Source organism: Rattus rattus, chromosome 1, assembly GCF_011064425.1.
Source record: "Rattus rattus isolate New Zealand chromosome 1, Rrattus_CSIRO_v1, whole genome shotgun sequence".
NCBI lineage: Eukaryota > Metazoa > Chordata > Mammalia > Rodentia > Muridae > Rattus > Rattus rattus.
In genome coordinates, this window is record NC_046154.1 from 158,052,488 (window position 1) to 158,191,213 (window position 138,726).

Below are 138,726 nucleotides of genomic sequence, written 5' to 3' on the forward strand. Positions count from 1 at the left end.
CCTGTGGTGGTCTGATAGGATGCATGGGATTATTTCTATCTTTCTGTATCTGTTGAGGCCTGTTTTATGACCAATTATATGGTCAATTTTGGAGAAAGTACCATGAGGTGATAAGAAGAAGGTATATCCTTTTGTTTTAGGATAGAATGTTCTGTAAATATCTGTTAAGTCGATTTGGTTCATGACATCTCTTAGTCTGTCTATGTCTGTTTAATTTCTGTTTTCATGATCTGTACATTTATGAGAGTGAGGTTTTGAAGTCTCCTACTATTAATGTGTGAGGTGCAATGTGTGCTTTGAGCTTTAGTAAGGTTTCCTTTATATATGTAGGTGCCCTTGTATTTGGAGCATAGATATTTAGGATTGAGAATTCCATCTTGGTGGATTTTTCCTTTGAAGAATTTGAAATGCCTTCCTTATCTTTTTTGATGACTTTTTGCTGAAAATCTATTTTATTCAATATTAGAATGGCTACTCCAGCTTGCTCCTTCAGACCATTTGCTGGGAAAGTTGTTTTCCAGCCTTTCACTCTGAGGTAGTGTCTGTCTTTGTCTCTGAGGTCTGTCCTGTAGGCAGTAGATGCAGGGTACTCATTGTGTTTGTTAATCTTTGTCTTTTTATTGGGGAGTTGAGACCATTGATGTTGAGAGATATTAAGGAATAGTGATTATTGCTTCCTGTTATATTCATATTTGGATGTGAGATTATGTTTGTGTGCTTTTTTCACTTTTTCTTGCCAAGATGATTATTTTCTTGCTTTTTCTGGTGTGTAGCTTGCCTCCTTATGTTAAGCTTTACCATTTATTATCCTTTGCAGCGCTGAATTTATAGAAAGATATTATGCAAGTTTGGTTTTGTCATGGAGTATCTTGGTTGCTCCATCTATGTTAATTGAGAGTTTTGCTGGATACAGTAACCTGTGCTGGAATTTGTATTCCCTTAGGGTCTGTATGACATCTGTCCAGGATCTTCTGGCGTTCATAGTCTCTGGTGAGAAATCTGGTGTGATTCTGATAGGTTTGCCTTCATATGTTACTTGACCTTTTTCCCTTACTGCTTTTAATATTCTATCTTTGTTTTGTGCATTTAGTGTTTTGACTATTATGTGACGGTAGGATTTTCTTTTCTGGTCCAATCTCTTTGGAGTTCTATAGGCCTCTTGTATGTTTATGGGCACCTCTTTCTTTAGGTTAGGGAAGTTTTCTCCTATGATTTTGTTGAAGATATTTACTGGTCCTTTGAGTTGGGAGTCTTTACTCTCTTCTATACCTATTATACTTTGGTTTGATTTTCTCACTGAGTCCTGGATTTCCTGTATGTTTTGGACCAGTAACTTTTTCCATTTTACACTATCTTTGACAGCTGTTTCGATGATTTCTATGGAATCTTCTGCGCCTGAGATTCTCTCTTCTTTCTCTTGTATTCTCTTGGTGATGCTCGTATCTACGGCTCCTTGTCTCTTCCTTTGGTTTTCTACATCCAAGGTTGTTTCTCTGTGCTCTTTTTTCATTGCTTCTATTTCCATTTTTAATTCCTTCAACTCTTTGATTGTGTTTTCCTGGAATTCTTTCAGGGATTTTTGTGATTCCTCTCTATAGGCTTACTTGTTTATTTATGTTTTCCTGTGTTTCTCTAAGGGAGTTCTTCATGTCTTTCTTGAAGTCCTCCAGCACCATGATAAAATGTGATTTTAAATCTAGACCTTGCTTTTCTGGTATGTTTGGATATTCAGTGTTTGCTTTGGTGGGAGAATTGGGCTCTGATGATGCCATGTATTCTTGGTTTCTGTTGCTTGGGTTCCTGTACTTGCCTCTTGCCATCAGGTTGTTTCTGGTGTTACCTTGTTTTGCTACTTCTGACAGTGGCTAGACCATCCTATAGGCCTGTGTGTCAGGAGTGCTGTAGTTCCTGTTTTCTTTCAGCCAGTTATAGGAACAGAGTGTTCTGCTTTCAGCCATGTAGTCTTTCCTGTCTAATGGTCTTCAGCTGTTCCTGTAGGGGTGTTTCCTGTGTCCATCAGTCGGGTCAGTTGGTGCAGAAAAGTTGGTCTTACTTCTGGTTCCACGTCTCAAGTTGTTTGTGGAGGGGGGTGTTTTTGAGCTCACTGTGAGGGCGGAAACCAGGAGGGCCTGCACTGCCTTTTCCTGGAGCCCACAACTCCGGGGTCACAGATGGCGTTAGGTGTTTTCCTCTTGAGTCAGAAATGTGTGCAGAGTGTAGTCCCTTCTGGCTTCCCAGGCGTGTCTGCACCTATTAAGGTTTAGCTCTCCCTCCCATGGGTTTGGGTGCAGAGAACTGTTTTCCGGGTCCCTTCAGATCCCGGTGGTTTCTGTATCTCAGGGGACCTGCAGCTTCCATTTTCACTACTCTTGATCCTAGGTCTGTGATTGTTATTTTCTGTCTCTCAAATAAAATTCCATGAAAATACATTCAATGTCCTCTTATAAATGTGTTCTTGCAAATCTCAATTTTTCCTTTCCTTTATTCGTGTATCTAGTGCATCAGAAATTATGAATCTGCAAGTGAGTCTGTGGAAGACTTTAAGACCTGTAAGGGAAGACCTTCTTTGTATTGTATAATTTTTACATTTCACATGTTATCCCTTATGAACCATCTACCCCTTCCCACCTCCCTGCCCTGATATTTCCCTCCATTGGAGTTTCTAGTTTGGCAGAGCCAAGGGCTTCTCTCCCATTTGGTGCCCAAGAAGGCCATCCTTACCTACACATGTAGCTGGAGCCATGGGACTGTCCATGTATAATTTGTGATTGTGGTTTAGTCCCTGGAAGCTCTGGTTGGATGGTCATGTTGTGTTTGTGGGGTTGAAAACCCCTTCATCTCCTTCAATCCTTTCTCTAACTCCAAAAATTGGGACCCCATTATAAGTTCAATAGTTGCCTATGAGAGTCTGCCTTTGTATTTCTCATTCTCTGGCATAGCCTCTCAGGAGACAGCTATATCAGGATCCTGTCAGCATGCACATTATGACATCAGCAATGTTGTCTAGGTTTAGTGGTTGTACATATGTGGGCTAGATTTCCAGTTGGGGCAGGCTCTGAATGGACATTCCTTCAGGTTCTGCTCCAAATTTTATTCCATATATCCTTCTCTGGATATTTTTGGTCCCCTTCTAAGAAGGACTGAAGCCTCCACAATTTGATTGTCCTTCTTCTTGAGATTCCTTTGGTCTGTAGATTGTATCTTGGGTAATCAGAGCTTTTGGACTAATATTTACTTATCAGTGAGTGAATACTGTGTGTACTTTTGTATTTGTGTTACCTCAGGCAGGATAATATTTTCTAGTCCATGCATTTGACTATGAATTTCATGAAGTCATTGTTTTTAATAGCTGAGTAGTAATCCATTATAAATGTACTATATTTTCTATACCGATTCCTCTCTTGAGGGAATCTGGTTTTTTTCCAGCTTATGGCTACTATAAATAAGGCTGCTATGAACATAGTAGAACATGTGTCCTTGTTATATGTTGGAACAACTTTTGGGTATATATGCCCAGGAATGGCATGGCTGGGTCCTCAGGTAGTACTATGTCCAATATTCTGAAGAACCTCACTCCTGAGCTCCTCAGTGATTGTGCCAGCTTGCAATCTCAACAACAATGGAGGAATGTTCCTCTTTCTCCACATGCTTGCTTGCACATGTTGTTATCTGAATTGTTGATCATAGTTATTCTCACTATTGTGAGGTGGAATCTGAGAATTTTTTTGATTTGCATTTCCATGATGACTAAGGATGTTCAACATATCTTTACGTAATTCTTAGCAATTTGATGTTCATCAGCTGAGAACTCTTTGTTTAGCTTTATATTACATATTTTAATATGGTTATTTGTCTTTTTTAGTCTAAGTTCTTGAGTTCTTTTTAAATATTAGATATTAGTCCTGTCTCAGATATAGGATTGGAAAAAATAATTTCCCAACCTTTTGGTTGCAGTTTTAACCCAATGAGAGTGTCCTTTACCTTAGTGAATCTTTGCAAATTTATAAGGTCCCATTTGTCAATTCTTGATCTTAGAGCATAAGCCATTGATGTTCTGTTCAGAATATTGTCCTCAGTGCCCACATGTTTGAGCTACTTCCCGACTCTTTCTTTGAGTGTATCTGGTTTTATGTGGTGGTCCTTAATCCACTTGAAATTGGAGCTTTCTACTTGGAGATAAAAATGGATAAAAATGGATTCATTTGCATTTGAACCATCACTATTTGCTGAACGCTATCTTTTTTTCTAAATTAACCAAAGGGGTGTGGAACTATTTCTTGATCTCCAATTCTATTCTGTCTATCTCTGTATCAATACCATAAATTTTTACGACTATTTCTCTGTAACACTGCTTAAGGCCAGGGCTGGGGAATTCCTTAAGAAGTTCTTTTGTTGTTGAGCAAAGTTTTCACTATCTTGTGTTTTTGTTATTCCTAATGAATTTGCAAATTGCTCTTTCTAACTCTATGAAAAAATTGAGTTGGAATTTTGATTGGGATTGCATTGAATCTTTAGGGTTTTTTTGTTGTTTTTGTTTTTGTTTTTTGTTTTTTGTTTGTTTTTTTTGTTTTGTTTTTTTTTTTTTTTTTCAAAATGGCCATTTTTACTATATTAATCCTGCCATTCCATAAGCATGGGAAGTCTTTCGAACTTCTGAGATATACTTCAATGTCTTTCATCAGAGACTTGAATTTCTTGTCCTACAAATCTTTGACTTGCATTGTTAGAGTCACACTGAGGTATTTTATATTATTTGTGACTATTGTGAATGGTGTCTCACCTTTCTTTCTTAGCCTGTTTATATTTTAAGAAGAGAAAGACTGCTGATGACTTTGAGTTATTTTTATGTCCAGCCATTTTGCTGAAGTTGTTTATCAGGCATAGTAACTCTCTAGGGCAATTTTTGGGTTTCCTTAAATAAACTCTCTTATCATCTGCAAATAATGGTATTTTTAATTCTTCTTTCTAATTTGCATCCCTTTGACCTCCTTCTTTGTCTAATTGCTCTGTCTTGGACTTTGAGTACTATATTGAATAAACAGTGAGAGAGTGGGTTGCTTTGTCTAGTCACTGATGTAGTGGGATTGCTTTAAGTTTCTCTCCACTAATTTGACATTGGCTACTGGTTTGCTGCATATTACTTTCACTTTGTTTATGTATGGTCCTTGAAATGCTGATCTTGCCAAGACTTTTAACATGAAGGGGTATTAAATTTTATCAAATGCTTTCTCAGCATCTAATGAGATTATCATGTGGGTTTTTTCTTTGAGTTTGTTTATATAGTGGATTATGTTGATGGATTTCCACATATTGCACCATCCCTACATCTCTGGGATGTACCCTACTTGATCATGATGGACAGTCATTTTGATGTCTTTTTGGATTTGGTTTACAATAATTATTTTGAGAATTTTGCATAGATAGATATTGATAAGGGAAATTAGTCTGAAGTTCTCTTTAACAGTGACCTGTAATACTCTATTATGAAAATGCAAAATGAATTCACAATTTCTTCCATTTGGCATTAGCGTAGGTAATGGATCTTGGTCAATAATCCTACATTCTTTGTCAATGAACTCTACTAGAGTAAAATTGTTAAATTTTAAAAGACTTTAATGTGGTAATCTTATTTTTAAATTGTGGTAATTTAACACTGTATCCTAATACATATGATGCATATACATTAGGTTGCTCAAATCTATGTTCCAACACATGTTACTTATAATATAAGAGGCTTACACATGTATCTCAGCATATACACTGCATGCGATGTAATGGTTGAATTTCTTAACCCAATATTGGTATACTGTACTAGAGAATAGTATTCATGCAGAACTAACGAAGTTTGTATGGTATGAACTAACAACAGTGCTTCAGCATACATTATATTTCCAACTTGGGAGAGAGGTTTATGTCTATCAATTAGCTGATTGAGAATGTTCTGTATGTGACTCAAACCAGTAACTCAGAATTCATGGTTAAAGACTTGTCTTTGAGTTACAGATATAGCAGAGAAATCATGTTGTGTTTCCTGTGGGAGTTTGATACAATTATTCCTAAACTCATGGTACTTGGACCGTGAGAACCTCATACCTATGATCCATAAATCATAGGGCATTACTATGGGAATCTCATATCTATAATGAAGCAAACATTGGGAACATATTATTGAATATTCAGGCAATCCTTATTTATATGCTACTCAAGACTAACATCATTAACCAAACATTCATGCTATATATTCTGTGGGAAGATTATACCTCTATCTAAGAACTCATTGTGAATGTACTTGTACACACTCAGTAAGCTAGAACACATGAGGAACTGATTATCTTGTTCCAGTGTCTTTAACCGAGCATCTAATGTGGTGTAGTGTATATTCAGAGGAAGATTGACATTTTTATTACTGTATACATGAGGCATGTAATTTTGGAGGCTTATGTCAGCAACTCAGCATACATGTTGCATGGCATTAGTATATGTTTCACTGTAATACAGCACTCAGTGTGCATATACTGTGTGAGGCTATCATCTCTATCTACTCAAAATCACTGCATGCAGTTTAAGAAACCCATGCCAACAACCTATCATGCAATAGTGTATGAATTCTAGGAGGATCACATTTTTACCCACAGGTTTATTAGTGCATGTACTTTATTTCACAGTCAGAATTCATTATGTATGTAATGTGGTTGGTCAATGGCTAACAATTAAAAGACAAAATGCAGCTGTATGTTTTTCAATGTTCTGAAGTTCTGTATAAATAAAGAGGGATTGAGCTATTTGAGGTCACTTGCTCAAAGGTCAAAAAGTGTTCAGAATCCTCTGTTTTGCTGATGTCACAGTTTTTTTCCAAGTTACTGAACTCATTAAACAAGGATTCTGTCAAGTACTGATGATTTTCTGAGAGTGACTTACAGTATCTCAGCAAAAACTGAACATAAACTGTGGGAAACAGATACTCATATTCTACAATTTCTTTTGAGTATATTGGGCAAGCTTCAATCCAATAACTTAGCATTCATGATGAATGGATGTTAGTGTGTCAATATTTTTTAGTATTGTATTCATGGTGAATGTAGCCTGAAATGACTGCAATTGCATATAAGCACTCATGAGATTTGTTCTGTGTAAAGATCATAGTTATAACCCTGTAGGCACATAATTGGACAACTTCCTTTTATAAAGGTTAAACTTCCCCTCTAGCCCACCCTCCACCAGAGGTAGTGAGGAAAAAAGTCATTAGGAGATGCAGCAAATGAACATATTTAAAAGTAGTTCTTTAGAACTATTTCAAATCTTTGTTTTTTTCAGTCCAGTCCACTAGCAAATGCCAAACATTAATGAGATTGTAGTTCATTTTACCCAGCAGATACCACCTATGAATCAGCAAGGGAAGTTAAATCTAGAAGAAACCGTGAATATTGCTAGTGAGTCTGAGTATGCAAACCTGCCAAGAAGATGCAGGAATCTCATGAAAAATTTTTCGGTAACCTTGTCTGTATGAGTCACTACAAGAGAAGCTCAGCAATACAATGTAAGGTGAAGAATATAAACATGTTGTCAATGAAAGTATCAAGGCAGAAAGAAGCATATCAATGCTTGAGCTCCCAGTCTTTATGGGGTCATACTTATATTCCTTCAAACATCATCATATCTTTCAAGTGTTTGCTGTAGCAAAATACGCTTTCACCTGTGTCACTTTCAGCAAAAAACTTTCACCTTTCTGCCCCTGGAAAACATCAATGTAGTCAACTGTGCTTCCAAACAAATAATAAATTTCAACTTTGTAAGCCAGCACTTATCATGCAAATACTTTGAAATGCACAAATCAGTAATGCAGAAGTTATGATCCATGTATCAGGGAAGCTATTGTTTATGCAAAAGCATTATGGTATATACTGAAGTGGACCCATGGTTATAACTCCTCACATATTGTGCATATACTATATGAGGCTTTTACTTGTAATACAGCATTTACAGTGAATTGTTTACGTTGCAGTCATGGATTTTATCCACCACTTCTGCGTGTACTATGGTAGGACAACATGTATCTGCATCAATCATGCTTCATTTGTTGTGTTAAATTCATAGCTATATCCATTTATTAATGATGCATGTACTGTGAAAGACTTGATTCTGTATCCTGGCACTCACTGAGAATGTACAATGCTAGATATAATTCAGTAACGAAGCACTCATGGTGCCTGTACTGTGGGATGCTCATGAATCAAATCAAGAATTCATAGTGGTCTCATGTAATTTAATAGTCTGGGCCACTGAAACAGTGTCAGAAATTGGTTCCATCAAATGAAATGTCCTAAACATCAAGAAGATACTAAATTATTAATCCCAGAAGATCTGTGACATGATTGCAAAAATGCATTGTAGAACTACCATCATAAAACAAAGGGTTTGTGGCATACTTTTGCTAGTATTCAGAGTACTCCCTAATTCTAGGAACACTAGTTAATAGATATGGAGGTTTTACGTAGGCAACTTGATTTCTCCATGTCCAATTAGTTGTGTATGTGTTTTATTCATACAAACCTTACCGTAGGGTTTGTACCTACACCTTGCTGCAGAGCCTGTGCTCTGGATTCCTAGCTGGTCAGCTCACACTCAGACAGTGCTTGACATCCATGAATTATGACACATTCAGGATTACAGTTGAGGCCCCAATACCCACCCCAAAACCTGGCCAATAAAGGATACCCAAGACACAGATCATGCAGGAACTCCTGTTTGGTCAGAGGGTTCCTTCAGTTTCCACTTGCGCTCAGGAGTAAAAGATGTGATCCAGTCTCCCCCAGCCCATTCACAAACAGTGAAAGCTTGATTCCTAGGAGCTCTGACACAACCAGGTCCACAGCCTTGCCAGAGGCACAGGCTCCTTTAAGAGACAGCAAGGGCAGTTAACACCAGATATGATCAGGTAGCAAGAGGCAAATGTAAGACCAATTTGGAAATGAATCTGGTTGTTCCTACAAAACAGGAAATAGTTCTACCTGAGGACCAAGCTATACCACTACTAGGCATATATGCAAATGATACTCCAACATAGGACAAGGACACATGGTCCACTATATTTATAGCAACCTTATTTATAATAGTCAGAAGCTAGAAAAACCCAAGATGCCCCTCAACAGAAAAGTTGGCATGGAAATTTTGGTACATTTACACAATGGTGTACTATTCATCTATTAAAATAATGATATAATGAAGTAAGATTTTCTTAATGATTCTCAGAATATCCCCAGTGTATTTTTTAATCTTATCCTATTTCATTCATAATTTTGAGTTTGCATCTACTCTTTCAATCTTTTCTTTTCCTTTTAGTTTGTCAAAGAAGCTACTATTTTAAAGAATATACTCTTCTTTTCATGGATTCCTTATATTAATTATCTTTTGTTAGTTGTTCTTATTTCAGCCCAATTTTTAGCATCTCAATTGTACCTTTATTGCTTTATTATTTTTCAAAGGTTCTCAGTTGCCTCATTCAGTTACAATTTTAAAAATTCTAAAATTTTATGAGGTAGACATCTACTGACAAAAATATTCTCTTCAGTGTACACCATGAATTTTGATTTGCATCCTTTTCATTGTGATTCCTGTTTAGGAATTCTTATACTTCTTTCTCTGTCACTTTATGACTCAAGTGTCACGCAGCCTTTTGACAGTATTATCCAAGAGATTTTGTATACTCTGTAGTTACTAATGATCATACACACATAGACACACACACACACACACACACAAATTTATATATATTAGCTCTATGGTGTTCAGAAAATATGAAGGATGTTACATTGTCCTTATTCAGTACTCACATGATATTGTTGCATTCATGATGATAATGCAGTTGACTTTAAAATACAACATTGATGTTCTCATGGCACAGTGAGAGCTAACGATAATTTTAAGAGAAACTGCTCCCTTCAGCTATATGTCTAGGTAACCACGACCTCAATTCATATATTCCCTTGTATTGACAACTTTCATTTCAGGGATATGACACAATAAAATATAATATAATTCATTGATCACTATCATAGGAAATTCATTACCTAAATAGTTATTTGCAGTTTAGGTTGTACAGCATTCATGGTGGGAAAATTGACATGAAAAGGCAGAAATGTCCACACTATAAGATTAAGTATTTCACCAAGTGAAAATTGTATTATGGGCTATAAAATATTCTGTGCTTGTTATATTTATTCAATAACATCATGCAAGGAAGATAACAATCCTCTGTGCCAATAAATGCAAGAATGTTACTGGATATTTCTGGTTTCATGTCTATATCTTTGATCCACTTGGACATGGGTTTTGTGCAACTTTGGTACATATGCATCTATTTGCATTCTGTACATCCACTAGGAACAGCAAAATTTGTTGAAAATTCCTCCCTCTTCCTATCCAATCCTCTCCTGGTCTCCTTTTTTAAGTTAATTTTTTATATAACCACATTGCTTTTCAATTTGTACTCCATTGGACACCAGTACTTCTCTTATTGTTCTATCTATAAATTTAATCTTTGTAATGAATATATATAGAAATAGTAGACAGTCTTGTTCCTGATTTTAGGGGTTACGTTTTGTCTATTGGCTTTCTGTATATTATCTTTTAAATGTCTATGTATTTCTCAAGAGTTTTATCATGATAAGCTGTTGGACATTGTCGAAGGATTTTTTTCAGCATCTAATGTGATGATAACGTGTACATTTTTGTTCTCTTTTTTAAATATGATTTAATATAGTTAGAGATGTTTGTAAATTGAACTATGGCTGTAGCACAGAAATGAATCCTATTTGATCATATAAAATGACATTTTGATTGTTTCTTAATCTCAATTTCAAGAATTTTATTGAATGTTTTAGCATATATGGTCAGGGGAGAAATTAATCAATAATTCTCTTTGTTGATTCTTGTGTTTATTGGGCATTAAGATGAAAGTGTCACTATAAAATAAATTTGGCAATGTTCAATCTGTTTGTAGCTTGAGGTCTCATTTATTGAGGTTTGGCAATGGTTCTTCAATGGTCTGATAGAATTCTCTTCTACAACCTTATGTCTTGGGTTTGTTTTTATGTATATACTCTTAGTGATTTATTGACTTGTAATATTAGGAAATAGTACTTTTACATTGCTTATCTGATTTTAATTTAAATTAGTAAGCAGTATGTATGAAAAATAAGGTCTGATTTTTTTAAAGTTTCCAAGTTTTTTTTCAAGTTTTTAAAGACTCAAGTGGACTATGGGTCTTTAAAATATAAACTAATTATTCTTTGCTTTTCCTTGGGACTTGTTATGTGCCTCTTTCTCTTTTTGAATTTCTTAATTTGGATATTCTCTTTGTGTCTCTTAGTGATTTTACATAAACATTTTTCTATTATGCTGATTTTCAAGTCACTGTTTAATTGATTGTATTCCTGTTTCATTTTCAATTTTATTGATTTAATCCATGAGTTCAATTATTGTAATAAAATTCAATGATCACTATCATAGGAAATTCATTACCTAAGTCTTTATTTGCAGTTTACGTTGTTCAGCATTTATGGCAGGCAAATAGACATGAAATATCAGAAATGTCTACACTATAATATTAGGTATTTCACCAAGTGAAAATTGTATTATGGGCTATAAAATAGCCTGTGCTTGTTATATATTGGTTCAACAACATCATGAAGGAACATAAAAATCCTTTGTGCCAATACATGCAAGGGTATTCTGGCTATTTCTGGTTTCATGTTTATATCTTTGATCCACTTGGACAAGGGTTTTGTGCAACTTTGGTATATATGCATCTATTTCCATTCTGTACATCCACTAGGAACAGCACCATTTGTTGAAAATTCCTTACTTGTACTAATTGTGTATTTTTGGTTTATTCATCAGAAAACATGTGTCTGTAGGTGTTTGGATTTGTATAATGGTCTTTGATTTGATTTCATTAACCAACCTGTTTGTTTTTATGCTAAAATTCTGTGTTTTATGTCATCACTGTTCTGCTGTACACATTGAAATCAGGGACTGTAATTAATACCTTAGGATCTTCTTCAACTGTATAGGATTGCTTAATATAACCTGGATTTTATTGTTACCCTAAGATTTCTTACATAATTTGTGGCATGTATGAATGGTACTATTTCCCTAATTTCTTTTTCAGTCTGTTTGCTCTTTCTGTATAAGAGGGTCAGTGATTTGTTATCTCTCTCTCTCTCTCTCTCTCTCTCTCTCTCTCTCTCTCTCTCTCTCTTCCTCTCCCTATCCATTCCTCTCTTGGTCTCCTTTTTTAAGTTAACTTTTTATATAACCACATTGCTGTTGGAGTTCCTGAACAGAATTTTTGGCTCAGTTATCTGTACTTATTATATCATCTGGAAATAATGATACTTACTTTCTACCTTTTCAATTTGTACTCCCATGGACACCACTATTTGCTCTATCTACAAATTTAATCATTGTAATGAATTTATATGGAAATAGTAGACAGTCTTGTCTTTTTCCTGATTTTAGGGGTTACATTTTGTCTATTGGCTCTCTGTATATTATCTTTTAAATGTTTATGCATTTCTCAAGAGTTTTTTCATGAAGAGCTGTTGGACTTTGTCGAAGGATTTTTTTCAGCATCTACTGTGATGATAATGTTTACATTTTTGTTCACTTTTTAAAATATGATTTAATATAGTTTGTAAATTGAACTACGGCTGTACCAGAGGAATGAAGCCTATTTGATCATATCAAATGACATTTTGATTGTTTCTTAATCTCAATTTCAAGAATTTTATTGAATGTTTCAGCATCTATGAAATTAATCCATAATTCCCTTTGTTGAGTCCTGTGTTGTTTGGGCATTAAGATGAAAGTGTCACTATAAAATATATTTGACAATGTTCAATCTGTTTGTAGTTTGAGGATTCATTTATTGAGGTTTGGCATTGGTTCTTCGAGGGTCTGATAGAAATCTCTTCTATAACCTTATGCCTTGGGTTTGTTCTTTTGTATATACTGTGGGTGATTTATAGACTTCTAATATTTCTTTACAGAAAATAGTACTTTTACATTGATTATCTGATTTTCATTTTAAAATTAGTAAGTAGTATGTATGAAAAAAAAGTCTGATTTTTTTTAAAGTTTCCAAATGTGTGGAAAGGATGCTGGTGAGGATATGGGGAAGAGGAACATTCTATGATTACTGGACGTTTTGCAAGCCAATACAACCATTCTGGAAATCAGTCTGTCAATTCCTCAGAATATTGTAAAAATTTTTACATTAGGACCCAGCTATACCACTCCTCGTTTTTTCCCCAAAGGTCCTCCAACATATAACAAGACCATATGCTCCACTATGTTCATAGCAGACTTATTTTTAATAGCCATAAGCTTGGAAAAACTCAACTGTTTCTCAACATAGAAATGGATTCAGAAAAAGTGGTACATTTATACAATGGACAGTTAAACATCTATTTAAAACAATGACTTCATGAAATTTGCAGATAATTGAATATAACTAAAAAGTATCACTGCGAGTGAGGTAACCAACTCAGAAAAGAACACACATGGCAGGTACTCACTGATAAGTGGATGTTAGGTAAAAGGCTCCAAATATTCATGGTACTTCTCCCAGACCATATGAAGCTCCAGAAGGATGACCAAATTGTAGAATCTTCTGTCCTTCTTAGAAGGGGGAACAAAATAATCAATGGATATAGAGGGAGGGAGGGAACATATAAGGAGAGATGTGGGAGAGGGAAAAGGCGGGAGCATAATCAGAAGTGGGAATTGATAGGATGAAGTGAAATGGGTCAGCAAATTGAATGGTGGTGTGTAGCAGTGGGGGATGGAGAACTGAGGGAATCTACTAATTGCAGATGTCAGGAAATTAAGAGATTACACCCACCTAAGGATCCATTCCACCTGTGGACAATAAACTCATATACTATTGCTGATGCAAAGAAGAGCTTTCTGATTGGAACATGGTTTAGCTGTCCCCTTAAATAGTGCCAGAGCCTGGCCAATACAGATAAAGATTCTCACAATCAACCATTAGAGTGATCATGTGGACCACAATAGTGGAGGTAGTAGAAGTACTGAAGAAGTTGAAGGAGTTTGCAAACCTATAGGAAGAACAACAATATCAACCAACCAAATACCCCCAGAGTACCAAGGTCTAAATCACCAATCTAAGTGTACACATGGTAGGTTCCATGGCTGCACGTGCATTTGTAGCACAGAATAGCTTTATCTGGCATCAATGAGGGGGTAGGCCCTTGATCATGTGGAGGCTCAATAGGTCAACATAGGAAAATGCTTAGGTGGTGAGCATATATATGTATGTATGTATATATGTATGTATGAAGTTGGGTTTTGGCAATTCTGGTTCTGGGTCTAGAGTATATGAGAATGCAAGTTAAAAAATACATAAATAGCAAGCTATTAAGCCACATTTTTCTGTGTGGTTTTCACCTCCCTTCCTACCTCCATGTTTCTGCTGTTAATTCTTAATTAGACATCATTTAGTAATTTCTTGTAAACTATACAATTAAAGAAATGATTTCCTGTCATGGAATTTCTGATTGTAGCACTAAATTTCTCTGATTTGTCCTTTCAGATGACAGTCTCTCTGCTTGTATTTTCATTATTTTGGGATTCTAATACCTGGATCCTGTAACGTACTAAGTGTAATAATTTTTATTAGTTGCATAGTATGATCAAAGCCTTTCCATATCCAACAGTTACTCTCTTTTCTATATAAACATCTTTCTGTGGTTCTACAGAAGAGTTAAATTTTCAGTTTCCTTATGTGTCTGATCTTGCTTTCTCTGTGATTTATAAATCTCATAAAAAAAAGGTGCTTCCACAAGGTTCTTGTATGTGCTACACAGATTGATGTTTTCCTTTAAGGTATGTGAAATAGTTTAAAATGATTTTGCAAAGGGTGAGAAAAACATCAAAAGTATCAGTCTTACATGTGTAAACTTTTGTATTTGCCTACATCTCATAAAAATGGTGCTCTCTCCAGTGTATGTTTCTCGTGTATCCATAAAGAAAGCTATGATTCTAATATATTGAGGTAGATGTTCATACTGACTGAATACGCGATTTTCTTCTTTAATAGTGAAGTCCTGTTATTTCATCTTCCTTTACTTTATTCTGCTTTTTAGATATATTTAGTGGAATGCTGATAATGTAGTAACTATTAAGAATGTTTTGCCTTCAAAGGGTTTTTTTCCTACTTCTTATTTTCTTTGAAATAGAGTCATTCGATATCCAGGACAGTCTGCAAACAATGATATAGGTCTGGTTTGGAATTCACAGATCTAACTGTTTCTGGATAAGATATGGTAAGACTGTAGAAATGTAGCGACAATCTCAGATTCAGCAATGGTATGAATAAAGACTCTAATGATTTTTAATAATTTAAACCTTAGTAGTTTTATCTAGGCAGATTATCTGTTTAACCTGATAAAATTTGAATTTACTTTCCAGATGAAGTCAGCTCCCCCTATCCCCTCCTCTTCCCATCCATCCATAAAACTCAGTATACTCTGTTGAATAACTTGCCTTTCCTTCCTTCTTCCCAGGATCCTTATCCCTTCTAGAATTTCTGCAGTACACTTTTTTGCTCAGCAATTGCCTTTCAAACTTTATTATATCCAATAGAAAAGTGAAGGAGGATGAATGTTTGCCAGAAAGAAGAAGGTGGTGGATCATAGAAATAGGAGTACTAATATATGACTAGTAAGCTAGCACTCGGCTCTCTGATAATTATGTCATATAAAGAAACACATCTTCACACATTGTACCCAACACAAAGAAAAATCCTATTCATTGTGCTCAAAAGAACACAGTTTTTGATTTCAATTTATGTGAGAAATGTAATTACAATTTTCTTCTACTTCTTTATTACATTTTCAAAATTCTGCTTTATGGGTTCTTTTCTCTCTCTCCCCCCCTCCCTCCCCCCTCTTTCTTTCTCTCTCTCCACACCCTCCCTCCCCCCTCTCTCTTTCTCTCTCTCCCTGTCTCTCTCTGTCATATATATATATATATATATATATATATATATATATATATATATATAACACATACCACATATTTTTCTGCTCAAAATGTTGGAATTTCATCCAGATGAACAGGTGAAATGTTTTTTCCTAACTTTTGAAACTACAAAGGCACATACATCTAGTTTACACTGAATTTGTAAATTGTATTCTGATAGTATGGATATTTTTTTAAAAAAGCTAGTTTCATTTTTTTCATCATGTATATAATACTATTAATGAACTGAACACTGAGGAAACATTTTTAATACTATACTTTTGAGAATTTATTATCTATGTAGGTAGCACCTTTGGTTATTATTATTTTATAGTTAGATCTTTCCTATTCTAGGAATTTTCTCCCACTTAATACCATTGATTGGTTTTATACTACTAATGAATAAATAAGGATGTATTATAAATGGAAGAGTACTTTGTTAAGAATGTTCATGTCATAGTTTTTACTCGTTGGAACTGCATAAAGTCTAATTTGAGTTACATTATTGTAAATATAGAACATGGAAAGTACAACCGTGATTATCATCACTTTAAATCCTCTTCAACCAAATGTTGATTTTAAGGTCATTTGAAATGAAATATATTTGAATCATTATCCAAAAATGAAAAAAGAAAATGAGATCTGGAAATTGATTTCCTTTGTTTGCCTCTGTAGAAGTGTACTTTTTATTGTAAGTCCAAGACTTTCCTTTCTCTGTTCCATATAATAATTGTGTTCCATACACAAAACAAGATTTGGCCTATAAAAATGTGCTTTTTCATTTTTGCCAATATTTTCCACTATGTATGGAACAGAATTGGAAGCCACCAAATATAACCATCATAGTGTTAGAGTCAGTTGTTATAATCCATGATGTTTTTACGTGATTATCCCTATGCCAGATTCTGCTGGCATTATCATATTACAACATGCAGAAACTTTTGGAAATGGAGAAAAAAATAATAGTGTGAAGAAATATGAGTTTGTTGTCAGATGGACCCAAAAAAGGTGTATTACCTGTTTTCACAATATTATCATAGGTATAAGCATTCATTTGAATTTATAAGATGGAAATGGCATAGGTTTGTAACTTATTTTAGCTGAGAAAATATTTGTGTGTCAGCAGAGAGAGTCCTGTTTAGCTATGGACCAACATCAGTTTTTGGTTTATATACTAAGAATACCCTTCAGCTTACATGAGTTTACCAATGATCAGAAAAATTATAATTATGTTATTTAAAACATGATTTAAAATTAAGGTTCCAGATTAGTATGTTACAAATTTTGAAATTTTGTAATAATTTGTATTTTCCTTTATACAATTTTATTATAGCTATCATGCAATTATATAAGCTGTCTGCTAGCTTTCCTCTTCCAAAATGGCCATTGTTATTCTTGTGCATACCATCCACTCATACATGCCAATTTATCACTCTTAAATTCAGTCTACTATTCTAATGATTATAAACATATACATACAAATGCATACACACACACACACATACACACACGCACGTGTGTGTGCCTGTGTGTGTGTATGTGCGTTGTGTGTGTATGAACAATTGTATACCTACAGATGAGTCCATTTCATGTTAATCATCTGAATATTATTTGGGGACTGAGTTATTGGAACTAGGTAATTAATGGGATTCTTGCCCCCTCAAAAAAGACCATTTCTTCTGTATTCAGCAGTAATGGGTGCCTATTATTCTAAGTCTATGGATATGTCTCTCAAAATTCTCACTCTGAGAAAACAGGTCTACAATATTTATCCTAATATAGTTGTTCTTTTAGCAGACAAATTGCTGGGATATCATACATATATCTTTTCTCTCATTGATTGGTGACAGAATGACACATGTATTTTGGTCATTTGATTCTTACAATCCTTTTGAACCAACTTCTTCAATGTTTCCAAAGTCATGTGCTGGCTATGTGTAGTATGATTTTCAGTTCTTCTAGGCATCCCTTTCTGTGCCTCATTTTGATTTGACTACTTATTGTGTACTTTTATGTTACAATGCAATTTTTCTTTTGTGGGTTATAAGACCTTCATTTATTTGAGGATATAAACAAAAATATTTAGAATGCATTTATGGATGGTCCAGGTTCAAAAAGTGTGCCCTACTTTGAAAATATTAGGGAATTAAAGACTGGGATACAGTTTCACCATTCTGGCATAAGAAATGAGTTGACCATATTTATTTCCACATAATCTACAATGAATCAATATCTTTGCCAAAGGATATTTCAGAATATAAAATAATATGGCATTTCATTAAACTATTAAAAGTATGTTCACATGAATAAGAATTTTGGTTTTCCAACTAAAGAACTATTGGAGAAGTTAGGAATAGTGATTCCTTACTTTTTAAACATTGTATATTGAAAGTATATTTGTTTGCCTCCAAATTTGTAGACATTTTTAACCTTCCTAACTATAATTTATATTCTTCACTAAATGTCTTTGTTGTAATGTATGAAATGGCAAGTGATATTAAGTAGTCACGATATATGCTTGAAACATGTTCAGACTCACAGAGCCCAAATTGTACGAGAAATGGAAGTAGTCAGTAACAATGGAAGTATTCTTGCAAGGAGATATGAAGATAAGATAGAAATATTCTGAGAAACTGTCTTGTTATGTAGAAGGATGCCAACAGAGAGACATAACCTAAAGAGGGATGAAAAATAGAGTCAATCAGAACTTATCATCTATACTTCATGTGCAAGCAATGAAATATATTCTCTAGAATAAATGTATTTCTAATCAAACCAGATACAGAAACACTGGCGCATAGCATGTACAAAGTACATGAAATATACTTGTAAAAATGACAACTGTTGACACAGATAGATGAAAATTAATAAGTGAGCTCTTTCATAATGTTTTATCTCAAGAACCTTTTAGCTTAAAAAAGAAACAGTTCTTTTTCATATATTTTTCACTTGAAAGACCAGGAAAGTAGAGTACTTGAGAAAATTCGCACATAGCTCAAGAGTAGAATTAACTTATATTTCCACATCTATGTATTAGCGAAAGCAAGCTCTTCTGGGCCTCTAGTTAACAATTGTGACAATTCAATATCTCAATAACTTCAAATGTCTTAGCAAGCTATTTGAATTGAAACAGTTTTTGGCAGACATAAAGAGGTGTCTTCTATGATACCACAAACTTTCAAACTAGAAGTCATTGTGTTAAATGAATTTACATATAATTTGTGTGAGTATTCCATATGAATGCTCTAATGCTCCTATGCAGGACAAATGCACAAAACTACCTTCTTTTTGGGGCCATCAAGGATATCAACTGGAACTTCTCTTGGACTTGAGATTATAATCTGCCATATCATGAAAGGAATGTTCTAAGTAATGTATTTTACTGGCTCAAGGGCTTCAGTACATTTATCCCTAAATACAGCTATAGAAAAGAGAGGAAATCAACTGCTACACTTTTGGGAATATCATGGAAAACATCTCAAAATATTGAAGAGTGCTGGACCTTTATAAATTTCCTCAGGAGAGAGAGTTTTGTCAGTTATGGGAAGACAGGGTATTTTTCTCAGATTTTAGCAGTATGCAAAATAAAAATAAAAGATTTTGGTTGCTTATACTAAAAAAAAAATTACAGAGGCAAATATAGACAGTGTTAAATATTAAAAAATTCACCATCGCATACTATGCCACGCACCAATGGCACACATGGCACCAGTGGGGTGTTTTTACCTCGGCAGATTCTCTCACAGTTGGCTTATCTTTCCACCCAACGTGCTAAGTTCCCACGGTGGGACTCTACCACACCTGCTTCACACATCAAATTCTGCGGCTGACAGGGGTCAGGTCATACCTTTCTCAGGATCTCAGTTGTGATGTTGCTTGAAGAAAAAGACTACACAAACTTAGTATAGAATCATAGGTAACTCAATCATTTGGCCCAACTACTTAGTTCCTAATTAGTAAGCCATACTAAACTGTGGAACCTCACAGATCTGCCATCTTATCAGAGGCTTCTAGTTTGTTACATTTTTTACTCCAAGCTCTCTCTCCATCCAAAAGGCCACAAGTCTCTTTTCTCTTCATCGTTTCACACCTCCAACTTGGAAGTCCTGATTACTCCTTGCTCAGTGATTGATCCCCTGAAGTCTTTATTCATTGGCGTAATCTTCTTGGCACATGTCACCCTTTCTGTCCATTTATGTATTTATGTATTTATGTATTTATTTTTGTTTAATTATTTATTTATTTAGTATACATCATACAGTTTTCTGCCTCCACATACACCTGCAAGCCAGAATAGGGCATTAGACCTCATTACAGATGATTGTGAGATACTATGTAGCTGCTGAGATTTGAACTCAGGACCTCTGGAAGAGCAGTCGGTGCTCATAACTGCTGAGCCTCGTCTCCAGTACCATTTTTTTTAAGAACTTTTCTCTCTAACGCAAGATGAACACAACTATTACCATTCTGGAATTTACAAGGTACAAACTGCACCTAATACCCAGTTCATCATCATTTGTCAATTAAATAGAACATTCTGTTATCTATCATAGCTTAAGAAAGGCTATATGATCTTAGAGCATAAGCCATTGGTGTTTTGTTTAGGAAATTTTCTGCAGTGCCCTTGTGTTCAAGATGCTTCCCCACTTTTTCTTTTATTAGTTTGAGTGTATCTGGTTTGATGTGGTGGTCCTTGATCCACTTGAACTTAATCTTTGTACAGGGTGATAAGCATGGATCGATCTGCATTCTTCTACATGCTGACCTCCAGTTGAACCAGCACCATTTGCTGAAAATGCTATCTTTTTTTCCATTGGATGGTTTTGGCTCTTTTGTCAAAAATCAAGTGACCATAGGTGTGTGGGTTCATTTCTGGGTCTTCCATTCTATTCCACTGGTCTATCTGTCTGTCTCTCTACCAAATCATGAAGTTTTGATGACTATTGCTCTGTAATACTGCTTGAGTTCAGGGACAGTTATTCCCCCAGAAGTCGTTTTATTGTTGAGGATAGTTTTAGCTATCCTGGGTTTTTTGTTATTCCAGATGAAATTGCAAATTGTTCTGGCTAACTCTCTGAAGATTGGACAATGGGATCTCATAAAACTGCAAAGCTTCTGTAAGGCAAAGGACACTGTTGTTAGGACAAAACGGCAACCAACAGATTGGAAAGATCTTTACCAATCCTACAACAGATAGAGGGCTTATATCCTAAATATTCAAAGAACTCAAATAGTTAGACCACAGGGAGACAAAGAACTCTATTAAAAATGGTTTTCAGAGCTAAACAAAGAATTAACAGCTGAGGAATGCTGAATGACTGAGAAACACCTAAAGAAATGTTCAAGATCTTTAGTCATAAGGGGAATGCAAATAAAAAGAACCCTGAGATTTCACCTCACACCAGTGAGAATGGCTAAGATCAAAAACTCCAGCGACAGCAAATGCTGGCGAGGTTGTGAGGAAAGAGGAACAGTCCTCCATTGTTGGTGGGATTGCAGACTGGAACAACCATTCTGGAAATCAGTCTGGAGGTTCCCCAGAAAATTGGACATTGAACTACCTGAAGACCCAGCTATAACTCTCTTGGGCATATACCCAAAAGATGCCCCAACATATAACAAAGACACGGGCTCCACTATGTTCATAGCAGCCTTATTTATAATAGTCATAAGCTGGAAAGAACCCAGATGCCCTTCAACACAAGAATGAATAGAGAAAATGTGGTATAGCTACAAAATGAAATATTACTCAGCTATCAAAAACAATGACTTTATGAATTTCATAGGCAAATGGGTGGACCTGGAAAATATCATCCTGAGTGAGGTAACCCAATCACAGAAAAACACACATGGTATGCACTCATTGATCAGTAGTGGCTATTAGCCCAAATGCTTGAATTACCATAGACGCACAGAACACATGATGCTCTAGAAGGATAACCAAAATGTTAATGCTTCCCTCCTTCTTTAAAGGGGGAACAAGAATTCCCTTGGCAGGGAATAGGGAGGCAAAATTTAGAACAGAGGCAGAAGGAACAGCCATTCAGAGCCTGCCCCACATGTGGCCCATACATATACAGCCACCAAACTACACAAGATGGATGAAGCAAAGAAGTGCAGGCTGACAGGAACCAGATGTAGATCTCTCCTGAGAGACACAGCCAGAATACAGCAAATATATAGGCAAATGCCAGCAGGAAAACACTGAACTGAGAACGGGATCCTCATTGAAGGAATCTTAGAAAGGAGTGAAAGAGCTTGAAGAGACTTGAGGCCCCATATGAACAACATGCCAACCAAGCAGAGCTTCCAGCGACTAAGCCACTACCCAAAGAATATACATGTACTGACCCTGGGCTCCAACCTCATAGGTAGCAATGAATAGCCTAGTAAGAGCACCAGTGGAAGGGGTAGCCCTTTGTCCTGCCAATACTGAACCCCCGGTGAACGTGCTTGTTGTGGGGAGGGTAGTAATGGGGGGAGGATGGGAGAGGAAGTCCATCTAGAAAGGGAGGGAGAGGGTTGGGGGATGTTGGCCTGGAAACCAGGAAGGGGATAACAATCAAAATGTAAATAAGAAATACTCAAGTTAATAAATATGAAAAAAGAAAGGCTTATAATCTATGTTATGTCTTGGCTAGTTTTTATATTATTTCAAAACTAACTAATTAAATATTTTCTCAATATTAAACAGCCTGGGTATGCTATGAGACTCTAATTAGTCTTCAACCCCAACAGGAATCCAAGAGTTACTAATGTTAACTAAAAATAAAGGAAGCCTAATATAGCTTCTAGAACTGAGACAAGTTGTACAGAGAGATGTCTACCTATACTGTGCTTTAGGAATGATGTTGGAGCATCAGTTGTCAGCCTTATTGCCCAGAATCATCTGGCAGTCCTCGAGAAAGAGGAATTATTAAGGACTAGGTTATTATTTCTCGGCAGAACTGAGTTGTCCTTTCCTGTTTCTTGTGTCCTTTCAAGAACAGTAGAGGTCAGTAGGACATATAGACAATTTCTGCCCAGTGGCTACCTCTTCACAATGTATTACCTCACCTGAATGTAGATGCTCAGTTTTCTATTAGAATCCACAAAAGGGGGGATGTTAGGAGAAGATTTGTCTTGACAAATATTAAATTTTGTTAAATATCACATTCTGTGTATTTCTGACATTATCAAAAACTATGTAAAGTAATTGGAACTGTTATCTATTAAGTACTCTCAGCTGTTTCTGAATAAAATATATGGCAAACACCCTAGCGATTAACTTGGAGCCAAAAATTTGCTATCTGGCCTCGTTTGTAATGGCTGGGTCTAAACCTTGTACCTTAAAATTTTTGTAAGACAGGAAATTTATGTCCATGGAATTCTGATTCTGAATCCCAAGAAAATCTGTACCAATAATAACAATTATAAGGTTTTCTACCAAATGAAATTATGGATGAAAAATCAATTCTAGCTAATTCCTCCCTGCTAAATTATGACCACTTTTAAACTCCCCAAAAAGACAACTTTAGAATCACCACCTCCAGCCCCACAAAGTCAAGGGAACTGGGTTGATGACTCTTCATAACTTCTTCAAGTTGTACATCGGCATTGAGATATCCTGGAGGGTAGGGAAAAATGAGAGAGTGGGTTAGGCCTTAAGAAGGCTAGACAAACAATTATTATAGTCTTTTATGTCTGTATCTGGTCTGGATCAAGCTGAAAATCCATGTGATCAGGAGATTAAGCAGGTCAGTTTAGTGTGTCTGACCATCGACCTTACCAAAGCTGTACATTCTGCAATACACAAACCTTGTAACAAAATTTGAGTATCATCAAGATATCTGTATGGATTTTATCTGTCTGTGTAGCATGTACTGTCTAGTTAGGATGAAATTTTGTTCCTTTTTTGTTTCATTCTCTTGAATCTATCTTCTGGTGGTCTTCCTTTAACAAATCTGATTGATACAGCTCTGGAATATACCTAGAGCACAATCACCTTTTCTAAAAACACAAAGACAAAATCGTTTCCCCATATCAGCATATCCTTTAGTCCACAACCAGACAAGATGGATCTATCTTTCCATCTCTCCAGAGAAATAATATAACAACAAAACTCAAAATCACATCCATTTTGAAAAGTAAAAAACAAACAAACAATGTAAGCTAAAATAATGTATGATCTATTTTAGTCTTTTTTAAATTTGTCATGCCAGGATACTAATCTGAAATTCCCATGGAGCCCATGTTAGAGAATGAGATCCCTGTAAATATTTTACCATTTTTCTATTATACTCTCTTTCTGGAGCCAGATTTCTTTTTATTAATAATGATTCTAACAGGCAAATATCACTGCTCTGTACTTGAAGTCAGTGAGTAAATTTTCTTACCGTAGGTCCAAACCACGAGCAAACTTCCCCACATGATTCGGTCAAACTCTCTATATAAATCCATCCTAAAAGCGAATAAACCAGCCTTTGAATTAAATCAGACTCTAGTCAACATCTTTTCAGGAATCTGAAAGTTACCATTCTCTGATTCTCTGACTCAGAGCAGCATCTTGTTTGTTTTCACACTAGGGGAAACAGAGCTTTTGAGGAGAAACTGCACATTTGTTTTTGTGTTTCAAGGTTGCCATGTTTGAGTCCATGTGACTTATCCCAATGCCACCTTTCCATCACTTAGAAAATAAAACGCTATGACTCTTAAGCTAATAATCTTACATTTCTAGTGGATTCTTGTCTAATATATTGGATCACCACCTGTAGCATTAAATAATAAAAATTTTCTAAAAACTCAGGTGAAGCAAATACTGTCAAGGATGTGGAGAAAGAGGAACAGTCCTCCATCGTTGGTGGGATTGCAGACTGGTACAACCATTCTGGAAATCAGTCTGGAGGTTCCTCAGAAAATTGGTCATTGAACTACCTGAAGAGCCAGCTATAACTCTCTTGGGCATATACCCAAAAGATGCCCCGACATATAAAAAAGACACGTGCTCCACTATGTTCATAGCAGCCTTATTTATAATAGCCAGAAGCTGGAACAAACCCAGATGCCCTTCAACAGAAGAATGAATACAGAAAATGTGGTACATCTACACAATGGAATATTACTCAGCTATCAAAAACAATGACTTTATGAAATTCTTAGGCAAATGGAGGGAACTGGAAAACATCATCCTGAGTGAGGTAACCCAATCACAGAAAAACACACATGGTATGCACTCATTGATCAGTGGCTATTAGCCCAAATGCTTGAATTACCCTAGATACACAGAACACATGAAATTCAAGACAGAAGATCAAAATGCGAATGCTTCACTCCTTTAAAAGGGGAACAAGAATACCCTTGGCAGGAAATAGGGAGGTAAAGATTAAAGCAGAGGCGGAAGGAACACCCATTCAGAGCCTGCCCCACATGTGGCCCATACATATAGAGCCACCCAATTAGACAAGATGGATGAAGCAAAGAAGTGCAGGCCGACAGGAACCAGATGTAGATCTCTCCTGAGAGACACAGCCAGAATACAGCAAATACAGAGGAGAATGCCAGCAGCAAACCACTGAACTGAGAACGGGACTCCTATTGAAGGAATCAGAGAAAGGACAGGAAGAGCTTGAAAGGGCTCGAGACCCCATATGAACAACAATGCCAAGCAACCAGAGCTTCCAGGGACTAAGCCACTACCTAAAGACTATACATGGACTGACCCTGGACTCTGACCTCGTAGGTAGCAATGAATAGCCTAGCAAGAGCACCAGTGAAAGGGGAAGCCCTTGGTCCTGCTAAGAGTGAACCCCCAGTGAACATGATTGTTGGGGGGAGGGCAGTAATGGGGGGGTGGGGAAAGGTAACACCCATATATCAGCAGAGGGGGAGGGGTTAGGGGGATGTTGGTCCAGAAACCGGGAAAGGGAATAACATTCAAAATGTGAATAAGAAATATTCAAGTTAATAAAAAAAATTGAGGGAGAATTTTAAGTGCTCAGAGATCAAATGGAACACCTTGGCTGTTACAAGGCAGTAAATCCATTGGGCTAGGTTGAACATGTTTTCTTAATGGTGTACTTGAATATATTTATCTTAATAAATTATTAATAAAAACACTCAAAATTTTTTCTGGTTGCTGACTAAAGGATGTGCTTTAAGCTCTAGAGAATTCGCTTGCAACAATTCCAAAGAGGCAATGAGGAGACAGTTTTCAATGATTTTTATAATCAGAATGCAAAGGAGAGTAAGTGAAATGCCAGTTTTACAGGTCACAAAGAGAAGAGTCTTATGTGTACTTGATAGGTGGTAGCTTCCTGAATAAAATTTGTGAAAATGAAAATATCCCCATGGTGGGGTAAAAAAGTGAGAGGCTCATGGCATCCAAGCCAGCCCCAGAATTTGATGTTTGGGGCTGTCATGGGAGTGACCCTCTGTGAGATCTTAGCCAGTTGGGTGGAGAGATTTTAGAGCCAACGGTCAGAGTATCGGCAGAAGTGAGAACAACCCATTGGTGCCATGTGTCCTGCTGGTACCCAGTGTAGTGTGGAATGGTATTTTTTAGTAATTTTTAGTATTTTGATGAACACAGATTTAGAATATTTTACTTTGAAATATGGAAAATAGAACTATCTGCAACGTAATTTCAAACCTTGAGACTTGTGATTTATTTATTGGAAATACTCAGAAATTCAGATGTCACATTAAGATCTCTTTTGATGAGTTTCATTTTCATCACTTCAATCTACTATTTATGTTAAGCTGTTTTTAATGGTAATTCATTCTTTTAGGACTTTTGATAGTGTTTTGTGTGTCAGAGGGCAAAATCAACCTCCGTACTAGGTGGTCAACACAGGTACAGGGTTTATTTCAATAGGACCTGGGTGGAAGTGTACATCACAGATGGCCCCAGAGGTGTGATTTTCTCTCAGAATTGATGAAGGAGCTGGACAAGAATAAAGTCTGCATAGCTTTTGAGGGGAGAGTACAATTTTGGGGTTAATCGTTATATAATGTTCCACCTAAATTCAGCTGTACATTCTGGAGTCATCCACAAAAGTGATCATAATTTTTACACATCCTGCTTTTATATTATCTCTAATAGAAAGGGCATATACAATTTACCTACTAGGGAAAGTCTCACAAAAGTACACACTAATATTTAGGTAAATATAACATGTTAGATTCATCCTACAAGCCTTTCACCATTTCATCCCATCATGGGGATATTTTCATGTTCACAAATTTTATTCAGGAAGCTATCCCTATCAGGTACGCAGAAGATTGTTCTCTGTGACTTGTGATACTGGTATTTCATTTACTCTCTTTTGCAATCTGATTGTAAAATCATTGAAAACTGTCTTCCTGTTACCTCTTTAGAATTGTTGCCAGGGAAAAGGTTTGAAATATTCATGACTGAAGAGAATTACAATGTGTGCAATGCTGTTTCATGATGTTGCCCACAGTCTCCAAGAGAGGACACTGAATCAATTACAAGTCCATCCGTAGGCAAATAAAGATAGTTCTGTCTTATTTACCTGCCAGGTAATGTCTCTTGCATTGTGTTGCAACATAAGCAACATGACAGCAGATGCTGTAAAAAGTCTCAAACTGGTTATTGTAGATTTTAGTTCTTTCAGAAATCTATAGGAGGTGGAATACATTTCAGAGTTTAGATGTCAATGTACCACCATGCCCATATACATGAGACATTGGGCTGTGGAAGTTCCCATTTAATACAGTAAATCTACTTTTGGGCAAAACACCTGGGGTATTTCTCTTGGTAAGAACTTATTATAAAACCCCAGATTTCCTGTTTTTAAAAACAACACTAGAGTTTTGGTTATTTTTCATGAGTTTGTAGGCTTACTGTTTATCTTGTTATTGAAACCTAGGAGACATTTAATGTGATCTGATCTGAGTCAGGGAACCATTTAATTTTTTTTGGTATATTTTATGACTTGCTCTGTGACTGAGTATGCCATCAATTTTGAGGAATGCACCATGATGTCCTGATAAGAAGCTATATTCTTTTGTGTTTATTTGGAACATTATGTATTCTGATGACTCACAGAATTCTAAGAGAAGAAAACACACATTTAAGTGTAATACAAATAAGATATAGATATAAAAACCCCAGGGAAAATTTCCTTCTATATTTCAGCCATAGAAGGAATATGCTTAGAAGGTTTTTCTTTCTTTGTTTTGTTTCTTTGTTGTTGCTGACCACATTTATAGCACTTGCTTGTATTTTTGAATCAGTCATTAGTCCTAAAACAAATGAAAGAGAAAGACCAATAAAATTGCTGCTTTTCTCTCATTATGCACAATAATCATTGTTCAAAAATAGCTTAATCTACATTACTTGAATATACATATATATATATATATATCTGTGTGTGTGTGTGTGTGTGCGTGTGTGTGTGTGTATATGTCCAAGATTACGATGTATCTTTTATACTTAGTTTTATTCTCTTCCTTACATTAAATGTTCCTGTTCCTGAATATGAATGAATTGAATTTTTAATAGAGTATAGTGATATATATGCTGATGCTTAGAAGGGAATTTTTTGTTTTGTGTTTTGCCACTGATGCCCACATTAAGGACAAAAGCCTATGATTTGGAATCACTCAGTAATCACAAAATCAAAGAAAGAGAAATACCAATAAAAAATGAATGTGCCAACTTATTTTTCTAGGTGGCAAAATGTCAATTGTCTGCTGAATTCACATGCTCAGTTACAAATCTGAGGGCTCTTCTGCATCTCTTCCCTGTGTAAGATCATCAAGTATTTATTTTAGGTCAATGAAGCCATTGACAAACAAATCAACAATGTCAGCTGATGATCCCCTTTGTACCTATCTCTGCCTGAAAAATGTAGGAAGCATAACTAATATGAGGAAAGAAGGATGTTGTTTTTACCATAACAGATTGCGTATAAATTCTGTCATACTAGGGAAGCATAGCAGCACTGATTTTAGGAAAATAGGAAATTTCATCCAAAATCAGGAAAAATAAAATAATGACTGTGGCTGACCAATTTTTTCCTTTTATTTCCAAAGACAATAATAATAGCTTTCATTCTGATATGTCCATCAAATCTTACCTGAGCGAGTATAGACTTTGGTTCTAAGAAATGCCCAAACATTTGTTTTTATGCTGGCATCAATTCATACCATGGTGACAGATGTAACACAGGATAAAAATCCTCATTTGTTTAGCTAGGACTTCCAAGGACATGATCAGTCTTCAGTCCCAATATAACCTCCTTGTACATTTTCTCAGCAAACAAACTTAACCTTCATTCTACCTTCAGAAATCATTACCAATTCATAGTGTTAACACATAGCATAAAAAGGAACGTACTTTTTGTATCATTCTTCATGTAACATGGAGTAGCAGAGCAAATGCTAACAATGTGAAAACTAAAATTTAATTAATGAATTATCTGTACTGTAAAATACATCCTTAACTTGGGCACTGATTAAAAACTAAGAATCTTGTATCTTGTATTAAATGCTTGTCAGATTCCTCAGTCTATATGCAGTGAGAGCTGACTTCTGTATTGAGAAGAGTTGTCCTGGATAGCAAGTCTATCTGTTGCTTTTCCTGAATTCCCTCCCCAGAGAATAAGATTCCCAATGACACAGGCAAAGGACAAGCCTCTCTGGTGTTGCACGAAAACATGCACGAAAACCACATGGGCACTCCCATATGTCAATTTACCAACTTAATTCTATCTACTATATTTTCACTTAAAATAAGGTATAAAAATGATTGACATTTTTAAACAAGTTTCACCATTGTTCCCTGAAGAAATTATTTCCCCACAGCAAAGATTAATATTAGATTCTTGCATAGAGTTAAATGACCATATTATGAGTATTGAGTCTACAATATTTCTTTTGTAAACTAATTGTTATGTTTTCTTCACATACTGCTCTCTGCCTTTCTCCTAGTAACTTCCTCCAACAACGCTTCACCCAATTTTACTTTTCCATCACTCTGAATGAGTAGGGACCCAATGATTATTCCAACACCTAGTCTTATCAGTTCTCAGTGGAGGTAGGTATGTCCTCTGCCAATGAGGTCAAAAAAGGCATCCTAGCTTGAAGAACATATGTCACATTAAACATTTTGAAATAGACCCCACAATAGCTATTTGTGCCCACATGTAGAACGATCCCTATAGCTGATGGACCCACATGAGATAAAGCAGCAAGTCTGCTTTATATGTGCGGAGAAGCCTAGGTAAAACACTTGTATGCACATTGGTTTGTGGATAGATCTCTGAGTGCTCTAAGGGTCCAGTTTAATATTCTCTGTCGGTTTTCTTGTGTAGTTCCTATCCCATTCATTCTGTATTCACCCTCTACTTTTTTATTAGAGACTCCAAGCTGCAACCATATTTTAGATCTATGTGTCTGCATCTGTCTATGTCAGTTACTGGGTTAAGCCTCTCAGAGGACAACCATGTTCAAATCTGGTATGTAAGCATAACAGAGTATCATGAACAGTGTCAAGGACTGGTGCTTGACAATGAGATAGATTTCAAGTTGAGTCAGATACTGGTTAACCATTTCCTTGGTCTCTGACCATTGCTGTCCCTGCATTTCTAACAGACAGGATACATTTTGGGTCTAAGGTTTTGTGGGTGAGTTGGTGGCTGTATTGGTCCAATGCAGAGGAATTGATAAAGAAAATATTGTACATTGACACAATGGAGCACTACTCAGCTATTAAAAATAATGATTATATAAAATTCACAGGCAAATGGATGAAACTAGAAAATATCATCGTGAGTGAGGAAACCTAGTCAGAAAATAATACACATGCTATGCACTCACTCATTAGACGATATTAGGCAAAAAAGACAGGATAACTCATAGACCATATGGAACTCAAGAAGAAGAAAGAATAAAGTGCAGAATCTACAGTTCTACTTAGAAGCACAGGAAAAAAATCTTCGGAAGTAGAAGGAGAGAGGTATCTTCAAGGGAGACATAAGGGGTTGGGAAAGTGTGGTGAGGGGGTTGGTTCAGATACTGAAGTAGATAGGGGAGAAGATCAGAGGGTCAGGAATTTGAAAGGAGGTGAGAAGCAGTGGAGAATGGTGATCACGGGCAGATATTAGAATGTCCAAGATCCAGGTATCCAAGATTTTCCCAAGACCCAATATAGAGGACGTTAGCTAAAATATCCAACAAAGTGAGATAGAACCTATAGAGACCATATCCAGTGAATAGGCAAAATCCCTGGTTGAGGGATGGGGACACCTACCCATCTCAAAAATATTATCCAGCATCACTTTTATCAAAAGGAAACGCAGGGACAATGAGCGGAGCAGCAATGAAGGAGAAGCCATTAGAAACTTCCTCACCTGGGGATCCATCTGGTAAGCACCCTCCAAACCCAGAAACTACTTCTGCTCCCAAGAAGTGCTTGATAACAGAAACTTTAGCTGTTTCCAAAGAGGCTCTGCTAGAGCCTGAACAATACAGACGTGTATGCTTGCAGCCAACTACTGGAATGAGTACAGGGTCCCTAATGTAGGAGTTAGGGGAAGAACTGAAAGAGGTAAGGGGTTTGCAATCCCATAGAAGGAACATAAATATCAACCAACAATACACCCTAGAGCTCCCAGGGATGGAGCTATCAACCAAAGAGTACACATGGAGGGAGCCATGGCTCCAGCTGCATTGGTAGCAAAGGATGACCCAATCTTGCATCAATATGAGGTGATATCTTTGGTCCTGTGGAGGTTTGGGCAGTGAGGCAGGAGTGAGTGGATAGATGGGGGAGTACCATCAAAGAAGCAGAGGAAGGAATAGGGATGGGGGTTGTGTAAGGGAAGCCGAGATGGGGGTACATGTAAATAAATGAAATAACCATTAAAAATTGCTCTCTGCGGTAGTAAGAAACAGGAAGAAACATTCCAGTTACCTGTGAAAAACAGTCTGTGTATAAGAAAATGTGCTAAAGACTAAGAAGAAGAAGGAAGAGGAGAAGGAGGAAGAGGAGGAAGAGGAGGAGGAGGAGAAGAAGGAACACAAGGATGAGGATGAGGAGGAGGAGGTGGAGGGGGAGGAGAAGAAGCTGGGTAGGAGGAGGCAGGGAAGGAGGGAAGAAAGAAAGAAAGAGAGAGAGAAAGGAAGAAAGAAAGAAAGAAGGAAAGAAAGAAAGAAAGAAAGAAAAAAGAATAAACGAAATGTGCTTTAGTTTATGTTTAGTATCTGTTTTAAGGAAGCAGGCGATGGCACTAATTATCGGGATTCATAAAATTCACATGAATTTAAGGATTTCTGAAATGTTACAAACTATAGCCAAACCTTAATGATTGAGCTTTAGAAAATAAAAGATGGAGTCCAGGCTCCTTGGTTGGATAATATAAAAAAATTAATAAATAAAAAGGGAGTTGAAAAAGATTAAAGAGAAGAAGGCAAAAGAAAAGAAGCAGGAAACAGAATGAGAAGAAGAAAGAATGAAATAGGAGTTGAAGGGATAATAATGAGAATCCTCAAGCAAAGAGAAAACCCTTGAACTGGCAGCTTTCATCTGCCACTGACTCTGAGTCATTATTGAGTCATTGTTGCTCCTATTGTACTTTCTTAGGACCTACCTCATGCTGAGGCTGGAACTCTGCATCTTAGAATTTTCAGATTTTTTGCTCAAAATGTGATTGAACTGGGTTAATTTTCTTTAAGGTGGTCTATTATTCCTTTACATATGGACATCTGTGATGGTTTACATGTGCTTGGCCCAGGGATTGACATTATTAGAAGCTGTGACCTTATTGGAGGAAGTGTGTCAATGTGGGAGTGAGCATAGATATCCACCTCCTAATTGCCTGGGGATGTTCAGTCTGTTCCGGGTTTTCTTCAGATGAAGATGTTGAACTGAGCTCTTCTGCACTATGCCTGTCTGGATGCTATGGAGCTGCCATGATCCCGCATTGATGATAATGGACTGAATCTCTGAACCTGCAAGCCAGCCCCAATTAAATGGTGTCCTTTATAAAACTTACAGTGGTCATGGTTTCTGTTCACAGCAACAAGACCCTAAGAGGGAAGTTGGTACTAGAGACTAGGGACTTGCTGTGATAGGCCTGACCATGCTTTTGTTGGAAGAATGTGGATTTTGGTACTTTGGATTTGGAAAGTAATGGAATGCTTTAAGTGGTGCATAGTGGGCTATCTTAGAGGAAATGCAGAAGTCTTTGTTACTGACAGTGATTTAAGTTGTGCAGGCCTGGCCCAAGATGTTTCAGAGGAGAAGAATTTCAGTATGTGCTGTAAAGAAAGCTTTTGTGGTATTTTGGTGAAGAATATGGCTGCTTTTTGCCCTTGTCTGAGGAGTCTGTTTGAGGCTAAGGTGAAAACATTCAGAGTAACTGCATTGACAAATGAAATTTCAGAAATGCCCACCATAGTCTGTTCTCTGGTTAAGTCATATGAATAGCATTTTAATGAAAATAAAAGTGAAGTTGAGAAAGGAAAAATACAAAATATGTGGTTTGAGTATTAAAGGGACACCTAGAAGTGAAGTAGAGCTGAATCCTGTTTTCAAGAATATTAAATTGAATTAAGGCAGTAATGGTGTTGGGGCAAGATCCCTCACCCTCATCCAAATTAGCTCCAGGCAACTTAGTACAAAATTTTAATTCCCAGAGACAGGTATATAGAACTCTAAATTCAAGGTCCATTTACAGAGCAAGATCCAAGACAGCCATACTTAGGGAATGAAGGAGTTAGAAATGTAGTAGAACAAGGGGGCCATGTTCCAGCTTCTGCAAGCAACAGAACTCAGCAGCTGTGGCCATATGTCGCTAGCTTTATATTCAAGAGAAGAAGGAGACTATTGGGGCAATTGATGCTGGTTATCTAGGGCTAAGAAAAAGATCAGCATCACTGAGATGAAATATTCTGGGAAGTGTTTTTTGAGAGCACAAAAAAGCAATATTCCAGAGATAGTCAACGTTGTACCTAATGTTGCAGCTATATTTGGTAATGTGTAAGAGTCACCCAGGTCATACTGGTTTTGAAGACATGAAGGATCATGAGGAGCAGCTAAGGCTGGGCACAGTGAGAAGCCATGGAAGGACATTGGTGAAGGTGCAGCCTCGTTTGCAATTGATGGCCCAGGATTGACAGAGTCATGTAGAAGAATTGAGGCTTGGCATCATGAAGGGAGCCTGTAAGAAGCTTCTTGTGAAGACTAGTTGCAACACAAGCCACCAGTGTATTGGCGATGCCAGAACCATGGGTTTATAACCAAGAACAGCTGAGGCAGTGGAGTGGATCAACCTGAATGCTACAGAGGGCAGAGCTGGAGAAATGAAGCTAGCCCATTGCATGATCATGTGTGGATCCTAGATATTGAAACAAACTGTAACATTGAATCTGCCTTGGTGACCCAAAGATGGTAAAGGACCTGGAGGCATAGGTTATCTGGTAAGGAAAGCTGCTAAGAGAGAGTGGAACCAGTTTAGGAGAAAGAAGTTTGTTGCAGTCAACAAAGATGAAAAAGGAGTTGAAGTTCTGAATACAGCTTTGACATAAGACATGGAGATGGCAGAGTTAAGAGTGCCCAGCTGGTTGCCTGTCTTAGTTCAGGGATTACAGTTAAGTGATTGGCTGGACCTCAGAAGAGACTTTGAACTTTTGTCTTTCATTGTATAGTTCTTTTTATTTTCACTTGTTGATTTCAGCCCTGAGTTTGCTTCTTCCTGCTGTCTACTCCTCTTGGGTGTATTTGCTTCTTCTTCTAGAGCTTTTACATGTGCTACCAAACTACTAATGCATGCTCTCTCGAGTTTCTTTTTGGAGGCCCTCAGAGCTATCAGTTTTCCTCTTAGGACTGTTTCAATGTGTCCCATAAGTTTGTGTATATGTTCCCTTCATTTTCATTAAATTATAAAGTCTTTTTTATTTCTTCCTTGAAAAAGTTATCAAAGAGCATTGTTCAGCTTCCATGTATATATGGAATTTAAAGAGTTTTTGTTGTTATTGAACATCAGCCTTAGTCCATGGTGATCTAATCGAATACATGGGATTATTTCAATCTATTTTTATCTGTTGAGGCATATTTTGTGATTGATTATATAGTCAATTTAGAGAATGTACATGAGGTGCTAAGAAGGAATATTCTTTTGTTTAGGATTAAATGTTCTACAGATTTCTGTTAAACCCCTTTTGTTCACACCTTCTGTTAGTTTCTATATGTCTCTCTTTAGTTTCTCTGTCCATGATCTGTCTACTGATGAGATTCAAGTATTGAATGTTCAAGTATTGAGGTTCAATGTGTTGAGCTTTAGCAAGGTTTATTTTATGAATATAGGTGCCCTTGCTTTTGGAGCATAGATATGCTGGATTGAGAGTTCATCTTGGTGGATGTTTTCCTTTGATGAATATATAGTTTCCATTCTTAACATTTCTGGTAACTTTTGGTTGAAAATCAATTTTATTGGATATCAGAATGACTACTTCAGCTTGTTTCTTAGGACTATTTGCTCCGGATACTGTTTACCATCCTTTTACTCTGAGGTTGTGTCTGCGTTTGTCACTATGTATGTTTCCTGTGTGCATTAAAACATTGGATTCTTTATATGTTTTAACTATATTAGCTCATGTCTTTTTATTGCAAATTGAGTCAATTGATTTTAAGAACTATTAAGGAATAGTGATTGCTGTTTCCTGTTATTTTTGTTATTAGACGTTGAATGGTGTGTTTGTGTGTCTCTTCTTTTGGACTAGTTGCAAAAAATATTACTTTGTGCATTTTTCTCAGATGAATTTTCCCTCCTTGTGTTGGAATTTTCCATCTATTACCCTTTGTATGGCTGGATTAGTTGAAAGATATTGTTTAAATTTGGCTTTGTCTTGGAATATCTTGGTTTCTCCATCTATGTTGAGAGTTTTTCTGGATATAGTAGCTTGTTCTGTCATTTGTGTTCTCTTAGTTTCTGTTTGATATCTGCACAGGGTCTTCTGACTTTTATAGTCTCTGCTGAAAAGTCTGGTGTAATTCTGATATGTGTATTCTTTATATGTAACTTGAACTTTTTCTCTTACTGCTTTTAATATTCTTTCTTTGTTTTGTGCAGTTGGTGATTTACTATTATGTGACAGGAAGAATTTCTTTTTTGGCCCAACCTCTTTGGAGTTCTGTAGGCTTCTTTTATCTTTTTTTGTTATCTCTCTCTTTATGTTAGGGAAGTATTCAACTATTATAATTCAGAGATATTTACTGGCCCTTCTGTTGGGTATCTTTGCTCTCTTCTATACCTATTATCTATCTTTATGTTTGATCTTCACATTGTGTCCTGTATATCCTGCATGTTTTGGGTTAGATGCTTTTTGTTTTTCACACTTTCTTTGATGGTTGTAAAGATGTTTTCTATGGTATCTTCTGGCCCTGTTATTCTCTCTTCTATCTATTGTATTCTGTTGGTAATGTTTGCATCTATGATTCCTCATCTCTTTCTTAAGTTTTGTATCTTCAGCATTGTCTTCTTTTGTGATTTCTTCATTGTTTCTATTTCCATTTAAAATCCTAGATGGTTTTGTTCAATTCCTTCACCTCTCTGGTTGTGTTTCCCTGTAATCTTTTAAGGGCTTTTTGTGTTTCCTCTTTAAGTGTTTCTACCTGTTCACCTGTGTTGTCCTGTATTTCTTTAAGGCAGTTATCTGTGTTCTTCTTAAAGTCCCCTATCATCATGATGAGGTGTGATTTTAAATTCAAATCTTGGCTTTCCAGTGTGTTGGCATACACAGTATTAGCTTTGGTGGAAGAGCTGTGCTCTGATAGGTAGTGGGTCAGGTAGTTTTCGTTTCTCTTGCTTAGGTTCTTGTGCTTCCCACTTGCTATTTGGTTATCTCTGGTATTAGCTGGTTTTGATGTCTCTGACAGTGGATTGACCCTCCTGTAAGGCTCTGTGTCAGCACTCCTACAGACCGGCTTTATCCCAGTGAGATCTGGGTATACAGAGTTGTGTGACAAGTTCATATCTGGACACAGGCAGAAACAGAATGGATCCTGTTCCAGACTGCTTGTTGGTTCCTATGTCCAGAGGACTCCATATGGGTTCCTCCTGGGGCAGGCATGTGAGCAGAAGTGGTGTTCTCTCCCATCCTCTGAAGATTATCTGCATTTCTGAGAGCCTTGCTCTCTTTCCAGTCAATCTGGGTAACAAGAAATGATTGACCAGGTGAGCTCCAGGCACAGGCAGAAAGCAGAAGAATCCTGTTTTAGACTGCTCCTGGGTTCCTTTGTCCTTAAGGCTTCATTCAGATGCCTAGGAGCTGAAATGATAGTCTTACCTCTGCTCTCAGTTATGTCAGAGCTCCTGGAGACTCACTTTCTGCTCTGTGCACAGGCAGAGACTGGAAGGATTCCTCCTCTGACTGCAACTAGGTTTCTGTGTCCACAGGGCTCTAGAAGTGTTCCTCTTGGCCAGGAATGTGAGCAGAAGTAGTTATCTCCCTGATATCTCAGGATTATCCACAATTCTCAGAGTCCAGCTCTCTCCTCTCCAGGATTGGTGTACAGACCAGGTCAGCCCCAGGTGCGGAAGGAAACCAGATGGCATCTGCCAGCTTCCATATTCCAAATTATATCTTGTCATTCCTCAGTATTACCTCATACATACCAGTCATTCCTCTCCAATTTATGACTGCCTTTTCTACATCATATTTATGTGTGTGTGTGTGTGTGTGTGTTGTATATGTGTGTTTATGCACAAATGACAAATATATACCTGTCGCCTGTTGAATTCAGTGTAAGTTCCACGTGCGCACATAATTAGGGAACTGAGTATTTGGAATTAGATCAGTAATTGGACATTTATGCTAAAAAAGTCTATTTTTCCTGCTTTCTTCAGTAATTACTTGCCTGTTGTCCTAAGTTAATGGGTGAGGCTCTGAAAATTCTCACCCTCAGAGAAGAAGTCTTCAATAGTTGTCCTAGTTGAGTTATTCTACTGGCAGCCATATTTTGTGGCATCATGCCTGACTTTTGTTGATAGGACACACAATCACACAGATTTCTCGGTCACCGTATCTTACAATCACAATACACATATATCTAACAACAGTAGAAACGAAAACATTGACACACAGCTTTCACTATTTACTGAACCTGGTAGAATAAGGAAGAAACAAATATTTTTTTCTGTTTTTGAACCTGGCAGACCAAAAGAATTGGTACATAGTGAAGGATTCCCATATCATTTAGGGATAGAATTAAATTATTTTCCAAATATGGGTATTAGAAAAACTAAGGGCTCACTGGCCTATAATTAGTAAATATTCTACTTCAGTATTTCATCCACTTCAAATTTTATAGCTCACCATTTGAATTGAAACAATTTAATGGCAGACATAAAAGTCTGTATTCAATGTAAACATAAATTTTCAAATTGTAGATGTCTTTGTGTAAAGTTATTAGTTGTTCATTCTCATGGACATCTGTCCAGTTCTCTTGTTACCCACATCTGTTCCCAAATCCCCACATTCCCCTCTGCTTCCTCATTCCCAACCAGTTTTCTTTTTCTATCTTTCTCCTATGGATAATATTCACCTTTATTTCAGTACATAACAGTATGTCCTTTTGTTACTGGGTTAGTTTACGCTCTAGGTCCATTTATTTGTCAGCAAGTTTCATGATGTCTTTGTTTTTAGTAGCTGAATAGTATTCCATTGTGTAGAATTAGCTCATTTTCCCTATCTATTCTTCACTTGGGGGACATCGAGGTTGTTTTCAGTTTCTGACTATTACGAATAAAGCTGCCAGAAATATGATTGAGCAAGTGTCTATATGTGATGTTTGAACATTATTAGGGTTTATGCCCATGGGTGGTATAGCTTGGTCTTGAGGAAAAACTATTATAAGATTTCTGAGAAACTATCAAACTGATTTCCAAGGTGGTTATACAAGTTTGTACTCTCTCAAAAAATGGAGGAGTGTTTACCATTCCTCAAATCCTCATCATGTGCTGTCTCTTGGGTTTTTGATCTTAGCGATTCTGGAATCTCTGAGTTGTTTTGATTTGCATATCCATGGCAACTAAGGATTTTGATCATTATTTAATTGTGTCTTGGCCATTGGCAATTCACTCTGAACATGGACACTTCATCATTCTATGCACTAGACCTCACTCAACTATTGCCTTCTATGGTGCTTTGAGCTTCCTTGGTATTATGGACTTTAGTTGCTAATTCACAGCTGCCTGACAGATTTAATGAAGTTAAGTTCCTGGCTTTTAATAGATTGGTGTTCTACAGTGCCTGGATTACATTTCTTCCTGTCTATCACAGCACAACAGAAAATGTCATGGTGGCTATGAATTATTTTCTCTACCCTGGCTTCCACTGCAGACATTCTAAGCCTAATCTTTGTTTTTTTTTCTTAATTTTTATTAGATATATTTCTTTACTTACATTTCAAAGGTTATTCCCTTTCCCGGTTTCCTGTCCATAAGCCCCCAAACCTTCCCCTCCAATCCCCCATACAGGTATTCCCCTTAAATCCCCCATAATTCCCCTCCCTTCATATTCCCCTGCACTGGGGGTCCAATTTTGGCAGGACCAAGGGCTTCCCTTTCCCCTGTTGCCCCAACAAGTCTATTCTCTGCTACATATGCAGTTGGAGCCCTGGGTCAGTCCAAGTATAGTCTTTTGTTAGTGGTTTTGTCCCTGGAAGCTCTGGTTGGTTGGCATTGTTGTTTTTATGGAGTTGCAAGCTCCTTCAACTCTTTAAATATATCCTCTAACTCTCCCCAACAGGGTCCTACTCTAAGTTCGTTGGCTTGCTGCTAGCATTAACCTCTATTGGACATGATCTTGTTGTGTCTCACAGGAGAGATCTATATCTGGTCCATTTCATTATGCACTTTCTAGTTTCATCAATCTTGTCTAGTTTTGGTGGCTGTATATATATATATACATATGGGTCACATGAGGGTCAGGCTCTGAATGGCCATTCCTTGAGTCGCTGCTCTAAACTTTGTTTGCATATCCCTTTCTATGGATATTTCCCCCCTTTTAAGAAGGAATGGGAACACACATTTTGGTCATCCTTCTTCTTGAGATTCCTGTTGTCTGTGAATTGTATCTTGGGTAATTCCAGCTTTTTGGTTAATATCCATTTATCAATGAGTAAATACTAAATGTGATTTACTGTGATTGAGTAGCCTCACTCAGGATGACATTTTCTAGTTCATTACATTTGAACTCATGAATTCAGGAAGTCATTGTTTTTGATAGCTGAGTAGTACTCCATTGTGTAAATATTCCACTATTTTTAAATCCATCCCTCTGTTGAAGGACCTCTGGGTTCTTTCCATCTTCTGGCTATTATAAATAAGGCTGCTATAAACATAGTGGAGCATGTGTCTTTGTTGTATATTGGATCATCTTTTGGCCATGGGCCCAAGAGATGTATAGTTTGGTCCTCAGGTAGTGGAATGTCCAATTTTCCAAGAAACCTCCAGACTGATTTCCAGACTGATTGTAGCAGTTTGCAATCCCACCAACAATGTAGGAGTGTTCCTCTTTCTCCACATCCTCGCCAGCATCTGCTGTCATCTGAGGTTTTCATCTTTGCCATTCTGACTGGTTTGAGGTGGAATCTCAGAGTTGTTTTGATATGCATTTCCCTGATGACTAAGGATGTTGAGCATTTCTTTAGGTGTGTGTTTGCCATTCGATAATCCTCAACTGAGAATGTTTTGTTTAGCTCTGTGCGCCATTTTTAATAAAGTTATTTGGTTCTCTAGAGTCTAATTTCTCGAGTTCTTTGTATACTTTGGAAATAAGCCCTCTATCAGATTTAGGATTGGTAAAGATCTTTTTTCAATCTGTTGGCTCCTGTTTTGTTATAACAGTGTCTTTTGCTTTACCAAACTTTGAAGTTTTGTGAGATCCCACTTGTTGATTCTTGACCTTAGAGCATGAGCCATTGGTGTTTTGTTCACGAAAATTTCCCCAATGCCCATGTGTTTGAGAGTCTTCCCCAATTTTTCTTCTATTAGTTTGAGTGTATCTGGTTTGATGTGGAGGTCCTTGAGCCACATGGACTTAAGCTTTGTACAGAGTGATAAGAATGGATGGATTTGCATTCTTCTACTTGCTGACCTCCAAGTGAACCACCACAATTTTTGAAAATGCTAACTTTCTTCCATTGGACGGTTTTAGCTCCTTTGTGAAAAATCAAGTAACTATAGGTGGGTACACTAATTTCTGGGTCGTTAATTCTGTTCCACTGATCTATCTGCCTGTCTCTGCACAAATACTGTACAGTTTTCATGACTATAACACTGTAATACTGCTTGAAGTCAGGGATGTTCATTCCCGCAGAAGTTCTTTTATTGTTGAGTGTAGTTTTCGGTATTCTGGTTTTTTTGTTATTCCAAATGAATTTGCAAATTGCACTTTTGATTTCTATAAAGAATTCAGTAGGAATTTTCGTGGGATTGCATTAAATCTGTAGATTGCTTTTGGCAAAATGGCCATCTTTAGTCTGTTAATCTTTCCAATCCATGAGTATGTAAGATCTTCTAATTTTTGTTTCTAAGTGCAGCAGTATTTTGTTCAGGCCAGAGTAAAATACAATTTATCATATAAGGGATAAAATACATCACAGGTGCAAAATTTTACTTAAAATATAGTTCCATATGATATGTCAACAAAATTGAATTTTACTACTCACCTTACACTCTAATAGTCACATATACATTTATAATAAGTTCTGTAGATGGATTTGTATGTATAGGTTCTCTTGGTAAATCTTATATGCTCAGTTTGATTACCCAGAATCATGTAACAGAGTATGGAACTAGTTTTGTGTTGCTGAACTAATGCATTCCACAGCACCCCTCCCCAATTATAATAAATATTTTAGAAACAGTACAGTTTGAGATATGATTGCAATTTTTTTCTTTTTCATTAACTTAAGATATTAAGTTTTGTTGAAATCTGTTACATTTTGGAACCATGGATCTCTGTGCACCAAACCATATATTGATTTTGAGAATTTTTCTCTTATTTTATTTCGGATTCATGTTAATAAGTTTGACCAGTAGTGTTTTCCTTAGAAGACATTTGCAATTCTTCCAGGGATGACCATGAGTTCCCTTTCTGGTGGTATTAATTTCTGATCCTTTCAGATATGTTGGGTTGCATACAATATGACAGTTGTATTAAGCTTCACAACAAAGTATTTCTCACATCATTTCCTTTTTTCTATTTTTTCTTTGAAGTTGTGAAACAGAGCAGTTATAAGAAACCATGGTCTAACTAAATATGACTGTTTCCTGAAATATCTCCTTGTAAATAAGTAATCAGTCCTTGAGATTATGTTTGGTACCATGTGCAATAAATCAGAGTTATTTCTCCAAATTATCTTGACCAATATAATCCTTCTCCTCTATGACCATACATGAACTCTTACTTCACTCTAAAAGTTTATCTCTACTTCATTTCTATCTCTCCTTATATTCACATACATTGGGACATTTCCTCTTTTATTAAGAATAGATTATTCTATGAATATCCTTAAGAGCACCAAAGGATGGGTCCTGCTATTGAACCCCCCAGTGAACTAGACTGTCGGGGGAGGGGCGGCAATGGGGGAGGGTGGGGAGGAACCCCATATTGGAGGGAAGGGATGTTTGCTGTTAAGAAATACCAGTTAATAATAAAAAAAAAAAAAAAAAAAAAAAAAAAAAGAATAGATTATTCTTAATAAAATATATCCAAATATCCTGATTACATTTTTGCAATGCCATATTCTTTCCAGTTTGCTTCTACCACTTCTGCCTTCTGATCCAGTCCATTTTCACTAAGAAAGATCAGGCTTCTATGAGATAGCAACAACAACAACAACAACATCAACAGCAACCTCAACAACAACAAAATACCAACAACCAAATATCATAAAAGAAAAGAAAAATTATCACATTTAACTAGGACAAGGCAAAACAACAGAAGGAAATGTGGCTAAGAATATTCTCAAAACTCAGAACCCCACTTATCTCACTCAGAAGACCAAAATTATAAAAAAAAAGATAAAATTACATAGTGATCAGGGGGAAGAACCTGTGTCAGGACTCAGATTCCTTCTTTCATTCTCTATGAATTCATCCTTGATTTTCTTAGTTCATTGAGAGGGATCTGTATTTTGGTATCTTCCATCTCCTATGAGTCTTAAAATCTCTTCATCTGGTACTATGGCTTTCTCTGAAACCTGACAGGAGGAATTTAAAAGTGTACATCTGATTAAAAGTTCTCTCTCTCCCCCAACCTCTCTCTCTCTCTGATCTCTCTCTCTCTCTCTCTCTCTTTTGTGTGTGTGTGTGTGTGTGTGTGTGTGTGTGTGTGTGTGTGTGTAATATTCAAATCTATTGCTTAATGAGGCAGTGGTCTTTGAGCATAGCCAAATATCATCAGAAGTCAGTTATAGGCTTTTCATTTTACTTTCTATGTTGGTAGTGCTTTCTTTTATCCTAGGTCTCTGTAATATATAATCTTTGATATATTTTCCCCCTAGAAGTGCCAAATATGGGTTCCATCTGGTAGATTAGGATTTGTGCTACATTAGATTTTGCTTGGCTACTCCCACAAGCATTGTGACATCATTGAGCTAGCACATCTTGCAGGCAAAACATATTGTAGATTAAAAGTTTTATGTGTGGTTTGCTGTTTATATTTCTTTTTTGATGGGAGCTAATGTAACTTTTAGTACCAGTGACTCTAGAACAAAGGATGAAGGCTCTATGTAGGTATCCACTGATACTCTCTATGTTCATTATATTGTGTAGTGTTATGTTCAACAATGAGGATTTTCTGTAAGTATGTAGAGAGCAACCAATTATCTTAGCAAAAGTCTGGGTTGTTTGGATTTCATTGGTTGTTTGGATTTACATCTGCCAAAAACCTAAGTAGATGTAACTCTAGTGATAAAATATTTTTTTGATGACAATATATAGCTAGTAATGACTATGTGCCTCCCCAGATGCTTCTCTCAACCTCAACGTCAACACATGCACAGTTGATCCTATTGTTTCCAATCAACTCCCTTACCTTTCCAGTCTTTCAGTTTTCCAGTGTGATACCTTTTGTCCCCTGGTACTTTCTTCTATATTTAAGGGCTCATATTCACAAACAAGTAATACCCATCACATTTATCTTTCTGGTCTGAGTGGCTACAGTAAGATGATGTCTACTTTTCCTTCTATCTAATTCTAAATAACAGTAATCTGCTTTTCATGTGGAAAGTAATAGTCCTGAGAAATTATACATGTATTCATCTGTCCTGTGGAATAAATACTTCTAAATGTGTATTATGTTTTATATTTTGTTTATATTCATACCCTACACACACACACATGCACACACACACATAAAGAAAATCATAAAGAAATATAGAGAATATTTTTGATATCCACTCTATTCTAAAATACCATAAAAAGTTCTTAAAGACTTTATATTTATTTGTGTGTGTGTGTGTGTGTGCTATAATATCTATGTACATAGATGAGTTATTTTACAGATTTTTCTATGTTGTTTATTTGTCATACATACACACCCACTAATACTTTATCCACTACTTATAATATTGTAGGGTTTTTTGGATGATAAATGATAATATCTTGATTCTCCACTTATTTTTAATACCTATTAAACCAAAGAAAGAATAGAGAATAAAGAGATTTGGAATTTAGATACTTAAACTTGCATTGTGAAGTTTGATATTATTTTGAATATAGTAAAACCAACCATTCACCATAGCTGATTTGGGGTGCAATATTATTTTAAATTAAGGGATAAAAAATATATAGGACAGATTTTATTCACTTTTAGGAGTCACATATAACCTAGAGAAATAAACCCCTCAGGATTGTTATAGGCATAATATAATATATGATATAACCAGAAAGAAAGTTCTACTATTTTTATAGTTACTGTTTTCCCTTATCTGAACATGCATATTCTGTTTTTAAATCGGTAAGCACTTAATATGATGATGAATAACACTTTAAATCATTTTTGATAATTAATTCAAACATAAAATAATCAAGGACTGAGCCTAACCAAAAGGCCACAGCAAGTGTTGAATGCATGTTTAAATTTTGTTTGAAGTAGCAGCTCTCTACTTAATATTATAGCAAAGGCAGAGGCAAACGATGCTTTGTGGTTTAAACATAATAATATTTTCATGTACAATTGATGAGCTGAGTGTGTAATCTGAGCTTCACTTGACCACAGTAAATACTTGACGATATTACACAGGGAGCAGATGCAGAAAACATTTTCAGTATGATATCTCGGCATCTGAATTCAGCAGAAGGTTAACTTATATCCACGTAGAGAAATGAGGTTTTACATTAAATTTTTATTGATATTTTCTCTTTCATTGATTTAATGACTAGCGACTGATTCTAAATCATAAGCACAAGACTTTAATGTTCCTCCTCACAATAATAAAGAAAAAGGAAACTTCTAATAGGTAGCAAGTATTTCTTTGTGCTCTGGTGAAATTTCATTCTTCCAAAATACAGAAATATTAAGGTAAGGGAAATATCAATACTACTTAGCAAATGTACATCTTAATTTTGTGCTAGAACTTAGTATCATGAATCAGAACATGAGTATGATGTATGTAACATACATAAAGGATACACACACACACACAGGCACACACACACACACGCACACACACACACACACACACACACATATATATATATATATATATATACACACTCACTTTTGATTAAGGTATTCTTGACACTAAGAAAGCCTCAAATAATCAAGGAAAATTAAATTTTGCTTTCATGGCTGAAATATGATAGAAATTTCTTCCTGAAATTCTCATATACAACAACTTACTTTTATTAGATTTAATTCTGTGTTTTCTTCTCTAAAAAGGCTGTGAGACACCAGAGTACAAAATATTTCAACCAAACAAAAGAATATCATTCTTTTCAATACCTCATTTCACATTCTCCAAAACTGTTATACTCTGTCACAAAGCAGTTCTTTGCAATACAAGAAAATTTAAGTAGCTTCCTGCCTCTTATCAGACCTCCATGGATTTATGCTAGATTTCATAGACAATGAAGTCAACTGACAGCCTTCTTACTCATGGAAATTAAACTACCCTCTGATGTTGTTCTTGAAAGCAAAGACATAATCACTGTCTTTTATGAATGAAGACTCATTTCCAGACGCTGTGGTGAAAACCTGATATCTCACAGAGGAAGAGAAAACACCCAGATAATTTCCTACTCTTTAACTATCTCAGAAGAAAAACACACTTTTTATTTCTCCATGCGCTATTAGATACCCTACAAATTCAATATCACTCCTTTATTATTCTGGTGTCTCTCTATCCATTGCCTAGACTGACTCTCATCTTCTACGCTTATTCTTATGTTACTCCCTGTCAACTAACTGGTTGTTTACTCTTGTCTCTTGATCTAAAGTTCACTTTATTTAATCTTCTTTACAGAAAGCTTTAGGATTAATGATGGGTGATAGAGTTGAAAGACACCACAAGAATTGGGTTTTTTCAGTTCACAATGCCAGGGTCTCAGTGTGATCAAATACGCTGCACCATTTGCCCATTTCCTGAAAATAAAAGACTCTTTCACTAACATCCAAAAACTATGCCGTATCTGGTAAGAATATCATTCAGAATGTACAGTCCACTTATATTTGGCAACATGTGAAAATGTTTGCTAATATCGATCCTATCTTAATGAATTTAAAGTTATGTCCCTAAATCACTTTCATTATAACTTGAATTTATTAATATAAATACCTTTTATTAGACATTCACACATTTTCTTAAACTCTAAACAATTTACTTCAATGGTGAGACTATAACTATATAATTTTCAACACCATCAAATAATTGAAAAGGCCAAATACAACCTTAATAAACAGGAAATAAAGAGCAAGTTAACTCCAAAACAATAGAAATGGCAAAGACTGCCATATGGGAAGTCAAATAAGTTTCCTCTGCAACACCGGTTCATTCATCTCTTCATCATACTGTCCCAGAATATCTGACAATTATTTTTTCTGTGAAGCAGAAAGTATGAAAGACTGCTTATATTGTCTTGGCATTGCTCAACAATTGACTACTTTATGTTTTTACTTTTTTTTTCAGTTTAGACAGCATTTTTGTGTACTTGTAGTAAAGGCACTTACACACCAAGTAACAAACTTGCCATTTTGAAGCAAACTGCATATGGAGGTTCTTCAATGGTCATCTTCTTTGAAGTTGAATAGTGGTGCTGTAAAGAGCTGGCATGTCTCATTTTCCACCAAGTTAAATGAATGAAATACCTTTACATGCAACATTCTGTAAATTTCTGAGGTTTTCTAAGACCTCGGTCTAAGTATAGACAGAGCAAATTTAATAGGCAAATGTTGCTCGTCTTGACACATTTATTGCCTGATTAACATATAAAGTATTTGTGATTCAGTAAGCTAGTACATAACAACATCAAAGGATTGATTAACTGATTTTTAATTTTCATTCCTTAATTATCCTAAGTAGTTTGTAACACTAACTTTCAAAAAGACTAGAACTTTGCATTGCATTTTGAAGAATTGCATAGGTACAGTACCAAAGACTTGACACAGAATATATTGTAAATGAAATATAGCCTTAATTTTGTATGAAAAACCATAGAAAACATTCAACAATCTACCTTTTTTCCTATTATTCCAGTATGGTATTCTTATCCCCATTTCTGTCTACAAAAAGGAAGATTTTAACTGTAACATACTAACATAATAACTGTAACATACTAATATTTGCAACAATGAAACTTTTTTGGCCAAGGTTTCAAGAATGTTTACCTTGATGGTATTTGGAAGTTTTAAGATTCAGATTCTTTCCTCTTTTTTAAGATTATCTTTTTAAAATTTAATTTAATTTTTTTACTTATTCAATTTATATCCCACTCAATGAACCACTCATGGTCAATTCTATCCACAACCCTTCGCCATCCCCTTCTCATCTGAGTAGGTGGAGACCAGGTGATTATACTCTCTAGCTTGGTATTATTTCAAGTCTCTGCAAGACTAGATGCATCCTTTCCTACTGAGTACAGAGAAGAAAGCCTAACTAGAAGAAGTTATCCCAGATGTAGGCAGCAGGTTCTGGAGCACCTACTCTCCAGTTGCTTGGCACCCTCATGAAGACCAAGGTGCATATTTGCTACAAATGTGCTGGTAGAATTATATCTTACCTACGTGTATTTTATTTGGTTAGTGGTTCAGAATCTGAGAGCTCCTAGGGTCCAGGTCAGTAGACACTTTTATTCATTCTGTGGAGTTTCTATCCACGTTAGAGCTGGTACTCCTTCATCCTACTCCTTCCTAAATGTACAGAAGTTCCACCCACTGTTTGACTGTGGGTGTCTTTATAGGTCTAAGGCAGGGTCTGGCTGCAACCTCTCAGAAGACAGCCGTTTTAGACTCATGTCTGTAACCATAACAAGTGATCACTAAAAGTGCCAGAGATTTGATCTTGCCCAATGAGATGGGTCTTAAGATGAGCCAGTTATTGTTTTGTCATTCCCTAAGTCTCTGCTCCAACCCATATGCCTGCATTTCTTGTAGACAGGCAATCTTTGGGGTTGAAAGTTTTGTGGGTTTGTTTTTGTATCACTTTAATGGGGTTCCAAACTACCTAGAAAAGGTAGCCTCTTTTGTTTCCATATCCTCAAGAATGTGAGTGAAAGCTTAGATCACCCCCATTGATTCTTGGCTTTCTCCTAAAGCAGTTCTCTATATCATCCTGAAGATGCTCCCCACCTCTTAACCTCCATCAGTTGCAGGATTCCATTCATTTTAATGGCCATCTAGCCACCTCTCCTGTTCTTCTCCATACCTGATCATGAACTTCCATTACCCTCCTCATGACCCCTCCCTCTGTTCCCTCCCTCTATCTGCCTTTTATGACTATTTATCCAGTTTCTAAGTGAGATTTGAGCTTCCTTACTTGGGTCTTCCTTATTTTTGAGCCTTTTTGGGTTGGTAAAGTGTGGCCAGGTGCCTGTATCTTATGACTACTTACTACTTATAAGTGAGTACATAATATGCATATCCTTTTGGGACTGGATTATATCACTCATGATGACATTCTCAAATCCCATCCATTTGCCTGCAAAATTCATGATGTCACTGTTTTTAACAGCTGAGTTGTAGTCCATTTTGTAGATGTATCACTTTTTCTTTATCTATTCTTCATTTGAGGGACATATAGATATTTTTCGATTTGGGGGTATAATGGATATAGTTGCTAATATACTTAGTTGAGAAAATGAATTTGTGTGATGTTGGAGCATCTATTGTGTGTATGTCTATGGGCAGTGTAGTTGAGTCTTGAGGCAGAACTATTCTAAGAAGTCTAGAACACAGTAGATTGATTTCAAAAATACTCTTTGGAATACCCCCAGAAATGATGAAGTTTTCTTCGTACTCCACATAAAGAGTAGCATGTACTCTCTCTTCAGTTTTTGATTTAGGCATTTTGGTGTGTGTATTATGGAATTGTTTTGATTTGCATTTCTCAGGTGACTAAGGAGTTTGAGCTTTTCTTTAACTGCTTCTAGGTCATTTGATATTTCTCTGCTGAGAATTGACTGTTTAGCTTTTTATCCCAGTTTTAAATTAGGATATTTCAGTTCTTGGTGCCTATCTTTTTTAGTGTATTGTAAATTTTGGATATTAGCCTTATGTCATACATAGTGTTGATGTAATACCTTTCCCACTCTGTGCCATTTTGTGCTATTGACAGATTCCTTTGCCCTAGAGCAACTTTTCAGTTTCGTGAATTCACAAATATTAATTGGATATATTATAGCTGAGTCATTTTTGTTAATTTCTGAAATTGTTTCCTACACCAATAAGTTCAAGGAAACTTATATCACTTTCTCTTCTGTGAGATTCATTCTATCCAGTGTTATGTTGAGGTCTTTGATCCACATGTACTTGAGTTTTATGCAAAGTGGTGAGTATATAGTCATTTGTTTTTTCTACATGCATACATCCAGCTAAACCAGCACCATTTGTTAAAGATGCTTTCACTTGTCTATGGTATGATTTTGGCTTCATGGTCAAAAATCAAGTGTCCATATCTGTGTAGGTTTATTTCTCAGTCTTCAATTCAGTTCCTTGATCAACCTGTTTGTCTTTTTCTCAATACCATGCTGATTTTTTTTTACTATATTCCTTTACTACAGATTGAGGTCAGAGATGGTGATTCCTCTTGCAGTTCTTTTATTGTTCAAAGTTGTTTTGGCTATCCTGGGTTTCTTGTTTTCCCATATGAAGTTTATAATTGCTCTTTCAACTTCTGTAAAAATGTGTTGATATTTTGATGTGGATTACATTCAATCTATACCCTGTTTTTGAGAAAATGTCATTTTTACTATGTTAATCCTATCCATCCATGAACATGGGAGATCTGTCTATCTTCTGGTATTTCCTTCAGTTTCTTTTCAAGGAACTAGAAGTTCTTGTCATACAGGTCTTTTACTGGCTCGGCTAGAATCATAACATGATATTTAATATTATGCATAAAAGAATGCATTATAAAGAGTGTTGCTTTTCTATTTTCTTCCTTGGACCACTTATCATGTATACATAGGTTATTGATTACCTTGATTTGATTTTGTATCTAGGCAATTCCTTAAGTTGTTCATCAGCTATGAGTTCTCTGGTAGAATTTTTGGGGTCACAAAGCAGAATACTGTGACATCTTCCTTTCCAAGGTATATGCTCTTGATCTCATTTGGTTTTCTTATTGCTCTGGCTAGAACTTTAAGTACTATGTTGAGTAGATTGGAAGAAAGTGGACAACTTTGTCTTTTCCATGATTTTAGTGTGATTGCTACAAATTTCTTTCCATTTAATTTGATGATGACTCTCTGCTTATATGGTATATTGCTTTTCAAATGTATACTGAATTCATGATCTGTCCAAAACTTTGAACATAAAATGTTGTTAGATTTTGGAATTTTGTTGGAGGCATTTTCAGAATCTAATAAAATGAGCATGTAGATTTTCGTTTGAGGTATATTTTTAATATAATGGGTTACACTGATGAATGTTTGTATATTGAACCATCCCTTTCTTGTTGGGATGCAGTCTTCTTGATCATGGAGAATGGTGATTTTTATGTGTTCTTGGATTTTGTTTGCCACAATATTAGTTATTATTTTTACATTGAAATTCATAAGTGAAATTGATATGAAGTTCTCTAGTCTTTGGGTGGTTTAGTTATCAGTGTAACTATGGCTTGAGTGAACAAATTTGGCAGTGTTCCTTCTGTGACACTTTTGTGGAATAATTTGAGGAGTATTATTGTTAGCCCTCATTTAAAGGTCTGGTAGAATTTTGGACTAGAATCATCTGATCCTGGGCCTTATTTTGTTGGAAGGATTTTAATGACTTCGTCTCTTTCCTTAGGCATTATGAAACTGTTTACATAGTTTACTTGGTCTTGATATAATCTTGGCATGTGGTATCTGCCTAGAAAATCATCCTCTAGATTTAGAAAATCTAGAAAATCATGTCTCTAGATTTTCCAGGTTTGTTAATTATAGGCTTTTATAGTAATAACTGATATGCTCTTTTTTAAAACTTTCCTCATTTTCTCATGTAATTTATCAATTTTCTTTTATTTTGTTTTGATTCTTTATTAACATTTCAAATGTAATCCCCTTTACCAGTTTTCCAACCATGAGCACCCTATCCCTTACTTCTTCCCTTCTTCTATAAGGGTGTTCCCCTCCACCACCACCAACACTTCCTTCCCCACTGACAGTCCCCTGTACTTGGGGGACCACATTTGGCAGAACCAAGGGTTTCTCCTCCCATTGATGCCCAACAAGTTCATCCTGTGCTAGATATGCAGCTGGAGCCAATGGTCTTTCCATGTGTAGTATTTGGACAGTGATTTAGTCCCTGGGTGCTCTATCTGGTTGCTAATGCTGTTCTTATTGGATTGCAAGTTCCTTTAGCTCCTTCAATCCTTTCTACAAACCTTGCAACAGTTCATGTCTTGCTACTAGCATTTGCCACTGTATTTGACATGCTCTGGCTGTGCTTCTCAGGAAAAAGCTATATCATGTTTCTATCAGCCTGCAGTTGTCAGCATAAACAATGTTGTCTGGATTTGGTGGCTATATGTATATTGGCTGGATCCCTAGGTGAGGCTGGTAATGAATGACCATTCCTATAGTCTCTGCTACAAACTATGTCTCCATATACCCTCCTATGAATATTTTTCTTCCCCTTTTAAGAAGGACTGAAGCATCCACACTTTGGTAGTTTTTCTCCTTAACCTTCATGGATTCTGTGGATTATATCTTGGGCAATTCGATCTTTTGGGTAAATATCCACTTATCAGTGAGTTTATACCATGTGTATGCTTTTTCTGTGATTGGTTTACTCACTCAGGATGATACTTTATAGTTCCATCCATTTGCCCAGGAAATTTATGAAGTCATTGTTTTTGAGAGCTGAGTAGCATTCCATTTTGTAGGTGTACCTCATTTTCTGTATCCATTCCTCTGTTGAAGGGCATCTGGATTCTTTCTAGCTTCTGGCTATTACAAATAAGTCTCCTATGAACATAATGGAGCAAATGTCCTTGGTGTGAATTAGAGCATCTTTTGGGTATATGCCCTAGAGAAGTATAGCTGGGTCTTCAGGTGGTGCAATGTCCAATATTCTGAGGAACCTCTTTAGTGATTTCCAGAGTAGTTGTACCAGTTTGCAATCCCACTAACAAACAAGGAGTGTTCCTCTTTCTCCACATCCTTGCCAGCCTCTGTTGTCTCCTGATTTTTTGATCTTAGCCATTCTGACTGGTGAGAGGTAGAACCTCCGTGTTGTTTTGATTTGCATTTTCTTATTACTAATGATGATCAACATTGCTTTAAGTATTTCTTTGTTTAGCTCTATACCCCATTTTAATAGGAATATTTGGCTCTCTGGAGTCTAACTTCTTGAGTTCTTTGCATATTTTGAATATGAGCCTTCTATCAAGTACATCATTGGTAAATATCATTTCCCAATCTGTTGGTGGCCATTTTGTTCTAATGACAGTTTCCTTTGCCTTACAGAAGATTTCCAGTTTTATGATATCCCTTTTGTCAATTCTTGATCATAGAGCATAAGCCATTGATGTTTTGTTCAGGATATTTTCCTCAGTTCCCATATGCTCAAAGATCTTCCACATTTTTTCTTCTATTAATTTGTGTATATCACATTTTATGTGGAGGTCCTTGATCCACTTGGACTCAAGATTTTTATAGGGTGATAGGAATGGATTGAGTTGCATTCTTCTAAATGCTGATATTCTGTTGAACAAGCACCATCTGTTGGAAATGCTATCTTTTATCCATTGGATAGTTTTAGCACCTTTGTGAAATATCAGCTAACCTTATGTGTGTGGGTTCGCTTCTGGGTCTCCAAATCTATTCCACTGATCTACCTACCTGTCTCTGTACCAATATCATACAGTTTTTATCACTATGCCTCTTTAATGCTGCTTGAGGTCATGGATGGTGATTCCCACAAAAGGTCTGTTATTGTTGAGGATAATTTTCACTATCCTGGTTTTTTGTTATTCCAAATGTATTTGCAATTTGCTGTTTCTACCTCTATGAAGATTCAGTTGGAACTTTGATGTGGATTGCATTGAATCTGTATATTGCTTTCTGTAAGAGGGCGATTTTTACTATATTAATCCTGCCAACCCATGAGCATGGGAGACCTTTCCATCTTCTGAGATTTTCAATTTCTTTCTTCAGAGACTTGATGTTCCTGACATACAGATCTTTCAATTGTTTGGTTAGAGTCACACTAAGTATTTTTATGTTATTTGTGACTATAGTGAATGATGCCATTTAACTAATTTTATTATCAGCCTCTTTACCCTTTGAGTAGAAAAAGGATACTGATTTGTTTTAGATAATTTTCTACCCTTACATTTTGCTGAAAATGTTCATCAGGTTTAAGGGTTCTCTGGTGGAACTTTTGGGTTTACCATATATACTATCATATCATCTGCAATTAGTGATATTTTGACTTCTTCCTTTCCAATTTTTATTCCTTCGAACATCTTTTACTGTGTGATTGCTCTGACTAGGACTTCGACTCCTATAACGAGTAAGTGAGAAAGGACAGTCTTATCTAGTCCCTTATTTTAGTGGGATTGCTTCAAGTTTCTCTCCATTTAATTTAAATTTGGCTAATGGTTTGTGGTATATTGCTTTTACTATGTTTAATATGGGCCTTGACCTCTTGATCTTTCCAACTCTTTTATCATGAAGGGCTATTGAAATTTGTCAAATGTTTTTCATCATCTAATGAAATGATCATGTGTTTTGTTTTGTTTGTTTTAGTTTCTTTACATAGTGGATTACATTGGTAGATTTCTTTACATTAAACCATTCCTGCATCCCTGGAATGAAGCCAACTTGATCATAATGGTTGATCGTTTTGATATGTTCTTGAACTCTGTGAGAATTTTATTGAGTATTTTTGTGTTGATATTCATAAGGGAAATTGGTCCGAAGTTCTCTTTCTTTGTTGGTTCATCTTGGTTTTTGTATAAGTTTCATTGTGGCTTCATAGAAGGAATGGGGTAGTGCTCCTTTTGTTTCAAGTTTGTGGATTAGTTTGGACAGTATTGGTATGAGGTTTTCTATGAAGGTCTGATAGAATTCTGAAATAAATCCATCTGGTCCTTTCCTGTTTTGGGATGGGAGACTTTTAATAACTGCTTCAAATTCTTTAGGAGTTGTAGGATTATCTAGATGATTTATGTGATACTGATTTAACTTTGGTACCTGGTTTCTCTCTAGAGAATTGTCCATTTATCCAGATTTTCCACTGTTGTTCAATATAGGCTTTTATAGTAGGATTTGATGATTTAGTGAATTTCCCCTGATTCTATTGTTATGTCTCCCTTTTCCTTTCTGATTTTATCAATTTGAGTACATGCTTTCTGCCCTCCGGTTAGTCCACATAAGGGCTTATCTATCTTGCTGATTTCTCAAAGAACCGGATCCTGGTTTTGTTAATTCTTTGTATAGTTCTTTTTGTGTGTACTTGGCTAATTTCAGTCCTGAGTTTGATTAATTCCTGCCTTCTACTCCTCTTGGGTATATTTACTTACTTTTGTTCTAGAGCTTTTACATGTGTTGTCTCTCTTGTTTCCTTTTGTAGGCACTCAGAAGTGTGTGTTTTCCTTTTATCACTGCCTTCATTGTTTCCCATAAGTTTGTGTATGCTGTGCCTTCATTTTCATTAAATCCTGAAAGTCTTTAATTTCTGTCTTTTTTCTTCCCTGATGAAAGAGTAGAGTTGAGTAGAATGTTGTTCAATTTCCATTTTTATGGGGGTTTCTGTCTCTATTTTTGTTACTGAAGTACTGCCTTAATACATGGTCATCTGATAGAATGCACAGAATAATTTCAATCTCCTTGTATCTGTGGAGGCCTGTTTTGTGAATGATTATATGATCAACTTTGGAGAATGTAACATGAGGTGTTGAGAGAAAGATATAGTCTTTTGTTTTAGCATGAAATGTTCTAGAAATATCTGTTAAATCCATTTGGTTCATAACTTCTGTTAGTTAATTTATGTCTTGTTTAATTTCTGTTTCCATGATCTGTCCCTTGATGAGATTTGGGTGCTGAAAACTCCTACTATTATTGTGTGAGGTGAAATGTGTGCTTTGATTCTTAGTAAGATTTCTTTTCAAGATTTCTTGAGTTTAGCTGCCCTTGCATTTGGAGCTCACATATTTAGGATTGAGAGTTCATCTTGGTGGATTTTTCCTTTGAAACATATGAAGTGGCCTTCTTTTTGCTTAGAAAGTTGTTTTCCAGCCTTTAACTCTGAGGTAGTGTTTGTCTTTTTTTCTCTCAGGTGCATTTCCTGTATGCAGCAAAAGGATGGATCCTCCTTACCTGTCCAGCCTGTTAGTCTATGTCTTTTTATTGGGGAATTGAGTCCATTGATATTGAGAGATATTGAGGAATAGTGATTGTTGTTTCTTGTTATTTTTGTTGATAGAAGTGCAGTTATGTTTGTGTGTCTGTCTTCTTTTGGTTTTGTTGCAAGGAGATTAATTGCTTGCTTATTCTAGGGTGTAGTTTCCCTCTTTTCGTTGGACTTCTCCATCTATTATCATTTGTAGGGCTGGATTTGTAGAAAGATACTGTGTAAATTTGCTTTTGTTATGGGATATCTTTTATTCTACATATATGTTAATTAAGAGTTTTGATGGATAAAGTAGCCTGGACTGGCATTTGAGTTCTCTTAGGCTCTGACATCAGTCCAAGATCTTCTGGCTTTCATATTCTCTAGTGAGAAGTCTGATGTAATTCTGATAGTCCTACCTTTATATGTTACTTGACTTTATTCCCTTACTACTTTTAATATTCTCTCTTTGTTTTGTGCATTTTGTGTTTTGACTATTATGTGATGGGAAGGATTTCTTTTCTGGTCCAATGAGTTCTGTAGGCTTTTTGTATATTTCTGGGCATCTCTGTCTTAGGTTGTGGATGTTTTCGTCTATAAATTTGTTGAAGATATTTACTGGCCCTTTAATTTGGGAGTCTTCACTGTCTTCTACACCTATTATCCTTAGGTTTGATATTCTCATTGTGTTCTGGATTTTCTGGATATTTTGGGCTAGGAGCTTTTTGTAGTTTACATTATCTTTGACAGTTGTGTCGATGTTTTCTATGGTATCTTCTGCCCCTGAAATTCTCTATTCTCTATTTTGTATTGTTGGTGATGCTTGCATCTATGTCTCCTGATTTACCATAGGTTTTCTATCTCTAGGGCTGTCTCGCTTTGCGCTTTCTTTTTTTCTATTTCCATTTTTTAAATCCTGGACGGTTTTGTTCAATTCCTTCACCTGTTCTCTTTATTGTTGTTGTTGTTGTTCATTGTTTTGTTTGTATGTGTGTGTTTGCATGTGTGCCTGTGTGTGTGTGTGTGTGTGTGTGTGTGAGAGAGAGAGAGAGAGAGAGAGAGAGAGAGAGAGAGAGAGAGAGAGAGAGAGAGAGAGAGAGGATTTTCCTGTAATTCTTTAAGGCATTTTTGAGTTTCCTGTTTAAGGGATTCTACTTCTTTACATGAGTTGCCCAGTATTTCTTTAAGGGAGTTACTTATGTCCTTCTTAAAGTCCTTCATCATCATCATGAAATGTGATTTTATATGCAAATATTGCTTTCCCTGTGTGGTTGTATATCCAGTATTTGCTTTAGTGGAAGAACTTGTTTCTCATGGTGCCAAGTAGCCTTGGTTTCCGTTGCTTAAGTTCCTGTGCTTTCCTCTTGCCATCAGGTTGTCTCTTGTGTTAACTTCTTTTGCTACCTCTGACACTAGCTTGACCCTCCTGTAGGCCTGTGTGCCAGCACTCCTGTAGACCTGTTTTCTTTCAGCCAGATCTGGGAACAGAGAACTCTGTTGTAAGATGTGTATGTGCTCCTGGCAACTGGCTTTCACCTTTTATTGAAGGCAGAAACCTGAAGCGTTTGGTCCCTGACTACTCCTAGGTCCCTGTGCCCAGGGAACACAGATGGCACTAGGTGATTTCCTCTTGGGTCAGTAATGTGGGCAGAAAGTAGTTGTCTCCTCTGGGTTTTCTAGAATATGCACCCTTCTGGGTGTCTAGCTCTCTCCACCACAGGATTTGGGCAGGAAATGTTTGACCTACTCAGTTCAGTTCTGTGAGCAGGCTGGAACCAGTAAGTTCCCGCCACTGACTATGCCTACAATTCTTTATTCAGAGGCACTATGCAGTTTAATCCTTGACCAGGGATGTAGGCAGAAGTGGGCAGAAGTGACTGTCCTGTTGTCTCAAGATTGTCTACATTTCTGGGAGTTCAATTCTCTCCCCGACTCATCTCCAAATTCTCAAACCAGAAGGGCTCCTGACTAAAGGTAATATGGGGACAAAGTGTGGACAAAACCTAAAGGAAAGGCCATCTAGGACTGCCCAACCTGAGGAGTCATTCCATATACCATCTCCAAACCCAGACACTATTGCAAATATCAAGAATTGCTTGCAGACAGTAGCCTGTTATAGCTCTTTCCTGAGAGGCTTTGTAAGAGCCTGACAAATACAGAGTTGGAGGCTCAACAACAACCACCAGACTGAGCACTTGACCCCAATTGAGAAGTTAGAAAAGGATTGAAGGATCCGAAGGTTTTTGCAACCCCATCAGAAGAACATCAATATCAACCAACCAGAATCCTTGGAGATCCATGGGACTAAACGACAAATCAAAGAATATAGATGGAGGGACTCTTAACTCCAGCCACATAGGTAGCAGAGGCTGGCCTTTTCTGGCATTAAAAAGAGAAGCCTTTCATCCTGTTAATGCTGCATCTCCCAAGTTCAGGGGAATGCCAAGGTGTTGAGGTGGGATTGGGTGGGTAGGAGTTGGGAGCACCCTCTTCGATGCAGGGAGATGGAAAATGAAAGAGGGGTTTCTGGAGGGGAAACTGGTAAAGGGATAATATTTGAAATGTAAATATGTTAAACATCCAATAAAAAAGGAATAAAAAGATAAAGAAATACTGTCTAAGTGCATTTTTTTTCCTTTTATGAGTGTTAAATATATTCCCTCATATCTTTTGACTACTTTTGGCTGAAAGTATATTTCATTAGGTATTAGAAAGGATACTGCAGCTTGTTTTTAGTGTCCATTTGCTTGCAAAAATTGTTCTAGCTCTTTTTTTTTGAGGTAGCATTTATCTCTGCTTCTAAGATGACTTTGAGTCAAGCTGAGTGATTAATTCCATTTAACGATCCATTCTGTTAACCTGTTTCTTTTTTTTTCTTTTTTGTGAACTTAACCCACTGACATTGACAGGTATTAATGGAAAATGGTTATTCATTCCTGTTATTTTGAAGATGAGTGTGTATGTGTGTGTGTGTGTGTGTGTGTGTGTGTGTGTGTGTGTGTGTGTACTTGCTTCACTTCTTTGGTTTTGCTGATATGTAATTACTTATGCCTTTTTTTATTCTTGGGTTTAGTTATGCTTACTGTTGAAATTCTATAGTATCCTGTAGATTAGGAGAAATATTGTTCAATTTTTCTCATAGAATGTCTTCTTTTCTATTTATCCCAAAACTGTCCTGCTATTAATTTCTTGACTAATGGGCTAAACCACACTATTACCCTATTCTTTTTATTCCTTATTGCATCTGCACTGATTATGAGGAGAGAACATCAAGGTACTGAATGACAGAAAGTGACTCCTACAAAAGTTAATTGTATTAGGAGGTAGTCTTGTAACAAGGTTATGACATGGTTTTTCTGTAGATTCCATATAATGAAAGGAAATTTGGATTACATTGACTGTTCATCCTATAAAAATGTCATTGAACATTTTGTGGAAGAGATAACATGCAACCTGAAGAAAACAATGAGAATCAGACGTTAAGGATACACAGGATATGGGTAAGAGAACAAATTATGAGTCACTAAATTGTTTCAGATTCATTTTAGTCTAAAGACTAAGAAGAGCCTGCTGTGAAAATAGAGAGCGAGCCAAGAACAGAAATCAGATAAAACAACAAGGGCCTCACTTTACAGAGCTCTTTAGAATGCAGTGAGGTGTTTGCATTTAATGGAGCCTTGGCTGAAAATAAGAAGAGCGATACAATCTAGTTTGTTAAGCAAGATGCCTCTGGAGTTGTATATGAGGTAAAATATTGGAGTGAGAAATGAAACCCAAATCCCTAGAAGCAGGATCCATTTGTTTGCATAATTTCCCCTCAATTTTCTATCTATCTGTCACCCCACCATATCTGTATTTCTTGCTGTCTTTCTCTTAGATTTTAGGAATGGAGAAGAGAGAGAGACCTAGGAATAAAATAGATATGACTCTACCTCCAATTACCAACCTCATCTCTTCCTGTGACATAAACTTCTTTCTCAACTACAGCCTATGTTCCAATATTTCCAGAATCTCCTTGAAACATCAACACCAGGCCTGATTTAATGTGCATTATTTAGAAAGATACCTTATATCTATATACCGCTTTAGAAAAATATGGAAGTAAGCTGATTTTTTGAGACATTTTTGGGAATTTTCATTGTTTCTAAGACACTAATATGAGCCTTATCAACAATGATTTTTTGGTCTTTTTAAACTAACTTTATTCGTACATGGAAAAGTAGAATGGTCTGGAAACCCATGATCTCCTTGGACTCAATCATCATTACACAATTACTGAAAAGCTAGACAGAATCCAAAACCCATTTTTGTTTCTTGTATGCAACACTTGATTGAAATATGAGGTATAAACTTCAGTACTTTTATGAGTCTCCAAGGACTCAGAACAAAGTGCTTCACTAAGTAGAGCTGGATGGGGACTAATGAAGATGACATAACAAGTAAAAAAATACTGCTTCTTCAGAATCAGAATTACTCCTTAATCAGAACAACAATATTTGTACAAGACGAGGGACTGTAATCAAGAAGTAAGGGGGGTTGCAGTTCTATGCAGTGAAAAGAGGAGCTTTAGTGGATAGACGAGTACATCTGAGACTGAGCTTCTCTACCCTTTCAAACAGGCAAGCACAAGAAGGGTTAGTTTGGGGGCCACCTGAACAGAAATTCTCATAAGTGATATCATGCAAGCCAAATACCCTTTCCCTTCTTCTCATTTATATAAGGCTTTATGTTATTAACATTAAAAAGACTTTGCATCCTTCAGTTCATCATGAACTAAAGCTAAACTTCACCAACAATGATAACAACATACAAATGGGAAAATGCATATTCATGGACACTGAGCAATGTTCTACTCAATGATATCGTGGTCAGGGAAAAATTAAGTAAGAAATTAAAGATTTTCGAGAATTCAATAAATATTAAGACACAGCATACCCAATCTTATGGGACACAGTAAAAGAATTTTCTTCATTGCTAAGAAGAATATTCATAACACTTAATTCACCTTATGAGTAACCAGGAAAGATTCTACTCTAGCAGTTTAGCAGCACACTTGAAAGCCCTAGAACAAAAGGAAAGGTATCAAAGAGGATTAGAAAATAGGAAGTAATGAAACTCCAGACAGAAACCAACCAATTGGAACAGAGTGGTACAAAGTATCAAGATACACCAGAAGAGGTCATTGAGATATTCAACAAGATAGATAAACCCTTAGCATAAATAACTAAAGGACACAGAGACAGTAATGAAAATAATAAATCAGAAATGAAAATGAGACAATAACAAAAATCGAGGAAATTAAAAAATCATCAGATCCTACTCCAAAAGCCTATACATGACAAAATTGAAAAAGAGGAAGATGAATGACTTTTAAGACAGATACGACATATCAAAATCAAGTCAGCAGAAGGTAAACTAACCAGTCCCATATAGATAAAAGAAATAGAAAGTATTAGAAATCTCCCAAGCAAAAAATCCAGGGCCAGATGACTTTAGTGCAGAATTGTACCAGAACTTCAAAGAAGTGCTAAGACAAATCCTCTTCAATATATTTCATACAATAGAAACAGAAGGAATACTACCTAAATGAAACCACAGTGACTCTGATATATAAACCAAACAAGGTCCAACAAAGAAAGAGAACTTCAGACAAGTATACTAGTAAATAGTAACACAAAAATACTCAATAGAATTCTGGTAAACTGTGTCCAAGAACACATCAAAACCATCATTCACAATGATTACATAGGCTCCATCCCAAGGATGCAGGAATGTTTCAATATGTGAGAGTCCATTATCATAATCCTCTATGTAAACAAATTCAAAGAAAAAAAAACACAGGATCACCTCATTAGATGTGGAAAAGGCATTTGACAAAACAAGCACCCTTTTATGTCAATAGTACTTGAGAGATCAGGAATTCAAGGCCCCTATATAAACATTATAAAAGCAGTATGCAACCATCCATCAGCCAATGTTAAATTAAATACAGTGATACTTGATGCAATCTCCCAAAATTCAGGGACAAGGCAAGGTTGCCTACACTCTATATATTTACTATAGTATTCAAAGTTCTAGCGAGAGCAATTTGACAACAAAAGGAAATCAAGGGGACTCAAGTTTGAAAAGAAGAAATCAATTATCACTTTCACTACTTGAGGGTGATACAATAATATTCATAATAGAAACATGAATTCTACCAGAGAATTTGTACAGGTGATAATACCTTCAGCAATGTGGTTGCATATAAAAATATCTCAAAGAAATCAATAGCCTTCCTTTTATACACAAATGATAAACAGATTGAGAAAGAAATTAGGTGAACAATACCGTTCAGTATAGCAACAAATACTTAAACATATCTTGATGCAACTCTTACTAATTAAGTGAAAGATCTATCTGACCAAAACTTCAAATCCCTCAAGAAAGAAATCAAAGAAGACCTGAGAAGATGGAAAGATCTCCCAGGATCAAAGATTAGTGGGATTAACATAGCAAAAAATGGTGATCCTACCAAAAGTAATCTACAAATTCAATGCAATCTCATCATGATTCCAACATAATTCTTCATACACATGCAAAGAGCAATTCTAAATTTCATATGGAAAAACAATACAAAACCATAATACAACAAGGATAGCAAAGACAATTCTTAACAATAAAAGAACTTCTTGAGACTCACCATTCCTCAATCTGTACTACAGAACAGTAGTGAAAACAATAAACAAAAAAACAAAAAACAAAGAAAAATATGCAATGTATAGAGAAAGGCTGATCAATGGAATAGAACTGAAGATCCAGAAATAAGCCCACACACATATGGGCACTTTATTATTGACAAAGAAGCTAAAATCAGACAATGGAAAATAAAAGCAACTTCACTAAATGGTGCTTTCTAACTGGCAGTCTGTTTGTAGAAAGGAGAAGCTAAGGTTGAGTCAGTGGAGCAAAAGAGCTCCTGGTAACGCCAGGAATGGGTCTTACAGCAGCCAATCTCAGAGCTAAGCATTGAGAGACCAGAGCACAGGCCTCACTCTTGGTCAAAGGTGAAAGCATGATGTTTTTGTTTGTTTTGTTGTTGTTGTTGTTGTTGTTCTTGCTGTTGTTTTAATTACAGACTACATCCTTCTCCTCAGCCTCCTTCTTTTGTCATCCTTGTCCTCCTTCTTGTCCTAATTCTCCTCTTCCTCTCCTCCACTGGGAGCACAGAAAAATTATGGAAAAGGACTGTTCAATGGTTTCAAGATTCCTTGCCCGTTCATAGATATCTTCCCCAAACTAAATACATTGGGAAGGGAGCAAGGTAGTTGGCATTTCCTGCCTTGCAAGATCATACTGAATTACACAAAGAGCCACTAATCACCAAGCCTATGCTTGAGATCTAGCAGATTCATAAACAAGGGTAGAACAAACAAGGTTGCATGCCTGTTTGATAGTTACTGAACTGAAACTGCTACCAAACATGTGGAAAAAGCACAGGCCTTCTTAACAGTTTATTACTGCCACTGTTTGTCTCAATGCAGGCTTGTAATGCTGAGAGTGGTGGGACAGGGTATTGACCTGGTAGAGCTTTTCTGAAAGATCAGGACATGGCCACACTCCAGAGACTAGTCACTGAAAAGACTCATCAGAGGGAAACTAGGACTTCCTGAGACAGAAAAGCATGATAGTGGGACAGAAGAGTAAGGTCCCAGTCTGGAAGACCCTAAAGGATCTTTGATGATAGTGACTGGACAGAGTACACTGAGGTTGACTACAACATTTTTCTTTAGTCTTTAAACTTCCGCATAAACATAACTCATCACATGTATATCGTTTTTCCTTGTATTCCAAGCTTTGCTTTGGAATATAATAAGAGCCAATTGGCTTCTCAACACACAATAGATTTCCAGCTTATTATTACAAAGTATGTATTGAATAGTTCACCAGAAAATGTGGTTATTTCAGTCACAGGAATATGGAACAAATCTTGAACCAATTTTTGGCCTAGGTCAGGTTATAATTAGTAGATTACATCCAATTGAAAAATAAGATTGAGTGGGAAGTTAGTATGTTGCTAATATATTCATATCATAGTTCTTTCTCAAAGAATGAAGAGAAGGATTGCGGCTCAGTAGGCAGATGGAGGCAAGCACTGATGTAGAGGCCATGAAGAACTGTTTCTTATAAACTTCCTTCACTGAATGTCCTAAGCCTTCATTCTTATATAACTTAGGACTTCCACCTTAATGGTTATACCAAATGTACTTGGGTGTGCCCTCCCTATTTAACATTAGTTAAAAAAAATGCCCTACAAGTTTTATTGACATCACTGGCCCTAGCACTTGGAAGAAAATTCTCAATTGACATAATATTTGGTTGAGCCTTTGCCTTGACTTTCATCAATGAATTATAATTCGAAATAAAAAGAGGATCCAATTCATCAGAGAGTTAGATAGAACAATTTGCAAATTCAACTGGAATAACAAAAAACCCAGGATAGCTAAAACTATCATCAACAATAAAAGGACTTCTGGGGGAATCACTATAACTGAACTCAAGCAGTATTACAGAGCAATTGTGATAAAAACTGTATGGTATTGGAACAGAGACAGACAGATAGACCAGTGGAATAGAATTGAAAACACAGAAATGAACACACTCACCTATGGTCACTTGATTTTTGACAAAGGCGACAAAAATCATCCAATGGAAAAAAGATAGCATTTTCAGCAAATGGTGTTGGTTCAACTGCAGGTCAGCATGTAGAAGAATGCAGATCGATCCATGCTTAACGTGTACAAAGCTTAAGTCCAAGTAGATCAAGGACCTTCACATCAAAACAGATGCACTCAAACTAATAGAAGAAAAAGTGGGGAAGCATCTCGAACACATGGGCACTGGAGAACATTTCCTGAACAAAACACCAATGGCTTATGCTCTAAGATGAAGAATTGACAAATGGGGGTGGGGTGGGGATTTGGCTCAGTGGTAGAGCGCTTGCCTAGGAAGCACAAGGTCCTGAGTTCGGTCCTGAGCCCCGAAAAAAAGAAAAAAGAGAAAAAAAAAAGAATTGACAAATGGGATCTCATAAAACTGCAAAGCTTCTGTAGGCAAAGGACACTGTCATTAGGACAAAACGACAACCAACAGATTGGGAAAAGATCTTTATCAACCCTACAACAGATAGAGGGCTATATCCAAAATATACAAAGAACTCAAGAAGTTAGACTGCAGGGAGACAAATAACCCTATTAAAAAATGAGGTTAAGAACTAAACAAACAATTCACAGCTGTGGAATGCCGAATGGCTGGGAAACACCTAAAGAAATGTTCATCATATTTAGTCATAAGGGAAATGCAAATCAAAACATCACTGAGATTTCACCTCACACCGATCAAACCTGAGGTGACAGCAAATGCTGTCGAGGATGTGGAGAAAGAGGAACACTCCTCCATTGTTGGTGGGATTGCAGACTGGTACAACCATTCTGGAAATCAGTCTGGAGGTTCCCCAGAAAATTGGACACTGAACTACCTGAGGACCCAGCTATACCTCTCTTGAGCATATATCCAAAAGATGTCCCACATATTAAAGAAGACACATGCTCTACTATGTTCATAGCAGCCTAATTTATAATAGCCAGAAGCTGGAAAGAACCCAGATGTTCTTTAACAGAGGAATGCATATGGAGAATGTGGTACATCTACACAATGGAATATTACTCAGCTATCAAAAACAATGACTTTATGAAATTCATGGGCAAATGGATGGACCTGGAAAATATCATCCTGAGTGAGGTAACCCAATCACAGAAAAACACACATGGTGTACACTCATTGATAAGTGGTTATTAGACCAAATGCTTGAATTACCCTAGATGCACAGAACACATGAAACTCAAGAAGGATGACCAAAATGCGGATGCTTCACTCCTTCTTTAAAAGGGGAACAAGAAAACCCTTGACAGGGAATAGGGAGGCAAAGTTTAGTACAGAGGCAGAAGCAACACATATTCAGAGCCTGTCCCACATATGTCATATATATATATATATATATATATATATATATATATATATATATATATTCCAAACTAGATAAGATGGATGAAGCAAAGAAGTGCAGGCTGTCAGGAACTGGATGTATAACTCTCCTGAGAGATACACCCAGAATACAGCAAACACTAGGTGAATCCCAGCAGCAAACCACTGAACTGAGAACAGGACCCCCATTGAAGGAATCAGAGAGAGGACTGGAAGAGCTTGAAGGGGCTTGAGACCCCATATGAACAACAATGCCAACAAACCAGAGCTTCCAGGGACTAAGCCACTACCCAAAGACTATACATGGACTGCCCCTGTGCTCCAGCCTCTTAGGTAGCAATGAATAGCCTAGTAAGTGTACCAGTGGAAGGGGAAACCCTTGTCCCTGCCAAGACTGAACCCCCAGTTTACGTGATGTTGGGGGGAGGGTTGTCATGCGGGGAGGATGGGGAGGGGAAGCCCATATAAAAGGGGAGGGGAAGGGGTTAGTTGGATATTGGCCCAGAAACTAGGAAGGGGAGTAACAATTGAAAAGTAAATGAGAAATACTCAAGTTAATAAAGATAAAAAAAAAAAGATGATAGCATCTCTTTCCTTCCTAAGTTATTCTGTGTCATGTTTTGCCATCAAGGTATCACTAAGATATCATCTTACTTTTGCTAAACTGAAAAGATCAGACAAAGCACTGAAAATGATGTATGGAAGAAGTGTAATGAAGAGGAAACCTACCTTTTTACAGCAGTCCTTAGTTGCCTGTATTGATTCATTTAAGTGTCGGGTGTTCTGAGATTTTCCTTCCACATTGTGATATCAACCAGATTTGTCATAATGACGATTATCTCCAGGCAGTAATTTGGTTCAAATTTTAGTGGTTATTTGAACACAAGCAATAAATCTTTCAGTTTGGCTCTGAAAAGGTAAATGACCATGACAGTGTTCATTCTGCTGGTGCAAACAACCTTATTAGCTTTTTCAGGAAAGATACCTAAGTTACCTTTGAGCCATCTCAAGAGCTAGCCCAAAGAATATTGATCTTCTGCCATTCAGATAGGTGTTTTTTTCTTGTTAAATATATATTCATTCACATACACAGACACATTCACACATACACACACAGATAAACATGTAACATGTATGTAATGAAAACTTGTGATTAATGTACTAAATTTTGACTTACACATTTTTATTTTTAGAAGAGATACATTGCAGGTATCTGCTAATTACCTGGTATTTGTGCATTCATAATGAGAAAGCAGTGGACTCTAAAGCAGAACAGGGATGCTCTTATGTTAGAGTCAGAATTAAAGAAAATGTGAAGAGATGGCACTGCTGTCAGTAATGTGTCCATGTAATCAAAACCATAATCCTTTTTTTCACTCCTCTTTTTTATTTCTTTTTTTTTAATTTTATTTTTCTTGGATTTTTTTTTGTATTTGCATTTCCAATGCTATCCCTTTCACCCTCTCCCATCCCTAATGCCTCTTCCCCTGCTTCCATTCCCACCCACTCACTCCCACCTCAATGCTCTGTCATTCCCCTACATTGGGGAAAAGAGAATTCATAGGACTAAGGTCTTTTTTTCCTATTGATGTTGGACAATCACATACTCTGTGACATATGTGTCTGGAGCCATGCATACTCATTGGTTGGTTGTTTAGAACCTTGGAGCTCTGGAAGGGTCTGGTTGGTTGATATTGTTGTTATTCCTATGGGGTTGCAAAGCCTTTCATTTCCTTCAGTCTTTCTCTAAATCGTTCATTGTGGTCTCCATGTTCAAAATTATGATTATTATGTTCCCTGTGTTGTCACCTTGTATTTCAGTGGCATGAGACACAATAATATACATAAAATTTCTTGATCAATTTCCTAACAAATTCATTGCATAAATAGTGATTTGCAGGTTATGTAAAATATGTTGTACAGTATTCATAGTAAGCAAATTAACATGAAAATTAAATATTGTCTATAGTGCAGCACAAAGTATTTACCCACCGTAAAATTGTCTTATGGGCTAGAAAATAATCCCTGGTTGTAATATATTTGTTCAGTAACCTCATACAATCAACATAGATATTCTCAGAAAATATTAAGTTGTTTAGATAATTTCTATATACACACTCGCGTCAGAAAAAAAGTAAATGTGTGGTGCTTATCTGCAAGAAGGATACTGCAGATATATTAATTCAATTTTAAATCATGGATAAAGTGAAATCAATAACAAAGATGCTCATAATTAAGATGAAAGTAGTAACATGATTTCTACAATGAAATTAAGATATGGATCTCAAGTGATAAATTAACCTTGACATGTGGTTACCCAGGAATGAGATTTAAAAAAAGTGTCTGAAATGGGCAAAATTTTGTGTGTAGATGTTTCTGTATCATAGAGCGATCTCTGAATGAGGAGATCCATAGGAAAGCAAGTGGCAGGTAAACATAACAGTAATCGAATTAAGTTTTATGAAGCCTGGTGTTTCACTCAACTAGGTTATTGATGCCTGACATGGGTCTTTCCTTGCCTGGTTTATCCATTTCCAGTAATGAGTTCCTCCCAAGTAATATGTGTATATTACTTTCAAGGGCTCCCATATGATCACTTTCTTGGTAAACTGTTGTGTGAAGAAACACAAGAGAGTCCAAATCTGGGATCTTGCAGTCTTAGAGGAAATAATTTTAATTCTGCTTGGAGAGGAGAATTAAGTTATTTTATATAATGACCTGTTTTTTTTACTGAGTTTTGGCCTGAAGGATAATGGGCATTGGAACTCTCCAAGGATGGAGAAAATGATTCCACTAAGTTTCTCAAGCTGATTAGAGTTAAATATTCAGTCATCAAGTGATAAACATAATATGGATATGCACACACACACACACACACACACACACACACACACAGATGGGCAAGGAAAGGAAAGAGATAGATGCATAAACACACATACTCTCACGCATATATATGCTACACAATGGTACTTAACACTTCAAGACTTAGATCTCAGCTAAAATATCTATTAATATGCTATTCACTTGGCTTTTTATTTCCTGGTTTTTACAGATGCCAACTCTCATCTGCATCAGTGCCTTCCCTTCCTGCCTAAATGATACAAAACATTATTTGTATCAAGATGGGACTGTAATAATTGGTGCATTTTTACCTATTTTTCAATTATACCCACTGAAAAAAAACAATGAATTGGAAAACATTGCATTTTGACATAGAAAATGGATTAAAGTAAGTGTATTCAATTGATACCCTCTTTTTAAATATTCAAGTGTTTCAGGTTAAGTGTGGAATTTAAGACTATTGGATACATTTCTCATCATGAGCATCTGTAATCGTCTCTTCCAAGATGTTCTCCTTAATTTTGTTTTCTTGTTGACAACTTTTGATCTTTCAAGTGGGAAGGGAAGAAAAAGATTTGGTTTCAGAATTTTATGTTTTGTATTAGATAGGTAGAATTTGTCTACCCTCTCCTCTGCTCTCTCTAATTCCTTGCATTCTGAGCACATACAATGACTTCTCTATAGTAGAATGGTTGTTGATAGTAGCTTTGCACACCAGTCCATGAAATTGAAAAAATTTCAGTCATGAGTCTGTTAGAGCAGGTAATACCTTTGAAATCTGTGACTTTGGATATCCCCCACAGGTTCTGGTTTGATAATTGTTGTTTGTTTGAGCCACCTTTGATTTCGGTGCAGTAAGGTAAGAACTAGAAGTATATGCAACTTCACTTCTGTTTTGTACCTTTAACATTTTGCAATGATTGAATGCAAATATTTTCTACCTCTTTCGTTATCATATTTTTAAACCAAATTCCACCTACTCAATCCATGTTTCCATTATACATTTACTTGACTTTATGGATTATTCATACAGACATATTCTATGAGATATGTTCACTGTGTGTTTATCCTTAAGTCATCTTAAATCTACAGGGACAGCACATCTGTATGGATAGTTTTATTCCAGTTACCTTGGTGAACATAGCAATAAATTTCAATAGTCAATTATTTCAAATAAATAGAATGTATTTCATAACATACAGGTATTTCTATAACTGCAGGGAATATTAAAATTAAATATTAGAAATGGAGAAACAAATATTATCCAACACTGAAGTCAACGTGGGGAAATTATAAATACACAATGAATGTCCAGCTCATGGTCAATTGACAGAAAATTTCTAAAATATCAAGGAGTCTGGGGAAATTGACAATGGAATATTTTGCTAACATCTTAGTATGGTGATAATTATCTGATAAGGTCAGTGAATAGGGTTAATAACTCAGAAGTAAAATGTCATAGATCATGAAGATATCTTGTCATATTTGAAATAGAAAACATAATCAGAGTAATCCAAATTTCACAACTAGGTGAAATATTTCATGTTTCTTCCTCTACAAGTCCTAGAGGGGTTTTTTTTTTGTTTTTTTGTTGTTGTTGTTTTTTGATGTTTTGCTTTGTTTTTTTCAGTTTTCAAGGAATAAGGTTGCACATGTTTCTGATTTTCCTCCGCCCTGCAGTTTCCCCTCCTTAGTCTACACTGCGTAGTCTGCCATGTCTATACGGACAGTATATCAGTAGCAGTCTGGAGAGTTGGAGAGCATTAGCAAATGATTGCTCTTACAGTAAGATTTAAGGAACTAACTCATCAAATATAAAAAAGAAAAGTGATTTATCAGATGATTTAATAGGTCATGTATTAAGGAATTATTATTCTGAGATGATTTTGCTATTTTCTATGTATATTAAATATGTTTGCCTTATATAACATATTTTAAAACTATCTAGATTTTGTATAAGATAGGGTATTCATAGACATGCAGTAATTAATACCTACTAATCTTCAATCATGCTTTATATAATAGAGGTGAAGAGTGTATAGTCAGTTTGAAATAGGATCCTCCTGACCATCTTTAGTCCATTTTTCACACACTCTGGTCCTATATGCACAAGTACAAGCAACATACTTACCATGAACACAGAGGTCATATGCTTTCGTGTGGCTGACCTTATCTACTACAACACTGATGTTTGAAGTTACCTGTTTATGATTGACCTTTTTTTTCTTATTTTTATATTAAATCATTCTATAGTAACTTATTGTAAGTTATCAATTTTGTAGTAAAAATATATTGGAAGCAGAAACAGCAGTAAGGCAAGTTTGAAACTTCTAGCCAAAATGTGTTACACATGAAATTAGGTTGGAATAATTTTCTGTAGTCGCTTTTATACAACTATGATATTTCTCAGCAAAAAATCACTGGTTATGTTATAACCTAACACATCATTTGGGTAAATTTCAAACCATACAAAAATCTTAATTATTAAAGTATAATATCTATGGTTCAAAATCATTTACATAAAAATAACAGTCACTAATCAAATAACAGTCCCATCCAACTATGGAAGCCATAGTCCTTGCTAATGCAAAAAAACAATAATTTCTTTTTTATTACTTTTTAAAATTAATTATCTTATTTCTTTTATCTCTTTATTGGATATTTAATTTAAATTTGAAATGTTATCCCCTCTCCAGGTTTCCACTCCAGCCAGCCCCTATCCCATCGCCCTCCCTCTGCTTATATGCAAGTGTTCTGCCACCAATCCATGAACTCCCTCCCTCTTTCTCACCCTGGCACTCCCCTCACTGGGGAATGGACCCTTCACAGACCCAGGGCTTCAACTCCCATTGGTGCCCGACAAGGCCATTCTCTGCTACATAAGTGACTGGAGCCATTGGGCCCTTGATGTGTACACTTTTGTTGGTGGTTGATTCCCTCAGAGCTCCAGTGTGTCTGGTTGATTAATAATGTTATTCTTCCTATAGGACGCAAACCCCTTCAGCTCCTTCAGTCTTTTCTCTAACTCATCCACTGGAGACCCCGTTCTCAGTCCAATAGTTGGCTGCAGGAATCTGCCTCTGTATTTGCCAGTATCTGGCAGAGCGTCTCAGGAAACAGCTATTTCAGGATCACGTCAGCACGCACTTCTTGGCATGCCATATAGTGTCTGGATTTTGGGACTGTATATGGAATCTATCCCCGAGTGGGGTAGTCTCTGGATGGCCTTTCCTTCACTCTGTGCTCCACATTATGTCTCCCTACTTTCTCCTGTGACTATTTTATTCCCCCTTCTAAGAAGGACTGAAGCATCCATATTTTGGTCTTCCTTCTTGAGTTTAAGTGGTCTGTAAATTGCAACTTGGGGATTCCGAGCTCTTGGGCTAATAACCATTTATCAGTGAGGGCATACAATGTGTGTTCTTTTGTGACTTGGTTACCTCACTCAGAATGATATTTTCTAGTTCTATTCATTTGCCTAATAATTTTATAAAGTCATTGTTTTTAAAAGCTGAGTAGTACACATTATGTGAAAGTACCACAGTTTCTGTATCTATTCCTGGAAAGATATCTGTATTTATTCCAGAGTTTGGCTATTCTGAATAATGTTGCTATGAAAATAGTAGAACATGCATCCTTGTCATATTTTGGAGCATCATTTGGATATATGTCCAGGAGTGGTATAGATGGGTACTATGTCAAATTTTCTCAGTAACTGCCAGACTTATTTGTAGAGTGGACCACCTTGCAATCCCAATAACAATAGAGCGGTGTTCCTCTTTCTCCACATCCTTCCCAGCATGTGCTATCACCTGAGTTTTTGAGCTTAGCTATTCTGACTTGTGTGAGGAGAAATATCAGGGTTGTTTTGATATACATTTCCTTGATAACTTACATTGTTGAACTTTTTTTAGGTATTTCTCAGTCATTCAATATTTCTCAGTTGAGAAGTCTTTGTTCAGATCTATAGCACATTTTAATAGACTTATTTGATTCTCTAGAGTAATCTCTTGAGTTCTTTTTATCTATTGGATATTAGCCTTCTATTAGAAGAATCATTAGTAAAGATCTTTTCCCAAACTGTTGCTTGCAGTTTTTCCAATTGACAGTATTTTTGCCTTACAGGAGCTTTGCAATTCTATGAGGTCCCATTTATCTACTTTTGAACCTACAGCATAAGTCAAAGGTGTTCAGTTCAGGAAAATTTCCCCTGTGCTCATGTGTTCATGGATCTTGCACACTTTCTCTTCTATTAGTTTCAGTCTATGTGTTATTATGTGGAGGTCCTTGATCCACTTGTACTTGAATTTTGTACAAGATGATAAGAAAGGTTTAATTTGTGTTCTTCTACATGCTGACAAAGAGTTGAATCAGCATCGTTTGTTCAAAGTCCGTTTCCGATGAATGAGTTTACCTCCTTTCTCAAGGATCAACTAACCTTAGGTGAGTGGGTTCATTTCAGTGTCTAATTCTATTCCATTGATCAACCTGCCTGTTTTTCTACCATTATCATACAGTTTTTATCATGTTTGCTGTGTCATACAGCTTGAGGTTAGGGATGGTGAGTCCCTCCCAAGTTCTTTTATTGTTGAAACTAGGTTTTGCTAACCTGGTTTTTCTGTTATTCCAAATGAATTTGAATATTGCTCTTTCTAACTCTATGAAGAATTGAGTTGAAATGTTGAGGGCGATTGCATTAATTCTGTAGATTATTTTTGGAAAGATGATCATTTTAATATACTAATACTGCCAACTCATGAGCATGGGAGGTTTTCCATCTTCTGAGATCCTCTTTACTTTCTTTCTTCAGAGACTTGAAGTTCTTGTCATACAGATGTCTCACTTGCTTGATTAGAGTCACACCAAGGTATTTTATATTATTTGTGTCTATTGTAAAGGTGTCTTTTCCATGATTTCTTTCTCAACCTGTTTAACCTTTGAATAGATGAAAGCTACTGAATTGTTTGAGTTCATTTTATATCCAGGCACTTTGCTGAAGCTGTTTATCAGCTGGAGGAGTTCCTTGGTGGATTTTTAGGAGTCACTTAAGTACACAGTCATATCATCTGCAAATACTGATATTTTGGCTTGTTCCTTTACAATTTGTATCCCTTTGACCACTTATTCTTGTCTAATTGCTCTGGTAGGACTTTGAGTACTAGATGGAATAGGTAGAGAGAGAGTGGACAGCCCTGTCTAGTTCCTGATTTTAGTGGGGTTGCTTGAAGTTTTTTCGATTCAGTTTGATCTTGGCTACTGGTTTTCTATATATTGCTTTTACTATGGTTAGTTATGGGCTTGAATTCTTGATGTTTCCAAGACTTTTACCAAGAAGGGGTGTTGAATTTTGTCAAATGACTTCTTAGCATGTAATGAGATTATCATATGGGTATTTTCTTTGAGTTTGTTTACATAGTGTTTTATGTTGATGGATTTTGATACATTGAACCATCTCTTAATCCCTGGAAAGAGGGATGATGGTCATGATGGATGACCTTTTTGATGAGTTCTTGGCTTCAATTTGGCAGAACTTTACTGAGTATCTTTTAGTCAATATTCAAAATGAAAATTTGTCAGAAGGTTTCTATTTTGGGGTGACATTGTGTGGTTCAGGTATAAGTGTAATTGTGGCTTCATAGAACGAACTGGGTAGTGTTCCTTTTGTATCTATTGTGTGAAATAGTTTGAAAAATATAGGTATTAGTTCTTTGTTGAAGGTCTGATCAAATTCTGCACTAAATGCGTCTTGTGCATCTGGTTTATTCAATGCTTCTATTCTTTAGGTGCTATGGGACTATTTAGATGGTTAATCTGAACCTGATTTAATTTCAGTAATTGGTATATTTTTTTAAAAAGTCCATTTCCTCTGCATTTTCCAGTTTTGTTGAGTATATTTTTTGTAGTAGGTTCTGAATATTTGTTGAATTTCCACACCTTCTGTTATTATGTGTTCCCTTTGATTTCTGATTTTGTTAATTTGGACACTGTTGAATGCATTATCTATTTTGTTGATTTTCTCAAAGTATTAGGTCCTGTTTTTGTTGATTCTTTGTATAGTACTTTTACTTTTCACTTGGTTGATTTCAGCCATGAGTTTGATTATTTCCTGCACTCTATTCCTCTTGGGTTTATTTGATTGTTTCATTTCTAGAACTTTCAGGTATTCTGTCAAGCTGTTAGTGTTTGCTCTCCCCAATTTCTTTTTAGAGACACTCAGAGCTACGAGTTTTCCTCTATTGTGTCCCAAAAGTTTAGGTATGTTGTGCTTTCGTTTTCATTAAATTCTAAAAAGTTTTTATCTCTTTCTTTACTTCTTCATTGACTAAGTTATCATTTAGTAGACAATTGTTCACTTTCCAAGAGTATGTGGGCTTTCTATAATTTTTGTTTTTATTGAAGACCTGCCTTAATCCATCATGATTTGATAGGATTCATGGGATTTACTCAATCTTCTTACATCTTTTGAAGCCTGTTTTATGAACAATTGTATAGTCAGGTTTGGACATGGTACAAAGAAGTGCAGAGTGTAAGTCATATTTTTTTTTTGTTTTAAGTTGAAATGTTCTATAGATATCTGGTAATACCATCTGGTTGGTAAGTTCCATTAGTTTCACTCTGTCTCTGTTTAATTTCTGTTTCCATGATCTGTCCATTGCTGAGAGTTGGGTGTTAAAGTCTCCTGTTATTGTGTGAGGTACAATCTGTGCTTTGAGCATGAGTAAAGTTTCTTTTCTGAATATGTGTTTCCTTGAAGCATAAATGTTCAGAATTGATAGTTGATCTAGGTAGATTTTTCTTTTTATGTGTATGAAGTGTCCTTCCTTATCTTTTTTGATAACTTTAATTGAAAGTCTATTTTCTTCAATATTACAATGGCTACACCAGTTCATTTCTTGGAACCATTTGTTTGGAAAAAATGTTTTCCAGCATTTTCTTCTGATATAATTTCTATGTTTTTCACTGAGGTGCATTTCTTGTATGCAACAATATGCTAAGTCCTGAGAGAGTTAATCTATGTTATTTTACCACATTGTTTAGTTCATTGATGTTAAGATTTTTTTAAAAAGGGATTGGATTTCCTCTTATTTTTGTTGTTAGAGTTTGAAATATGTTCATGTGGCTATCTATTTTGGGTTAGTTGAAAGAAGATTACTTTCTTTCCTTTATCTAATGTCAATTTTCCCTTGATATGTTAGAATTTTCCGTCTATTAAACCTTGTAGGGCTAGAGTAGTGGAATGTTACTGTGTATATTTGGTTTTCTCATGGAATATCTTGATTTCCCTGTCAATATTAATTGAGAGTTTTGCTGTGTGTAGTAGCCAGGAGTGGCATTTGTGTTCCCTTAGGGTCTTTGTGATATATGTTTAGGATCTACTGTCTTTCATAGATTTTGGCCAGAAGTGTAGAATAATTCTGATAGGTATGTCTTTATATGTTACTTGTCCTTTTTCCTTACTGCTTTATTATATTTGTTTTGTGCACAGGCTTTTGTTAATTGGATATTTTTTATTTACATTTCAAATGTTACTCCCTTTCCCTGTTTCCTAGAATAAGACCCCTATTCCATCCATCTTCCCTTCTTCAACAATGACATTCCCCTGCACCTCCACCCCTTACTTCCCCAATATGACATTCACATACACTGGGGATCCAACATTGGCAGGACCAAGGGCTTTTCCTTCGAATGGTGTCCAACAAATGCATTCTCTGCTACATATGCAGTTGGATCCATGGGTTAATCCATGTATAGTTTTGGGGTAGTGGTTTATTCCCTGAGAGCTCTGGTTGGCTGGCATTGCTGTTTTCTGGGATTGAAAGCCCCTGGTTGGTTGGCATTTTTGTTTTATGGGATTGTAAGCCCATTTCAACTCTTTCAATCATTTTCTATTTCCTCAAAATGGGTCCCGTTCTCAGATCAGAGATTTGTGGCTAGCATTCGCCTCTGTGTTTGACATGCTCTGGCTATGTTTCTCAGGATACATCTATATCTGGTTCATTTCAGCATGCACTTCCTAGCTTCATCCATCTTATCTAGTTTTGTTGGATATTTATGGTTCACATATGGGGCAGGCTCTCAAAGTCCATTCCTTCAGTCTCTGTTCTACACTTTGCTTCTATGCCCCCCCCCTTGGAATATTTTTGTTCCCTCTTTTAAGAAGGACTGAAACATCTGCACTTTGATCATCCAGACCAAAAGGTATGAACACATTTGCTCATAGTTTTTGAGTTTCATGTAGTCTGTGGATTGTATCAGAGGTAATTCAAGATTTTTGGGCTAAGATACACTTATAAGTGGGTGTATACCATGTGTGTTTTACTGTGATTGGTTTACCTCACTCAAGATGATATTTTCAATTCCATTCATTTGCCTATGAATTTCATGAAGTCATTATTTTTGATAGCAGAATAGTATTCTGTTATGTAAATGGGCTGCATATTCTGTATCCATCTGTTGAAGGACATCTGGGTTCTTTCCAGCTTTTGGCTGTTATAAATAAGGCTGCTATGAACAGAGTGGAACATGTGTCTTTGTTGTATGTTAGAGCACCTTTTGTTTATATTCCCAGGAAAAATATAGCTGTGTCCTCAGGTAGAAAAACGTTGAATTTTCTGAGGAACCTCTTGACTGATTTCCAGATGACCAACTTGCAATCCCACCAACAATGGAGTGGTGTTCCTATTCTCCACGTCCTTGCCAGGATCTGCTGTCACCTGAGTTTTCTATCTTAGCCATTCCGACTGTTGTCAGGTGGAATATCAGGGTTGCTGTTATTTGCATTTTCCTGATGACTAAAGATGTTGAGCATTTCTTTAGGTACTTCTCATAGAGTCGCCATTCCTCAGCTGTGATTTTGTTTATCTCTGTACACCATTTTTAATAGGGTTATTTCAATCTCTGGAGTCTAACTTCTAGAGTTCTTTGTATATTTTGGATATTAGCCCTCTATTGGATGTATCATTGGTAAGGATCTTTTCCCAATCTGTTGGAAGCTGTTTTGTCTTAATGACAGTGTCCTTGGCCTTACAGAAGTATTTATGAGGTCCCAATTATCGATTCTTGATCTTACAGCACAAGTCATTGTTGTTTTGGTCAGGAAATTTTCACCAGTGCCCATGTGATTGAGACTCTTCCTCGCTTTTTCTTCTACTAATTTGAGTGTGTCTGGTTTCACGTGGATGTCCTTGATCCACTTGGATTTAAGGTTTTACAGGGCAATACAAATGGATCGATTTGCATTTTCTATACATGTTGACCTCTAGTTTAGCCAACAGCATTTGTTGAAAATGCTATCTATTTCCAATATATGGTATTAGCTCCTTTGTCAAAGGGAAAGTGATGATATGTGTGTGGGTTCATTTCTGGATCTTCAATGCTTTTTTTTTCTTCCCACAAGGAGAGGTTTAATGAGAGATGAGTAGAAGAGGGGAAAGATGGCCAGTGATGGGCACATTGAGGTGGGAAATGGGGAAGGGGACAAGAGCAGCGAAGAACAAAGAGTAAGAGAGAAACAAGAGGGGAGTCAACATCTTCAATTCTATTCCACTGATCTACCTGCCTGTCTCTCTACCAATACCATAGTTTTTATCACTATTGTTGTTTAATACTGCTTGAGGTCAGGGATAGTGATTTCCCCCATAATTTCTTTTATTGTTGAGCATATTTTTCTATCCTGTTTTTTTCCAAATGAATTTGCAAATTGTTCTTTTTAACTCGATGAAGAATTGATTTAGAATTTTGATGGGGATTGCATTGAATCTGTTGATTGCTTTCGGCAAAATGACCATTTTCACTATATTAACCCTGCCAATCCAAGAGCATGAGAGGTCTTACCATCTTGTGAAATCTTTTTTCAATTTCTTTCTTCAGAGACTGGAAGTACTTGTCATACAGATCTTTCACTTCATCGGATAAAAATCACACCAAGGTATTGTATATTATGTGGGACTACGGTGAATGGTGTCATTTCCCTAATTTCTTTCTCAGTCTGCTTATCCTTGGAGTAGAGTAGGCATACTGATTTGTTTGATTTAATTGTATATCCAGGCACCTTGCCCAAGTTGTTTATCAGATTTAGGCGTTCTCTGGTGGAGTTTTTGTGGACACTCAAGTATAATATCATATAATCTGCATATAATGATATTTTGACTTCTCCCATTCCAATTTGTATTCCTTTGATCTCCTTTCACTGTCTGATTGCTCTGGCTAGTACTTCATGTACTATCGTAAATAAGTAAAAGAGTAGGCAGCCTTGTCTAGTCCCTGATTTTGGTGGCATTGCTTTAATTTTCTTTCCATTTAGTTTAATGCTTGCTGTATATTGCTTTTACTATGGTTAGATATGGTCCTTGAATTGCTGATCTTTCCAAGACTTTTACCATGAAGGGTGTTGAGGTGTGTTAAATGCTTTATCAGCATCTAATGGAATGATCACATGGTTTTTTTTCTTTGAATTATTTATATAGTGGATTACATTGATGGCTTTTCCTATAATATCCCATGCCTGCATCCCTAGGATGAAGCCTACTTGGTCATGATGGTTGATCATTTTGATGTATTCTTAGATTCAATTTTTGAGAATTTTACTGAGCATTTTTGAATTGATATTCATAAGGAAAATTGTTCAGACGTTCTCTTTATTTGTTGGGTCTTTGTGTGGTTTAAGTATGAGAGTAATTTTGGCTTCATAGATGGTATTTGGTAGTGTGTGTTTCTATTTCATGGAATAGTTTTACAGTATTGGTGTGAGGCCTTTTATGAAGATCTTGAATAATTCTGCACTTAACCTATCTGGTCCTGGGCTCTTTTTGGGTGGGAGACTTTTAATATCTGCTTCTATTTCTTTAGGAGTTATGGGGTCGTTTAGATAGTTTATCTGTTCCTGATTTACCTTTGGTACCTGGTATTTGTCTGGAAAATTGTCCATTTCCTCCATATTTTCCAGTTTCATTGAATATAGTCTTTTGTACTTGGATCTGATGATTTTTTAAAATTTCCTCAGATTATGTTGCTATGTGTCCCTTTTCCTTTCTCATATCATTAATTTGGACACACTCTCTGTGACCTCTGGTTAGTCTCGTTAAGGGTTTATCCATCTTGATTTTCTCAAAGAACAGATTCCTGGTTTTGTTGATCCTTTATATATATATTTTTTTGATTCTTCTTGGTTGATTTCAGCCATGAGTTTGATTATGTCCTGCCTTCTACTACTCCTGGCAACATTTGCTTCTATTTGTTCTAGAGCTTTTAGGTGTGCTGTCAAGCTGCTGACATATGCTCTCTCCTGTTTCTTTTTGCAGGCCCTCAGAGCTATAGGTATTCTTCTTAGCCCTGCTTTCTTTGTATCCCATAAGCTTGGGTATGTTGTATCATCATTTTCATTAAATTCTAACAAGTCTTTAATTTCTTTTTTTATTTCTTCCTTGACCTAGTTTTTATTGAATAGAGTGATGTTCAACTTCACTCTATATGTGGGTGTTCTTTTGTTATTTTTGTTATTGAATTCCAGCCTTAGAATATGGTGATCTGATAGGATGCATGGGGTTATTTCTATCTTTCTGTATCTGTTGAGGCCTCTTTTGTGACCAACTATATGGTCCATTTTGGAGTAGGTATCATGTGGTGCTGAGAAGAAGGGTTTTAATTCTAAAACCATTTTGTTTTAGAATGAAATACTATATATACATATATACATATATATATATATGTATATATATGTACATATATGTGTGTGGGGTATAGACCATTTGATTCATAATTCTGTTAATTTCTTTTTTGTTCTTTTCTATTTTTCGGAGCTGGGGACCGAACCCAGGGCCTTGCGCTTGCTAGGCAAGCGCTCTACCACTGAGCTAAATCCCCAACCCAATTCTGTTAATTTCTATATGTCTCTGCTAATTTCTGTTTCTATGATATGTCCTTTGATGAGAGTGGGGTGTTGAAAAACCTGCTACAATTGTGTAAGGAGCAATGGGTAACTTCAACTTTAATTAGGTTGTTTTTATGAATGTAGGTAGGTGCCCTTGCATTTAGAGAATAGATCATTTTTATGATTGAGAGTTCCTCTTGGTGAATTTTTTTCCTTTCATGAATTTGAAGTGTCCTTCCTTCTCTTTTGTGATGACTTTTGGTAGAAAGTCATTTTTTTTTTTTTGGATTTAGCTCTGTTATATTTCTATATTTTTTATATTTTTTTATTATTATTAACTTGAGTATTTCTTATATACATTTCGAGTGTTATTCCCTTTCCCGGTTTCCGGGCAAACATCCCCCTCCCCCCTCCCCTTCCTTATGGGTGTTCCCCTCCCAACCCTCCCCCCTTGCTTCCCTCTCCCCAACAGTCTAGTTCACTGGGGGTTCAGTCTTAGCAGGACCCAGGGCTTCCCCTTCCACTGGTGCTCTTACTAGGATATTCATTGCTACCTATGAGGTCAGAGTCCAGGGTCAGTCCATGTATAGTCTTTGGGTAGTGGCTTAGTCCCTGGAAGCTCTGTTTGGTTGGCATTGCTGTACATATGGGGTCTCGAGCTCCTTCAAGCTCTTCCAGTTCTTTCTCTGATTCCTTCAATGGGGGTCCTGTTCTCAGTTCAGTGGTTTCCTGCTGGCATATGCCTCTGTATTTGCTGTATTCTGGCTGTGTCTCTCAGGAGCGATATGCATTCACATTTTGATCATCCGTCTTGAGTTTCATTTCTTCTAGGCATCTAGGGTAATTCAAGCATTTGGGCTAATAGCCACTTATCAATGAGTACATACCATGTATGTCTTTCTGTGATTAGGTTAGCTCACTCAGGATGATATTTTCCAGTTCCAACCATTTGCCTACGAATTTCATAAAGTCATTGTTTTTGATAGCTGAGTAATATTCCATTGTGTAGATGTACCACATTTTCTGTATCCATTCCTCTGTTGAAGGGCATCTGGGTTCTTTCCAGCTTCTGGCTATTATAAATAAGGCTGCGATGAACATAGTGGAGCACGTGTCTTTTTTTATATGTTGGGGCATCTTTTGGGTATATGCCCAGGAGAGGTATGGCTGGATCCTCAGGCAGTTCAATGTCCAATTTTCTGAGGAACCTCCAGACTGATTTCCAGAATGGTTGTAGCAGTCTGCAACCCCACCAACAATGGAGGAGTGTTCCCCTTTCTCCACATCCTCGCCAGCATTTGCTGTCACCTGATTTTTTGATCTTAGCCATTCTCACTGGTGTGAGGTGAAATCTCAGGGTTGTTTTGATTTGCATTTCCCTTATGACTAACGATGTTGAACATTTCTTTACGTGTTTCTCGGCCATTCGGTATTCCTCAGCTGTGAATTCTTTGTTTAGCTCTGAACCCCATTTTTTAATAGGGTTATTTGTCTCCCTGTGGTCTAACTTCTTGAGTTCTTTGTATATTTTGGATATAAGCCCTCTATCTGTTGTAGGATTGGTAAAGATCTTTTCCCAATCTGTTGGTTGCCGTTTTGTCCTAACCACAGTGTCCTTTGCCTTACAGAAGCTTTGCAGTTTTATGAGATCCCATTTGTCGATTCTTGATCGTAGAGCATAAGCCATTGGTGTTTTGTTCAGGAAGTTTTTTCCAGTGCCCATGTGTTCCAAATGCTTCCCTAGTTTTTCTTCTATTAGATTGAGTGTATCTGGTTTGATGTGGAGGTCCTTGATCCACTTGGACTTAAGCTTTGTACAGGGTGATAAGCATGGATCGATCTGCATTCTTCTACATGTTGACCTCCAGTTGAACCAGCACCATTTGCTGAAAATGCTATCTTTTTTCCATTGGATGGTTTTGGCTCCTTTGTCAAAAATCAAGTGACCATAGGTGTGTGGGTTCATTTCTGGGTATTCAATTCTATTCCATTGGTCTATCTGTCTGTCTCTGAACCAATACCATGCAGTTTTTATCACTATTGCTCTGTAATACTGCTTGAGTTCTAGGATAGTGATTCCCCCTGAAGTCCTTTTATTGTTGAGGATAGTTTTAGCTATCCTGGGTTTTTTGTTATTCCAGATGAATTTGCAAATTGTTCTGTCTAACTCTTTGAAGAATTGGATTGGTATTTTGATGGGGATTGCATTGAATCTGTAGATTGCTTTTGGAAGAATGGCCATTTTTACTATATTAATCCTGCCAATCCATGAGCATGGGAGATCTTTCCATCTTCTGAGATCTTCTTCAATTTCTTTCTTCAGAGTCTTGAAGTTCTTATTGTACAGATCTTTCCCTTGCTTGGTAAAAGTCACACCGAGGTACTTTATATTATTTGGATCTATTATGAAGGGTGTCATTTCCCTAATTTCTTTCTCGGCATGTTTCTCTTTTGTGTAGAGGGAGGCTACTGATTTATTTGAGTTAATTTTATACCCAGCCACTTTGCTGAAGTTGTTTTTCAGCTTTAGTAGTTCTCTGGTGGAACTTTTGGGATCACTTAAATATACTATCATATCATCTGCAAATAGTGATATTTTGACTTCTTCTTTTCCGATCTGTATCCCCTTGACCTCCTTTTGTTGTCTGATTGCTCTGGCTAGAACTTCAAGAACTATATTGAATAAGTAGGGAGAGAGTGGGCAGCCTTGTCTAGTCCCTGATTTTAGTGGGATTGCTTCAAGTTTCTCTCCATTTAGTTTAATGTTAGCAACTGGTTTGCTGTATATGTAAACTTTACTATGTTTAGGTATGGGCCTTGAATTCCTATTCTTTCCAGGACTTTTTATCATGAAGGGTGTTGAATTTTGTCAAATGCTTTCTCAGCATCTAATGAAATGATCATGTGGTTTTGTTCTTTCAGTTTGTTTATATAATGGATCACGTTGATGGTTTTCCGTATATTAAACCATCCCTGCATGTCTGGGATGAAGCCTACTTGATCATGGTGGATGATTGTTTGGATGTGCTCTTGGATTCGGTTTGCCAGAATTTTATTGAGTATTTTTGCATGGATATTCATAAGGAAATTGGTCTGAAGTTCTCTTTCTTTGTTGGGTCTTTGTGTGGTTTAGGTATAAGAGTAATTGTGGCTTCATAGAAGGAATTGGTAGTGCTCCATCTGTTTCAATTTTGTGGAATAGTTTGGATAATATTGGTATTGAGGTCTTCTATGAAGGTCTGATAAATTCTGCACTAAACCCGTCTGGACCTGGGCTCTTTTTGGTTGGGAGACCTTTAATGACTTCTTCTATTTCCTTAGGAGTTATGGGGTTGTTTAACTGGTTTATCTGTTCCTGATTTAACTTCGGTACCTGGTATCTGTCTAGGAAATTGTCCATTTCCTGCAGATTTTCAAGTTTTGTTGAATATAGGCTTTTATAGTAAGATCTGATGATTTTTTGAATTTCCTCTTAATCTGTAGTTATGTCTCCCTTTTCATTTCTGATTTTGTTAATTTGGACACACTCTCTGTGTCCTCTCGTTAGTCTGGCTAAGGGTTTATCTATCTTGTTGATTTTCTCAAAGAACCAACTTTTGGTTCTGTTGATTCTTTCTATGGTCCTTTTTGTTTCTACTTGGTTGATTTCAGCTCTGAGTTTGATTATTTCCTGCCTTCTACTCCTCCTGGGTGTATTTGCTTCTTTTTGTTCTAGAGCTTTTAGGTGTGCTGTCAAGCTGCTGACATATGCTCTTTCCTGTTTCTTTCTACAGGCACTCAGCGCTATGAGTTTTCCTCTTAGCACAGCTTTCATTGTGTCCCATAAGTTTGGGTATGTTGTACCTTCATTTTCATTAAATTCTAAAAAGTTTTTAATTTCTTTCTTTATTTCTTCCTTGACCAGGTTATCATTGAGTAGAGCATTGTTCAATTTCCACGTATATGTGGGCATTCTTCCCTTATTGTTATTGAAGACCAGTTTTAGGCCGTGGTGGTCTGATAGCACGCATGGGATTATTTCTATCTTTCTGTACCTGTTGAGGCCCGTTTTTTGACCAATTATATGGTCAATTTTGGAGAAAGTGCCATGAGGAGCTGAGAAGAAGGTATATCCTTTTACTTTAGGATAGAATGTTCTATAAATATCCGTTAAGTCCATTTGGCTCATGACTTCTCTTAGTCTGTCTACATCTCTGTTTAATTTCTGTTTCCATGATCTGTCCATTGATGAGAGTGGGGTGTTGAAATCTCCCACTATTATTGTGTGAGGTGCAATGTGTGTTTTGAGCTTTAGTAAGGTTTCTTTTACGTATGTAGGTGCCCTTGTATTTGGGGCATAGATATTTAGGATTGAGAGTTCATCTTGGTGGATTTTTCCTTTGATGAATATGAAGTGTCCTTCCTTATCTTTTTTGATGACTTTTAGTTGAAAATTGATTTTATCTGATATTAGAATGGCTACTCCAGCTTGCTTCTTCTGACCATTTGCTTGGAAAGTTGTTTTCCAGCCTTTCACTCTGAGGTAGTGTCTGTCTTTGTCTCTGAGGTGTGTTTCCTGTAGGCAGCAGAATGCAGGGTCCTCGTTGCGTATCCAGTTTGTTAATCTATGTCTTTTTATTGGAGAGTTGAGGCCATTGATGTTGAGAGATATTAAGGAATAGTGATTATTGCTTCCGGTTGTATTCATATTTGGATGTGAGGTTATGTTTGTGTTCTTTTCTTCTCTTTGTTTTGTTGCCAAGGCGATTAGTTTCTTGCTTCTTCTAGGGTATAGCTTGCCTCCTTATGTTGGGCTTTACCATTTATTATCCTTTGTAGTGCTGGATTTGTAGAAAGATATTGTGTAAATTTGGTTTTGTCATGGAATATCTTGGTTTCTCCATCTATGTTGATTGAGAGTTTTGCAGGATACAGTAACCTGGGCTGGCATTTGTGTTCTCTTAGGGTCTGTATGACATCAGTCCAGGATCTTCTGGCCTTCATAGTTTCTGGCGAAAAGTCTGGTGTGATTCTGATAGGTCTGCCTTTATATGTTACTTGGCCTTTTTCCCTTACTCCTTTTAATATTCTTTCTTTATTTTGTGCGTTTGGTGTTTTGACTATTATGTGACGGGAGGTGTTTCTTTTCTGGTCCAATCTATTTGGAGTTCTGTAGGCTTCTTGTATGCCTATGGGTATCTCTTTTTTTAGGTTAGGGAAGTTTTCTTCTATGATTTTGTTGAAGATATTTACTGGTCCTTTGAGCTGGGAGTCTTCACTCTCTTCTATACCTATTATCCTTAGGTTTGATCTTCTCATTGAGTCCTGGATTTCCTGTATGTTTTGGACCAGTAGCTTTTTCTACTTTACATTATCTTTGACAGTTGAGTCAATGATTTCTATGGAATCTTCTGCTCCTGAGATTCTCTTTCCATCTCTTGTATTCTGTTGGTGAAGCTTGTATCTACAGCTCCTTGTCTCTTCTTTTGGTTTTCTATATCCAGGGTTGTTTCCATGTGTTCTTTCTTGATTGCTTCTATTTCCATTTTAATTCCTTCAACTTTTTAATTGTGTTTTCCTGGAATTCTTTCAGGGATTTTTGTGTCTCCTCTCTATGGGCTTCTACTTGTTTATTTATGTTTTCCTGGAATTCTTTCAGGGATTTTTGTGTCTCCTCTCTATGGGCTTCTACTTGTTTATTTATGTTTTCCTGGAATTCTTTCAGGCATTTTTGCGATTCCTCTCTGTAGGCTTCTACTTGTTCTCTAAGGGAGTTCTTCACGTCTTTCTTGAAGTCCTCCAGCATCATGGTCAAATATGATTTTGAATCTAGATCTTGCTTTTCTGGTGTGTTTGGATATTCCATGTTTGTTTTGATGGGAGAATTGGGCTCTGATGGTGCCAGGTAGTCTTGGTTTCTGTTGCTTGGGTTCCTGCGCTTGCCTCTCGCCATCAGATTATCTCTAGTGTTACTTTGTTCTGCTATTTCTGAGAGTGGCTAAACTGTCCTATAAGCCTGTGTGTCAGGAGTGCTGTAGACCTGTTTTCCTGTTTTCTTTCTGCCAGTTATGGGGACAGAGTGTTCTGCTTTCGGGCGTGTAGTTTTTCCTCTCTACAGGTCTTCAGCTGTTCCTGTGGACCTATGTCTTGAGTTCACCAGGCAGGTCACTTGCAGCAGAAAAGTTGGTCTTACCTGTGGACCCGAGGCTCAAGTTCGCTCGCGGGGTGCTGCCCACGGGCTCTCCGCGGTGGCAGCAACCAGGAAGATCTGCGCCGCCCCTTCCGGGAGGTTCCGTGCACCAGGGTTCCAGATATCTTTTGGTGTTTTCCTCTGGGATCAGTACTGTGTGCAGCGTGCAGTCTCTTCTGGTTTCCCAGGCGTGTCCGCCTCTCTGAAGGTTTAGCTCTCCCTCCCACAGGATTTGGGTGCAGAGAACTGTTTATCAGGTCGGTCCCTTCAGGTGCAGTGTCTCAGACGCCGTGGACCTGCTGCTCCTGGGCCCTCCTCTACGGGTACCCAGAGGCCGTTAACAGTTTCCTCCTGGGCCAGGGATGTGGGCAGGGGTGGGCAGCGTTGGTGGTCTCCTCCGCTCTGCTGCCTCAGGAGTGCCCGCCCCAGAAAGTCAATTTTATTTGGCTACTTAAACTTGTTTCTTCATCGCATTTGCTTGGAATGTTGTTTTCTAGCCTTTTACTCGGTTTGTCCTTGTCTCTGAGCTAAGTTTCCAGTATGCAGCAAAATGCTGTGTCCTCTTTACATATTCAATTTCTTATTTAATATTTTTTAATTGGGAAATTGAATCCATTGATGCTGAGAGATATGGAAGGAATTGTTGATTTTGTTTGCTGTTATTTTTTTTTTTAAAGGTAGAATTATGTTTGTGTGTCTCTCTTCTTTTTGGTTCTTTGCAAGGAGATTACATTCTTTCTTTTTCTACGGTGTAGTTTCCTTCCTTATCTTGGAGTTTTCCATTTTTTTTTATCTTTTGTAGGTCTGGATTTGTAGAAAGATATTGTATAAATTTGGTATTGTCATGGACTATCTTGGTTTCTTCATACATGTTAATTGAGACAATTGCTTGATATAGTATCCTGGGCTGATATTGGTCTTCTTTTTGAGTCTGTATGGTATCTGCCCAGTGTCTTGTTGCTTTCATATTCTCTGGTGAGAAGTCTGGTATAATTCTGAAAGGTCTGCATTTATATATTACTTGATCTTTTTCCCTTAGGGCTTTTAATATTCTTTCTTTGTTTTGTGCATTTTGTTTTGAATATTATGTGACAGGAGTAATTTCTTTTCTGATCCAATCTATTTAGTGTTCTGAATTTTTCTTGTATGTTTATGGGCATCTCTTTCTTTAGGTTAAGGTAGTTTTATTCTATAATTTTGTTGAAGATATTTACTGGATTTTTGAGTTGGGAGTCTTCACTCTCTTCCATGCCTATTATCCCTAGGTCTGATCTTCTCATTGTGTCCTGGACTTCCTGGATGTTTTGTGCTAGGAGCTTTCTGTGTTTTACACTATTTTTGACACTTGTGTCAATGTTTTCTATGGTGTCTTCTGCCCCTAGTTTCTCTCTTCTATCTCTTGTATTCTTTTGACAAGGCAAGCATGTGTGAATCCTGATCTCTTCCCTAGGTTTTCTATTGCCAGGGTTGTCTCCCTTTGTGATTCTTTTATTGTTTCTATTTCCATTTTTTAAATCCTGGATGGTTCTCTTCAATTCCTTCACCTGGTTTTGTTTTCCTGTAATTCTTTAAGGGATTTTTTTGTTTCTTCCTTAAGGGATTGTGCTTGTTTACATGTGTTCTCCTGTATTTCTTTAAGGTTTTATTTATGTCCTGCTTAAAGTCCTCCATCAGCATTATAAGATATAATTTTATACCGAAATAGTGCTTTTCCTGTGTGTCATGATATTCAGTATTTGCTTTGGATGGAAAGCTGGGCTTTGATGGTGTCAAGTAGTTTTGGTTTCTCTTGATTAGTTTCCTGTGCTTGCCTCTCAGCACAGGTTGTCTCTGGTGTTAGCTTTTCTTGCTGTTTCTGATAGTGGCTTTTCCCTCCTTTTAGCCTGTGTCAGCATTCCTGTAGACCTATTTTCTTTCAGCTAGATCTGGGAACAGACACCTCTGCTCTTAAGTGTGTAGGCATTCCTGGCCACTGGCTTTCAGCTCTTGGCACAGGTAGAAACCTGAAGTGTTCTGTCCCTGACAGCTCCAAGGTCCCTGTGCCCACTGGCATGATATGACACTAGGTGATTTCCTCTTTGGTTGAGAATATGGGCAGAGAGTATTCTTCTATATGTTCTTAGGAATGTCTGCACTTAAGAGTGTCCAACTCTCTCCCCAACAAGATTTCGGTGCAGTTTTGTGACTGGTTCAGTTCAGTTCTGGGTGCACACCTGATGCAACATGTTCTTAGTGCTGACTGCTCCTATATTATTGTATCCAGAGGCACTATGCAGTTTTTTCGTAGGCCATGCATGTGACGAGATGGGCAGAAGTGGCAGTCTGTCCTGCGGTCTCAGGACTGTCCAAACTTCTGGGTGTTCAGCTCTCCCCAACGTGATTTCGAATTTAATGTTTTAATTATTATATTATAGACGGAGTTTCTTTTCTAGTCCAGATTATGTGGATTTCTATAGGCTTCTCGTATGTTCATGGGCATTTATTTCTTTAGGTTAGGGGAGTTTTCTTTTATACTTTTGTGGAAGATTTTTACTGGCCCCTTAATTTGAGAATCTTTGCTTTTTTTTATACCTTTTATTATTAGATTTGACATTCTCATTGTGTCCTGAATTTCTTGGATGTTTTGGGTTAGGAAGTTTTTGCAGTTTGCATTTTCTTTGATTGTTTTGTGAATGTTTTCTATGGTGTCTTTTACCCATTGTAGTCTCTCATCAATCCCTTGTATTCTGTTACTGATATTGCACCTATGACTTCTGATCTCTTTTCTAGTTTTTCTATCTCCAGGGTTGTCTCCCTTTGTGATTATCATATTACTTCTCTTCCAATTTTTATATCACGGGTGGTTTTGTTCAATTCTTTTACCTGTTTTTTTGTGTGTTCCTGTATTTCTTCAAGGGGTTTTGTCTTTCCTCATTAAGGGCTTCTATGCTTACCTGTGTTTTCCTGTATTTATTCAAGGAAGTTATTTATGTCCTTCCTAAAGTCCTCTATCATCATCATGAGATGTTAAATTAAAACTGAATCTTGCTTTTCTGGTGAGATGGGGTTCAAGACTTGCTTTTGTTTTAGAACTGGGTATCGATGGTCGCAATTAGCCTTGGTTTCTGTTGCTTATGTTCTTTTGGTTGCCTTAAGTGATCTGGTTATCTCTAGTGCTACCTCTCCTCTCTGCCTGTGACAGGAATATCTGTCTCTCCTTTGATATACTTTGTTTAAGAACTCCTCATAGTCCAGTGGACTATGTGATCCTGACATTTTCAGTGTTTTAGAACTCCTGGCAGTCAAGCTTTCTCAGGCTGCTGCAAGGGTGGTTGGAGAGCCAGAGCAATGTGATTCTACTAGGCACTCATGTATGCTAGACAGAACCATTTCAGGCTGTAAGGATCCAGTGCTTCTGTTTGGGCAGGGTTTTGTGTTTCCCTGGTTCCTGTGGGGGTGCCAAATACACTGGTTGCAAAATATGTTGTGGCTTCAACTGTGATCTTGAGTGTGTTAGAGCTCCAGTGCTCCTGGTTGTGTCTGATCTCCTGAGAGTCAAGCTTCCTCTGTTATCCTTGGTCCTATGATTCCGGGTCTTTCAGGGTACCTGGGAGTCAGCCTTCCTCTGGGTTTCCTAAGAGTTCATGCAGAGCCAGAACCCCAGGGCTGCTCTGGGTCCAGATTCAGACCATAAGGAACCCATTTCAGTGTCTTTGTGGTTGTTCATGCATCCCGGGATCCTGGGGAACCTAATTAATTTAGGTGTTGTGGTAGATGTTGTTGCCTCTCCTGTGATCCTGGGTATTCCAAAGTACTTGGGAGTCTGGCTCCCTCTGCCTGTTGTGAGACTGGATACAGAGCTAGTACCCAAGGTCTACTCAGGGCACTGTTTTAGACCTGAAGGAACCCATGTTACTGGCTGGGTGGCCATGTTCCTGCCTTTCTGTTTCCAGGGTACCCAGTTACTACAGTTGTTGAGGCAAATGTTGTCATCTCTTCTGGGATCCTATGTATTTCAGAGCACCTGTGCATTGGGTTCCCTCCTGGAGTTGTAAGAATGGAAGCAGAGCTACCACACCATGTCTGTTCCTGCTACAGTTTCAAACTAGAAGAAATCAGTGGCATTGGCTTCTGGGGGAGGTTGGGGGGGCCGTATTTTGTGTCTCTGGATACTGGGGTTCTCAGTTACTCCGGGTGTTGAGAAAGTTGTTTAGGCCTCCTTACTTGTGATCTTGGGTATTTTAGAGCACCATAGAGTTGAGCTTTAACTGGGAGCTATGGGACTGGGTGTGGAGCCAGCATCTAAGATCTGTTCATGGCACTGGTTCAGACCCAAAGTTACCTGTGCTCTGGGGTGGCTGGGGGTTCCTGTATCCATGGATCTGGGGATCCAGTTACTCTGGATGTTGGAGCAGATGTTGTGGCCTTCTTCCATGTGATTCTGGGCATTTTAGAGCACCTGGGAATCAAACTTCCTCTGAGTGTTGTGGGACTAGATACAGACCCAATGTCTGCTCAGGGCACTGATTTAGATTGTGATAATCTAGATTGGAAGGCAATTATTTTCTTTATTAACATTCCAACTGTTGACAATACCTGGTTTCCATTCCCAGAATTTCCTACTCTATTCTCTCTCTCTTTAGGCCAAGAGACATTTTGCCCCATTTCCCCATGACATTCAACTTACCCGGGGTAACTATAGTCTCTATAGGATTAGTCATATCCTCTCTCACTAAGGCAAGATAGTGCAGTTCTGTTCTACAAAATATTGGATGACTTGAAGTGGCCATGTGTGCTCTTTGATTATTGCTTTGTCTCAAGAGATCCCAGGTATTGGGTTACTTTACAGTGTTTGTCATTCTATGGAGTTGCTGTTCCCTTCAGTTCCTCCAATCTTTTCATTGTCTTCCACAGGGGTCAGCAACCTCTGTCCAATGGTTAGATAAAAGAATCTGGATTTATCTCTGTCATCTCCTGGTAAAATATGTCTAGAACAGATATGCCAGGCTCCTGTCTGTAAGCTCAACAAAGCAACAGTAATAGTCTTCGGGTTTGGTGCCTGCAACTGGGATAGATTCCAGTTGCAGCTTTTCACCAGAGGGTATTTCCTTCCTTCTCTGATGGATTTTGTCTCTATATTTCTTTTAGACAGGAATAATTCTTGGTCAAAACTTTTGAAGGTAGGTTGTTAACCTCATCTCTCCACTGGGGGTCCTTTCAATATACTGGAGCCTGTCTCTTCAGGTTCCATCTGTTCAATGTTAGACATTTTGGCTAATGTCATGCACATTGAATCTTGGGCAGCTCATACACCCCATGACTCTGATAATCTAGAGGATCCCCCACATGCCATCATACACTCGTGACACTTGTATATTTCCATTCATTTCTTTGTCTTTCTTTATACCTAATTTTGCTGACCCCCACCCCCTGCATTTTCTTCCCACTCACCACTCCCACACAAGTCATTCCTACTCTTTGCCTTGATTATTTTTCCAATTTGAAATTGGATGGAAGCATGTTTACTTCAGCCTTCCTCCTTGTTAAAATTCTAATGTCCAATTGGTTGTATCACAGATATTCTCTACATTTTGGCCTGAGTGAGTTCGTACCATGGGTGCTCTTTTGGGTTGGTTATATCACTCAGGAGTATAGTTTCCAGTTCAATCCATTTGCCTAAAAAATTTATGACGTCCTTGCATTAAATAGCTGAATAGTATTCCATTGTGTAATTGAACCCCATTTTCTGTATTCATTCTCCTATTGTGGGAAATCTATGTTGTTTCAAGCATCTAGCTATTAGAAATAAGGCAGCTATAAACATAGTGGTAGGCATGTCACTGTGGTATGGTAGGGAATCTCGTGGGTTATGCACAAGTGTAAGAGTTGATGAAGAGGGGCTGGGGATTTAGCTCAGTGGTAGAGCGCATGCCTAGCAAACACAAGGCCCTAGGTTTGGTCCCCAGCTCCGAAAATAAGAAAAAAGAAAAAGAAAAAAAAAAGAGTTGATGAAGAGACAGCACCCCGGGTCTGCTCTGGGTCCAGATTCTGACCATGAGAAACCCATGCCACTGGCTTTGTGAAATTTATTTTATTCAATTATATTTCAAATGCTCTTTCCCAGTTTCCTCTCAACAAACCCTCTATTTCCCTCCACCTCCCCCTCCTCCTATCAGGGTGCTCACCTACCTGCCCAACCACTCCTGACTCAGCAACCTAGAATTCCTGTACCCTGGGTAATTGAGCCTCCACAGGATCTAGGATCTCCCCTCCCAGTAATGCCTGATAAGGCAATCCTCTGCTACATATCCAAATAAAGGCATGGGGCCTTGTGTGTAAACTTTGATCTGTGGTTTAGTCTCTAAGTTCTTTGGGGGGAAGTCTACTTCGTTAATATTGTTGCAAACTTGTTAGCTTTTACAGTCTTTGTCCTAATTTCTCCATTGTGGTCCCCATGCTCAGTTCTATGTTTGGCTGCATACATTTGCATCTATATTTGTTAGGCTCCTGTCTTCAGATATATCTATTTCCAATGTTCTTAGGAACCTCTGTACTGATTTTCAGAGTGGTTGTACCAGTTTGCAATCCTATCAGGAATGGGAGAGCGTTCCTCCTTCTCCATTTGCTAACATGTGCTATCACTAGAGTTTTTTTTTATATTAGCCATTCTGGTTGGTATCAGGTAGAATTTCAGGGCTGTTTTGCTTTGCATTTCCATGATGACTAAAGACTGTGAACATTTCTTTATGTGAATCTAGAGCATTTGAGTTTCATCTGTTAAGAATACTCCCTTTAGATGTGTATCCTGTCTTAAAATTTGGGTTTCTTTGTTTTTTAAATTTTAAATTTTTGAGTTGTTTATGCATTTTGGATTTTTGTCCTCTATCAGATGTAGAGTTAGTGTAGATCTTTTCCCATTTTGTGGGTTGCTCATTTGTCCTGTTGACAGTGTCCTTTGCCTTTCATAATCTTTTCAGTTTCAAGAGGTCCCTTTAATCCGCTGTTCTTCTTTGAGACCAAGTCATAGGTGTTCTGTTCAGGAAAGCTTTCCTGTGCCAACATATTTGAAATAACTTCTCACTTTCTTTTCTATTATGTTCAGAGTATATGGTTTTATGTTGCGCTCTTTCATCCACTTGGATTTGAGCTTTGTGCAGGGTGATAAATACAAACAATATGCATAATTTTGCATTCAGACTCCCAGTTAGACAATCAGCATTTGCTACAGATGCTTATATATTCCATTGTATTGTTGTGATTTCTTCATCAAAGATCAACTGTCCATAAGTGTTTGGGTTTATTTCTTAGTCTCTGACTTTATTCCAGTGACCAACGACTCTTTCTCTGTAACAATGACATGTGACTTTTATCACTATTTCTCTGTAGTACAGATGGCTACTTTTGGTTGTTTCTTGGAAACATTTGCTTGGAAAACTTTTTCCCAGAACTTTACTCTAAGGTAGTATGTTTTATTCTGAAGTGAGGTGGTTTTTTTTTTTTTTTTTTTTTTTTTTTGTGGGGAGCCAAATGATGCAACCTAAGTACATATCCAGTATCTTAACCTGTGTCCTTTTTAATGAAGAATTGAGTACTTTGATGTTGAGAGACATTAAAGACCAATGATTGTTAGTTCCTGTTACTTTTGTTGGAAGTTGTATTACATGTGTGTTTGTGTGTCTGTTAATTACTTTTTTTCCTTAGGTGTAGTTTTCTGCCTTGTATTGAAACTTCTATTGTTTTATCCTCTGTATGTCTAGATTAGTAGAATAGATAATTGTTTCAATTTTTTTGCGATGGAATGTCTTGGTGTTTCCATTAATGATGATTGAGAGCTTTACTGCATATAGTAGCCTGGTTGCTTATATGTGCATAACATCTGTCCAAAATCTGTTAACTTTCAGAGTATGTGTTGAGAAGTGTGACATAATCAGTATAAGTCTGCATTATATGTTACTTGGCATTTTTCCATACAGCTTTTATATACTTTCTTTGTTCTGTACATTTAGTGTTTTGATTATTATGTGGTGGGAGTTGTTTCTCATTTGGTTCAATACATTTCGTTTTCTGTAAGTTTCTTGTAAATTCATGGTCATCTCTTTAAATTAGGTAAGTTTTTTTTTCCAGGAAGACATTTAAAATGAATTCAGGGTCTATGAAATATTTATTTCCACCCTCTTCTATTCCTATTCTATTCTGACAATTTTGTCTATTCCTTGTGACCATAATTTTCTGGATGTTGGTGTTAGGCATCTTTTCCATTTTCCATTTCCTTTGAACAATATGTTAATATCTCTTATGTTGTGTTCAAAACTGAGATGACCTCTCCCAATTCTTGTTGTTTGTTGGCGATTTTCATATATGTAGTTCCTGTTCTCATTTCTAGGGTTTCTAACTCCAGTGTTACCTATATTTGTGATTTCTTGATTGTTCATATTCCAATGTTTAGATCTTGAATGATCTTGTTCAATTCCTTCTTTTGTTTGGTTGCATTCTCCTGCATTTCCTAAATGGAGTTATTTGTTTTTTCTTCAAATGATGGTGTCTGTCTGTTTTCCTGTATTTATCTAAAGGGAATTCCTTTTATCCTCCTTAAAGTCTGGTATCATCTTTATACGATAGGATTTTAGGTCAGAATCTCGATGTTTCAGATATGGGAGGGCTTGCTGTGGTAGGAGAAATGGGATCTACTGATTACAGTAATATTGGCTTATGTTGCTTAGATTTTTGTGCTTGCCTTTCACCATCTTGTTATCTCTGGTGTTAAGTGACTTGGGTGTCCCAGACAGAGCATGGTTTTTGGAGACAGATAGAGCTGTTTGTTACAAGTTAGCACAGAATTCCTGGAGTCAGGCATTGTTTTATTAGGTTAGGGCCGGCTTCTTATATTCCTGATTAGAGTGGCTATCCTGTGTCTCTGTTTAGAGCTGCCTTTCTGTGTTCATTCGTAAGGCAGACCCCTGGAATGCAGACAAATCTCTGGGAGCATATAGCGATCTCCATGGCTCCAGGTGAAAGTACACAATGGAAGCACTTTTGACTCTTACAAAGCAGGATATTTCCCATATCTGCTGATATGTGTGTGGGTCCCAGCTGGTGCAAATATTGGGGTGAGGTGTCTCACCATTGTTCCTGATTTGGGCAGACTTCCTGGGAGACAGGCTTTGTATCTCAAGGTAGCAGGCCCTCAGTTCTGCCAATAAGTTATTTATAAAAACATAGCATTATTATTTGCTACATTTTGAAAATCATTGCTTACTCCTCAAATATGTGTATGTTACTTAGATGCTCAAATTTTGTAGATTGCAGTGAAATTATCATTAGTTAACAGCTAATATAAGTGAGTGCAAGCCATGTGCTTATTCTCTGTTTGGATAATCTCACACAGGATAATTTATTTTCTAGATCCAAAGTCCATGATATCATTTTTTAAGTTGCCATGTAACATTGTATAAGGTTGAGGAGGATCTAGATTTTTTTCTGAGCCTTGATTTTATCTGTTAAGCTGCTAAAAATATTGTTGAGCAAGTGTTCTTAGTATGATGGAGATTCATGATTCTTGAGGTTGAACAATCCTCACATATCTATGAAACTTGCACACCATCAATAAGTGCAAGGGTTTTCCAAAGAATGAGAAAACCTTCAAAATTTCAGTCTTAACATGTGTGAACTTTTGTATATTCCAGGGTTTCATTGCAATGGTGCTTTCTCCAGAGTATGGTTTTCATGTCCCAATAAAGAATCCTATGATGTAAATATATTGGGCTAAGTGTTCATAGTTTATTCTGAGCTACAGAGCTGTCTTTTTTAATAGTGTATTCCTGTTATTTTAACTACCATTTCTTTACCCTGACTTCTAGAATCTCTTAGTGGAGTGCTTCAAATTTAGTTACTTTTAAGAATAATGCATCTTCAAAGTGATTTTTCTTTTTCAATTTTTTCATTTTCATTTAGATTAGAGTCATTGTATATCAAGGGATTGTCTGTCACCCATGATGTGGGTCTGGTTTGGAATTCACAGACTTACCTGCTTTTCCATTGTAAATGTTAAGATTGTAGATATATTGTTGCACTCTCAGAATAATGACACGTTTGCTTTCTAATATTTTAAGTTTAAAAGTTTTATTTATATATTTTGTACTAGATATTTTATATATTTTCATTTCAAATGTTAACCATATTCTGGGTTTCCCATCCAGAAACACCCTATCCCATCTGCTCTTCCCTGCTCTTCCCTGCTCTTCCTCCCACCCAGTCACTCCCACCTCACAGCCATAGCATTAACTTTCAATGGGGAATCTAGTCTTCTAAAAGAGGACTAAGGGCCTCGCCTTCTATTGATGCCCGACAATGCCATACTCCACTAACGGTGTGCCTGGAGCCATGGGTTACTTCATGTGTACTCTTTGATTGAAGGTTTAATCCCTAGGAGCTTTAGGGTGTCCAGTTGGTTGGTATTATTGTTCTTTCTATTGGGTTGCAAAAACCTTCAACTCCTTCAGTCCTTTTTCTGACTCCTCTATTGGCATCCTCATATTCAATAGTTAGCTGTGAGCATCTGACTCTGTATTTGTCATGCTCTGGCAGAGCCTCTCAGGAGACACCTATAACATGCTCCTTTTTGCAAACAATTCTTCGCATCACCAAGAGTGTGTAGGATTGTTGTCTTTGAATGGGTTTGATCCTTAGGTGGGGAAGACTCTGGGTGGTCTTTCCTTCAGTCTCTGCTTATCTAGGGTGATTACAAGCTAGCTTAAGGTGGCAATTCAGGTGACTTTGAGCTGATTGTGGTCAGTTCTAGCTGTCTTCTCCTCTTCACATCCATCCTGTCATCTGTGTTTCCTGCAGGCAAACATTCTGTTTTTGCCTTTTTTTTTTGTTCCCAGCATCCTTATCTCTGAAAGAATTTCTGCAGTCTACTTTGTGCTCAGTTATTATCTTTTAGATCTGTATTTTATCCAATACATAAATGAGGTAGAACAAATGTTCACAAAATATAAGAACTGTGATGGGCCAAATAAATATCAATATCAATATCTGCCTAGTAAACTTGCATTTTGTTGTCTACCAGTTTAATAATCCCCGATTCCATACAGAGAGACTTGCCTTCAAACAACATTATACTTCAGAGATAGATACTACCAATTGTAAGCATTTTTTTTAAAAGAACTCAATTGTTGGATTTCAATTTCTGTAGGAAATGTAATTGACTTTTTAAGTGCTTTTCTCCATTTTCCCAATTTCTGCTTATGGGCATACATATATATGAACTAACACTATTCTTCTTAGAGTGTTGACATTTCATCATATGAAATTATTAACTGTTATTTTCCTAACTTTGGAAACTAGTAATGTATTTTCATTTTGATTGTATTGACTTTTTAAATTGAATTCTGACAGTACAGATGTGTAACATTTTTAGAGCTACTTTTGAATTGTTTTTGTCTTTTATTTAATAATAGTAAAGATTTAAGCATTCATATATGATTTTTATGTTTATACTTATGAGAATTTATGATCTATTTAGGTAGCATTAGGTATTTTTAGATAAAAATTTATAGAATTTTTATCTGCGATCATTCTATGTGGATTTTCTCAATTTACCTAATAGTATTGATTAGTGTTGTACTAAAAATGAAAGAATAAGGATGTATTATAGATGGTATAAAGGTTGCCAAGCATGTTCAAGCCATAACTTTCATTCTCTATATGTGCATAAACTCTGCTCTGGGTCATATGATTGTAACCATAGGCCATGAGACGTAGATATATCCATATCATCAGCACTTTAAATCCTCTTCAACCAAATGACGATTTTGTTGTCTTCCCAACTAAAATATAGTTGAATTATTGTCCAAGCGTGAGAAAAAAAGCCTGAGATTGGAGAATTGATTTTTCTGGTGCCATGTCTACTTTATTTTTACTACCAAAACTTTCCTTTCTATATTTCATATAAGCCAGGTTGTGGTATGCGCAATCTGCGATCTTTTTCTTTTTTACAAAATCTTGCCCTTGAAAAAACTCTGTACACAACAGAACTGGAAGCCAAAAAGTGTAATAATCATGGTGTTGGACTAAGATCTTATACTCCATGTTGTTTTAATGTGACTTCCCAAGAGTCAGATTCTGTTGACATATTATTCAACATGGATATAATATTGGAAATGGTGAGAAGAGGGTAGGAAGTGCCAGGATAGGAAATTTTATTGTTAGAATGGATCTAAAATAGATGTTTTACCTACGTACACAAAACTACCATAACTATAATATTTATGAGTTTGTAATATGAATATAAGGTAGTTTTTCTCTTATTTGAGCTAGGTGTCTTTGAAAAAATAGTTATGCATCGGGGAAGAAAGTGCTATCTATAGGCCATCCAACAACATGCCATGATTTTTTGTACTCACATTGTCCTTTACCTTACATGATCGGCTAAAGTGTCATTTTATTATTTAAAACATAATATGCCTCTGAATTAGTATCCTACATAATCTACAATTGTGTAATAACTTATATTTTTGTAACACATTATTATTCTTATCATATAATTATATCATTTTCAATAAGCTTCCTGTTCCAAAATCTCCTTTGTCAGTCTCCACACTATCTCATACTTCCAATTTATCCCTCTGAAACTAATGACCTCCTTTTGTATTGTTATTACTGGTATACTTATGCATAATACACTTATATACTTACAGCTCTTTGACCCCATTTAATGTGGCATGTCTACATATGGTTTTGCGACTGAATAATTGGAATTGGAAAAGTAATTTGATGCTCATTTTCCCCAAATGACTATTTCTCATGCTTTCAGCAGTAATTCATTGCCTATTATCCAAAATCTATGGGTGAGTCTTTCAGAGTTCTCACCCTGTGAACACAGGTCTACAGATCTTGTTCTAGTTCATTTGTTCTATTTGAAACTATATTGCTGGGGTATCATATGTATCTTCTCTCTTACTTTTAAGACATACTCTCTTAGTCATCTGAGTTATGTTTTTGGCCGAACTTCAACAACATTTTCCAAGGTTAATTGCAGATATATGCTGTAGACTTCTCAGTTCTTCTGGGAATGCCCATTGTTGGCTCCTTCTTCTTTGCCCACTTCTGTGATTATTTAGTTATTTGTTGAAATAAAAATTTTCTTTTGTGAGCTAAAAGAGCTACACTTGTTTTGGATATAAGCAAATAGTTTTAGAAATCATTTCTGCCTGGTTAAAAGCTCCACAACTACTGTGAAAATTGTAGGAGATTAAAGAGGAGGATCCAGTTTGACCATACTGAAGTGTGAAATGCTGGGGCCTTTTTTAATTCTCAGATAAACTTCAGTGGATTAATCTATTTGCCAATGGATGTTTTAGAAAGATTAAAACAATATGGAATTTTATGAATCTGTTAAAGTATGTTCATAGGAATTATAATTTGGATATCGAACCAAGAATCAATCTGAAAAATTAGGAATAGTGACACATAACTTTTGAACAATTTATGTTTAAAGTATTATTTTTTACCTCCACATATTTATATAGACGTACTTTCCCAAGTATAATGAATATTGAATTGTATAAGGAATATTCTTCACTAGAAGTCATTGTTGTAAAAGCGAGGAGATGCCATATCTTATAAAGTTGTTACATTATAGGTGAGGAACATGAGTTATTATTCACAGAACCAACAGCAAACTGAGAATAGCAGCACCTTATACATTGGAAGTATGTTTAAAATGAGATGGTATGATGAGACAGAAAAAATCAGAGTAACCCCTTTGGCACATATAAGGATAATAACAGAGACAGGTAATATGACAAAGCTAAAAAACAAAGTTGGTCAGAGAACCATCTGCATTTCATGTACAAGCATTGGTATGTGTTCCCAACACCAAGACATCTATATAAAATACACCAGAAATAGGTACCCTGACACACACAGTGTACAGTTACAAACATACATCAGATAGATTGAAAATATTAAGTGAGCTCTCTCATAATAATCTATCTCAGGAACCTGGGGCTTAATGAATAAACAATTGTTTTTTTCATATTTTTGAGGGTGAAAGCTCAGAAGAATAAAATGCTTAGTGAAAGAGTTCCACATCATTCAAGGGAAAAATTAAGTTTATCCCCACATCTTGGTATCAGAGAAAGCTATGTCTACTGGGCCTGTAATGAATAAGTATGCCACTTAAGTATCTCATGAACTTCAAATGCACACCATGTGAATGGAAACAATTAATTTGCAGACATAAAAGTGTGTGCTCTATCCAAACATAAACGTTCAAACTTTATAAGGCATTGCACTACATTTTTTAGATAAAACTATTCTGAGTTCCCCATAGAAATGCTATAATACTTGTATGCAGGATCAATGTACAGGAGTACCAACTTGTTTTGGCCATGTTATTTGTCATCAATGAGATCAACTCGAACTCCCACATTTTACCAAACACCTCTCTGGGACTTGAGATTTATACTCTGCCACATTATACAAGGAATATTCTGAGGAATATATTCTACTGGCTCACAGGCTTGAGTACCTCCATTCCTAATTACACCTGTAGAGAACAGAGCAAATTAGTTGCAGCACTTACAGGAATATCATGGCAAACATCTGAAAATATTGAGAGACTGCTGAGTCTTTACAAATTTCCGCAGGTGAGTGAAAGTTATGTGAGCAATGGGCTGTCAGGTCTCTTTTTTCAGATTGTAGCTATGTACAAAATAAAAGGGAGAGATTTTGATTGCTTAATGTAAAAGGACAACCACAGAGTCAGAAAAGTACACTTCCATCTTTTTTACTTTCAAATATGGCACTGCACAGATGGGAGTGTAAAATCTTGAGTCTTTTCCTTAATTTTCTAAAAATACTGAGAAACAGAGGTTTATCATTAGGAAGTGTTGAGCATTTTCATATCTATCACTTCAATCTTTTGTTTATGACATAAGCTCTTTTTCTTTTCTTAAAATGGCAATTCCTTTACTAAAGTATTACATACTATATTTCTTTCAGCTTTCTCTGGGGCCTTTTGATCATATTCTGAATGACAGAAGTCAGTTTCCTTCTCTGTACAAGGTGGCCCCAAAAGGAGGATCTCTAGTGTCTGGAATTGTCTCTTTGATGCTTTATTTCAACTGGACCTGGGTGGGACTGGTCACCACAGATGACCATAGTGGTACTCAGTTTATATCAGATTTAACAAAGGAGCTGGACAAGAATAAAATATGCCTAGCTTTTGTATGGGCAATATCGTCAATAGGGGAAAATATATATCGTTTGTCAAATATTATTTTTTTCTATAAAGTGGATTCATCAGCAAAAGTGGTCATAATTTATAAAGACATTAATTTTATATTTTTTGAAACAGAAAATATCTACAGAAAGTCCATACTGGGAAAAGTTTGGGTCACAACCTCAAAATTGCTAGGCTCAAAATACCCAGAATATAACATGTTAAGTTTATCCCATGGGATTCTCACTTTTTCACCCCATCATGGGGAGATACTTGGTTTCACAAAGTTTATTAAAGAAGCTACACCTATCAAGTACCCAGAAGATACTTTTCTTCATGTCCTGTGGAGTTCAGCTTTCAACTGCTCATTTTCAGATACTGATTGTAAAATACTTGAAAACTGTATGCCCAATGCCTCTTTGGAATTGTTGCCAAAGAAAAAATTTGATATGGTCATGTCTGAAGAGAGTTACAATGTGTACAATGCTGTGTATGCCATTGCCCACAGCCTCCATGAGATGATTCTCAACAAGTTTCAAATTCAACCACAGGCAAACAAAGATAGGATTACGTATTTCCCCTGGCAGGTAATATACCTTTCACCATGTTGTAGCATTGGTGACTTAAGTGATGCTTTTTAAAAGCCCAAACTAGTTAGCATAGATTCGAATTTTTCTTTTAATGGTCTGTTAAGGGTAATATATGCTTCGGTACTTGAATGTAAATTTACTCCCATGTCTATGTGGAGGTTTTCATTTAAGAGAATAACTCTTGGTAAAACCAACTGGGATATGCATCTTGCCAATATCTCATTAGGAAATTCCAGCTTTTTCTGCTCATCCTCACAAAACCTGTAAAATATTCCCATACAACACTAAATATGTTCTTTAAACTATTTCTGATTTCCCATCAAACCAGATAAACTCACATTCTACATGAATTCTGTGAAAGAAATTCAGAAAATTGGAGATGGCTATATTGAAAGAAGTTGAGATTTATTCACACTATATTCCTTGATCATTTAGTACTTCTTAGATTAGATTGTTCTCAAAAACTGATATTTAAGAAACCAAATTATACTTATTTTCAACTACGATCTCCTTTGTTCAACCTTATAGAAAAATAATTTAAATAGTATTAACATCATACAGTATAGGAGGAAAAAACTTCATATTTGTAGTTCTATTACATGTCTACAAATATAACATTTTTATAGTTTTTCACATATCTTTTAGCTTCACCCTTTTCTGAAGAATATTCAAGTGATAAATTCTGTTGGTGACCATGTGGTCCTTGACTGGAAAAAGAAGACAGATCCAGAGTATGATATTATCAACCTTTGGAATTTCCCAACAGGCCTTTCACTATTTGTGAATGTGGGTAAATTTTCTCCAAATTCTTCCCAAGGCCAACGAATATCAGTATATGAACAAATGATTCAGTGGCCAATATTATTTACAGAGGTGTGTATATTTCTTACTTAAAAGACTCTAAAACATGTAAATTATGTATGATTCTGGACATAATGGCACTTGGTTGTTTATGTAGACCTCATCAACACACCCATACCTATAAATATAAAGAAGTTTACTGATTGCTCGTTCATTCTTGTGGATCTGATTTTTGATATTTTTAAATAGTCTAATTATTTTGTCATTTAAAGCCAGGATATGAATTCACTGTGTAAGAAGTCACTGTAACCAAACAGCTAATAACATGACATAATTTAGACTTATCTAGGAAGAGGAATGTCAGTCAAGAAAATATTTACAAACCTGGCCTGAAGCCAAACCGGTGAGGAGTTATACTGATACAGCATTTACATAGGAGTATTTTCAGTTAATTTACATACATTAAAATGAAAGAAGTGACAAAGCATCTTTAGTTTTCCAAGAAAGAAAGCTGAAAATGACAAGATTAACTAGCAAGCCACTATGGAGAAATCCTCTATGGTCTTCATTTCAACTATTTTCTCAGTTTTCTTACTTTAACAACTGTCTTTAATTTTATTGTTGTTAAATGGTGTCATAGAAGTGGGGGATGAAATCAGAATTTCTATTCATAAGTTGCTGTTGTTGTGTTGTTTTATTACAACAATAAAATCTCTAACAAAACTGGTATGCACAGTTGGGCTTTATTCAGGCATTTGAGAAACAAATCAGCAAAGCCAGTGCAAGCCCTTTTTCCTTACCTGTTGGTTATAAAAATGTAGGCAACGAAATTAATGTGAGGAAAGGATTTTGTGTTTACCATCAAGGATTAAGGATGAAGTCCATTATGGCAGGGATCATTGATTTTAGAAAATCAGGAAGATTTCCTCAAAAATCAGGAATAAGAGAGTAAGGGCTGCTACTGGCAGAACATGATTTCCATTTCAATTCATATGCCAAAAATGATAGTAGTCATTTTGATAAGGTTTTCAAAACTTAGCTAATGTAGTAAACACTTCTCAGAAATGCCCCATCATTTGTTGTTATGGTAACATTAATTCATACAATGCTGACAGACAGACACATGGAAGATGAATCTCCTTATTTGTGTAGTCAGAAATTTCAGGGACAGAGGTAGTCTGGAGTCCCAAATGCCCTTCCTTGATATTTTCACAGCAACTAACATACCCCTTCTTGACTAGATCTTCAAAAATCTTTATAGATCTTATAGAGTTTATAGTCTTAGGACCTAACATAAAGCAGAATGTACTTGTATGTCATGGTACATGTAAATATGGAGGAACACAGCCAAAACTTACAGTTTTAAAAATGCAATTTAATTAATAAATGATCTGCATTGTAAAAAATCCTTTACTTGTGCACTGATTCATATGCATGTATTTCGTACCTCACATCAAATATTTTTCAGACCCCTCAGTCTGTCTGCAGTGAAAATTGCTCTCCTGGATTTAGGAAAATCGTCCAGCAAGGCAAGATTATCTGTTGCTTTGATTGCATTCCTTGCCAAGAGAATGAGATATCCAATGAGACAGGTAAATGACAAGGCACTCAAAAGATTTTCCTTCCTTTCCACAGTGTTTTAACAAAGTTAATCTTTGAGAGAACATTAGGAAAGAGAGCCAAATGGCTAATCCTCTACTTCAGTTTATCAATTTTATTGTTCCAGTGAATTACCTATTAAAACAATATATAAGAATGATTTACATTTTTGGCCATTGCAGGTATTGTTGCCTCAAGAAATCAGTGCCTCACAACACAGACGAATGTTGCACAACAACAAAGAATTTAACTGACAATATTCTGACCATTAATTCTTCATATACTTGAAACTATATTTTTAGCTACTACATTTATTTATTCTGTCTTCATTTTACATCTTGCTTAATGGCCCTATTCTGTTCACTTCCTCTCACAATCCTTATTACCATTCCCTGTGTCCTTCTCCTCTGAGTAGTATCTGTTACTCCTCTAGGTACCACACTGACACATTAAGATTCTGTGGGTGTGTCACATCATTTCCTACTGAAGCCAGACAAGGGAGGCCAACCAAGTAGAACATATGTCACACAACATGTTTTTTGAGACCTCATACACACACACACACACACACACACACACACAAACACACACAAACACATACACATACACATAAACACACAGGAACATATGATTATGCATACATACATAATTTTGTACATGTATATGTACATATAAACACACATATATGCCAAGCTGAGAATCTGATAGACCCACATGTAGGGCAGGCCACACATTTGCTAAATGTGTGTTGCGAAACCTAGGGCCAGGTCCTGTATCCTCTTTGCTTGGTGCTTCTGTCTCTGTGAGGTCCAAGTGTCCAAGTCACATATTTCTATTTTTTTATAAAATTTCTATACATTTTGTCCTACAATCCTTCCGGCTATTCTTCCATAAATGTCCCCAAATTGATTATACTGTTTCAATGTGATTATCAGCCTCTGTCTGATGCAGGTACTGTGTAGAATCTCTCAGAATCAAATATTTTCTATTTCTTTTTTTGTTGGATTTTTTTTTAATTTTCTTTTCTAATGTAATTCCTTTCCAGTTTCCAATACAAATCCTATTTCTTCCTTTCATCTTCTTCCCAACAAACTTCCTTTGACAATTGAGTCCAACTTTTTTTATTCCATTGGTTCCTCTTTTTCTGAGCCAAGTCTGCATAGTTTTGTAGTGGTTTATTCCCCTTTGGTTGGGACCCAATGTTTTGCCCGGTCTTTCAATACTTTTCTAATTCCCCTCCAACAGGATCCTGTTCTAGTTCAATAACCTGCTTTTGCCCTTTACTTGACATACCCCACTGTGCCTCTCAGGAGACAGCTATATCAGATTTCTGTAAGATGCACTTCTTAGTTTCATCAATCTTATCTACTTTTGGTGGCTGTATAAATATGGGCAGTATATGCATATAGGGCAGGCTCTGAATGGCTGCTCCTTCAGTCTCTGCTCTAACCTTTGCCTCCATATCCCCTTCTCTGGATATTTTTATCCCCCCCCCCTTGAAGAAGGAGTGTAAGCATCTGCATTTTGGTCATCCTTCTTCTTGAGCTTCATGTGGTCTGTGGATTGCATCTTGGGTAATTGGAACTTTTGGGCTAATATCCACTTATCAGTGAGTGCATGTGTGTTTTTTGTGATTGGGTTAACTCACTCATGATGATATTTTCTAGTCCATTCCATTTGTCTATTAATTTCATGAAGTCATTGTTTTTGATTGCTGAGTAATACTCCATTGTGTAGATGTACCACATTTTCTGAATCCATTTGTCTCTGAAGTCTCTGGGTTCTTTCCAGTTTCTGGATATTATAAATAAGGCTGCTATGAACATAGCTGGAGCAAGGGTCTTTGTTTTATGTTGGAGCATCATTTGGGTATATGCCCAGGAGACGTATAGCTGGGTTCTCAGGTAGTGTATTGCTCAATTTCCTGAGGAAACTCCAGTCTGATTTCCAGAGTGGTTGCACCAGTTTGTGATCCTACCAATGGAGGAGTGATCTTAGCCATTCTGACTGATGTGAAGTGGAATCTCAGGGTTGTTTTGATTTGCATTTCCCTGATGACTAATGATGTTGATCATTTATGTGTTTCTCAGCCATTCGATATTCCTCAGCTGAGAATTTTGTTTATCTCTGTACCCCATTTTTAAATGAGATTATTTGGCTCTCTGGAGTCTAACTTCTTGAGTTCTTTTTACATTTTGTATATTGGGCCTATATCAGATGTAGGATTTGTAAAGATCTTTTCCCAATCTGTTGCTTGTTGTTTTGTCCTAATGACAGTGTCCTTTGAAGTTTTATGAGATCCCATTTGTCAATTCTTGATCTTAGGGCATAAACCATTAGGTTTTTTTTTTTTTTTTGAGGAAATGTTCTCTATTGGCCATGTGTTAGAGACTCTTCCCTAGTTTTTCTTCTATTAGTTTTCGTGTATCTGGTTTGTTGTGAAGTTCCTTGATCTACTTGAACTTAAGCTTTGTACAGAGCAATAAGAATGGATCTATTTGCATTCTTCTACATGCTGACCTCCAGGTAAACCAGCGCCATTTGTTGAAAAGCTATTTTTTTCCATTGGATGGTTTTTGTTCCTTTGCCAAAGATCAAGTGACCATAGGTGTGTGGTTTCTCTTCTGGGTCTTCAATTCTGTTCCACTGACCTATCTTTGTTCTTCCTTGACCAAATTTTCATTGAGTAGTGCATTGTTCAACTTCCATGTATATGTGGTCTTTCAGTCATTTTTGCTTATATTGAAGACAAACCTTAGTCCATTATGATCTGATAAGATGCATGGCATAATTTCAATCTTCTTGTATCTGTTGAGGTATGTTTTTGACTAACTGTATGATTAATTTTTTGAGAAGGTACCATGAGGTGTTTAGAGAAGGTACAGTGTTTTGTTTTAGGATGAAATGTTCTATACAGATCTGTTAAGTTCCTTTGGTTCATAACTTCTGTTTCTGGATATTTCTGTTTGCTTTTTGTTTCCATGATCTGTCCATTGCTGATAGGGTTGACATCTCCTACTATTATAGCGTGAGGTGTAATGTGTGATTTGAGCTTTATTAAGGTTTCTTTTATGAATGTAGGTGCCCTTGCATTTGGAGCATAGATACTTAGGTTGAGAGTTTCTTTCTGAATTTTTACTTTGATGAATATGAAGTGTCTTTCCTTATATTTTTGGATGTCTTTTGTTTAAAAGTCAAATTTTTTAATTAGAATGGCTTCTCAAAACATGTTTCTTCAGACTATTTGCTTGGAAAGAGGTTTTCCAGTCTTTTACTCTGACGTAGTGTCTGTCTTTGTCTCTGACTTATGTTTCCTGTATGCAACAAAATACTAGTTCCTCTTTTCATATCCAGTCTGATAGTCTAGGTCCTTTCATTGGGGAATTGAGTCAATTGATGTTAACAGATACTAAAGAATAGTGAGCGTTGTTTCCTGTTATTTTTGTTCATAGAGATGGTATCATGTTTGTGTGTCGTTCTCCTTTTGTGTTTGTTGCAAGATGATTTCTTTCTTGCTTTTCCAAGGATGTCATTTCCCTCCTTGTGGTGTAGTTTTCCATCTATTTTCCTAGGTAGGGCTGTATTTGGAGAAAAGTATTGTATTAATTTGGTTTGTCTTGGACTATCTTGGTTTCTTTATCTATGTGAATTGAGTGTTTTGCTGGATATCATAGCCTGGGCTTGCATTTGTGTTCTCCTAGGGTTTTTATGACATCTCCCCAGGATCTTCTGGCCTCCATAGTCTCTGGTAAAAAGACTTGTGTAGGTTCTTAGAGGTCTGCCATTATATGTTACTTGATCTTTTTCCCTTAATTCTTTTCATATTCTTTCTTTGTTTTGTGCATTTGGTGTTTTGACTATTAGATAACAGGAGGAATTTCTTTTCTGGTCCAATCTATTTGGAATTCTGTAGACTTCTTATATATTTATGGGCATCTTTTTCTTTCGGTGAGGGAAGTTTATTTCTATAATTTTGTGGAAGATATTTACTGGCCCTTTAATTTAGGATTCTTCAATCTCTTCTATATATTATTCTTAGGTATTCTCGCTGTCTCCTGGATTTCCTGGATGTTTTGGGTTAGGAGTTTTTTGCATTTTACATTATCTTTGATGTTTGTGTAGATGTTTTCTATGGTATCCTCTACCCCTCAGATTCTCTCTTCTATATATTGTATTCTGTTGGTGATGTTTGCATCTGTGATGACTGATCTCTTCCCTGGGTTTTCTGTCTCCAAGGTTGTCTCACTTCTGCTTTCTCCATTGTTTTTATTTCCATTTTACAATCCTGGATGGTTTTGTTCTATTCCTCCTCCTGTTTGGTTACGTTTTCCTGTGATTCTTTAAAGAATTTTTTGTTTCCTCTTTAAGGGATTCTACTTTTTTACTTTTGTTGTCCTTTATTTCTTCAAAGCAGTTATTTATGTCTTTCTTAAAGTCCTCTATCATCATCTTAAGATAAGATCTTGCTTTTTCCATGTGTTTGTACATTCAGTATATGCTTTGGTGGGAGCACTGGGCTCTGATGATGCCAAGTAGTCTTGGTTTCTGTTGCTTAGTTTCCTATGCATGCTTCTTGCCATCAGATTGTCTCTGCTGTTAATTTGTCTTCTTGTCTCTGACAGTGGTTTGACCCACTTGTAAACCTGTGTGTCAGGACTCCTGTAGACTTGTTTTCATTTAGCCAGATCTGGGAACAGAGAGCTTCTCCTTGGTTTGTGTGCCCTGAAGTCTCCAGGTGAGTTTCTTCGTGCAGAAGAGTTGGTCTTACCTCTGTTCTCAAGTGTATAGGCTCCTGGCAACTGGCTTTCAGCTCTAGGGGTAGGCAAAAACCCAAAGGTCCTGAAACTGACTCCTCCTATGTCCCTATGTCCAGAGATCAGAGATGGCACTATGCAGTTTCCTCTTGGGTAAGGAATGTGGGAAGGAAGTAGCTATGTCCTCTGAGTTCCCAGGACTTTTTATACTTCTGGGGGTCTAGCTCCCTCCCCTATGGAATTTGGGTGCAGAGATCTTTGGGACTGGTTCAGTGCAGTTCCTGGCACAGGCAGAAACCATCAGTTTCCTGCAGCTCCTATATTCCTGTATCCAGAGGCCACTATGCAGGTTCCACTTTTGCCAGGAATGTGACCAGAAGTAGGTAGAAATGGCAGTCTCCTTTGACCTCTCAGGATTATCTGCAGTTCTGGGATTTCACTTCTCTCCTAAATGGGATTTGGATGCAGGGAGCTATGCAACTCATTTAGTTTAGTTCGTGACAGAGTGAGAAACTGAAAGTGTCCTGTCCCAGATGACTTCTGTCTTACTGTGTCGAGAGGCCACCAGGGGGTTGGAGCAAAAAAAACTTGGTCTTACCTCTTCTCTCAGTTAGGTTGGCACTCCTGGAGACTGATTTTCTCAGAGACAATTTAGAATCCTGTCTACAAGCATATGAGTATACCATTAATAGTGTTAGGGATTAGTGCTTGCCAGATGAGATGGGTCTCAAGTTCGATCGGTTGTTATGGGTCATCTCTCTGTGTCTTCTCCATTATGTTCCCTGAATTTCTTGCAGACAGAATGTTTAGGTCCCTGATCAAATTGGACTTGAGTTTTGTGTAAGGTGATAAATATGGGTCTATGTGCATTATTGTACATGCAGGCATTCAGTTAGACCAGCACCATTTCTTTTTTTTTTTTTTTTATTAACTTGAATATTTCTTATATACATTTCCGAGTGTTATTCCTTTCGGTTTCCGGGCAAACATCCCTTCCCCTCCCCCCTTCCTTATGGGTGTTCCCTCCACCCTCCCCCCATTGCCGCCCTCCCCCGACAGTCTAGTTCACTGGGGTTCAGTCTTAGGGACCCAGGGCTTCCTTTCCACTGGTGCTCTTACTAGGATATTCATTTGCCTAAGAGGTCAGGTCAGGGTCAGTCCATGTATAGTCTTTTGGTAGTGGCTTAGTCCCTGGAAGCTCTGGTTGCTTGGCATTGTTGTACATGTAGGTCTCAGGCCTTCAAGCTCTTCAGTTCTTCCTCTGATTCCTTCAGCGGGGTCCCGTTCTCAGTTCAGTGGTTTGCTGCCACTGGCATTAGCCTCTGTATTTGCTGTATTCTGGCTGTGTCTCTCCAGGATCGACCTGCATCCGCTCCTGTCGGTCTGCACTTCTTTGCTTCATCCATCTTGTCTAATTGGGTGGCTGTGTATGGGCCACATGTGGGCAGGCTCTGAATGGGTGTTCCCTTCAGTCTCTGTTTTAATCTTTGCCTCTCTATTCCCTGCCAAGGGTATTCTTGTTCCCCTTTTAAAGAAGGAGTGAAGCATTCACATTTTGATCATCTGTCTTGAGTTTCATTTGTTCTAGGCATCTGGGGTAATTCAAGCATTTGGGCTAATAGCCACTTATCAATGAGTGCATACCATGTATGTCTTTCTGTGATTGGGTTAGCTCACTCAGGATGATATTTTCCAGTTCCAACCATTTGCCTACGAATTTCATAAAGTCATTGTTTTTGATAGCTGAGTAATATTCCATTGTGTAGATGTACCACATTTTCTGCATCCATTCCTCTGTTGAAGGGCATCTGGGTTCTTTCAGCTTCTGCTATTATAAATAAGGTCACGATGAACATAGTGGAGCAACGTGTCTTTTTTATATGTTGGGGCATCTTTTGGGTATATGCCCAAAGGAGGTAGAGCTGGATCCTCAGGCAGTTCAATATCCACTTTTCTGAGGAACCTCCAGACTGATTTCCAGAATGGTTGTACCAGTCTGCAACCCCACCAACAATGGAGGAGTGTTCCTCTTTCTCCGCATCCTCGCCAGCATCTGCTGTCACCTGAGTTTTTGATCTTAGCCATTCTCACTGGTGTGAGGTGAAATCTCAGGGTTGTTTTGATTTGCATTTCCCTTATGACTAAAGATGTTGAACATTTCTTTAGGTGTTTCTCAGCCATTTGGCATTCCTCAGCTGTGAATTCTTTGTTTAGCTCTGAACCCCATTTTTTAATAGGGTTATTTGTCTCCCTGCGGTCTAACTTCTTGAGTTCTTTGTATATTTTGGATATAAGCCCTCTATCTGTTGTAGGATTGGTAAAGATCTTTTCCCAATCTGTTGGTTGCCGTTTTGTCCTAACCACAGTGTCCTTTGCCTTACAGAAGCTTTGTAGTTTTGCATGGATCCCATTTGTGATTCTTGATCTTAGAGGCATAAGCCATTGCATTTGTTCAGGAAATTTTTTCCAGTGCCCATGTGTTCCAGATGCTTCCCTAGTTTTTCTTCTATTAGTTTGAGGAGACCAGCACCATTTCTTGAAGATTCTTTCTTTTATCCAACGTTTGGTTTTGACTTCTTTATCAGATATCAAGTGTCCAGAGAGTTTTGGGTTCAATTCTGATTTTGATTTGAGTATTTTGATCAATTTGTCTTTTTCTATACTAATAATAGATTCTTTACTATTCCCCTTAAGTTCTGCATGAAATCAGAAATGATTCTCCCACAAATTTTTTAATGTTTGATATGATTTTGCTTTTCCAGTGTTTTATTCACTTGTTGAAGCAAAAATTAAAAGGCATGACTGGTGCCCATTCTCCCACTTGGTGCTTTCTCTCCTGGCCTCCCTCTCACCTGGGCAGTCAACGAGACATTCACTCAGTTTCTTTGGCAGGTCATTAACCATGCCAGTCATATGCAGCCTAATTCTGTGTTGGGTCTGGTACATCCTTGCATCACACACTCTTTTGAACTCAATTAACTTACCATATAAAAGTCCACATCACACAATAATTGGACCATGACCTCTGGTCCAATCAATAAGATATAATTTGCCGATTTAACAGCACAAAATCCTGTACACACTCATACCTTAAAACTAGTCATAACAACCTATAACTAATCACAGAGAAGAATGTTAATATCTGCTGCCATGTTCTCCCAGTTCCTTCTCTCTCTCTCTCTCTCTCTCTCTCTCTCTCTCTCTCTCTCTCTCTCTCTCTCTCTCTCTCTCTCATATCCCTTCTAAAACCTCTGTTCCCACCTCCCTTCCTTCTTGTGTAATGACAGACCTAATTATATCTTGTCTGCCTTCACCTTCATAATGACATCAACCTACATACTTTTTGTTATTTTCTTTCTTTCTTTCCTTCTTTCTTTCTTCCTTCCTTCCTTCCTTACCTCTCTCTCTCTCTCTCTCTCTCTCTCTCTCTCTCTCTCTCTCAATTTCTTTCTTTTTGGGGGGATTTAGTTTTGGTTTGTTTTTCCACACGTAACTGAAAATTGCTCTTTCAAGATCTCTAAGGTATGTGTTAGTATTTTAACGGGATTGCTTTGGAACTTTAGATCACTTTTGGTAAAGTGGACATATTCACTATGTTAACCCTATCTATCAATGAGTATGGGGGATCTTTTCATCTTCTGATATCTTCTTCAATTTACTTCTTCAGGGTCTTGAAGTTTTTGTCATGCAGATCTTTCCCATGTTTTGTTAGAGTTACAACAAGATAATTTACATTATCGCTGGTTATTTTAAAGGGTGATTTTTTTCTCTAATTTCTTTTATGGCCCTTTTATCATTAATATAGAGTAGGGTTTCTGACTTCCTTGAATTAAGTTTGTATTTAGCCACATGACTGAATGTGTTTATCAGCTCTAGAACTTCTCTGATAGAATATTTGTGGTTGTGAATACTCTGCAAACAGCAGTATGTTAACTTATGTTCTAAAAATTTGTATCAACTTGAACTCCTTTAGTAGTCTTAATGCTCTTGCTCAAGATTTATATACTATATTTCATAAATAGAGAGTGGGCAGCTTTGTCATGTTTGTAATTTCAGTGGAATTGGTAGAAATTTTTCCTCATTTAATTTGATGTTGTCTATTGGCTTGCTGTACATTCTTTTGTCTATGTTTAGATATGTGCATTATATTCCTGCTCTCTCTTTTTGTTTTAATTTGAAAGAGTATTGGTATTTGTCAAAGGTTTTTTCAGCATCTAATGTGATGAGCATGTGATTTTTTTCAGTTTTATTTATCTAGCTTTGTTTATATGATATATTCTTTTCTTTTCTTTTCTTCTCTTTTCTTTTCTTCTCTCTTTTTTTTTTTTCAGAGCTGAGGACCGAACCCAGGGCCTTGCACTTGCTAGGCAAGCGCTCTACCACAGAGCTAAATCCCCAACCCCTTGTTTATATGAAATATTTTCATGCATTGAACCATCCCTTCATTTCAAGAATGAAACCTACTGGATCATGTTGGGTGGTATAGATTTTTTATATGTTAATGTAATTGGTTAACATATTTTATTGAGTGATTTTGCATTATTGTTTAAGAGAGAAATCACTTTGAACTTCTTTTTTCTTTGTTAAGCTTTTGTGTGGTTGAGCTATCAGGTTGTATGCAGCTTCATTAAATGAGTTTCTCAGTGTCCCCTTTGTTTCTGTTTTATGGAAATTTTGAGTAGTATTGGTATTAGCTCTTCTTTTAATATCTGGTGGAAGTCCACAATCAAACCATTTGACCCTCGAGCTTTTAGGTTGAGAGATCTTTGCTAACTGGTTCTATTTTTGGATTATGGTATTTTTAAATAATTTACCTGATCTGGATTTAACTTTGGTAAGTGGTATCTGTCTTGAAAGTCATGCGATTTTGTTTACATTTTTTCCAATTCATGGGTTTTTTTGAATTTCCTCATTGTCTATTGTTCTGTCCCCATTTTCATTTCTGATATTGTTTATTTGGATAATGTCTCTCTGTCTTTTGGTTATATTGGTTAATGTTTTATCTATCCTGCTTATTTTCTCTAAGAACTAGCTCTCTGTTATGCTAATTCTTTCTTTTGTTTGTTCCTCACTAATTTTGCCCTTATTCTGATTATTTCCTGACTTCTTCTTTGGTCTGTGTGATACCCTTTTGTCCTAGAAATATCTAGGCTACTTTTACACTGCTTTTATGAGAACTTTACAATTTCTTTATGAAGAAACTTAGTGCTAGGAACTCTGTTTTTAGCACTCCTTTTCTTGTTTCCCCTAAATTTGAGTGTATTGTACTATCATTTTAATTGACTTCTAGAAAGTCTTTATTTCTGTCCTTCTTTCTTCCCTGACCCAGAAATCATTTTGTAGAGACTTGTTCAAATTCCATGACTGCATATACTGGTATTTCCATTCTTATTAAAGTCCAACTTTTAATCCCTAGTGGTGTGATAAGTTACAAGATGTTATTTCAATTGTTTGTAGCTGTTGAAGTTTCTTTTGTGACAGAATATATGTTTCATTTTGGAAATGGATCCATGATGTACCTTGAAGAAGATGTATGCTTTTGTATTTCAGTAAAAGATCCCAATTGATTGATAATATGCTATTTTTGTTATTTTCTGTATAACTTTTTTCTAGAAGACCTGTCTCTCGTAATTTCACTATTAATGTCTAGGGTTAAATGGGTGACTGAAGCTTTAACAATGTTACTATTATAAATGTGGATGCCATTTTGTTTTTTTGACAGAGATATTTAGAGTTGAGATAACCTTTTGGAAGGTTTATATTCTTATCAATATGAAGTGTACACTGCCTATTTTTATTACCTTTGGTGAGAAATCTATTTTATTATGTATTATAATGGCTACACTTCCTTGTTTCTTGTTTCTTCTTGCTTTTAAAACTTTTTTCTAGCCATTTTCTCTAGGTAATTTCTATGTTATTTACTGAGGTGTGTTGAGCCATTCTTTTTGGATGTGCCTTTTTAGAGGGGAAATGAGTCCAGTGATATTGAGAGATATTACTGAGTAATGATTATTAATTCCTCTTATTTTAATGTCCTGGTTTTGTGTGTGTGTGTGTGTGTGTGTGTGTGTGTGTGTGTCTGTGTGTGTGTGTGTGTGTGTGTGTGTGTGTGTGTGTGTGTGTGTGTGATTTGTATTTCTTTGCTTTGTTTTCTGGGTGAGTTATCCTTTTGGTTGGAGTTGTTCTTGCAGTATTTTCTATCAGGCTGGATTTGTGGAGAGATACAGCTTGAATTTGGATTTGTCTTCAAATATCTTGTGTTTTCCATCTATGGTGATTGTGAGTTTTGCAGTGTATAGTAGTCTGGCTTACCAGCTGTGGGTTTGTAGAGATTAGAAGATATTTTTGTAGGCTCTTTTTCTATTGGTTGGAAAAGACTTTGTCTATGATTTTATTGAAAATTTTTTTCAGGCCTTTTGAGCTGGGACTCTAACCTCGCTTATTTCTCTAATTCTTAAGTTATGTTTTTTTTTGTTTGTTTGTTTTGGTTTTTTTTTATGGTACTCCAGATTTCTTGTATTTTTTTTAAATTGAATTTTTATATATTTACATTTCAAATGTTATCCTCTTTCCCCCCTGTCTGATAGCCCCCTCCCCAGCTTCTATGAGGATGCTACTACTCCCACCTACACACTCAAACCTCAACACTATGGCATTACCCTATATTGGGGAAATTTACTTCCACAGGATGAAAGGCTTTTCCTCCATGATAGTGGATAATGCTTCTGCTACATATGTGGCTGGAGTCATAGGTTCTTGCATGTGTACTCATTGATCTGTGGTTTAGTTTCTGGGAGCTCTGATGAATTCTGATTGGTTGATATTGTTCTTCCTATGAGATTACAAACCTCTTCAGCGACTTCAGTCTTTTATATAACTCTTCTTTGGGATTCCCTTATTTTGAGTTAATATTTTCATTGAGTAATGTATCAGGTTTTTTTTTAAATTATATCTTCTTGTCTAATATTCTCTGTTCTATCTCCTTATTCTGTTGCTGATGTCTCTTGAATTTGTTGTTTCAGGTCTCTTCTCTAGGTTTTCCATCTACAGGATTTATACCTTCTTTATTGCTTCCATTTCTCCTTTCAGATCTTGCACATTATTATTTATTTCATTCATCTTTTTATTGTATTTTCCTCAGGTGCATCTGTAAAACTTGAGATTTATTTGAATTTACCAGTCTGCAATCCCACCAACAATGACCTTTAAATCTTTTGATGAGGTTTGATTGTTCTCATTTTAAAGTGGTTTTTTTTTTTTCCTGATTTAAATGGCATTTCTTTAGGTGTTTCTCAGATTGCATTCCTCAGGGTCATTTTTTTTTTTAGCTTAATTGTGTTTTTGTAGGGTTATTTGTCATTCCCGGATAGTTGTGCTTTATGTTTTTATTGTCCTGGTGTGTGTGTGTGTGTGTGTGTGTGTGTGTGTGTGTGTGTTTGTGTGTGTATTTCAAGACATTTATCCATTTCGTTGGTTTGCTCTTATATGTTCCTTTTGTAGTAGGTATTGGGAAAGGGATTACCCTTAATGTTCCTTATGTGGCAGGTCTCTGACAGAAATTTTTGGGCTCTATGGTTCTGGATCAATCACTCTTATGACTTGGTAAAATTCATATTTAAGTTTACTGTGATAGTTCTCTAGTAATCTTTTATATGTAGTGTCAAGAAAGTTCATTTCCTTTCCTCAGTGGAATATTTTTCTGTTTTATCTTTGTTATACAGAATTATTAAGATTCTAAATTAAGTCTACAACAAGATTTTACTGCCAAATCTTCATAATAATGAATTCTTCTGAAACAATGGGTGAACATTTTGTGAGACTGATATATTCAGGGGCTCATGGGATGCATCTGAAAGTAGAATCCATATTTTGTATAGCATTTTATTAATGTACACATATTCTTTCAGGAATAAATAATCCTTTATAATTTACTATTTACATATCTATTAATGTACATGAAAATATAATTAGATAACATCTGAAATAGTATAACTGTGGCAACATTGATGATGTTGTCAAAGTTTATAATATGTAATATTAACCATTAACTCATCAATTCTCTAATGCCAAATGCATGGACAACCTCATTGAAACTATTAGAAAGAAAATATAAATGTGGGGAAAGTTGTCTGACAGCTTTTGAAATGAGAACCCATCACATGACCACCTTTTTTTTGCACCATTATATGGGTACATTCAATAGTGTTGGAGTAAATATGCTAAACTCAGCTGCACACACCTAGGATCTCATCACAGTTAATTAAATTGCAGTATACTTAGTTCCAAGCAAAGTTGGCAAATTTCAGAAACTGTCATAATAAGTTAAATAAACAAAAGGAAAATTCTGTTATCTTCAGGGGTAGAATAAGTCTTGTGACCCTCCATGTTGAATAAGAATGGTAAGTAGAGAGGATTTCCTAATATGATCATTGATATAAAATTGACATTTGCTTGTTCATTCAGAATTTTGCATAACATAATTTTCATTTTGCATATATTCCTAGCATTAAAAGTTTCTCAATTTTGAAAGGGATATGATAATTTTAGTTTTTATTTATTAATTTTCATAATTTCAAAATAAACGAAGTAGACATATTTTCCCTCTGTGGGACATATTGAGACTGAACATAAAGGCTACCAACTGTTAGATTTTTTATAATTGATCTATGCAGACTGAAGACATAGTAATTACATTTATGAGTTTTATGTGGATATAGAAGGTATTACATATTACCTCAAAATACTTTCATCAGTATACAGTAATGTTTAGATTCTACAGAGATGTGTTCATTTTGGAGCGATGGAATGGAATAAAGAATTATAAATGCCAAAACCAATCTCATGTTTTATTTTCTTTTAAAAGACAGATGCAATTATGTGTAACACTAAAAAGTTAAACTACTGAAGATGTATGGTACAATGTGTTAACGTATATTTCAAGACAAACCTTTAAACTTACACAAAGTAAATAATTGTCTTACAGTTCAATCATCACTAATGAATGAATTGGCATTCTCTATAAAATACACTCATAAGAAGCTAAAATGAAACAGCAACAAAAATGAAACAAAAATGGAGCAGAATACAAAAATATAAGAATATGATATTACCATTAAAAGAAATACTGAGAAAGATGTCTCATATTGTGAGAAGAGAGTGTAATACAGAATAAACTATACTAATAAAAGCAAATTTGTCCATAAAAGGAAAAAATGTACAGAATCTTTACATGTTCTTAGAAAAAATAAAAAGAAAATATTTTTAAAAATGAAACCTTTACAAAAATATTGAAAGTTATACCCAGCATGATATGTAAAATTAAACACTACCAAAAACATATATTTTTCTTACCATGGACATTGATTCACAAGGATATAGTCTTTCAAATTTGTACTAGAATAACAAGGAAACCTAAATTAACTATTAAGTAGGATATTTCATAAAAATATTTTAATCTTGAAGACTTCTAATGCTTTAGTAATTTACTAGCTATGAGGTGAACTTAACATGTAAAGGAACTTACATCCCAGAAAAGTGGCCTGAATTTGATCGCAAAACAGTAAAGTAGATGAGAGAAATAAGTCCTGCTAGCTTTACCCTGACATCCACATACTCATATTAGTATATGTGACATCTTCCTGCCAAAACAATGAAAGAGTTGGGGAAAGATGTAAGAACTTAGAAAAAAATGTTTAGTGGAATCCAATCAAGATCAACATGAGAATGAGAAAAATTCTAAACCAAAGAAAATCATAAATAAAAATGAATGTGTCATACATCTGAAAACACCATCATCTTAGAGGAAAATTCAGTCAATAATATTTTCATTCAAATTGAATTCATACATTCATTTTGAAATTAAGAAATGTTTTATAAGAACTTTTGTAAGGACTAAAGTATTTATTGCTGGGTAATTTTGTATTCTCATGACTTAAAAGAATGTGTCAACCATATTGCAAAAATATACACAAATCACTTTGTTAAAAAGAGAAAAAAACATGGAATAGTTGAAGACCCAACAAAAATATGTGGCCTTTAGGAAGGTGGTGTCCTGAATGTTTTGATTTTTAATTTGATACAATTTACATGACAAAAGAAACCACAGTTTAAAAAATGGCTTTAAGGACTGGCCTGTTTATAAGCTTCTTGATCATATTTGTGGTTAGTGATTCCTGTGGGCTGGTCTAGTCCACTATGTGTGGTACAATCTTAGAGGTTGTCCTGAGGTACATAATAAAGTAGTTAGAAAATTGCACTACTGGAAGGCTATACAAAACCTCACCCCATTGACTCACCTGTACTTCTTGCCTCGTTTGATTTCCTGCCTGTTTTCCTCAGTGATATATTAATAAAGTGTACGATGAAAAGTAGCCTTTCCTCCATAATTTGCTTTTCCTAATGGGATTTTAGAAAGACGGCATAATGCTTATCTTTTGGGATTATTTATCTTATAATACTCAGTTGTTTATAACTAAAATAACAAGTGAACATAATTGCAACAACAATCCAATGACTTGTAACTGTAAAATATATTAGGATAAAGGGAAATCTTTACCATGCATTTGCAACTAAATTCTATTACCACCAGATATGAAACAGTGCATGAAGTGTCCAAAAACTCACTATACAAATGCAGAAAAGAGACAGTGCCTCAAGAAAAGTATAACATTTCTGTCCTATAAAGATCCCTTGGGGATGGGACTCATGATCAAATCTCTGGGATTCTTTGCACTCACAGGTCTTATTATTGGGGTCTTTGTAAACTACAGAGATACTCCAGTTGTGAAGGCCAATAATAGATCTCTCAGTTACATCCTGCTCATAACTCTTACACACTGTTTCCTCTGTCCTTTACTCTTTATTGGACTCCCAAACACAACCATTTGTATCCTGCAGGAGAATCTACTTAGACTTCTCTTCACAGTGGCTTTATCATGTGTGTTGGGCAAAAGCATCATTGTTGTCATGGCCTTTCAGATTACTGCTCCAGGAAGAAAGACAAGGTGGTTGCTGATATCAAGGGCCCCAAATTTGATCATTCCAATTTGTACCCTGATACAAATACTATTTACTAGTATATGGCTGTGTACATCTCCTCCATTTGTTGAAATGGATGCTCACTCTGAACATGGATATATCATCATTCTATGCAACACAGGTTCAACTCTTGCCTTCCATGGAACTCTGGCCTACTTGGGTGTCATGGCTATTGCTAGCTACTTCATGGCTTTTTTGTCCAGGAATCTGCCGGACATGTTTAATGAGGCTAAGTTCCTGGCTTTCAGCATGCTGGTGTTCTGCTGTGTCTGGGTCACCTTTCTCCCTGTCTACCACAGCACTACAGGGAAGGCTGTGGTAGTTATAGAAATTTTCTCTATCTTAGCTTCCAGTGCAAGCATTCTAAGCCTAATCTTTGTTCCAAAATGCTATGTTATTTTGTTTAGATCAGAGAAAAACAACATTCATGCAGTTTTCAATAAAAGACTTCATAGGAGTAAAACTTTATTTAAAATATAGATCACATGATTTTTCAACAAAATTGAATACTACTAATTGTCTACCATTATAATTGTCAAGTATAAGGCTATAATATGTTGTTCCAAATATGGCTTTGTGGGTTATGTTCGTCTTAGCAAATGTTATATTTGGAGCCTGACCATCTGGTATCACAGAGTGAAGAAACCAACATTCTGAATTCAACTATTGTTTGTCGAGGACACAAAATAAATTAACATGTGAAATAAATCTTTTGAAAACACTGTAATTTGATATATGATTTCATGAACTTTCACTGTTTTACTTACTTGATAAGTTTTTTTGTGCTGATATCTATTATATTTTGGAGTCACGATTCTTTTTTAATTTGTTTTTTAATTTCACTTTTCTTGATTATTTTATGTATTTACATTTCATATGTTAACCCATTTCCCTACTCTCCCATACTCACCCTTCCCTCTCCCTGATTTCATGAAGATGCCCCCACTCCCACTTTTACACTTCCACCCCACCACCCTAGCATTTTCCTTCATTAGAGAAAGAAGATTCACAGGTCGAAAGGCTTTTTTGCTCCTATTGTTTTTGGACAATAACAACCTGTACTAGATATGCATCTGGAGCTCTATGGTTCCTCCTTGTGTATCCATTGGTTGGTGGTTTCATCCCTAGGAGCTCTGGTAAGCTCTGGTTAAGTGATATTGTTGTTTTTCCTCTGGTGTTGAAAATACCTTCACCTCTTTCATTCTTTTCTCTCCATTGTGTTTTGCATGTCACTCAAATGGATAGCTGCAAGCATCTTCATCTGTATCAGTAGTAGTCCTGCAGAGCCTCTTAGGAGTCATGCATATCAGTCTCCTGTCAGCAAGCACTTATTGTCATCAGCAATAATGAGGGGGGTTCGTAGGTGCATAACAGATGGATCCCATCCCCATGTGGGGCAGTCTCTTGATGACCTTTAATTCTGCCCCTATTCCACTCTTTGTAACTGTACTTTGTTCTCCCTTTTTGTGGATATTGTTATTTACATTTAAAATTTATTCCCTTTTCCTGTATCTTATTCATAAGCCCCCTATCCCATTTGTTTCCCCCGTATTCTATAAGGGTGTTCCCCCTCCACAAACACTCCTTCCTCCCTTCTCACCCTTACTTTTCCCTACACTGGAAGGTCCAGCCTTGGCAAGACCAAGAGCTGCTCCTCCCATTGGAGTCCAACAAGGCCATCATCTGCTACATATGCAGCTGGAGCCATGAGTCTGGCCATGTGCGGTTTTTGGGTAGTTGTTTAGTCCCTGGAAGCTCTAGATGGTTGGTATTGTTCTTATAGGGTTACCAGTACCTTCATCCCCTTCAATCCTTTCTCTTACTCCTTCAATATGGACACTGTTTTCAATTTAATGATTTCCTGCTAGCATTCGCTTATGTATTTGTCATGAACTGGCTGAGCCACTCAGGAGATGACTATGTCAAGCTGCTATCAGCATGTACTTCTTGGCATCAGCAATCTCATCCAGTTTTGATGGGTATATATATACAGGAGCACCCCCCCACACGTGGGACAGGCTCTGAATGGTTGTTTTTTCAGTCTCTGCTCCAAACTTGTCTCCACATTTACTACTATGAGTATTTTTGTTCCCCCTTTTAACGACTAAAGCATCCACACTTTGATCATCCTTCTTGAACTGCATGTGGTCTCTGGATTTTGGCTTGAGTAACTGGAGCCTTTGGACTTATATCCACTTTTCAGTGGTTGCATAGAACTTTAGTTTCGTTTTGTTTTGTTTGTGATTGGGTTACCTCACTCAAGTTAATATTTTCTAGTTCAATCCTTTGCCTATGAATTTCATGAAATTCATTGTTCTTGATAGCTGTGGAGAACTCTATTGTGTAAATATACCACATTTTCTGAGGGCATCTTGGTTCTTTCCAGCTTCTGGCTATTATAAAAAAGGCTGTTAAAATGTGTCCTTGTTATATCTTGGAGCATCTTTTGGTTGTATGCCCAGGAGTGCTATAGCTGGGTCCTCAGCTAGTACTATATCCAATTTTCTGATGAACCACCAGATTGATTTCCAAGGTGGTTGTATCAGCTTGCAATCCCACCAACAGTGAAGAAGTGTTCCTCTTTCTCCACATCCTTCCCAGCATCTGCTGTTACCTGAAATTTTGATCTGAGGCATTCTGACTGGTGTAAAGTAGAATTTCAGGGTTGTTTTGATTTGCATTTTCCTAAACCTGATAATCAATTTCAGCAAAGTGGCCATATATAAAATTAACTCAAACAAATCAATAACCTTCCTCTATTTTAAGAATAAGCAGGCTGAGAAAGAAATTAGTGAAATGATACTCTTCACAATAGTCATAGATAATGTAAAATACCTTGGTCTTACTCTAACCAGGCTAGTGAAAAATTTGTATGACAGGAACTTCCAGTCTCTTAAGAAAGAAATCTAAGAAGATCTCAGTAGTTAAAAAGATCTGCCATGCTCATGGATTTGAAGGATTAATGTAGTAGAAATGGTCATGTTGCCAAAAGTATTCTACAGATTCAATGCAATCCCCATCAAAATTCAAACTAACCTCTCACAGAGTTAGAAAAAAAAACACTTTGCAAATTCATTTGAAAAACAAAAATTCCAGGAGAGCGAAAAGTATTATCATCAGTAAGAGAACTTCTTGGGAAATAACAATCCCCAACCTCAAGCTGCATTTCAAAGCAATCATGATAAAAAACTGCATGGTATTATACGGAGATAGGCATGTAGATCAGTGGAATAGAATTCAAGACCCATAAATGAACCAACAAACCTAGGGTTACTTGGTTTTTGACAAAGGTGTTTAAACTTCCAATGGAAAAATTACAGCATTTTCAATAAGTGCTGTTTGTTAACTGGAGGACAGCATGTAGAAAAATGCAAATTGACATATGCTTCTATCCTTCTACCAAGCTCAAGTTGAAATGGGTCAAAGACCTCTACATAAAACCAGATACAGTGAATCCAAAAGAAGAGAAAGTGAGGATGAGCCTTGAACACATAACAACAGGGGAAACTTCCTGAATAGAACACCAATAGCTTATGCTGTACAATGGAGAATTGACAAATGGGACCTCATAAAGTTGCACAGCTCCTGTAAGGCAAAGGACACTGTCAATAGAATAAATGGGAAACCAAGTGATTGTAAAAAGATCTTTACCAATCCTACATCTGATAGAGGGTTATTATCCATAGTACACAAAGAACTTGAGAAGTTAGATTCCTGAGAATCAAATAATGTTATATAAAAATAGGCACAATACTAAAGAAAGAATCCCCAACTGAGGAATACTGAATGGATGAGGAGCAGCTCAAGAAATTTTCAACAACCTTAGTCATCATGGAAATGCAATTCAAAACAACCCTGAGATTCCACCTCACAGTATTCAGAATGGCTAAGATCAAGCACTAAGGTGACAGCAGATGGCTGGCAAATATGTGGAGAAAGAGGAAAACTGCCCTAGAGATTTTAGGTGTGCTGTCAAGCTGCTGACATGTACTTGCTCCTGTTTCTTTCTGCAGGCACTCAGAGGTATAGGTTTTCCTCTTAGCACTGCTTTCATTATGTCACAAAATTTTGGGTATGTTTAATTTTCATTAAATTCTAAGAAGTCTTTAATTTCTTGCTGTATTTCTTCCTTGACCAAGTTGCCATTGAATAGAGCATTTTTCAACTTCCATGTATATGTGGGCATTTCCCTGATGACTAAGGATGTTGAACATTTATTTAGGTGTTTCTCAGCCATTCAGTATTCCTCAGTTCATAATTCTTTATTTAGCTCTTTTCTCTATTTTTTAATATGGATATTTGGTTCTCTGAAGTCTAAAACCTTGAGTTATTTCCATATTTTGGATATTAGCCCTTTATCATATGTAGGATTGGTAAGAATCTTTTCCCAACCAATTGGTTGCCCTTTTGTCCTCATGACCCTTTCCTTTGACTTACAGAAGCTTTGCAATTTTATGAGGTCCCATTTGTCAATCCTTGATCTTAGAGCACAAGTCATTGGTGTGATGCTTAGGAAATTTCCCCTGTGCCTATGTGTTTGAGATTCTTCCCCACACCTTCTTCTATTAGTTTAACTATTTCTGGTTTGAAGTGGAGGACCATGTTGGACTTAATCTTTGTACAGAGTGATAAGAATTGATGGATTTGCATTCTTCTACATGCTGACCTAAAATTGAACCAGGACAAGTTGTTTAAAATGTTATCTTTTTACCATAGGATGGTTTTCGCTCCGTTGTCATATGTCAAATGACTATAGGTGTATGGATTCATTTCTGGGTGTTCAATTCTATTCCACTGATCTTCCTGCCTGTCTCTGTACCAAGACCATACAGATTTTATGACTATTGCTCTGTTATACTGCTTCAGATCAGGGATGGTGATTCCCCCAGACATTATTTTATTGTTGAGCATAGTTTTCACTCTCCTGGGTTTTTGTTCTTCCAAATAAATTTGCAAATTGTTCTTTCTAACTCTCTGAAGAATTGAGTTGGATTTTCAATAGGGATTGCATTGAATTTGTACATTACTTTTGGCAAAATGGACATTTTTACCATATTAATCCAGCTAATCCATGATCCTGGCCAATCTTTCCATTGTCTTCGACCTTCAGTTTGCTTCTTCAGACTTTAAGTTCTCATTTTACAGATCTTTCACTTACTTGGTTAGTGTCACATCAAGACATTTCATGGTATTTGTGACTATTGTAAAGAAACAGTGTCATTTTCCTAATGTTTTTTCTGTCTGTTTATTCTTTGTGTAGAAGAAGGCTATTGATTTGTTTGAGTTACTTTTGTATCTATCCACTTGGCTGAAGTTTGTTTTCATCTGTAGAAGCTTTCTCGTGGATTTTTTGTAGGGAGGGTTGAGTCAATTATGTGTACTATCATATCATCCACAAATAGTAATGTCTTGACTTCCTCCTTTCCAATTTGTATTATTTTGATCTGCTTTTGCTGATGAATTGCTCTGGCTAGAATTTGAGTGCTATATTGAATAAAATATGGAGAGTGGGCAGCCTTGTCATATCCCTGATTTTAGTGGGATTGCTTAAAGTTTCTCTCTATTTTGTTTGATGTAGTATATTGGATTGATATATATTGCTAATGTTACATTTATTTATGAGACTTGAATTACTACACTCGCCAAAACTTTTAGCCTGAAGGGGTGTTATATTTCTCAAAGACTTTACAGCATTTAGTGAGATGATTAAGTGGTTTTTTTTTTCTTTTAGTTTTTTTATATAGTACATTACATTGAAGGGTCTACATATATTGGGCCAGGCTTGCCTCCCTGGTATGAAGCTTACTTAATCATGGTGAATGATTATATTGATGTGTTGTCTGAATCATTTTGCTAGAATTACACTGAGTACTGTTTCATCAATATTCATGAGGAAAATGGGTTGATGTTCACTTTTTATGAGTTGTTTGTGATTTTGCTATCAGTATAACTATGGCTTCATTGAATGTATTGGGTACAGTTTCTTCTGTTTCTATTTTATGAAACTGTGAGGTATTGGTATTAGGTCTTATTTGAAGGTCTGATGGATGGAATTCTTAACTAAAACCACCTGATCCTGGGGATGTTTTGTTTCAGAAACTGTATGAGATTTACCATAGATCTTCTAGTTTTTAGAGTCTTTGTTGAGAAGTCTAGTATAATTCTGATGGGTTTGATTTTATAAATTACTTGACCTGTTTCCTTACTGCCTTTAATATTCTTTCTTTTATCTGTGCATTTGGTGTTTTAATTATTATATAGTGTGAGGAATTTCTTTTCTGCTCTCATGTGTTTGGTGTTATGTAGGTTCCTTTATGTTTATGGAAAGTTCTTTCTTTAGGCTAGGGAAGTTTGTTTCTATAATTTTGCTGAAGATGTTTGGAGGCCCTTTGAGATGGTGTATCTTCACTCTCTTCTATACACATTATCCTTCGGTTGGTCTCCTAATTGTGTCTTGGATTTTCTGGATGTTTTGGGTTAGGAGATTTTTGTATTTTGCATTTTCCTTGAGTGTTGGGTCAATTTTTTCTATGGAATATTCTCTACTTATGATTCTCTCTTCTATTCTTTGTATTCTTCTGGTGATGCTTGCATCTATGACTTCTGATCTCTTTCCTAGGATTTGAATCTCTTGGGTTGTATCTAGAATTAGTTATTTCTTTATTGTTTCTATTCCAATTTTAGGTCCTGTATGGACTTTTTTATATTCTTTGACCTGTTTAGTTATGGGTTTGGATTTTTTTTTTTGTATTTTTAAGGGATTTTTGTGTTTCCATCAACAGATGTGATTTTAAATCAGAATCTTGTTTTGATGTTGTGTTGGGGAATTCAGAGCTTGCTGTTGTTGGAGAACTATATTGTGATGATGTCAAGTAGCCTTGCTTTCTGTTGCTTATGTTCTTGTGCTTGCCTTTCATCTTCTGGTTATCTCTTTTGTTAGCTGGTCTGACATTGGCTTGTACCTCCTGTGGTCCTTTGAGTCTATAATCTTAGGTGGGTCAGTACTCCTGGGAGACCAGCTCTCTCTGGGTAGGATTTGCGTGTGGAGAGCTGTGGCACAGGGTTAGCTCAAGGGTACAGTTGTAAACTGAAATGATTCTGTTCCATGCTACTTAGTTGTTCCTGTGTCCTGTGGACCCCAGCCTTGTTCCATTTGGGACAGGTAATGGAGAAGTAATGGTAGTCTCACCTGTAATTGTATATTGTGTCAGCACACCTGGGAGACCAGCTGTCTTTAGGCAGGATTTTTCACCTGTGTCTTTTTCTTGTAACCTTGAGTCCATCGATAGTGACAGATATTTATGTTCAAGGATTGTTTTTCCCCTATTATTTTGTTGTTGTAGTTGTTAGTATGTGTGTTATTATATATTTGTTATATGTATTTATTTTGTTCACTCTTACTTAACTAGGTTCCTGGAAAACCTTTTAAATGTTCCTTAGTTTTTCATCTCCTTCTTACATTATCTCCTTAACTACCTTTCCTTGTTCTTTCATTGTGTTTCTTCCCCCATTAATGTATAAGTTTGTATTCTACTTCTTTCTAGATATATTCAATCTTCTTCTAAATATCTTTCTTTATATAGAATCCCTGCAGTTGTAGGGATTATAGAATATATATCAAAATATTTAAGGGTAACATCCATACTTAAGTAACTTACTTTTATATTTATATTTCTGTGTGTGAATTACTCATCAATACATTTTTTCTGGCTTTATCCTTTTACATGAGAACTTCATATTTTCATGATTATCATAACCTAATAATCCATTGAAAACATAGCACATTTTGTTTATCTATATATCTGTTGAGACACCTCTATCCTATTTACAATTTTGCTATTAGACATAGACTTGTAATGAATATGGTTGACCCCTTGTTTATGTGGTAGAATATACTTTCCTTTGGATATATGCCTAAGACTGAGATGTGTAGTTCTTGAAGTAGGTCTATTCCAATGCTCTTGGGGAAGTTGGGGAAGTGTCAAACATAATTTTTAGTGACTATTAATATTTGAATTTTCTCCAGTAATGTATAAGTGTTTTCTTTGTTGCACATCTTTACCTTCTTGAGATGCCACTATGAATATCTTAATGATATTCTGAATTTGCCCAGTGCATTTCATAAATCCTCACCTTTTTATTCATAATTTTAACAGTTTGAATACACCATTTCATTTTATTTGTCCAATACTTTTTCAAAAAAAAAGTATTTTTTAGATTGAACTCCTGAATGTTTCCTTTTATAAGGAACCTCATACAAGTAACCTAGATACTGTTCAGGATCGCCATGCTAGGTATTTAGAGATCCCCTGCAGATATGTTCTTTGAAGAAATGGAGTTATTTCTATGATACACTCATGTCAATAAGAAAAAAGGAGTGATGCTAAGTGGTAAGGATGCTGGGGATATAATGATTCAATATTCCTGTATAGATAAAGGAGAAAAAAAAAGAATACCAAAATAGCTAATAAGATCAAGATTAAGATGAAATTAGTAACTGATGATTTCTTCAATGAAATTAAGTTACTCCTCTGAAACTCACCATGACAGTAGGTTAACCAAGAATGATGCATGAAATGTATATGGTAGATGATGGGCAAAATTTCAAAAGGAGACATACTTGTATGATAGACAGGATGTTTTCTGAATACTGAGAACTGAATGAAAGTAAAAAGTAAAATATACAATAAATGGTATTAAGTTTTAATTAGCCAGGTGTGCCATTAATTGAACTTTTCAATGTGTGGCATGGCTTTTTCCTTGCTTGTTCAACTTTTTCCAACGTGAGTTCTTCTGATGTAATATATATGCAATATTTCAAGAGCTCTCATGGGAATACTATCTTTCTAAACTCCTTTTTCCAAAATCACTGAGGAGTTCAACCCCAGGATCTTGTAATCTTGGAGGAAATACTTTTGATTCTGGCATAAGAAGAAATTGTGTTATCTTGTAACTGTTTTTTGCTGGGAGCCAAGCCTGCTCACACATCCTCTATCTCAGGAATGTTTCAGGAATGTCAAGGGCACTTATACCCTCTAAGAAATATAGCCACTTATCTTTTCTTATCAGCACACCTGCAATTTGTGATTTAGTGTTGCAAGACCCTAAAAAACAGTGAGAGGGTGGTAATGGTAGTGAAAGTGGTCTTGGGCCTGTGTGGACTTACTGCATTCTTGTCTTTATAAGCCACTGCCCAGAAATAAAATTTAAGAGCTTGATCAGGCAAATGACTTGCACTCATTTGTGCCTCCTTTCCCCCATTCTTTTGCCCCCACCCAAGTATCCACTGAACCTCCTCAGTTGCGATAGTTGGTGCCCAGACATTAGGCCTGGGCGGGGATGTGACTGAACATTGCTTTCCCTATGGAATTTCCCCATCATAGGATCTCTGCTTCCCTGAGGACTGTAGAGAAGATCTGGATTTGAGATCGCCGCACCCTCCCATTGTGAGTCTCATCCATGTAAGTTAAGAAATTGCAACATAATCATGTGACAGGCACTGAGTAAATATGACTTATTCTTATAATGTCTTAAGGAGTCCCTTAAGGAATGAGAAACTCAGGTTAGGAAAAAGAATCTTGGTAAATTCTTTATATTCATTGATGATGTTTGTCCTTGGTCTCCCCAAGAGGGGACTAATGATGAAAAGTGGTGGGCCCAAGTGGGAGAATGTCTAAAAGGTTGTTATAGAATATTTGGCCCAGAAAAGTTTCCATTTCAAGCCTTCTCCTACTGGAACTTGATTAATGAAATACTTATGGTTTATAAGACATGGCCAGATGTTCAAGAGGTAGTTACAGAGGAAGAAAAAGCCCTATAAAGCCTTTCCTGAGCCCCTTCAGCATGTGATTCTGTTTCTATTGTCATGCCAGAACAACTCCCCCCAACCCCTTTCCCTTAGGGTAGGCTGGCCTTTTGGAATGCTGGTAAAATACCACTCCTCTCATAGTTTTTACACTGACCCAGTAAGGGGGAAGGAGACCTGAGGGCTCTCACTTCTCACAAAAAGTGCCCATCCTTGTGGGTGTAAGGAACCCACTCTGACGAGTGTTATGTGGGGAGTTTTACTGGGGTTGTACACCAGTTAAATATGGTAATGCATGTCTCCAATGGGAGCTCAGGTAAGACAGAAACCTCCCATGGAAGAGAAGGGCAAAAGCTCACTCGATCTTGATTTTCCCTAGGAATACAGACCATGAAAGAGGGGTTTCACAATCCTTCTGAATTTTTTGGGTTTAAGCAGGAGGTGTCAGAAAAGTTACCACGGGGATAAATGGCTTGTGGCAGCCAGAGACATTAAGTCACCATGGAATTGGGATGTATATTTCTGGAGCATGCCTTGGAAACTCCAGGTAGAGAGCTTGACAGGTAGATATATTTTGGGCTAAAGTCCAAATATTTTAATAAGTTGTTTACTGGTAGTGGAATTGATAAAAGGTGTTTAATTTCTTTCATGAATTACCCTGCTAAAGTTCACATGGCTCATTGATGCCGGCTAGCGAGGGTTTGTGGTTATTTCGATATTTATTAGTTTAAAAAGTTTAAAAGTACAAGGTTTAGAGCCACTCCTTCTGTTGATGCCATTACAAACTTATGAGCTTTATTAGAGAGCAGATTGACTTCCTGGCATCCAACATTCTACAAATTCATTATCGGCGACTTGATTTGGCTGACAGAGGCCTGACTGAGCCCTATGATGATCTGCCTCCTTTAGGAGCAGCATAAAACTCAGATTTGTGTTAGCCTGTATTGGCGTGTTTATCTGCAAGGAGTGGGAGACTGAGTATTGCAAGAAGAGGACCCTATTGTCTGTCTCTGAGTCCCCTGAGAAGTAAACCTGATTGCATAGAGGTTGGTGTTAATCTCTCCCTTTGTCAGATTTCACAGATAAGACTTCTGTCCAGATCACCAAGACAAAAATTCTTCTCCTCCCCAAAAAAGACACCAATACTGCACAAAGAATTCTTATAATACAAACATCCCTGGCTGCTTACTGACCTCATAAAAAAGAGGTAAAAAGAGAGGAGATGCCAGGAGCCAAGCAGCTTACACATCCTCTGTCTCAGGAATGTCAAGCGCACTTACACCCTCTGAGAAACCTAGCCAGTTATTTGTTCCTACTAGTACAACTGCAATTTGTGGTTTAGGGTTACAGGAATGAAAAAAAGAATGGGAAGGTGGTAATGGTAGTGAAATTGGTCTTGCATTCTGCATGGCCTTCCTGCTTGCTTGTCCTTATAAGCCACTGCCCAGAAATAAAATCTGAGAGCTTTATCAGGTAATCGATTTGCTTTCCTTCTTTTCCCCTCCTGTCACCCATTCTTTTCCCCTCTCCCAAGTCCCTGCAGGTTGGGGTAGTTTTGCACTGAGTTTTGCACTGAGTATAGAGTCTCAGATGTAGTGGTAGGGTACATTGGAATTCTCAATGGCAAAGGAAAGTATTCTTGGAGTGATCTAAGGCTGATTAGAGTGATATGACCAATCAGCAAGTCAACATCATCATAACCACACACAGGCACATGCAAACATGTGTGCATGAGTGCATGTGTGCGTGTGTGTGTGTGTGTGTGTGTGTGTGTGTGTGTGTATGTGTGTGTGTGTGTGTGTGTTGAAAAAACTATTAATATTCTGTTTCCTTGACTTTTCATTTTCTGGTTTCTACAGATGCCAACTCAACTCTCATCTTTATTATTATTATACCTTCTTGCCTAAACAAAACAAAATACCATCTATTCCATGGTGGGAAAGTAGTAATTGTGCATTTTTGTATTATTTATTTATACATTTTGAGAAGAACAATAGATTGGAAAATATTATCTATTGACATAGAAAATAATTTCAGGGAAGTGCTTTGACACAGTCTTTTTATAAATATTCACGTGCTTCAGGTTAGTGTAGAGTTTTGACATTATTTTATGTATTTCATATCATGAGGCTCTGTATCTTCTCTTCCAAGATCCTCTCTTTAATTTTTTTCTTCTTCACTCCTTTTGTTGTTCAAGTAGGAAGTAAAGAGAGAGACGTTTGTTTTATATGTGAGAGATACAATTTGTCCACCTTTCCCTTTGCTTCCTATAATCCTCCTACTCTGAGCATGCATGATGCAAGGTCTGCACTAGAAGTGTTGTTGTATGAGCTTGGCACAACACTTCAGGAAATTGAAGAATTTCAATTATGATTTTGTTAGAGCAGGTAATGCCTTTGAAATCTGTGATTTTGGATTCCCTATTCATGCAATGGTGGGATAGTTATTGCTTGTGTCATCTATGGCTGATTGGAGTGCCGTAAGGTAAGAATTAGAAATATATTCATTTTAAATTTTGTTTTATACTCTTAATGTTTTACAAGGTTTAAAAGTAAATATTTTCCCCATCACTTGGAATCAGACTTTTAAAACTAATTAATCCACTTAATTCATATGTTTCCATTATACATCTGCTTGAATTTATATAAATACAGGAACATACTGAGGACTCTTATTTAGGACATTTTAAAACTGCAAGTAAAATACAGCTAGATGGATAGTTTGTTTCACTTTCCTTTGCACATTAAGAGAGAAATAATAATATACAATTTTTTTAAAAGAAAGAAATGCATTTTGTATCATACATATATTTCTATCACTGTACTGATGATTAGAATTAAATATTCAAAATTTAGAAATAAAGTATACCAACTCATAATTCCACATGGGAATATAAAAGTACACAAGAGATATTCAACTTTGAATCAGTTGACAGAAAATTGTTGATAGAGTAGCATCAATTTTGTTGAACATTGTAACACTTTCCTAACACATTAGTGAGGTGATGAGTCATCAACTCAAGTCAGACAAGAGAGGAAATAATTCAATAATAAAATGTGATTAGAGGACATCTTTTTATATTTTCTGAGAAGTTGAAATAGAAAACATGATCAGAGTAATCCAAACTTCACAACTAGGTAAAATAATTCAAGCATACTCTGCATGCTCCAATACTGATTTTTCATTTTAGTTTTGTTAGAAATAAGTCTGTACTTGACTCTGCTTTTGCTCTACAATACAGGATCTTCTGCTTAGGCTCAATTAGGACCTATGTGCAATGTCTATTCAGACTGTACTTCAGTAGCAATCTACCTGTAATTAACCCACATGCAGTAGAAAAAAATTAAGTACCCTACTTATCAAGTTTGTATGACAGATATATGAACTTTCAGGGAATTTGACAGGTCATCAAATCAAGAAATATATTTCTGAGTTGAATTTTCTTATTTTTCTATATATGAGGTATATATTTGCCTTATATAACACATCTAAAACATACCTATTTTGTACAACTTCAGATATATATATATACATACATATATATATATATATATATATGTATATATATATATACTAATCTTTTTCAGGCTTCTGATTAAATCTTTCATAATATAGTGAGAGAGTACATAGTCATTTTTAAGTAGGATCCTTCTGACAGTATTGATTCTGTTTTCTAAAATTCTGATTTACTTGGTCATGTATGAACATAATATTTTCCTTGAACACAAACTGTCCTGTGCTTTGGAGTGTCTGGCAGTATCTATAACAGTGATGTTTGAATTTACTTGTTTGTAATTAACTTTTGTTTTCTTACTTTTATATTGATTAATTTTGCATTATCTTAGTGCAAGATATATTTTTGTATTAAAAATATATTGGAAGCAGAAACAGCAATAAGAAAAAGTTGAAATCTTTAAGCCAAAATGAGTCACATATTAAATGTAGTCTGAATAATTGTCACAATATTGTGGTGATATAATCCTATATATGTTTTAACATGTTTCTCCAAAGACTTGTCATTTTTATTGTACAGGTTCTTTACTTCATTATTGTTTCCCTAAGCGATTGAATTTTTGGTGCATTTATCTATTAGATCATAGCATCTGTTAATAGTGATACTTTGCTTTCTTCATTTTTAGTTTGAATTTTTTTCTATCTTGCTGATTCTCCTAAAGAATTAAGTTATTGTTTAAATGATGATTTCTATTTCATTGATTTCAGCCATGGGTTATTTTATTTCCTGCCATGCATTCCTCTTGTGTGTGTTTGATTTATTTTATTCTAGAGAATTCAGGTTTGCTATTATGTTGCTAGTATTAAATCTCTCTAGATTCTTTATCAAAGTACTTAGTGTTATATAGTTTCCTCTTAGAATAGATTCATTGTGTCCTATAAATTTGAGATTGCTGTGTATTTCTTTTCCCGGAACACTGGGAAGATTTTTCATTTATTTCTTTATCTACTGGCTAACCTAGTAGATATAGCTAGTCATTCAGTACAAAATTGTTCAGTTTACATGCGTTTGTAAGCTGCTTCAGTCATTGTTGATATCAAGCTATAATCTATATTTTTCTTATCTCATGTACATGCTAATTTCAATTTTCTAGTACCTGTTGTGATATGCTTTGTGATTTAGCATGTGGTCCATTTTTGAGAATAAATAATTTTAGGTTCTGAGAAGAAAGTATATTCTATTGCATTTGGATGAAATGTTTTTGGGGTTGGGGATTTAGCTCAGTGGTAGAGCACTTGCCTAGCAAGCACAAGGCCCTGAGTTCGGTCCTCAGCTCCAGAAAAAAAAAACAAACAGATGGTGAAATGTTTTAGGTATCTATTGTGACTGACCATTTTGTTCATAATGTCTGTCACACATATTATTTCCATGTTTCATTTTGGTCAGGGTGACTAGAGCATTTGTGGGGTTGGGATATTGAAGCCTCTCACTACCTGAGTATGAGAGTCAGTGTATACTATAAGCATGAGTAAAGTTTCTTTCTGTATAGGGGTGTCCATGAAATTAGGGCATAGATGTTGGGAATCTAAATATCACCTTGGTAGATGTTTTCTTGAATAAATGTGCAGTGTTCTTCCCTATCTCTTTTGAGTCATTTTATTTTGAAGTATGTTTTGTTACACAGTAGAAAAGCTATGACTGTTTACTTATTGGAACAATTTATTTGATAATGTTTATCTCTGTTATACTTGTATGCATGTGATGTTTTCTAAGCTGAAAATTAATTATTATGGCAAAGCTCAATTGGTTGATTTTCCACATCCAAATAATTTTTGTGTGTTTAGGCATCTGCATTCCTTCACTCTATTTGTTATCCATTATAAATGCTAAAGGTTATGATCTACAATGCTCTTTAATTTGCTGTTCATTAGTTCTTGTAATGCTTTCAAATTGTCATTGAGTCACAATGCTTGAGGAAATTTTATCCCTTCTCTCTGTACTGTCTCCTCTATCTAGTAATATTTAGTCTATTCAGACTCCAGTGTTTAAAGAGCAGGTACATGGATTCTGGTGATGAAGACATGTATTCTATTATGTCCATATTCTTTCTTTTGATGTTGACACAGAAGAGAGGAGGTGGATTATTCCATAGGTCTATGTGTCATAAACACAGTTAGTTCTTGTTAGTGGTTGCAGTATTTTTTTTTTATTATTAACTTGAGTATTTCTTATATACATTTCGAATGTTATTCCCTTTCGGTTTCGGGCAAACATCCCCTCCCCCTCCCCTTCCTTATGGGTGTTCCCTCCACCCCTCCCCCATTGCTGCCCTCTCCCCAACAGTCTAGTTCACTAGGGGTTCAGTCTTAGCAGGACCCAGGGCTTCCCCTTCCACTGGTGCTCTTACTAGGATATTCATTGCAACCTACGGGGTCAGAGTCCAGGGTCAGTCCATGTATAGTCTTTGGGTAGTGGCTTAGTCCCTGGAAACTCTGGTTGGTTGGCATTGCTGTACATATGGGGTCTCGAGCTCCTTCAAGCTCTTCCAGTTCTTTCTCTGATTCCTTCAACAGGGGTCCTGTTCTCAGTTCAGTGGTTTCCTGCTGGCATACGCCTCTGTATTTGCTGTATTCTGGCTGTGTCTCTCATGAGCGATCTGCATTCACATTTTGATCATCCGTCTTGAGTTTCATTTGTTCTAGGCATCTAGGGTAATTCAAGCATTTGGGCTAATAGCCACTTATCAATGAGTACATACCATGTATGTCTTTCTGTGATTGGGTTAGCTCACTCAGGATGATAGTTTCCAGTTCCAACCATTTGCCTACGAATTTCACAAAGTCATTGTTTTTGATAGCTGAGTAATATTCCATTGTGTAGATGTACCACATTTTCTGTATCCATTCCTCTGTTGAAGGCATCTGGGTTCTTTCCAGCTTCTGGCTATTATAAATAAGGCGTGGTTGCAGTATTTTACCACAAGGCCTGAATTTCAACCTCCTTTACACCATCCCCAGTACGTTTGACCTAATTTATTGAATAATATCATTCTAACTCAATAGATAAAATTGCTCTCTGTGAATATTTAATTCCAATCACTAGAAAAATAAGATTGGACAACTAGACTCTAAACTTTTATATTATTGGAATTATCATTTTAGGACATGATGTGCTTTTTGTTCCTGTCTACTTCATACATAGTGGAATGAACTGAGGAAAATAAATCACAACTGAAAAGTTGCCTTCTGTAAATGTTGCACTCTTTGCTCAGGTGGTCTGGCAATGGAAAATGAAATAGGCAATCCAAATAAAAAAAACAATCCAAATGTCAATATTTTCTTGTGCTTTCTACCTCACTTTGTGCATCCATGTTTCTGTCTAGAGTTCTTGATTAGAATTCCTCGAGTCTTTAAATGTAAAGTATAAGTTGAAATTATCCAATTTTTGTCATGGCAGTTTTGTTCGCACCACTAAAAAAAGTCTGATTTCATCCATTCAGATGGCAGTCTCTCTGCTATATTTGGCAATATTTGGGCATTTTGATACCTGTAGTGGTTCTTCAGTGTTCCTATAATGGTACATTGTGTATTAATTTTTTATAAATTACTGTGTACAAAGGCCTTTCTTATCCAGCAGGTGTTCTCTCTGAAAGAATTGTGTAATTTTACCAAAGAGTGTTTTCTGCCTTACTATGTGGCTTGTCTTGCTTCTTCTATGATTTGCAAAACTAATAGCAAACTGTGCTTCCACACATTTCTGGTATGCTTTATATAGCATGACATTTTCCTTTTAGGTATGAAATATAATTTGGGATGATTTTTCCAAAGGGTAGAGAATGTAAGGTCTTTAATGCATGTTTATTATTTTTCCTTTTATTGGATTTTTTTATTACATTTCAAATGTTATTCCCTTTCCTGAAATCTCAACTTTAAGCACCCTGTCTCATTCCTCTCCCCGTCTTCAATAAGGGTATTCCCCTCCACACTCACACCCCTTCCCGTTCCCCAACATTCCCCTACACTGGAGGTCCAACCTTGGCAGGACCCTGGTCTTCTCCTTCCATTGGTGCCCAATAAGGCCATCTTCTGCTATATAATCATCTGGAGCCATGGGTCAGTCTATAAATAGTCTTTGGTTAGGCGTTTAGTCCCCAGGAGTTGTGGTTGGTTGGGATTGTTGGTCTTATGGGGTTGCAAGACCCTTCAGGTGTTTCATTCCTTTCACAAATTCTTTCAACAGGGGTCCTCTTCTCAGTTCAATGGTTTGCTGCTAGCATTTGCCGCTATATTTGACATGTTACGGCTGTGTCTCTCAGAAGACATCTATCATGTGTTCGGCTCATCATGCACTTCTTAGCTTCATCCATCTTATCTAGTTTAGGTGGCTCTATAAATGTGGACCACATGTGGGGCAGGGTCTGAATGGCTGTTCCTTCAGAGTCTTCTCCAAACTTTGCCTCCATATCCCCTTCTCTGAGTATTTTTGTTCCCCCTTCGAAGAAAGAGAAAGCATGCACAATTTTGTCATCTTTCTTGAACTTCA

General features: G+C 36.5%; 1 pseudogene; it reads left to right on the top strand.

Moving 5' to 3' along the window:
* The first annotated feature begins 69,073 nt into the window (after positions 1-69,073).
* LOC116889885 lies at positions 69,074-121,405 on the top strand (annotated as a pseudogene).
* The last annotated feature ends 17,321 nt before the right edge of the window (positions 121,406-138,726 follow it).